Below are 142,373 nucleotides of genomic sequence, written 5' to 3'. Positions count from 1 at the left end.
CTCCAACAAAAATGTCGTTTCCTGACTCAGGCCGTCTCGGTTTCGATAACTTCGGTATATCTTGTATTCTTTTCATCTCAGTGCCCTTTTGCTTCATCCTTGCAGTCTAGCAGTTTTTTTGTCTGACTGATTGTTTTCCCTCCTCTTAAATATATGCTGTGATTGGAAATGGGTGTAATCTGCACGAGGAGGTGGCGCATGAGGCATGACTCAGCCTGTTAATATGCTCATTAACATGCTATTCAGTTAGACTAACAGCACTCACCACACCACTCACCCTTTTTATGACACTGCACAATCCGTTATTCAATAGTCGCCCCCCCCCATCCAACTCATTAATGCCTGACAATGAGATGAAGTAGGGATATACTGAAGAGGAACAAATGATTCCAAGCACGGGCTACCTGCTGATCACCTTATATTGGATGAAAAATGTGTTTTATGATTTATGTGCCCTAGTTGTCTGATGTTGCGTGGCTATCCAGCCTCCTGAGAGGCATTAAAAGTTCACTTGTATAGCAATGACCCACAAAAGATATGAAGGGAAAATTAGTTTTAAAAGGCGCTCCAATAAGTGTAGAATTTGGAAACCACATCAGTTTCAAAATCATTATTGACATATCCAATAATAACTTAAACTTTTGTCTAGTGTCAAAAATAGCTGGCCTGTTGATTCCATATTGAAATATAATATGGATGAAGTACCTGGTTATGTTATTGTGCTTTAACATTTTTCTTCAAACTACTTTCTCCAGCAGTACAATCTTTTTTGCTTTTTTTCAAATTTTCACCTGTCAAAAAAAGATTTTGATTAATATCTCTTTCAAGAAGGATCACAAAAAAAAGTTTTAGCCGGAGTTATGTCCATTTATAAATGCACGGGTCACAACAACCTAACCTCCTTATCAGACAGTCAGATTACATTGTCTTAATGTAAAACTAATATAGGCAAACACAGAGGACAGTTCTATATCGAGCAATGCTCGCATGGAATTCATTACCTTATTCTTTTTACTTTTAAAAAATGAATACAAATGTTTTAAATTAAAATTGAATTTGAAATTGTATTGTTTAAACTTGTGGAATTGGATGAAATCAGAAATGAGATTAAGTGAAAACATTACCAGGTATTTCATATTCCTATCATTAAAAAGCTATACATGTAGAGCTATTGTGTGTTTTACATTGTGTTCTGCCATACGTACTGTTGGATATTATCTAGATCCTTATCCACAAGGTAGCTACCACCACACACACACCAGCTAATGGGGATCTTGATAAATTGATCAACTGGAAAATACGATATGGCCCAGTCGCATCCAGAAGTGTGGAGATGAATGGTGCAGGTGAATGGTGATGCACTTAGGTTATATATTGCCACTATGTGTGGGAATGATATATTACTAGAAGCAGGGCAAATCCATCCATATCAATACTAAGACAACTCGCCAAACTGTCACAGTGGTGAAAAATTAGAATGAGATGAGAATAGAAATGTAAACAATGACAAATGGAATCAACAGAGCAAACTGCACATTTTCAGTCATTCCTCACATGGCATGAAGGGGAAATCCTCAAAATACCACATTTATACTTGTATTGACAATGGTTTTATTGAATACACAATAGTCTTGTTTTGAGTTTTTCTATTACATATTGATGATCATAATTTCATAACTTCACTTTTCCTCTTGATGAAAATGTGCACAGGTTTGATGAATAAGTTTACTAAATAAAACCTTGTGGGGTTTTTTCTTAACTTCCAGAAGAGAAAGGTATTTTCCCTCGTCAAGTGACAGCAGGTCAAACTTAATTAATGAACTTTATGACTTTACCTTATGAAATGGTTAAGAGTGATGGCTTCAGTCTTCGTCATACTGTGAATATCTAAGGTTGACACATAGGGCTGCACAAACAAATCACGATCTCGATTCACAACTACACGTGATCTCATTTCTAAATAGCAACAATTCTTCTGCATTTTATTTCATGAGCTGCATCGCAAATGAACAATACAGCAATTTCCTTCGGGATCAATAAAGTATCTATCTATCAATCTATCTATCTGTCTATCTATCTATTGACACATGACTGAAGGATCAAAATTATTAGTGTTAGGTCTCGAGCTGAAGTCTGCTGATTATTGACAAGGAAGTCTCGGGTGGTTTGCGTTAGTGGTTCAAAAATCACTGCCTACTGTTCTTCCTCTGTTCACTGAGGAACGGAGCAGCTTTTATTGTTGTAAAAGCTGTTCTTTTTTGATGAACGGTGTCTCTTGCTGGTTTGTCTTTGGTGAGTTGTTGGCTGTCCTTCCAAAGGTGTAGACACAGGGGCTCTGTTGAAAACGAATGCACACGGCCAGGAGAGGAGAAGGGAGGGAGGGAGGCGGGGTATCAGCAGTGATTTTTATTTTTTTTTGACAGTGAGGATAAAGCGGTAGACACAAGGGGGAGCTCTGTAGAGGAAAAGGCAAAAAAAAACGCCAGACTTGCAAAGTTCCACTTTAATCAAGTTCTAAGTCCTGATGAGACACTGAACCAACCAGCATTGAATGACCTGCTGAGTTTGAGCTGCTCAGCCATGATTGCACATTTGCAGCTCAGGGGAGGGGCTTGGCCAACAGTCAGTCTGTGAATTTAGTTGCAGATGTTTAAAGTAGAGCTACACAGTTGGTGTAGTGGTTAGCGCTCTTGCCTTTTGCAGCAAGAAGACCCAGGTCGGAACAAGGGTCTTTCTGCATGGAGTTTGCATGTCTTCCCCCTGTGTGCGTGGGTTTTCTGCCGGTTCTCCAGTTTCCTCCCACAGTCCAAAAACATGCAATAAGGGGATTAGGTAAATTGGACACTCTAAATTGACCGTGAGTGTGAGATGTGCTGCTGTAATGGACTGGCGACCTGCCCAGGGTATACCCTTCCTTTGACCATCTGTCAGCTGAGACTGGCACAGCGCCCCCTGTGACCCTGATGTGGAGGATAAAGCTGTAGAAGATGGATGGATGTTTAAAGTATAAAGTGGAAAGCCAGTATTAACTTGTCGCCCAAGCAAAATGGAAGTGAAAGCGAGGACTGCATTTACATGCGACACCTTTCTCTTGTGTGGTATCATATCTGATGAAACCATCAGATGAGAGGATTTATAGGATGGAAATCGGTCTCAGCTCAGAACCAATAATGCCGCTTTGGAGGTCACCTGCAGAGAAACACACACGCACACACACACACAAGCCTTTAACACCAATTCCATTACTGTTTCACCCTTTGCTGCTCCTCAGCTGCCTTTAACTATTAAAGGGCTGTTCCCATGAGGTGTCTTGTTCAAGGATATCACTGTCTGTAATCTCCCAGGACAGAGATGATATGATTCCAGTTAACTGCCAAAGCCCAACAATGGCACCTCAATGCCCTTAAATCATGTGTGACTGGTGCAATGCTGGTCTGCGTCCTTTCAAAGATTCTCACTGTGGTCTGACACTGGCACTGTCAGGAATTGTGACTCACTAATAGGGTGAGGTGGATACGGATGGAGGTCAAACAGTAAAGACTAGTCTGTAAAATGGTTTAGTACAGTCAGAACCCATGGAGGAAAACATGTGCTAGAAAGATATGAGGCCGGAACGTCTCTGAATCAAGCTGGTGCGTATCATCATCATCATCAGTCCAATATGAGTGGGTACAGTGTTGGGGTACATTTACTTTTAAGGCTCAGATTCATTTCACGCGGTACTCACTCTGACTACTCAAGGTTTGTTCAGCCTGGCTGCAGATAGAGCCTGTAAAGGAGGAAATATAACTGGCAAATCAAATTATATCTGTATAGCACCAAATACAACGTATATTCTTTACATAGTCATAGGCAGAGACCTTAAAATATATATATAGAGAGAGAAGAGAAGAGGAGCCCAGCATTTCACACAATGAGCAAGCAGGCTGTATAGTCGCCTGACTCCTCACTGACTTGTCTGCTAAAGCTCAGTGGCCTTCTTTGAGCATACAAAGGTGTACTCGCTGGATGACACTGATTTATAAGGCTCTTCTTGGCTTGGTTCCGTCTAACTTATGTCCTTGGTTACAAAGAAACCTATAGCCTTTATGAATTATGTTTTTGTCTTGATTGTTCCCAGAGTCCAGTTCTGCTGCCCCCCTCTGAACTGAAAATATCTGATCTCATCACACTCAAAGCTTTTCATTCCATCTTCACCCTTTTGGCTGCTTTTATTCATTACTATGTTTACAGTATATACAGAGGCTATAGGAATGTGCAATATAGAGTCTTATATCCCTTTTTTCAGCAGCTCCTAGGCAATCTGATGAAAAATGCCTTTCACTTTCACCAACTATATGAACACACCTGCGCAAAAAGCATTATGAATGTTTAAAAAAAGGACGAATTTGTGAAATTTGGAAGTACGTCACAGTTCAAAGTCAACAGGGCTCATTTTAGGAACAAAAAGAAAAGAAAAGCAGTCTATTTTGTGACTTCTCCACAATTATTACTACGTTATATCACTACTAAAATGCGACATAAAATGAATCATAACTTTGACTGAACAACACATAAGAACATGGAAAAAAAAACTCCTGAATATGTGACCTATAAACACAGATCTGTGCATCCGCATGAGCACTAAGGGTTACATGCTGTATTTATTATGACACGTGTCACTGACCTCTGGGACAGGTCGCCCTTGTTAAAGAGATCTTGACCTCATTGGGACTTTACCTGGTTAAATAAAGGTTAAATAAAATTAGAATTAGGCGCCAGTGGAGAGAAAAAAAAAAAAACTTACATTATGCCTGTATTAATAAACAAAACAGATCATGGAAAAAAATAAATCTCAATCATTATCAATTTAAAAAAACAACATGGTCCAAAACGCCACAGGTTTCTAATGTATTACCCTTTCAGATCTGCTGCACACATGGAGGATTTAGTTCAAAGACAGATTCAGTATATTCTGTTTATTAGTAAAGGGCAAAGATCCAACAAGCAAGTTATGGTCAAAATGTTCCAGACAGAGACAAAAGCCGTTTTAGGTAACATCTGTCAATGTCATTGTCCATAGACTGACTTACACTGAGATTATTACAGCAAAATGCAGTTATTTTCTACCACTGTGTTAGTTATTGAATAATAACAACTTGGCGAAACATTTGAATGCCGGAGAAATTGCAGGAGAAAGAGCAGATCAAGAAAAGAAAAAAAAAATTATTTTGTCCAGACTCTGCACTGCCATGGAAATAGAAGCCATAATCTTACTACAGGTGAGCTACAGCAGGGATGCAAATGTGCATATAACAACCCCGTAAACGCTATACGTGCTTCCACATGTAGACATGCACATGCTCACGATAACTGTGTGTACAGGCAGTCAATCATTTATTATCATGATAAAACGCTTGTACTTGATCTCAGTGGTAAACTACACACGCGATAGCAAAAGCACGATAATGATGCCACTAATAATATATGATTAACGTGTGCATCAACAAGCTAATTGAAGGGTTTGTGTTATTGCTGTTATTCAACCCCTACTTATTTTGTGCATACATGTGGATTGTTCACTTTTACGGAGAGAATGATCTTTTATCATACCAGTTTGAAAAGAGGGAGGCTGGGGTGGCTTATGAGGTTAGGGTAGTGGAACGTTGTTTCCTTTCATCTGTCAGCAGCCATTAAGCACAGCCAGAACACTGACTAGCTAAATAAGGTTGGCTCTCAGTACTCTCTTCTCGCTCTATGCAAATCGGCTCCTTTGATGTTGAACCAACAGCTCGGGGAAGGACGGAGCAAGGGAGAAAAGGCGAGAACAGGAGGGTGTCGAGATGAGCTTGTTTTTAATCAGTGACTGATTATAATGAGGATCTGTGTCAGCAAAATACTACTACTGACCACAGTAGAATTGTGAATATTATTCATAACCCAGGTATGTTGTATAATGTTGTTTTGTTGTATAATTGTTTATTTTGTTTTGGCTGAAAAATCAGACAAATCAGATTTCTTAAATATTTCCATAAACCTTAAACTATGCTGGCTGGAAACGGTTCTTTCCAAATAATCTGTTAATTTGTGAGGCTATTTGCAACTGATCATCATCGCAAATATAGTTTCCATAGATTTCCATAGATTTTTTCAAAATGTATTCCTGGTGGTGGAGGTTCCACTCCTCTGGGAGTTATGCATGCTATTAAAAAGGCACGAGATGGAATGTATAAGGTTACCTGTGTATATTATTAAACGGGGTTTCCATTAGGCAGCCATAATTGTAATGGCAAGGGGGCGAACGACTACGTCCTGTACAGATATCGGGTAATCATGGCAGGCAGTTTATTTAATTAAAAGTCATAATGAATTCAGAGAAAGCTGCTCCTGCCGATGCAAAGGATATTCTGTAAGTTATTGCAATTTAATTGAAGAACTACTGAATAGGGGAAGTGAATTTCCTCCTGGTTAACCAATGTGCACCTGCAGGACAGTGTGTTTGCAAACCATACATATGTCATTATAGAACGAGACGGGGGCAAAAAAGATGACGGCTCTGGAGATGCTGCATGCAGCAGCAAGAAAGGAGGAGGAGAATATCCATGACATGTTCCATACATTAGATGTCATTTTCACCCTTGAATTAAATAGCATTATTACAAGAGGATGTGATAAACTGTGCAACAGTGATTACGCATGCTGTGTACGTCATGTAACATATATCATGTCAGTGCGACGACACGCTGCCATCAAAATCTGTTTCATTCTGAACTGAGCAGAATTCACATGGAATCAATCTGCGGCGCTGTCACTGAGCAACGCCTCCACACGAGCCAGTTGTCCTCTGCAGAATGTGTGCATTCTAACTGGTGCACAACTGCAGAGAAACACTCCTGGTTATGTGAATTCAGAAAACGTATTTTTTGATCTACGGTTAACTCATGGCGATTTTCCATGATTTGTAGCATGGCTTGGTTCAACATGGCATGCATGGCTCGATTCGACTCGTTCTTTTTTGCCTGTGCATTAGGGATAGTACCTGGTACCTGGTACTTCTTTTAGTACCTGCTCTGGTGAGGTTCCAAGCGAGCTGAGCCGATACTAAATGTGACCTCAACAGACTGCTGCACAACACAAAAATCTAACCAAACAATGACTTGAAAATCCAAAAAAATGTGTGAATCTCCAACATTAAGCAAGCAAATGTCTAAAATCCCAATATTTAGACAGAGAAGTCTGGTGTATTTAGTGACAGCACTGCTGAAAGCCAGCGATCATGAGCCGATTCACAACCAGTTCAGCCGTATTTTAGTTTACTGACTCAGGAAGTACTAAGCGAATCTTTTTTTAAAGAGCTGATTCTAATGATTTACTTAAACCGAAAAGAAATGGCTTTAATGCTGTTTTGAGTAAAGACCAAAATCTACAGCTAAGGGCTGGCGTATAGGCCGGGTCTGAAATGAATGATTATTATGAGCAATCACTGAAAACAAGGCAAGATGGCAGATTTCACCCCATTCACGGCCTATATGTGTAACAGTCTCTGTGGTGCAACGGTGGAGCGTCTGACTCCAGAGGGTCAACATTCTAAAAAGGTTATTCTAAATTCTAACAAGCCTCTGTCAGACAGACCGAGCCACCGAAAACATTACTTCATTCCCACTCCGTGGGGTGAAGTAATGATGTGCATTTGTACAAAGACCTGTGTCTTTGTACTGTGGGAAATAACTGGTTTTCTTCTTGTTTCCTGTAATGTTCTAAGACAACAATTAACAGTCAAGCTGTGAATGGAGGCTGGGGAAAGTGTATGATAAGGAAGGGTCAACTTAGGGTTTCCACAAATGGTATCTGTTAGTCGTCGTAAACATTAGGTGACATCTAAGGGGGTCATAAACGTTGTTTCTTGTGTCTGTTCTTGTTTTACTTTGATGTTTCTGTATAAATGGTAGAGCTTTCTTGAGAAACGGGAGAGACCATTTTAGACCGTCCTTGGTGACAGTGTCTCTCCTCCATGTAAAAATCCATGCATGCAGTAAAGATATGATTTACTCAACACTGATGACTCAGGATTTCTTTCACATTACAAATGTACACGCTGTCATGCACAGCTGAAGGAGGATAAAGTTGTTGATACAGCTGCCTGTTGCAGACACAAACAACTTTCTGGATCTTTAAATAGTCAACACTATTCATTCTGACAACAATAAGCAGATGTGTGTCAGAGAGGAAGATCAGCCCAGTTCATATTGTATGTATATATCATATTATAATCTTCCTTGCTGTTGCCATGAGGAACATGCAGTAAAGTAGTTTGACTGCTAATTGTTATTTCAATAGAGTGGATTCAGTTCTAAAAGAAATGTGTGTGATTGCACTTGGAGGGAGTATTGTAACTTATTACTTATGACATCATAGCTGTGTCGGGAAACATTTATTTCATACTGTCATTTTATTTACCAGATGTGTTAAGTGTTATTAGCTACTCCTCATTTTTGGTCAAAAGACAATAAAGACAATCTGCATTAACAAGACATATTTGTGGACACATTGTGGTATTGGTGGTTCAAACCCGGCTTTTTGCTCACTGTGTCGGTCAGCAGTCATGATTTCTGTTGGCCAAATTTGTCATTTAGTCATTTCAAAGCAGTTGCCGAATTGTCTTCAGCGTCATCACTGGCCAATGAACCGACATTAAACATCAATGAGAGTCAATTTGCTTTTGCAAAGAGGTTTTGCGGAAGCAGAAGAGCTTCTATAAGCTGCACATCACAGACTCCATATAAGAGTTTATTAAATGGCACAGATTTTTAATTCAAAGGAATTATGAACGTACATTCCAACCCTCACATGTAAACACGAGCTCTGATCAGAATTTAATTTCTAAGAGGGAGTTGGAGGAGTAGAATTGCAGCACTTTTAAAAATGAAAAAGTACATTTAGGCAAATCAGGTTTCTGATTAAGATGGCCCCCCTGATATCTGCCTGTTAAGGTATTCAACGCACATCTAACCATGAAAGAAAATCCACAACAGAGCCAGAATACACTGAGGGGATTTTATATCCCATTTGACCTGAGAATGTCACAGATTCCCCCAGGAAGAGCCACAGAAAGTATCTAGGAAAAGGGCATCTTGCCTACTGGGATGGAAGGATGGATGGACAGAAGAAATACAAAAAATGTACAGCACATTGATTCAATACTAAACAGATTGTGTACAAGGACCTCAAAGTGATGTCTAAAGGCCCATCCAAACTAAACCTGAATCCATAAAGAAGAGTAAAGTATAAGAGAATCATACTAAAGCACAATGACATGATTTGAATAGGTTATACTTTTTCCTTCCACTAGTTTTAAACAACAGCCTCATGCTCACAAACATACCGGAGTTCCTGCTGAAACTGATTACAAACTATCTGTGGTGAAATCCTCCCTTGTGGTGTCGTGCTGCCAAAGACTGTGCAGGCAGTGGGCTCTGATGTGTTGTGATGAAAATCTTGCAAGCTGATTAGCTTGTAATGGACAATGTTTTTCGGAGATTAAAATGTCTCAAGTGGCACCATATCTTTGATGCACCGAGGAGAACAAGTTAACACTGTAATTCCACCCATTTCTCAACGTTAATATTCTTGTTGGTTGCAATTACACCCAGAAAAAAAAAGCCTAGAAGTCCAAAAGGACATTCACTGGACCATGGCACCAAAACCTTAAACAATCAATCACACTCATCAAAGTCTTGCTGTATATTCTGTTTTTCCCTAAGGAAAGACTCCTGACTCTGAAGGGCACCAGAGTTATGCCAACTCTTTAACCTTTAGGTGACCTGGGGAAATATTCCTTCACATGGTGCAGACTGGAAGGCATTTCTATGTTCTCCCTGTGTGCATGTGGGTTTTATCCCAGGTTCTCCACTTTCCTCTGACAGTTTAAATACATGCAGAGGTTAATTGAACACTCTTAATTGAATGTAGATGTGAATGTGAGAGTGATTGCCCTGTGATGGACCGGCGGGGGTAAAAAAAATACAGCACAATGAAAGTAAAGTTGAGGAGATAATCAAAGTGCTCAGTCATTAAGCAAATGTATTATCCGCACAAAGGCTGATGATTACCGTGTCTCCATGTGGAGAAAAATATACATCTTTAATTAGAACTCTTCAACACTATTTTCACGACCCGTCGACTTAAGTAAAGTGCCCTCTCAGCTGTGTGTGTGTGTGTGTACACTAAGACCACCATTTGAACAAAAAGACATTATTTCACTTTCTTTCCCCTCGCTCAGTTCATTCTAATGTTAACAATGTCGTCTTCTCTGTATTTGGCGTAACGTGCAACTACTGTGTACTGAATCGTTTCGGGGGTTCCGCGTGGATGGACATATTTCCTGAAACAATGCCGTGTTTACGAGGAACTTTTTGAAAACGTTTCCGTCTGGGCGTGGCCTAAATGTCTCTCTGAAATGTTTGCATGAGGACTTCGAACGATCAAACCTTTGCTGATGCTCGCAGCAGCAGCAGAAAGCCACCATGTGCTGTAGTTTCAGCTATACGGATCACAGTGATATATATCTGCTAAGAACGTGTTCTTCTCTTTTTTGATTCTCATGGACTTTGACTGACAATGTGTGGCCGGGAGGTTCATTAAGGACCTTGCTTTTCTCCGTGTAAGCTCTGTGTGTTATTTCCTTAAAAAAGCTACAGGAACGGGCCTTGATGAGTGTCTACTAGTGTAGTCTCTCTGCATCTTTGCTAGCTAAAATTTGCTGGGGCTATACCTGACTTGAAACACCTGAAAATATCTTTTTGCTGCCAGGCTATATTTATTTTATTTGTATTGGTTATGTATTCATTGTTTTATTGCCATTACCTGGCTCTTACATCTGTTTTCATACAGAAATTTAGTTGGCAGGTTCTGCCGAAAAGTGACTGCACACTTTAACTCTTTATTGCAAGGAGCGATACTGACCAAATTCACAGTACATGCACCTGGTTTCCTCTACTGCTAATGCTAAAAAGACAGAGAATGTAAGCCCTAACAATCCAGAGTTATAGGGTGCAGCCATTTTTCGGCAGGGCCTGCCAAAAAGTGACTGCACCCTATAACTCTTTATTGCAAGGAGCGATATTGACCAAATTAACAGTACATGCACCTGGTTTCCTCTACTGCTAATGCTTAAAAGACAGAGAATGTAAGCCCGGTACAATCCAGAGTTATAGGGTGCAGTCACTTTTCGGCAGGCCCTGCCGAAATGTGACTGCACCCCTGTGTTGTAGTACTCGAGATCGGTCTTTTTGAAGTCTCGGTCTCTTCATGGAATCGACTGCATTTTTACTCTGTCTTGTCTCGGTCTCGGACAAAGCGGACTCAGTATTTTATTTCAAGACCGGTCAAGACCACAACTGTGAGGATATCAATAAATTGCCTGTGCATTTTTGGATTAACTTGTTAATATCATTACTGTGATTTTGCGTAAATCATATTGCTTCAGGTACAACCAATAACTTGACTCATTTATCATTTGAAATTTTTGTCACCGTTAACGGCTGTCACTCCTCCCGCCCCCTTTCACACGCCCCCCACAAAAGTGCATGTGAGTGACAGGAGAAGAGGCCGTGAGAAGATGTCAGCCAACTCATCTATAATAAAATTGGGTTGCCTGAACCACAAAGACTTTTTGTGCATAAATACCTCCAACAGAAAACACAGCGCAACGTGTAAATTCTGCAAAGCGACGCAAACGGAGACAGCTGGGACCATGTCCAACTTTTACTGCCTCGGTCTTGTCTCGATCTCGACCCATCAAAGTCTTGGTCTTGTCTTGGTCGCGATACACTGTGGTCTTGTGGTCTTGGTCTTGACTTGGTCTCGGTCTTGACTACAACACTACATTACATGACTGAAATACAAGTTGGTTGTATTTCTATGTTAGAATTTGATATTAAAGAAAATATAGAAAATAAATCTCTCTGTGTGCTGTAAAGTGGTTTGAAAAAATTAAATCAGAATCGGCTAAATCGCTATCAGCGATCGCAGGTACTGCCAGACAGCAGTGAACAAGGCTGACTTCATCACTGCCTATGCCAAACACCTATCACTGGACATCCTGGCTCTTACTGAGACTTGGATAAACGTATTCAAAGTCAGGGTAACGTGACACAAAAAGGTGATGAAAATTGATTACCTTTGCCAACTTTGAATGATTAAAAAAAGTGTTCAAAAGTTAGGATTCAGGTCATGGAAAATTTAACAACATTCTCTGGCTGCACCATTGTCATCAGTGAAGCCACTACTTTAATTGAACATGTTTCCTTTATCTCTGATGACATTTTATAACTTAATATTGTGCATTCCTTACATACAGCCGCTTTAACTAAGATTTTGGTCACAGTATATAAGGCAGAAACAATAGACCTGGCTTCATCCTTTATATAATGACGCCTACAGTCTCTGACATGTCATACCTGTAGTAGTCAAGGGCAACTCATGATCACATTGCAGCTGCTCAACCATCCTTTTAATCCCAGTCAGCAATGTGTATGGTTCATATGTAATGCAGCTCCTGAACTCTCTCCTCATCCCCTATGGTCTGTGTTGCACTTCATGCTACGACAGTTGTAAAAGCCACTTATCCTTTCCAAAGTCAAAGATGCGATGAGTCAGCAGACCAATGTCACTGTGGGGGACACGTTGAATTCAACCAGAGCACGCTAGCTGCTTTTAAACGCATGGCAATCTATACAAGGGCAACCTGCAGGGGGAAGGAACTGTAAAGTAAGCATGTCAATAATTGTCACGTGTTGCGAGAACATGCTTGGCAAATGCTGACAATGTGCAATCCTTAGTTTTAGAGAGAATGTCAGAGCAGAGAGAGACATCGCTCACCTCATCCGTTTGAAATGAAGTGCAAGGTTTTGGTTGATGTCGGGTTTGGAATCTTAAAAATCCCCATGTGACAAGAAAATTACAAACTCATAGTTCCGAGACGCTCAATTTGTTCCACAATTGAATCATTTGCAAACATTTTGGAGTTGTTTCAGATTCAGCTGAGCCAAATAAACTCGCTAATATATTCAAACCAACTCTGGGCACAAGATATCTCGTTGCTTCTGGGCTCTGGCACAGGACTTGTGATGGATCTACTTCTGAGAGGATGGCTGTGCGTGCGTGTGTGTGTGTGTGTGTGGGCATATAAGTACATCCAAAGGGTCAAAGTGAAACCCAGAACAGATAGAAACTTTGCTGCAGTCATGTGACCTGATGCCCTGGACTGCGAGGTCTTTGGAAGAGATTTTGTTTGCTGGATCAAAGTGAGATTGAGCAATAGTTTTCGGTGCTGCCACTGACACTTGTGAAGAAATACCACAAGGTTTTTGACATGTGTTGTGTAACTCGTTGGGCTGTTTGGAATTATCAAGTTCATTTATGTAAAAAGACTTAATGTCGGGTCAAGATTTATTTATTTATTTATTTATTTTTCTCCTGGCTTAAAAGGACACATACATTTCATGAATGATTTGACACGAGACACAGTTAAGAAAGAAAGAAATCTCCTTTGAAGAAAATCAAATCAAATATTGCCAAGTACATTTACACATACAAGGAATTTGACTTGGTGTTTTGGTGCATTTAAATAGAACATAACAATAAAAACCTAAGAAAAATGTATACACAAACAAAATATTTACATAAGGTGCAGTGGGTTAAAGGGAATTATTATTAGTTTGCACCAATATGCATTTGTTAAAGGCTGTTTCACCCAATTTTTCCACTTGGTCAAATGGAGAGTAAGCTTAAAACAATTACAACACTGCTGTGTTTGTTTACCTCACATTCTACTAAGATTACATTACATACATGTCATCTTATTTTTTTCAGATTTTTTACTCATAGAATTTGGTATAATTGACGGAAACACAGTGAAGAACAGTGTCGGGCTTTTATTTTCTTTGAAGGCAGTGATCTGGATGTCAACTTTTTGTCAGTTTTATTTTTGTCAATCCCAACTTCGTCCGTTGTTGTGGAAATGAGAGTCCAGTCTCTCAGATCCACAGTCTGATGAATGTTATAACTATGTGAGCCATATTCTAAGGATATTAAGAACAAATGATGCGCTTTTGCAAAAATACTAGTTTTATATTAAATTATTGGCAATACCCTCCCAAATTTTACACACTGATGTTAGACTATTGTCCTAAGTAAGATAGTTAGAGGACAGTAAGCTGAAACTATAAACATCTGAAAAAAAAAAGTTTTGCATTAGTTTTAATATCATAGATTACGTCCGAGACTTTTCACACAGAGTGTGAAACAATTTGGTTGAGCGCTGCTGACGGGGCGATTTAACAGAGCTGCAGCAGCTCTTTCAGGCTACGCGGGTGCATGACTGTGAAGTCAATTCTGTAAAAGCTGCATGTGTGATGTGTGAGTCAAGTCCTCTTAAAGACCACCATTACTATGACTGGGACGACATCACTCATGCGTTATGAAAGGAAAGGTTATGAGACCTCACACTTAAGGTCATTAATCATTTATTCAGGTTGAGGTGGAGAACTCCCAGTGTGAATTGGTCAGATATCTGTGTCTAATGATGACGCTGACAAGCCATCACATCGATTTAATGTTGTGATGCTGAAATGGTCTCATTTTTCATTCTTTAACATGTTTGTACTATGTGTTCTTCTATCTTCTTGGGACACTGCACATTCTTCCATTCATTTAGACAGCCTGAACAAAAGATTATCCCTAACCTCGACCTAAGCACAAAACAAATCTTAGCCCAAAACTTAACCAGTTCCTTGGAAATTAAGTTTTGTTTCTTTAGAACCAGGTTTTGGTCTCCCTGAGGACTTCTGGTGTTTATGCCAGAAATTGTCCTGAACCTTTTACCACCGCGTGCATCGCTGACAACACGAGTTGCACTTTTTGTGCAACGTTTTGTGCTATCGGAAAAATTCCAACGGTTTCCAAAAGTTGCACATGAGGCACATAGCAACATGTGGTTATTATGGTAATTTCACACGTGCTGTTTCAGGAAGTCAGAGAATCAGCGTCTTTGTTGCAGGAGAAGAGAGTGGGAAGAACACCTGGACATACTAGTTTCCATTTTTTGGCCTGTATTTTGCACATTGACAGACACAGAAACATTAAGAGACTCAAAAAATGTTATTGTAAATAAGTTTTATACTGCTGAAATTTCTAGTTTAAAACGCAAAATCTGTTTCGGTGGTTAAACTCATGTCACACAAGCCACTAACCGCTGGTGACATGCATCACATCGTTCATTGACATTGTTGATAAATACACACATTTTATGTCTGTATTCTGGATTATATATTAGATTACCGTCAGTGTTGCACTTCCTTGACTCCTCAGCATCACTGTCATGATGATGTTATGGAAAGGATGTGGTGATGTTCACAGTTTGAATTGAATTTGATGAAACCGCTCCATGTTACTTCAGCCCGTGAAAAGATAATACAACCAACCAATATCTGTAAAATAGTCTAAAAATGAATCCCTTTGTTAGAGAGTGTATACATTTCTTTTTGTCACTCAGATGTTCAATATGACTTAGATATGAGTAATGCATGTGGTGCAGGTTGATACCTGTATGGTTTATTTAATTATTAATACATTTAAAAATAGTCCCTTATTGAGTCCTGCAATGAGGACATTTACAGTGTCACAGCAGCAAAGACAATAAAGATAAAGGTTATAAATAACAAACGTGCATTATTACATCTGCGAATGTACAATATAGAAAAATATTGACAATAAGACTATAACAAGGTAAACATTATCATTAGGGGCGGGAATCCCAGGGTACCTCACGATACGCGATACATGATACCAATAATATCACGATACAGCAATTCTGTGATAATATGAGAAGAGAAATATTTTGCAAGACAATCAGTGATCCATCATGATATCTGTGTAACTGAAGAAATTTAAAAGGAGACATCAATTAGTGACGCCAGGCGAGTGAAACTGGCAGACTATTTACTTTAGAGTATCTTCATTAATTAATTGAAATATCGATATTGAAACCTATTGAAATGTCGATCTCCCCCTGTAGTGATTAAGTTACCTGAATACATACGGTATGAGTTTATTTACCGTATAAACACGACTGAACATGTGATATTGAATATTAAATATTCTAAAAGCTGTATTCCTTCCCTTTCATTTAACCTTTTTGTTTTATTGTTCACTCAAGAGTCATTTTTCATCAGATTTGCTCGTCATGTAAAGATGATGATTTGTTATGTTTTTTTCACCACGTTGAAAAGTCAAACAAATTATTTCTTCATGAATGTTTTGCAGTAGTGCTAATTACTGCTGTGTATAAACCTCAACATTACTGCTAATGACTGGAGCACATTTTCTTTTTTATTATTATTCATCATGTTCTAAAATTAGTTCTGGTTATGTGTGTGTGTGTGTGTGCGGATAACTGTTTCCTCGCTTCAACAGAATTATCTGTTTGTAGGTTGGAAACTAATAATTGCAGATTTATCAGCGTGTGACTGTGAGAATGAGCTCTGCTTGTAAGCTCTGCTAAGTCATTTGACTAATGAGCAACACTCTGTAATCGGCTGCTCTCTGATCCAGTCGTGCACACACACTCACACACTGTACATGTCTGTGCGTTGTCCACAGAGTGTCCTGACATTGTTTGTATAAACGCTCTAAATCAGAGAATTTGACAGTATCTTCCTCCATTACGTGTTTACGGTAGCTGTGAAAAGTATGATGATGCACTTTAGTTACATCTCAAATGCATTTAAAGACGACAGAAATGAACCACGTCTCATTAGGACCAAGTTTTCGTCTCTATGAGGACTGCTCATAGAGACGACACACACACGGTACACACACACACACACACACACAGACTGACATGTAAACATAAAGTAAAAGGGTCTCTGACTATATTCATTCGTTCAAAGGTTATGTGCGTATTGCATTCATGCATTGATACAAATGCATGCAGACACATTCTCAAAGGCTTCAGATTAATTAAAGTCCCAGGGTCGTGGGGGAGGGGTCGCTGGAGCCATTCACAGCTGACATACAAAGAGTAAAATAAAACAATCAACACAGCCCATTCACCCAGAAGAATACATGATAAAGGCTTTAACTCTGGATCAGCACGCAGCCAAACGAGGACTAGATTTCAGCTGTGAAAATGTCCATATCTGTCCACAAAAACAGTTTTATTAAGTGTTCCGGGAAAGTTAACTTAACTTAGGTACAGTCCAAAAAGAGGGATTTAACCTTGTTTTTCCCAACTCACACATAGTTTCCCTTAATTCTCTTCCATCCATAAAGCTCCATCATGTTTTATCAGCACCTTTTCCACAGGACATACTTCGTGTAAGCTCAAGAGTCTGAAAATCATCCCTGTCTGTGAACTGAAATAGACGAGGCAGACTATTTGTATTGTTCTCATTTGTCGTGTACGTCAGGAGAACTCACACACCCAATGAGCAAATAACAAACAAAAGAGAAACAAACACAGGACACACGAGAAGGTCATTAGTTTATGGACTTAGGAACAAAATGACATGTTGACTGAACTGTTGAAGAGCATTTTGAAAATGATTTAGATTTAGATCTATTTTAATTCACAAAATAACAACAAAGACAGTCATTTCATTACATTACAGCCTGGTCTTTGATGAGGCACAGCCTTATTTCTGGGGAACTGGTTCAGTTTAGGGCAAAGATTTGAATTGTGGATAGGTTAAGGTTTGGTTTCGGCATCAACCGGCTATGGTTATGGTTAAGTCAATGCAGTGTGTGTTTGTGTGTGTACATGTCTTCAATGAGCTGTGGGGACCAATTGTCAAACAAACGTGTCTTTGTGAGGACATTTTGGTTGGCGCACACAACTTTAACAGGCTTCTTACAGGGGTAAGACCTGGTTTTAGGGTTAGGTTTTTTTGAACAATGTTTTTATTGATTTTCAATAAGAACATATAAACACATTGCCCCATACCAAACCAGTTACACAATAATACACAAGCAAACCTTGCTGTATACACAGACACCAAAATAAAATAAAATAAAAATATAATAATAAAATAAAATAAATAATAAATAAAATTAAAATATTAAATCAAATTGTCACACTCTATAGTCTTACAAACAAGTATGATCTATTTTTGCTTGAGAAAGTTAATTAAGGGTGTCCACACCTCTTCAAATTTTTCTTGTGCTTTACCCCTAATTACATAGGTTAACTTTTCTAATGTAACACACCTTGCCATCTCCCTAATCCAAGATTGTGTAGAGGATACTTCAGTTTCCCTCCAACCATCCTCCTGGCCTGCAGGAGGCCAAAGTTGATCAAAGTCTTACACTTAGAGTTTACCGAAACGCAATCTGGGTATATCCCCAAAATACAGAGTTTAGCTACGCAGGGTACCCGAGTGCCTGTAAGCAAACTTAAAGTACAGGCAACCATTTTCCAAAAAGCTACCAATTTCGGGCATTCCCATACACAATGAATTAAAGTACCTTTCTCAGTCAAACATTTCACACATGTATCTGGAATGTCAGGGGACCACTTGTTGAGTTTCTCAGGGGTTATGTATGTCCTCATTAACCATTTGTGTTGTAACAGTTTCATTCGAGTATTAATGGTTTGAGATTGAGCTTTTAAACAAGCTTTTTCGCCCACTCAGCTTCTTCAATATCTTCCTTAATATCCAAACTCCATGCCCTCCTTCTATCATGACTAGATTCCTCATCATGCGAGACAAGTGCAGTATAGAGTGTAGAAATTTGCCGTCTGCCATTCATGTGTTTTAACACAATACCCTCAAGACAGGACAGCGGCGGCTCATGCGTAGCCTGGTGACACCTTGATAAAATGAAGTGCCTCAACTGTAAATACTTAAAAAAATGTTTTTTTGGAATTAAATATTTCACACAAAGGTCATTAAATGTTAATAAATTGCCCTGAACATATAAGTCTCCAATTTTTCGTATCCCTCTGTCGGCCCAAGCCCGAAAACCACCATCTGCCCTGCCAGGAGTGAACTGCGCATTATCCCATATAGGTGAAAATTGAGAGATGGGGGGTGTATCACCAATATGTCTATGAGCCCTAAACCAAATATCAATAGAGTTTTTAAGAAAGGGATTTGTTGTTTTTTTCTTTAAAGTTTTAAAATCTGCTGAATATAAGTATAGGCTTAATGGCAACTTAGATACTGATGCTTGTTCAATAGAAACCCATGCTGGAGGAGAGTGTGTATCAAAGTAAAACATAGAACTACGCAGCTGAGCAGCCCAATAATACCACTGTAGATTGGGCAACTGTAATCCACCCCTATCATATGGCAAATATAGTAATCTTAGTCTTAATCTAGGTTTTTTACCGTTCCAGATAAATCTACAAAACGCACTATTAATGTCATTAAAAAAGTTTTTGGGCAATGGTAATGGGAGTGACTGAAACAAATATAAGAATTTTGGCAAGATAGTCATCTTAATTAAATTAATCCGGCCAATCATTGATATTGGCATTGTCGTCCATTTTTCAAGTGAATCTTGTACCTCTCTCATCAGCGGGTCATAGTTTGCTTCAACAACTGTACTAATTTGGGGGGTAATCTTGATCCCAAGATAAGTAAACCCCTCCCTCGCACTAAAAAAAGGTGTATCTATAACCAGATTATTTCTCTCTTCTTCATTCAAGAAAAGTATTGAAGATTTTTCATTATTAATACTGTATCCAGAAAACTGACCAAATGTATTAATTAAATGCAATAACGTCTGGACACTGTTTGATAAGTTTGACAAAAAAAGAATTACGTCATCTGCATATAGCGATATCCTATGGTCATAACCTCCAATTGTTATACCTGATAGATTAGCTTCAGCTCTAATGGACATGGCTAAAGGCTCATTGGCTAAAATAAACAATAATGGGGAGAGGGGACAGCCCTGACGGGTTGACCTCTCTAACCTTAATGGGCCTGATAAAATGTTATTCGTTCTTACACAAGCTGTAGGACTAGTATACAATAACTTTATCCATTTCATAAATTTTCCCCCAAGTCCATATCTTGGCAACAAATCAAACAAATAAGGCCACTCGATTCTATCAAACGCTTGTCTAGCATCTAGAGAAAGAAGTGCCGTATCCCTGGTATTAGTTTTAGAGTGAATTATATTGAGGACCCTTCTAATGTTATGAAATCCCTGACGATTCTGTACGAACCCATTCTGATCACAATGTACTAAAGAAGGGATATATGGATCTAGCCTTTTAGCAAGGACTTTACACAATAATTTTGTGTCTACTCCCATAAGACTAATAGGCCTGTATGAGGAGCAATTGGTTGGTATTTTCCCAGGTTTCAAGATAAGAATTATTGTAGCGAGTCTTAAAGTTGGTGGTAATATGCCATTATTAAATGACTCATTAAACATATTTAAAAGTGGGGTCAACAGCTGCTTCTGAAAAGTTTTATAGAACTCTATTGGTAGGCCATCAGGCCCTGGAGCTTTGCCTGAGTTGATACATTTAATGGACTGCAATAGTTCTTCCATTGTGATGTCCTTGTCCAGATCTTCCTTCATCTCCTCTGCAAGTGTTTTAAACTGAAGTTGATTAAGAAAAGTATCTCTGCAAGGAGGAGAGGAAGAGCATTCTGACCTATACAGTGATTGATAGAATTCTTTAAATGTATCTTTAATATCTCGAGGATCGTTTGATATCTCCCCTGACTGAGTAGTTATGCCATTAATGGCTCTTTCAGATTGTAATTTTTTAATTCTCCAAGCTAATAATTTGCCCGCTTTTTCTCCCTGATCATAAAATGCCTGGTTCAACCACAGTAAACTTTTTGCTGCTGCATCAGTTAACTTATTGTATTCAGTTCTCAAAATCAATAACCGTTTTTGTTTATCAGTGTCATCTTCATCATTAATATCTATTTCCAAAGATTTTATTTGTTTCTCTAATTTATTAATTTCTGCTTTTTGTTTTTTGTTTTTAGTGCTCGTGAAACTCATAATTTGCCCTCTAATATAAGCCTTGAAGGCTTCCCATCTAATGCATGCGTTAGTTTGGTTAGTGTTGACCTGAAAGTAGAAGTCAATCTCATCTTCTACATATTTAACAAATTCTGGATTTTTAAGCCACCTCACTTGCAGTCGCCAAGAAGGAGGAGACTGTTGAAGTTTCTCCATTTGTACAGAAATGGAAATGGTGGAGTGATCACTAATGACTATACAATCATACCAACAGTTCTTAACTCTAGATACCAGTTCCTGTGATACCAAGAAATAATCAATACGAGACCTGGACTTATATATTCCTGAGTAGCATGAGTATTCCAATTTATCTGGATGAAGTTTTCTCCAAATTTCAGATAAGTTTAAGTCTGTGATGTATTGTAAAATTGTTTTTCTAGATAATTTTTTATGAGGATCACATTTTGTAGAGCGATCTACCGAAGGGTTCAAAGTGCAATTGAAATCCCCACCGATAATATTTAGGCCATACAGGGAAAACAAAGTTAAGAAGAAATCTTCAAAAAATTTTGGGTTGTCATCATTAGGACCATATATGCTGACCAAATTCAATGCGAGAGACAGGATCCTACCCTGAGCGATTACAAACCTTCCTTGAGGATCCCGAATAATATTAGTAAGTTGAAAAGGGATCGTTTTGTGAATAAGTATTAATACCCCCCGAGCATAATTATTATATGTGGCATGTATGACTTGGCCAGGCCACCTACGTCGCACTTGTTTAATTTCAGTGACTGTGATATGAATTTCCTGAAGAAAAATGATTTTTGATCGTAGGTTCTTAAGTCTATTCATTACCTGTTTCAGTTTAGTTGGCTTACTGAGTCCCCTGACATTCCAGCTTGTAAAATTTAAATCAGACAATTCTGAACTTTCCATGTTACTACAAATGCAGTAAGAGAGATGACCATGTTGAGTGTGACCAAAAACAAGAGGAAGAAATAAATGAAAACAGTAAAGTAAAAGATAAAAAAACAGACATATAAAAACACATAACCTTTGAACTCCCCCTCCCCCCTCCCCTTACTTAAACTAAACAATGTAAGGGCAAATACCAATCCACACTAATGAGGAGTGGTTTAACTGTGAGCACTTTTCTCAGGCAGCCCATGCGGCGCCCCGCAACTCGACCTTAACATTCAAACATTTATAGTCCTAAAACGATAGACATGAAGCATAGTGTTATTAACACTCCCTAATGTAACTACCTCAGCAGCCTGTGTCAAATAAACAAGTGTATAAAAGGTACATAAAATAAAGTGTCCACCAAAATGGTAATAGCAATTTTGTATGTAATCAAAATAAATGAGAAAATACAAAATATATGTAAATCTGACTTAATAAAACCTATATTAAGCTAAAATGCACCTGTATTGTCCATAAATGTCCTTCAGTAGTTACCTATACACCTCGGCACTTAGAAGATTTTAGGAGTTTGGGAGAAAGTTCTCAGTTTCTTCTGGTGTGGAGAAAAAGATAAACTTTCCGTTATGTAGAGCTCTCATTTTGCAGGGACGTAAGGTGAATCCCCGAAACGTTCCAGCTTCAATGAACTTTTTCTTCACTGCATTGAATGAGCTCCGTGCCTTCATGGTTTCCGCTGATAAATCTTGTGCGAAGAATATTTTGTGACCATCGTGGGTGAGGGAGCGATGTTTGGATGTGTTGAAGACCAACTCACGATCTTGAAATCGCAGGAAACGAATGATTACAGCTCTGCTTTGGTCCGGTCTTGGTCTCGCCAGAGTGCGATGTGCTCTTTCCAATGTGAACGAATTGTTGGCGTCGAGTCCCAGCCAGGCCGGCAGCATACGCTGGATGTAATCGGTCATGGGCTGGGTCTTTTCAGCGCTTTCGGGGAAGGTTCTTCCACCGAGCACGATTTTCCAGGTCTTCCGTCTTCGACTCCAAACAAGCGATGCGTTTAGCAGCGTCAGTCAACTTCAAATTCACACTCTGCAGGTCGTCTTCGGCGTCACCTATGCGCCCTTCTGCCTCCGTGAGCCGCTTAGCGTTAGCGGTGATATCTTGTTGAAGATCCGTAAAACTCTTTTGCACTGCATCGACAGAGCCATTCATCTCCGCTATGCGTCTCTCCACATTGTCAAGTTTTCCCCCAAAGTCATCGAGAGTACTTATTTTGGTGTTAATCTCAATAACAGTCTTACGAAGAGACTGCAGCTCATTTAGCACCGCAGCTAAGTCGTCCCGTGGGCCGCCCGTCTCGTTAGCATCATCAACAACCGTAGTAGTTGTAGTTTTGGGTCTCTGAGAACCACGGGATCTGGTGCTGCTCTCACAGTCTTTAAGTGTCGTCTGTTTAGACATCTTTTAGAACTAATTAGAAGCGTTAATGACTAGGACTTTATAAACTTTTAGCAGAGTTGCGGGGAGCACTCACTCTAAGCCGCCATCTTGATCGGCCGCCCTTAGCGCTCTTTCTTAGGGTTAGGTTTAGTAAGATTTTACTGTGGTTAGGCTAAGCGCAAGGGTGTCAAACGTACGGCCCGCGAGCCAGAACCGGGCCGCCATAGTCCAATCTGGCCCACAGGAGGAATTTGTGAAATACTCTATTTTTCACTTCCAGATAACCCTGACTAAATGTTTGTGCCTGTATAGATCCAGTGTGATGTGTAAATGGTAAAAGTTAGGCATTATATTAAGGACATTGCACTTATTTTTCACAAGAAAGTTCATGTTTTGTAAAAAAGATACTTCATTAAATGTAAAACAAAGGAAAAAAAATTATATTATTATGCTATTAATACATAAATTGTAAATAACTGCCACATATTGAAAGTTATTTTGGACAAATGGGCAAAAGCATTTAGTCACAGGACATTTTCTGGTCCTTTTATGGTTAAAATAAGCACCAAAAAAAGTCCAGACGGACATTTTGAGGCTTAGATGTTGAAGGGTTAGGTTTAAATAATCAAGAGTCTTGTATTTTTCTCACTGGGATCTGTTCTCAAAAGTATGAGCATATCTGTGTTTATTTTCATTTACACATAAATGAGATAATTAAAGCAGCACATGAAGTCATAGCAAAACAATGTAGGAGCAAGCAGGACACTGTGTTGGATTGACAGGACGCTGCATCAGAGTAAGAGATTATGACACTGGTTTAGTTATGATTTAATTTCACCCTAATTAAGACCTATTCACTCGTGGTGTGAGGTTGAATAGTGCACATTTGACTTGAAACAAGTTGTCATAACTTCTGAGCGTGTGTGTCTCACTCCATGCCCGTGAGAAAGATCAAAGTCAGACAGCCACATGAAGTAAATGGTGTCAACCTTAATCCCCATGTTTGAAATCCAGCTGTCTTAACATGATGTCATGTGCCTGCGCTTTGGTGTTAATGTTCCCACACTGAGTCCTACACACGAACCTAAGTCACACCGGCTGTGTGTGGGTGGCGATGTCAATCATTTTCAAAATGATGAGAAGATTAGTTAATAGTTTAAATTTCAATCTTGACTTTGACAACAATGTTCCTGAGAGGCTGCACAGATGAATCACTGCCATAAAATGTGCTCAGAGAAGATAGAGAGACCGATTCTGCTTGTGTGGTACTGCTTTAATATCTTGTATATAACATTACTCCCACTGTTAATTGAAAGTTCCGCGAAAGTCAGCATATATAAATGTGTATTGCACTTTTTGTTTTGTTCTCAATGTTTCTGTAAGTCTGTGCTCTTCACATATTTTCATACTCTGTTTGGTTAACCCTGAGTGCTCACGAGGCACGAATCTTACTCCCTTTTTATTTTGTCTTCTTATGTGTTGTTGAGTCAAACTTATGATTCATTTTACATCAACTTTTTAGTAGCAGTAATTGGGCAGAAGTCACAAAATAGACGGTTTCTCTTTTCTTTTTGTTCATAAAAACGAGCCAAGCGAACTTTGATCTGTGACGTCTCTCCAAATCTCACAAATTCAATCCGATTTTAAACATTTTTTAATACTTTATTGCTCAGGTGTGTTGATATAGTCGGGGAAAATGTGTTTTTTTTTCATCAGATTGCCTAAGACTATATTGCACATTCTTATAGCCTCTGTCTATACTGTATGTTTAAACATAGTAATGGGAAAAAGCGTTTTAAACATACGGCCCGCGGGCCTGAACCAGCCCACCACAGAGTCCAATCTGGCCCGCAGGATTTTGTGAAAATTTCCCATGATTAGAATTTAATCATCATGTGAAATCCTATATTTTTCACTTCTAGATACTTGTGACTAAATATTTTGTGCCTTTGTAGATCCTCTGTGATCTGTAAGTTGTAATGCACATGTGTAAATGGTAAACTTAGGTATAATATTGTTGAAATTGCACTTATTTCTTATTACTTATTTCTCGAGAAATTTTAGGTTGTTCATTCGTTCGTTTTTTTTAAAAGATCTGTCATTAAATGCAAGAGAAGAAAATGTTGAGTTCTCATTTATAGGTTCTCATGCTATTATTTTACTGGTCTGACCCATTAATGAACTACCATGAGTTGGACACACCTGGGTTAATGGTTTTCTTTTACCATTGATTTCTTACTGCTCTTAAAAATCTCCTGTCCTGTGACCTCAGTGCTTTGCTCACTGCTCGTCTCCGCCACAATGATTCTTGTTATATCTGCCAATTCAGACTTGTGCCATTATTTAGCACGACATCTGTGTTTTGCTCACTGCAACTTCACTAATGCTCAGAGCCACAATATGTCATGTTTATGAGGTCATCCCTGTCACTTTTCTCCGTGCGCAAAAAACAAAAATACTGATTTACAGTCCAAGGTTCTGTGTGCTCTCTTCGCTCCCTGACACACTGAGCAGTAGGACTTAATTACAGCTTCCCTCAGGGTAATTTTTTTTGCATCCATGTTTATCAAAGCAAACGTGAAAGGGTACTGATTGGACACTGATAATCAGATGCGTCATCAGCCCCCATTCATACAATAAAGTCCTTATTGAAAATGTATTGAAATATGATGGATGCGTGTGACTGGACAGAATGGATCAGTGTGACTATGTCTGTGCTATGAATGGCTCCCTGTTCTGCCGGGGTTTATTTCTCAGGAGAAGATGTTGGTCAGTTCCACATTAAATTAGCTTTCTCTTCTGAAGATTTGTGTACGTACAGTATATAGTCTTACAATTGTTAGAGGTTAGAGTTTTATATTTGTCCCTCTGGGTTCCATATTTAAGTCATCTTTTTATTTCTATACAGAGCAGCAGGAACAAGCTAATGAAAAGTGGCTTTGTAAAGTTCTTGCTTTAACCCTTTAACACCGAGCACATCGCAGATGACACATGTGCACAAGTGCACTTTGCATTACCGTTGCATGTCAAAGCCAACGTGTGATTATTATGATAATATAAAAATGCCTCTAGTTTCCATTTTTTGGCAAAAAAACCCCATTTAAATAAACAAATGTTACTTTAAATTATTATTATTATTTTTTTAAATAAAAGTTTATTTTTCTTTTCTTTGTTTTGTTAATACGTTATATTAACATGCACTAAATTGTATATAACTGCCATATGGGCAGATATAGAAAGTTATTCTGGAAAAATGGGCAAAAAAAAAACACAGGACACTTTTTATGGTTAAAATCAGCAAAAGACTGAAGTTTTGAGGCTTAGGTGTTAAAGGGTTAAGTTCAGTTCTTGCTAAAGAATAATCAGCAACTCCTTTTTGTGTGCTCCATTAGATTCTGTCTCTTAATATATTCATCTACTGAACAATCATCGCAGCAGGAAGATGTCTATACTGTATAAACACATTTTCCTTTGGAACCTGTCGTGTTTGAGCCTGAATTGAAACACAAGTGAAACACAAATTCTCAATAACATTTTTAATGGCCAGAAGATTCACACGATTATTTATGTTTCCGTGTGATATTTTAGTAGAATTTACTTCAACTATTTGGAATTGTTAAAGCAACATGACGTGTGTGTACTGTATACTTGCAGATGGAACTCATTTTCATTGATTTTACGTTGGAAGTCTGAAATTAAGTCTGACTAAAATAGACAAAGAGCCATCAGTGCTTAAGCCTCCTATCACTCGTGTGCGGGAATATAATCTAGGTTAGAGTTGTGTTGGTCATCCTCTTCCTACATGCACAAACACACACACACACATGCACTCCCACTATACCCAGCTCTGTGTGATGAGGATTAGTGACTAAAAGCCTAGAGCGTGGGAACCACCTCGTTTCCCAGTGTTTTTGTCGGTCTCTTGGAAATGACATCATTTCTTCACCATTAACTGCATGGACAAAACCTGCTTGAAGAGTTTCTTGTGGTTGTGTGTTTGTGCTTTAAAGACTTATCATATTAACGTTGTGAATGCATGGATTTTAACTGTTCTATGCTGTACTTCATAACCTTGTTCTAAAAAAAGTGCTATTCAACCCTTATTACACAGAGCATTTAGGCTGCTTTTGCCATTACTATATTAAGCACAACCTATAAGCAATCTGATGAAATTATATTTTTTTTCCATTTTCACCAACTATATAAGCACAACTGAGCAGAAAGTACTTGAATTTGTGAAATTTTGGAAATGTGTCACATTTAAAAGTTTGCTTGGCTCATTTTTATGAAAATAATTCAAATATGTGATATAGAATTAATCCTAACTCGACAACAAAAACACATTTTGTAAAGCCTGAAGATTTGACCTATAAACACACACCCGCAGGATGTCCATGTAAGGAGTTGTATATTGTTCCCACAGCAATTTGCCAAGGGTGCACCTGTGGCACAGATCCGCACTTAAAGGGATAAATAAAGGCATCATGATTGTTAAGAGGCACACTTTATGTTGGTGGGCATAACATGAAAGAATATATAATATAAGAAATATTTATTATATGAACTATTTACAATATTTTACTAAATGAACAAAATCAGCTTCAGGGTGGACCGTGTCCAAAACAACAAACACAACGTTTCCTAACTATAAAAAAAAAAAAACTACTCCTATGCAAAACACAATTCTAATCTTCTTAAGCTACCATAAACTGGGGAAAACAGGATCAACAGAAACTGCAGCCCACCCCTTCTACGCACAAGATATCTCATAACAATCGAATTCAAACAAAGTGGCTGGTTGAGGCGAAGGGGGGAAGGACACTGTCTGTCCCTGGTTCAAATAGTGTGGATTCTCCGGAACAGCCAAGCCTCTCTGTGGGCGGGGTCAGCAGCCACCAATCCGAGACCATCAAGTCTCCTTAGGGTTCAGCTCCTGCACTGACAAATTAGCACACAGAATTGACAGGTAGATATGTGCCCTTATATCGGCACAGCCGTAACAAAATGTGTTGTTTTAAATCAATTTGTCTGTATTATTCCGACCATGTGAAGTTAAAAAAATGACTTGATATAGGGTAGCCATTTGCTCTGTCCTTCATGTGACACGTTGCTTAAACACCTATCTGTACAGAAAGGACACTGACATTGATCTCCTCAAGTGAGTGATTTATTTATTTTTCAGAACAAACAAGTTTCCCAAACTGCCTGACTTTTCCTTTAAATGTCTTCGATCCGATCGCACGGTGTCCTCTGAAGCAGAGAGGAACCCGTCACAGATGACACTTGTCCGTGACCCTCTGGTGTCCTTCATCTTCTCATTCATCAGGCGCTAAATCAGCCTGCCAATCCTTAATCCACTCTTCTGCTCTGAAACGCAAGGAAACATGTTGTGTTTGTGTTTCTCTTCAGCTCCCTCCACCTGCTTCTCTGTTCTTCCTCCAGAGGATTTACTGACCTACTTTGAGAAGAAGGTTGTTAAGGCCACCTACTCTCTGGTGATGCCCACATCTTCCTCCCTTAATCATACAGACTTTGTCATTCACTTGCCGTAATACAGAAAAAAAACGTTTTCTAATTTCCCCCATTACCTCAGCTCCTCTCAAAGGTGCCCCGCTGCTCTCACTGCTTCCCGCTTGCTGCTGTGGTTACCAGTTCCACCATGTCGCACAGGCTGTAAAACATCCTCCCACTCAGTTTCAGCAAAGTAGGAAAAATGAAACCGAATTCTTCAAACACCTTTCTGGGTGCATCTTGTTAATTACACAAATGAACAAATTAGCACTTGTTTCCACGTCACTTGAATAGAAAATTTGTTTTAATATAGATTAAAAACATAGGGGGTAAAAATCAGTACTTTAATGGTATATTTTCCTTTATGTACTTCAACACTGAAATATATTATCCTCATTTCTGTTCATTTTCTATGAAAATGGTGAAATGTCCAGTTAAAACTAAACTATAAAAATCATTCAAATCTGATTAGAGCTGAAACAGTTGCTCAAATGAATGAATGAATGAATCGCGAACTATTTTTGATAATCAGTTTTCAGATGTGTCAGCTTCTTACTGTAAAAGTGAATATTCTCTGGTTGCTTTGCTCCATATGACGAAGAAATCATTATAACGGAATCATTTTTGGTTTGTGGACAAAACGAGACATTTGAGAACATCATCATTTCCAGGTTTGAGGAACTCCAATTAACATTTTACGGACCTAAACGATTACTTGAAAAAAACAATCAATGGATGAATACATTATGTCAATAATCGTTGGCTGCAGACATGAATCTGATTGATGTCCATGGGCAGTCCCAGTGTGGACGAGGCTGAGTGCATGAGTGGGAGTTGGCTGAGATACAAACGGCATGGCTTTAAGGAAGAGGTGGATCACATTGATTTTTGCACCGCTGTCTATCAATTACTCACAGCAGCTCTTGTTTACCTTTGAAATGTTGCTTCAGCAAAGAAAGCCCGAACAAAGAACCGCTTCAGGATAACGCTTGTAAGCTCCATCCAGTATAGGCTTGTCACTTAGAAACGAGCTGAGGAAGGACATTTGAGACGGGTACACAGGAAGGAACAGATCAAGACATATATGCCACTAGAAGGAAAAATCTCTCAGAGCCAGCGATATCAAAACGACAGCAGGGGAACAGGGAGAGCCTGCCTCAAGTGTGACCTATTGATCGTGCTTCACAGTGCATCCCTGGGTGGAGCTTAGATGAGGAGTTTAGGTAGAGCAAGAGGACGGGAGCACAGAGAGAGCAGACAGTTGCTGGGGACAATGTGACAGGTATGACTTGCAATTACTGTGGTACAGTTACAGTGAGAGGGGTCTGTGGGACCCCTGCGACTGAAGACGAAGAGGGAGTGTGTTTCCTCTGAACACACCTAACACCTGACACATCACCCATCCATCTTCTACGGCTTTATCCTGCTTTATCCCACTGTGCCAGTCTCAGCTGACATAGGGCAATAGGCGGTGTACTCCATGCAGAGAGGCTGGCACTTCATGTTCACATGATTTACATCTTTTCATGGTGACAGAATGATGCGAAGGCATTTCCCTTTGTGCTTCTGCACGTCTGCTGACATGTGTATGTACAAATATTTGTGCTCCTTAATGTCACCCAAACACGCCTGTACACAAGCTAATTATACCGAAAGAGCCTGAGCACTCACACAGTGGTGCGAGGACCTACTGGTATCTGTTTTTCTTCCAAAATAATCACATTTTTCAGGCGCTAAACATTAGGAAAAACGGGAGAAAATTGGCACGCACATCAGAACTGACGAAAATGTTTTAGAAAATAAGGGGAATATGTACAAGCGGTGCAAAAGTTGCACAAAACTTGGTGAAAACATGTTACAGCCCAAGACCAAAAAGGGACCATGGCCTCAACTCAGCAGATTTAAAAGGGCGTGGCCACGGCAACCATCGGGATTTCACCACAAAACAGGAAGTGGCCTGTAACTTCACCATACATTGACTGATTGGCTCAAAACTTTATACATGACACAAGAGACCCAGTCAGAAATCATCAGCAAATTAAAACTAAGTCAAGGGCATAGCGCCACTTGCTGGCAGCACGGCGGTTGCAAGCTTCAATTACTAATGTACTTTAAAGGTTGAAATGTCCTCCAATCTGTATTGAGAGTTTGGATGACACATCATACCTCGGGGAGTATACTGAGTGCTGTATGATTCTTGTGATTCTCACAACCCAACATAGATGCATCAACTCCATCACCTGCGTTTCTTCAGTCTCTCACACCTCCGCAGCTCCTGCGTTGCATATTGGTTCAAATGTCTCACTCCAGAAATATCCTCCTCCTCATCATCTTCATCCTCTTCCTCAGACCCATCAGCGATGTCGACTTGCTGTGTCACAGTGACTCCGAATGCCAATCCATGTGGTGATAACACCCTCCGTCACAGCACGTGGGAAGTCCTTGGGCTCCAAAAGCCCTGTCATGAGGACTTAAACAATTCATCTTTGATCGCCCAAATCCAAGTAGGTAATCTAGGAAGCAAACTTAATATTTGAGCCTCATTTTTCGAGGCATTTTCCTGACAATCACAAGCCAAGAACGAGGTCACAGCGAGCTTGAATGGTGACCACCAAAATCAAATCTCGCAATTCTCGTGTCAGAGTGAATGTTTGTGGCAAACTTAAAATAATTCCATAAAGAATTGCTGAGATATTGGGTTCAAAGTAATACGGTGGAACAAACGTACGGACCACCTGAAAACATCATCATTTCAAGTCAGTTTATTTCAATACTGATATTAATAAAAAGGTAGGAAAATGATGGAAGTGACTGGACATGTTTTCAGTGGTTTATTGACATCAGTTTCACAGAACTGTGCAAATAAATCTAATAAGCCTTGCACCATGTACGTGCCTTTTGTGTTGTCACCTCCTGTGAAGCCTATCGCATCTCTGTGTCAACTGCACTGGTGCTGAACAGATGAAGAAATGAGCAGACGGTTCTTTATACTGAGGGTCAGTTCATTCCCCTGTTAATTATCTGTGTCAGACCTCATATCAGAAAGTCTTCACCCTCTCCTCTTGGCTCATAAAGGAGCTCAGTGAATGTATCCTTACACGTCCCACTCTGTTACACATGTTACCTTGTATAAGGTTTTTTTTTTTAAGTCTCCAGACGCTATAATTTGCCTCTCATTGAACGTAGTTTCTTCCTGAGACGATGGTGGTGACTGGGGGTTGTAAAGAAACATAATTTACAACACACGAGGCTTTAAGTTGCTCTTTGAGCAGCATTACATCTTCAGGGCAGCGTGGACGCTAAAATCACACTGTACTAGAAAGTGATGCGATGTGGTCAGCAGGGTTATAAAATAAGAACACAACTAGAAGTATCACCAGTGTTGTCTTTTGATATTTTGATTCATACTAGTTATTATGATGATGATTATATTTTTTCATACTAATTATGTATATAGCAATTGCAAAAATGTATCTAATATACAATATTATTATAATAAGAGCCACAAAACCGCCACATTATGACTTATTTTACCGCCTTAAAGGTTCAGTGTGAAACTGCACGGTGCAACAAATGAAGGACTCCTCCATTCTACCCCCTCCCATGACCACGTCAGGCAACTACGGTGGCCTTCACATACCAGAAAGGATGTGAACACTCACTTTCACAACAGTCTCTACACTTCCAATCTCCTTCTCTCTCTCTGCCATGTTTTCTTTATTTTTCATTTGTTTATGTTCAAAAAACACATCCATTCAAGCTGCTGTACGAACATGGTATACAAAACCATCAATGATTTATTAAAGGCTTATTTGTCGACAAAAAACAAATTATTATTATTATAGTCCCTGGTATATGTCCATGCACAGTGAATTGCATCATCAATGCACATCGCACATGCAGGTCAAAATTTTGGAACCGTGCACAAAGAGCGCGTTGGGTGCGTGTGGACAGCACATACACAAACTGAATTCCCTCCCCACCAGTAGGTGCAGTATAAGCCTCGCTCACCACGATAGTCGCCGAGCCTCGATCTGGCAAGTCTCGAACCAGCTGACACCCGACTCTCCTGCCCGACGGGCCTTTTAGCTGTGAGCCGCTCGAACCAGACCGAACATGTCCAAGGGAGCTGTAGCATTGTTCTATTCTATATTCCCAGCGTTCAGACTTATATCACCACCCGGTATAAGTCGGCGCGTGTGGCACGTGTGCGGAAATCTCCCAGGGCCTTTAGGAGTAGAATTTTCTGAAATTTCTGCCACTAAAACCTTCCTAAATCTTTTTTTTTTTTTGGTACTAACCCATGCATTATACTGTTGTCCACCTTGCTCTCGCTCTCTCTCCCTCTCGCTCTCTTTCTCTCTTCTTTTTTCTCCCTCTCTCTCTCTCTCTCTCACCCCCCCTCCCTTCCTCCTCCCCGTTCACTCCCCCTCCCCTTGTCAGTCCACTCCCTGTCCCCCTGTCCAGTCCGGCTGCCCGCAACACATAATCATAAAACAAATAAATAAAAATACTGCAGTTTCGAGTATCACAGACTCGTCCTGCACATAACAAATCTGTCCGACACCACAAGGCATGCAGTCAACCATATTACATGTCCTGGGTACTGGACAGGACAGGTTAAAAATTAAAAATTAAAAAATTAAAAATAAAAAAAAAAATAAATAAAAAAATTAAAAAACCTTCATAAATCTTACACAACAGACCTTTAAAGTGAACCAGAATAATTGATCTAATGAAAACCTCAGAATTTTTGTTGGTTCACCCAAAGGTTGACTTCATCAAAGCACACCGATCAAAGCTCCCAGCTTTCCATAAACAAACATTCTCAAATCTAATGCCCCGTTATAGAGTTATTGCTATTGACTGGGAACATCTGCTGTTCGTGAACCCATGAATTTTACTCGAATACAAATACAGAATATGAATGTTGTGTTTCGTCCTTAGTATGGATGAATGACCTTGAGGCGCAAACACTACTGTGAGCAGACCTGACTGACTGGAGATGTGTATCACATATGGATTTCTGTGAGGCCCTGCAGTCTTATTGGAATGGGGAGATCATCCTCACTAACAAGTGCCTGCTTCATCATAACTTAAGGCTTGAGTTCTCATGCGATAAATCCGATATGGCTCATGCGTTCAACCCTGAAATGATCAAGGAATGTCACGTGACAACGCCTGGTGTCTCACCTCCGCCGAAAAAATGTGTGTATGACATACATACATACACATACAGTCCCAGGCGTTATTTACACATGAGTACATTTTAATTTCAGGAGAATATGTGAAATCATATTGATCAATCAATATGATATATCAATTTGAAATCCCGTCACTCTCAGTGTAGTTTTTCTATCACAATCTTTCCTCCTCTAATGTCATTCAGAGGCTGAAGCCAAACCAGCACCAATACATAAACAATATTTTACGGTCTATCACTTTCTCAGAAGAAGTCTCCTAACATTCTGTTGATCCCTTAAAGCTCCAGTAGGCAAGATTACTAAAAACATACAGTAGGTGATTGTTGAGTGAAGCAGACGCCTCAAATGCATCAAATGACCCAAAGCGTTTTCTCCATCTCTGAAATGCTTCGCCAATATTGTTACGTGCTTTTGTGTGTCTATGTTTCGATTTTCTTTTTGGTTTCTTTGCCAGATTACCTGCCCGATTACTCCATTCTTCCTGCCAGATCCTTTCAAGCGCCATCAGATTACTTGAAATCATCGGTTAATCTTCTGGTCTCTCTGCTCTCTGATGTTCCGTGAGGTTTAAATCCTCGGTCTTTGTGGCAAAAACTATACCGTCGTCCCACTCTCGTGTCAGGTGTAAACAGGTTTCCTTCCAGGAAATCTCTGTATTTGGCTGCATTCATGTTTTCATCATCAAGCATACGGATGGGATATGCCAGATGATTAGATGTGCCTGCTGTTTGCCAGACATAGTGTTAATATAAGCTTTACTCAAAGAGTTAATTTTTAGTCTAATTTTCCTCATCCTCTCTGAATCCTGAAAGGGTCTGATAAATTTCAAGCAGGCTGTCATGCGTCATTTCCTCAGTGTGGCCTTTGTTTTACCATTCGACTATGAAGACCTGATGGAAGTCATGGTGAGATGATTGTCCTTCCACCTCAGAGGACTTCTCTCATAGGTCATCTCCCTGAACTAGGAAAAACTTCCACATTCAGGATTCATTTTTATTAATATCAAGCATACAACATGAGCTATGCTCTGCTCTATAATCCTTGACAAAGTAGTGGAATAGTCCAAAAATCCATCCATCCATCCATCCATCTTCTGCCACTTGATCCTCCACATGAGGGTCGGCGGGCTCTGTTGCTAGTCCCAGCTGACATAGGGCGAAAAGCAGGGTAAACCATGGACAGGTCAACAGTCCATCACAGGGCCACATAAAGACAAACAACCACCTATAAGATTCCTGCGCCCTGGACACAACGTGTGTCAGCGTTCGACAGCATAGAGATACAGATTATCACTAAATGTACTACATTATGTGTGTGCACACATTATTTACATTATTCCAAATGGCTCTTGCTTGGTGAGTGCAGCAGCATCACAAGTTGCTCTGCAGGCAAGGTCAGAATAAGCAAAGAAGTCTCCTTCAATCAAACTAGCTGAGCACATTTGCTCAACATTTTATATTTGCTTTCTCAGTATTTAATATGTATTCATGGCTGCCAGAGTAAATATTCCCAGGCAGGTTGAGTTGTTTGGTCAGGCAGTTTTGACTCGTCACATGTCATGCTGAATTTGTCGCGTGTTTGCTGTGAGATTTTGTATACCAGAATAGCAATGTAGAATAACAGAATGCCTACAGTGACTTAACACTGGGGAGGCGGGGGGGGGTCATATCATCTGTGTTCGCACAAATAGCACAGAGTTTGTCTATAAGTGTGTTAGAGATGAAGGACAAGCATTTTGCAAGTAAACTGTTCCATTATAAGCTCTGTGATTGATGAAAAGCAGATTGCTTGGCAGGAAAAGAAAGTCACTGGATCAATACACTGACGGAGGCATTTCTTAAGTGAATTTGTTTACCTGTTGGACACTTGGAGGAGTTCAGTTTATTTGAATATGGCCGCATCCGTATTTCAACAGAGGGTTTGCCTTTATTGACATAATATATTAATAACTGACGTTGATGAGTGCGTCACCACCCACCACAGTTTGTTTCCGTGTACCACCCTGGGAGTGTGACAATGGCTCTCTGTGATAACACGGCTTCCAGCAGGGACAGAAGATTTTAACCACTTGACTCACTTAATAAAACCAACACCTGCTGAAGTGTATGATAACTTAGGAATAAATTATTTGTGTCTGCTCTGTCACTTATTGGATGTATGGTTCTGGGTACTGTTGTAATTGATCTGCCCTTTGGTAGAACTGAAGTTGTCTGAAACAGCCTTTTCCGGCTTAAAATAGAAGTTTCTAAACTGTTCTCTCCTCGCACCAAATTCCATGAAGAGATACAGCATTTTTACATGCAGGCACTCAGGGGATGTTTACCCACTGGGCCTCTGTCACTAAGTCCAAATGTGTTATCTTGTGACAAAATTCCTTGGTCAGGTTTTCCAATGTGACAGAAATTTACCAGAGTAAGCAGCAGTAGCCCTGTGTCCCTGCTTATTGCTGAATACTGAGTTTCTAAATGGGCTTTGGTGCAGGAGAGAAAGGGGGTTTACTAAATCCCAGTGAGAAACAGTCTAATGGTGACAAAGAGCAGTAAAGTAAGATATCATGGCCTGAAGCGGCAATAGATTTTATTCACTGAGCCTTTTGTTAAGTGGCTAAAATCAGTTTTTCCGTCTGTCCCTGTTGGCAGCCATGTTATTAGTGACAGCGAGTGTCCGGTTGCCAGGCTGGTGCGTGGAAATGGCAGCGCGCTGGACAAAGTCAGTGGACAATATCTCATACAACCACACTTTAAAGTGTTCATGGACCATAATGTGGGAGCTGCTACGGATTCAGTCCTGCTTTCGACCAATGGAGACGCTTTAACCTTGGCCATTTTTTCACACATCAGACCCCACTATTGATTCTGCCACTTTTCTTCTCTTTACATACTCCTCTGCCCTGGAAATGGTAATGACACGCTGCTCTCTAGTTCATGCCAATTTGAATGTAGCAATTTCTATTCAGCATGAAGTGCATCTCTTTGCCTCTTCTGGTGTGTCCACTGGGAGCCCCGTTGAAAAGCCAGTGAGGGAGGTTCAGACTTTAAGAAGCTTGCAAAACCCTTCTCTTCCTATATGTCTGTCGTCTCTACTTTTCTCCAGGTCAAACTCTAGCGGAGGTGGAAAGAGTACTGAAATATTCTACTCAAGTAAACGTACCACTATTTTGATAAGATTTGACTTAAGTACAAGTACTGGTCTGGAAATGTACTCAAATTAAAGTAAAAATGTAGCTGTGTAAATGTACTAAACGTTACTTAGTTAGCTTTGTAAGGTTGGGGTTCTTGTGTCGTGCAAGAAGGACAAGTGAAAACAAATCTCACATGAATTGTTTTTTTATTAAAGGCAAACTTTACATATTAAAGTGCTGATAAAATATGTAAACACACACACACAAAACAATTTATCAATCAAAATGGGTCAAAGGTCACAAATGCTTTGACTTTCTCACTCAGGGACCTTATTTAACGCCAATTCACTTGTCCTCATCATTTACCTGTCATCATCATTTACCTGTCCTCATAATACACCTGTCATCATCATTCACCTGTCCACATCATTCACCTGTCATCATCATCATTTACCTGTCATCCTCATCATTCACCTGTCCTCATCATTTACCTGTCATCATCATTCAACTGTCCTCAGCATTCACCTGTCCTCATCATTTACCTGTCAACATCATTCACCTGTCATCATCATCATTTACCTGTCCTCATCATTCACCTGTCCTCATCATTTACCTGTCCTCATCATTCACCTGTCCTCATCATTTACCTGTCCTCATCATTCACCTGTCCTCATCATTTACCTGTCCTCATCATTCACCTGTACTCATCATTTAACTGTCCTCATCGTTCACTTGTGCTCATCATTTACCTGCCCACATCATTCACCTGTCGTGTGAATGTTTCATTCATTTATTTATTTTTTACTTAAAACGTAGTACAGTACAGTACTTTCAAAAAATTACAAATTTTAAAATTTACTTAAAGTACACAAAAAACCTTCTCAATTACAGTAACGCAAGTAAGTGTAATTCATTACTTTCCACTTCTAAACTCTAGTCCTGATTTTCAAGACCTGTGACTCATCTTTGAGTTGTACAATGCTGTCTCTTTATTTGGCCTTTCACTTGGAGCACTGATTGCATTTGGACTTGAAATGTAAAGATGACTTTTGGTTTATTTGACAAGGCTTTAGTGTGCAAAACTCCCCACTTGATAAGGCTGCTGATGATTAATTAATTTCATAGTTAACATCATGAGGTCAAGTCAAATTCCATACTGCTATATTGCATGTGATTTCTGTATATAACTTGTTTATTAAGATATTGCTAGATTATTTACTACTTATTTACAAGGTTTATTTCTGGGTATTGAGAACTTAATTCTCAGGTGTTTCACTGAGTGTGTTTATCTTGGTTTCATTTATTAAAATGGTATTTTGTTTGTGTTTAAATGTTTTTCAGCTGGCTGTAAACATTGCATCAATCTTCTAAATAAAAGAAAGAAGAAAAAGAGAGCAAAAGTGTGACGAGTGGAATCCTGTAAAGTCTTCCTGAAAATTAGCAGCCTTATCAAGTGGGGAGTTTTGCACACTAAAGCCTTGCCATAGTGAGGGACTTGACAGTCTGCTTTCACATCTTTTAGCCGGACTTGCAGCTTTAAATAGTTTAAATTCTTAGAAAGTATACAGTCAGCTACTGTTTATCTGTTTATGAATCAGCTTTCTTGCACAAGGATATTTACACATAGCCTCCAAGGAATATCAATTCAATCATCTGTTCTCTTTTCTATCAACTTTGTCATTTACTTCTCCATCCAATGCCTTTGTTTTTACCCACAGCTACTTAAAATGTAAACGGGAAGTTTGTCCAGGAACTTCTCTGATTTATAATTAAATGAAATTTTGAGCTCGAGCACTGATATCTCGACCCATGCCTACTTTTTAATGCTTACCTCGATGTAGTAAAATTGGAGCCATGACCTACATTTCAAAGAATTTTGCTGTGAGATTTGGTATTTGTGTACTTCAAAGGAAGTGAAGAATGTGTGGCCTCGGTGCCTCCGGCAGTGCACGCATGTCCACCTCAAAGTTGGTGGCTAACTGGCTCACATGTTTCTATGGGAACAGTAAAGATGGCAGGCAGATGGATTTATTGTAACCCAGAGATATCCCTCCTTTGCCGTGGCTACAATATCCTCAGCTAACAGTTGTGGAAGGCAGATAATCTGGTCTGTGATATCATTGCCTCTCACTGATCCTCACCTTCTTGTGCTTTGTCTTTCTTTAAGACTTCTGCTCTCATACTTTCACTCTGCCTGACATCTCACTTGCTTTTACCTTTTCTCATCCCACTCTCGTTTAGTTCCTCTCTTTCTCCATCTCCCTGTCTCCTTCTATACTGCGAGGCACAATCCTGATCTGGGTTTTGTTATAATGGGGGCATTCATTAGTTGTGAAAATAGGCTGATGGGGAAGGGAGAGTAAAAGGGAGTTGGGCTGTAAATGAGTGGGTGACTTAACCATGAGCGCTTCTGTGTGGGAGAGGGACTGAAGGAACCAATAGAGATAGCAGTGTCATGAAGATCCAGCATGATGCTCAGTCAGATCCAGGGATACTGTCACATCCTATCCTCCTCAACACGGGTCTCTGTACTCTGTGGCCCAGTGATGTCCGTAAGGGATGTAGATAGAAATTTTACACCTTCTTCACTACACTTTCCACTAGTGTCCTGAGGCAGCTTCACTCTATGGTATATCAGTAGGTCACTTTTCCAAGAAAATGTCATCAATAATCCATCCATCCATCCATTTTCTACCGCTTTATCGTCCACATGACGGTCACAGGGGGCGCTGGTGCCAATCCCAGCTGACATAGTACGAAAGGCGGGGTTTGCCCTGGACATGTCGCCAGTCCATCACAGGGACACATGGAGACAAATAACCATCCACTCTCACAGCTACGGTCAATTTAGAGTGTCCAATTTACCTAATCCCCATAGAGTCTTAAGTCTATATCTTCACTTTTCCATGCAAGCACTTCAGTTAATGTTTACTTCATGTATAAAAATGGACATCGTTCTCCATTTGGAAAACAAACTCCAGTTGCTCCAACCCAAACTTCACAGACGTCCAAGTTCCTTACACTTTACCTTCTAGTTTCCTTTAAACGGGGACATAGTTTGCAAAACTGACATCCTGTGCTTTTGAAGAAGAGTTGTAACTCGTGACTGAGACCTTCAACTCATCAGGAAAACGTTATTTTTTTGCAACCGGTGGAGTTCCCACTGTCCATTTCATTTTCTATGGTTCACCTCAAACATCTGAAACAGGAGAAATAAATCATTAAATAAACAAGTAAACAGCATACCATACAGGGAAACACCTTGACATCAACTTACTTCAAGCTACTTCAAAGGGCAGTTACCCAAATCTTGTGCACAAGCACCCCGAGGAAACAGTGAGGGTATTTGTGTTCATTGTGTCTATTTTTCTATTTTGAAAACGCTCATTCATTTCCCTAGTTTTTACACAAAATGCATTCCAACAGGACTAATCCTACAGAATAAACACAGTGTATATGAGACGCAGAGAAACTTGAAACGCTGGGCTAATGGTCATCATAATGAAAAAAAACATCTTACAATGGCTCATTTATGTAGTTCATATTATTCAAAGATGTTTGAGAAGGTATTTGCCAAAGACAAATACCCTTAATCAGCTTTATTGTTTAGTTAAATGTATTTTAGAGTGAGTCATATGTTGTGAGAAAATTATACATTATTATACATAATTATTTGACGTAACTACAGTCTAAACTTTCTGATACTTCATTTAGTAAACTGTATGCCCACTTGCAAATGTATAAAAGTTTTATGTCTCAACATAATCTTAGACGTTTTAGGAGTGTTTGAGTAGATTTGCAGCTCTTTAGTTGTTTGCTCATCTATAATGTACATAAACAAGTCTTTTCTCATGTGAATTACAGAATCATTTCTGTGTCAGTGGCAAATGGCCTGGATCCGAGCCATCGTGGTCTTAACACAGCAGCCGTGTGCTCATTTTCTTTAAAGGAACATTGCACTCTTATCATGCGTCGTTCAATCATTCAAGCATCGCAACACTTATTCAAAAAAAATCCAAAAAACCATTGCATTTATTTCCTGAAGACTGGCCTAATCTTAACCTTATCCTTTTCAATGCATCATTTAAAATACAATAATTCACATTATGGGAACTTGCAATTTTTCCCCCTATGGAAGACAAGTCCCCGTAATGTGACTGTGTAAACAGTCCCCACAACATGAGTAATACCTGGAACACTTTATTCAGAAACACATACACTACTGCCTCTCTCTGGACATTGGTTTGAACTACACTCTATTCAAAAGCAGGGCAACTGAACAATTGTCATATTATACTGACACTCAGTGTTGCAGCACTGACGGCGGCATCATTAAACCACCACAGGGTATTTTAATTCATGATATTCAACCAATTTGAATTTGGAAAATCTATTAGGTTGTTTTTTATGTTTCTTCTTGTCAGGGGTTTCACTTAATTTCATCACGCCCCAAGGACAGTGTGTCTCAGTTCATTCTTTAAAGTGTGATTGAAGCCTTTCATGTTGTTCTTAGTGTTGTCTTCTGGTGTTTCACGTGTGTGCTGGGGATAGCCTTAAAGCACTACAATGACAACACTGTATTTCATACATATGTACTGTATGTATATGTATGTGTGTATGTATATATATATATATATATATATATACCTTGTGCGCTCTGACCGTAATGAATTCCAAATGCATCATTTGAAGATTTGGTTCCTCACTTCTATCCAGTCATTGATCAGAGAGATGTGCTCAATAATTCGGATGATAGCACTGGGAAACGAGCAGGCAATACATCACCAGTTATGTCACTTTAGGCAATGACCCTTGCAGGAATTCCAGCTAAATCATCCTGTGACATTATGGATGGGGTCATTTGTAACTGTTTCATGCTGTGATTACGGATCCCTCTGACCTTGATGTGAATTACTGATTCAGTAGTGTTTGTTTGCCACGATCATGAGCCTGAATTTTTTTCTTATAACAGTTACAGGTTTGTTGAGTGCTCGTGTTGCTTATGTACTAATGTTCAGTATGTTAAAAGTAATCTTGCTGAGGCCTGTGTTACAAACTGCCGTTCACTACACATGGAACATGTAGTACAGGGGCCTCAAACTCAAATGACCTGGGGGCCACTCAGCGTCCTGTCTGGTTTAGGAGGGGCCAGTGAAGTGAAAAAAAAAGTCCAGCTGTAAGCTGAAACTTACATCACAACAATCCACCAATACTTCGCAAAAATGGTTTTTGTTTCGATAGTTGATAGAATTTCAAAATAAAAGTGTCTGTGTTGATCTGGAACAAACATATTCACTTGTGATGCAACATGATTCTGTAAATTAAAGAAAACAGACATAAATAACAAATTATTACTTGATATTAAGTGGAGGGCCATCTGAAATTGGTTGGGGGTCTGCAAGTGGCCCACAGGCCATGAGTTTGAGTCCTCTACTCTGATATAAGATTGCATTCCTCTTGTATTATGGTAAGTAAAGGATGGAATGTTTTAGGGTCTTTATTGAAACTACAGTCCATCAAATGTTTGTTTTTCCTTTTGTCTTGTTGACATTTTTTGAATTACTAGCACCTCAAAGCGCTCAAGGGTAATAAACTGTGACTTGAAAGGAAATCTTGTGCTGCCAAGTGAGGTAACTGCTACTCTTGAGCAATAAACAAACCAAGTATATATTAACTTCCTGCCTAGGACAAAATGGTACTGATCTGTCATTGAGTGAGAGTTGCGGTACACCATGGATACATCACCAGCCTGTCACTGGGAAGATGTTCACACCTATGGCTTATTTAGTCTATCTAACCCCAATCCGCCCCAGGGAGGCCAGAGTATGCAGAGAAATCCAACGCACACGAGTGGACACGATGAGCTCAGTCAAGCAAGGCTTGTTATGAAGTACACTGTGTCCTTAGAAGACACAAAGACTCATGTAGGAAAAGTGCAGGTGTCACTGATAACAGATGGTCTTCCTCTGAGGTGACGTGAACCAGCACGGATAATAACATCAGACTTACAGCCATCAGTAAAATGTTAGCCGTCAGTCATTTTTTGAAACTATAGATAATATAGTATATAGTATATGAGATAAAGACACGTGAACACAAATTGGACAATGTGTCTGACATTGTAAACTGATTACAGTAAGACGACTCATAAAAAACTATTTAAATATGTATGGAATCCAAGAAAAGAACCTAATGTAAATGAAAATTGACACTCAGCTTAAACACTATACAAATATGTACAAAGGCTTATCTTTGTTCAGGTGTTTGCAGGTGCTTTTCAAGCATGTGTTCCTAATCTATTAAAACATTTCTAATCATTCTTGTGTCAATGTTGTTCCTCTAGGTTTGCAGCTCTGAAAGAGTAAAAGTCTTTATAAATGGGCAGAATTGTTAAATGTCATATTACAAAAGCTGTGACCTAGAAAATGGAAAGCAATGAAAAGTTTCTAATGCACGAGCATCATTGATCTCATTTCTATCGAGTTAATAATCAGTAATGTGATTTAAAATGACCCAATTTATATCCCAAAACGGATTAAATATCACTCTTTTAGGTTAGTAATTCCATTTTTATTGTTGGCACTTAATATGATGAAATTATAACAAGTCATTATGATCTTGTTTGTATTAAAATATTTTTAGGCCATAGGAAAGTCTTTTTTAATACAAAGATACAGAATAAGAATGTAGAAAGATCAGTACATATTTTATAATTGTAAAAAAAAAAACAAGACATGAAGATTATAGTGAATTAATAAAGGCCATTAAGGATCCTATACTGAGAGATAAGGCATTTGTGAACTGGTCCAGGTGTTTTTATGACGTCGCTTTCCTTTCCAGTTTGATCCAGATGCCTTTCTCTGGTCGGAGGATGAGTTCTCCAATCGGCTGCAGCTCCTCTCGTTTCTGACAAGCTTCAACGTTGAACCTGCGCAGAATGGATGACAGAACCACCTTCTCTTCCATCAGCGCGAAACGCTGGCCTGAGGAGCAGAGCACACGGTCATAAGGTAATAAATGTAATTATGGATCAAAACCCATCCCCGAAAATAAGACTCTTCTCTTCTCTTCTTACCGATACAGTTGCGGAGTCCGGCAGAGAAGGGGATGTAAGCATAAGGAGGCCTTCCCACACAGTTGTCGGGTAGAAAGCGGTCAGGCCTGAACTCCTCGGGTTCGGGGTAGTATCTCGGGTCGCGGTGAAGAGCGTACGTGACGATGATTGCGTTGGCACCTTTGGGAATCTTGAAACCCTCTACAGATAAAAACACACAACCGATTTAAAAAGAAATGTTTTTATGAAGTTCCATAGCTGAAACACAAGGTATACAATTGTTTACCATTATAGCTAAACAGTGATTTTTAAAATAACATTGTGGTTTCCAAATGAATGGGTCTTTTGGACGGCATTTTGACCCGTTTTAGCGGGATAAGCACAGGTCAGGAAGTCAGGACAGTGTAGCAGGGAGGCAGCATTAATTTGACTATTTACACCTGTGATTTTCCAACTGTCCACATTGCACCTCTCTTTTTAACATTAAGATTACTAGCTGAATATTTTTAAAATCTGTTCCTTTGTATATAGAGTAAAATATGACTTAAACAGTATATTTAGTATCATAATTACTCTATCAGACAAGCCATGAATCTTTATCTGCCGTTAAAACACGTCTCAGAGTCATTATTCTATTAAATATCGTGGGGCGATCTTGTAGAATAAAAACTTGAATTAAATCAATTATTTGGTGTAATTTCCTGTGTATAAACGGAAACAAAGACATGCTCTGGTGTCTAAACGTTTTGTTTCTGTATAAACCTGATCAAAACCTGAGTAAACACCATCAAAGCTTGTATTCTTGCTTTTTGTGTCATTTAATTCCCTGGTTATTCCATTGTTGTGTTTTTTTTTGTCTTTATGAGTACCTATTATTTATCTAATACATGGTATATTCATTCAATGTACCATTTTATTTGTTTTATGATAGATCTTAAAGTAGATCTTTTTTTTTATGATAGAACCATAATCTGAAGAGTTGGCTGTGATAAGGGCATAAAATAAATGTTTTGTGACAATAACAAAGGAGGTCAGGCTTTCCACTCAACACTCAAGTGCTCTTACTGATACTCATACTCACTGATATGGCAGTCCTCACAGATGCTGCGGGCAAAGAAAGGCACAGAGGGGAACAATCGCAGCGCCTCCTTGATCACACAGTCCATGTATTTGAGCTTCTTTAGATCTTCTGTGTTTGCGTGCCGGTCAGATGAACCTTTGCACATGAGAGAGGAAAACACCGTCAAGCCCTTTCGGCACAGATAAACAGACGAGATTGTGTCCTGTTGATACTTTTGCGCTCCACTTTCCTGCTATTGAACGTTCACCCACTTACTTCCCACCCTCCCGCTGTAGATAAGAGTTAAATAGCCCATCCCATATATTTGTTTTTTTATGCAACTGATGTGATGGAAGTTCAAGGACTTTGTTTTAATGATCTACAAGGATGGCACAAGTGCACAGACAGCATGCCCAAATCGACTATTGGAACTTTAACCGCAGTGCCAGAGGCAAGGTTCAAAAGCATTGCTCTTTGTTTATTAGTCACATATATGTGTGAGTTTGGGCCATAGAAACAAATAATCCACAGTGCCATCCCCACAGTATATGTGCACACGCACAGTATATCACCATCTTGACAGGTAGAAAGAAAACATAGAAAGGTTTATGTTGGTCAATCGTGCAAGAAACGCCCCTGAAGTGCTTAGTACCACTTTGTACCAGCGTTAGAATAAGGTTCTCAGAAAGGTTCTCTAGTCATTCAGGGAATAAAAAACATTATATACAGAGGTACTTTGATAAATAGTGGATCAAAATATGAATGTTTTCATGCTTCAGGACAAATTTAGATCCTCCAGCACAGATATAATATATGTTATTGCTACAGGACCATGTAACTTACATACATCACGGGGAAAAATGCATTGTAAATCCACACAGGAGTGGTCGTAATTCAATTACTCTCAAGGTTTGCACAGCTATTATCCCTGTTTAAGCTCCCCTTCTACATGTAAAGGACAAATGAGCCGGAACAAAGATGAGATAAAGGGCCTCCAGGCAGGAAAACAAATGATGTCATGAAAGTAGGAAGGGGTGAGGTTACGGGGAGACGTTACGATGTTACTGTTACCGAACACTTCCTGAAGCTCTTCGTTGACTTTGCTGTGCACCTCAGGGTGAGAGCCGATCAGATGAAGGGCCCAGTTCATAGCTGCGGCTGTTGTATCATGACCCTGGGAAAAATTAAAGTTAAAATACAAAAAATATCAGCTGCATTGAAAACAATAATACAAACAATGAATGCATCCAGGTGATCATATTCGATCTATGAATGTAGGTTCATGTTAACTGTGTTTTTGCCTCTGCTTTGGGTTCCATTAACTGTTGAGGGATATACTGTGTTTTTAAGCTTCTAAGTGAACCACCGTTAAATCAGTTAATTAATCAGTCAAAGCTCTTGACTACTGAAAAATAAAACCAGAGGTTTCATGAGGTAAGAAGCAATTCTGAGGTAGGCTAATAAGCATTAATAATTTAATAAACAAAATTAAAAAATATATTTTTAAGACAGGTCGTTAAGCGAAATAATCCTTTAAGTGTAGTAGAGATTAAAGTTTTTCTTACGAGAATTATCAGATTTGATTAAAAAAAAGATAGTGTCTGTGTTTACTGAAACAATCAGACTTCAGTTCTTCAGATTATTAAGTGCAGTACTATTTTTATTTCTGATGTGAGGTTCAAAAACTGAGATATGAGTAGCTTTAATTGATTAACCACTCACTCGCTCACTCATTTACTTATTGAGTTTAATTTGTGACTACTAACCTCAAACATAAAGGTGTCAACTTCCTCTTGAATGTCCTGGTGGCTCATCTTATTGCCATTCTCATCTGTCGTCTTCAAGAGCATGTCCAGAAACGCCTGTCTTTTCTTCTTGCCCTGGTCGGTTTCTGATTCTTGAGAGGAGGAAAGCTCCGCTGCTCTTTCACGGATGACCTGAGAAGAAGTGACATTCCAAAGTCGTCTTGGATCATTTCTGTGTAATAAACACATTGAATATGCGCTGATTTTCAAGTTGCACTCACGCTGTATGTGAACTCATGTAGAACCTTCAGATTCTTGTCATGAGCCCGACCATCACCAAAGATTTTGTACAGGGCGTCAGGCCAAAACCAAGGTTTCCTCTGTCGGCGGGAGACAATGTCACTCATTCTGAGGACAAAGAAATATCCAATTTTAAGAGAAAAATTTATAATTTTATAACTCATTTTTGTGTGTATTTAAAATTGAGAAAACAAATTGGAAAACTCACTTGTACACAGATTCAACATAGTTCGATTCAGTGTCATTCTGAGCATTAATTTTCTTTCCCATGGCAGTTTCTGAAAAACAACAAAGGGTGTGAATCTGAGTGCTTTATTTTGAAATACTTTCATAATACAGGAACACAATCTAATCCACCCGTATGCTTACCACAGATGATGTCCAGAGCACAGAGAGTGACGTCGCTGAAGCAGTTGAATTTTCCTTTCCCGGCCTTTTTCTCCAGCTTCTCCAACAGCACATCCGCCTGCTCGTTCATCACCTCCATGAAGTCTGTGAGGATGGAGAAGTGGAAGGTGGGCGTCAACATCTTCCGCCGCTGACGCCACTTAGTCCCAGTGCTGGTTAAAAGAGGAAAAGAGTTAGAGAATATACGTAACCTTCCTCTCCATGGTAGAAATGATGTGATGGTTTTAATGCTCCTACACTTCTACCATTCTGAATACTCATGTATTCTAGTGTGCATTTGATACATAACTATGAACCTGATATTGTTATTAACCTGCAGAGAACTATGGATATATACCTAGTGAGAAGTCCAGTTCCAAGCCAAGGGTGGAGGAAGTTGTATGCATAGGCTTTGTCCATGTGAATGGAGTTGTTCAGAAGTGTCTAAAAGACAGTTTGTAAAGGTAAATGTCATAAACAGGACGATTACAGAGATCATTAAAACCCTTGTTATTATACTGTTGTAGTAGTTGAATCACCGCAGATATGTTTTTATGACTGATAAATAATATTTAAAAAAAAGAAAATCAATATAGAAGATATTTATTTGTTATTAATCAATTAATTCATTGCTGTGCTATGAAGGGAAGACCATGATTGTGACACTGCACTGCATGAGAGGTAGGTTATTTAATATCATAGTCAATAAAAACAAATCAATACACCATTTTCCACAGAAAGAGCTGTAGTATAATCACAGTAAACTGTTAATGTGTGAAACAAACATGGTGAAATATGTTGCACATTGAATTTTTTAATTTTCTCTATTGCACTTAAACTATGTATGAATGTTATGATTAATTTGATTAAGAGAAGAAACCCAGTGAACTGGCTCAAATTCGGGTGTAAAAGATGAATTCTGTTTGTTTTTGAAAGATTTCTACAATATTTGTTTATAAATACTCGTTTTTATGACAGGTGTCATAAATACATTTGTTCAGCACTGTGTATAATTTGTTAAGCAATATATATATATATATATTATTATTATTATTATTATTATGTAGTTCGTTGTGCACCTTACTAAGATTACAGCGAGGTTCTGTTTGTGTTTTGACTACTTGTTACTACTTAATGAAAGTAATTACGTCATCCGGTTCCATCCAGCACGAACTTGTAAAACACACGAAGACAGTTACTCAGCAGTTAAATATAACGTTAGATATAATGATGACGTCTGGAAAAAGTTCTTTTTTTACTAGTTTGTTTTTTTATTTTTTTATTTTTTTATTATTATTTTTTTGGCAGTTGTTTTCGCCCCTTTCTGCGAATCGCCATCTTGTCGTGTTCCGGTGAACAGGACCGAACCTATAGACTTTTTTTTTCCTTATTAGACACAAAAATACGACATGCAGGCACACGGGGACGTGTGCAAGTGCGTGGTGTATGTAAACAAGACTCCTGTTTCCATACCTCAACAGTTTCAGCATGAAACAGAATCAGAAATGGCACCGGTCCAATCCAAAGCTTAAAGAGCGGCGCGTCATAGTACGTACGGGTTATCTCTTCAATTTGACGGAAGAAATCTAAAAAAACAAAGACACAAATATGCAGTATTTACTTAAATGATGTCACGTCCCATCCGTTATATTGGTCTGTGGGAGGGAAAATAAAATAAATGCATGATACAGCCCCCTGTGCTGATCTATACCATGATTGCTATACGTTTGCCTTCTTACCCCCAGAACTGGTTTTCAACTGTAGCGCGTTTCCAATGAGGGGATAAGTTCCCTCCAACTCAGGCACAGATTTCAGCATAAACCACTTGTGCAGGAAACCGCCGATCAACTTGTAAGTGATGTAAGTCAGCGCAGCGATGAAGACGCTGACTCCGACCAGAGTGACCATGGAAGTACCGAGTACAGTCGCCATCTTCTCCTCCAGCAGTGGTGGACACACCGTTTACAGTACGTGTGTAAAGCAGCAGTCTTTCCCTTCAGCATATATAACAGCAGGTGTGACGTATGTCCAGCCTGCTGCTGCTGCTGCTCCTCCTCCTCCTCCTCATCCTCATTTACCCTCTGCTCCACATTCACTTGAACATATCATATTTATGGCCATTTATTGCTCTGTTCCAATTTAGACAAACATAACAGAATGTTTTAGACCAGTGGAGGCAGATTTATTCCCAATAAGATAATGTGCTCTCTCACATTGTGGTAATGTAACTGTACTTAAGTACACAATTCACGTATCTGTACTTTACTTTGTTATTTATATTTCTAGCAACTTTTACTCCACTACATTGCCTAAATAAAGTGTGTACTTACACTACATTTCCCCTAACTCTCTTTGTTACGCGTTACTACTAAATAGAAGAAAAGAGATGCAACACAGGGTGTAATAAAATAGGAAAAGGCTAGAGTCACATTTTATATCTATTTAATATGTTCATACTTAAGTACAGTAAATGCCATATGCTTTAAGATTTTTACTTTTTACTTTACTAATATTATGAAAAAAGTGACTTCAGCTTCTACCAAAGTCATTTTCTGGTACTTTTACTCAAGTATCCCTTAGTACACCTTTATACAAGACTGCGCTCTCATCATCGCCTTCTTCCTCACATTCAGACACTGGTATTGTGAAATTAGATTAAGATTGAGCGAGAGATATGGTGACACTAATTATTGTTATTTAATTTATTGTCATTAGTTTCATTTTCTACACACACTGGTCAAAATTCCTTCACATACCCTGGTATACACAGCAGAGCAGTATTTCTGATTTCCCTCGAAGTACCACCAGAGGACCCTTGTGTACCACTTGTAGTGCACGTACCACAGTTTGAGAACCCTAGTTTTCGACTGGAATGATTACATTGTGTTAGAGACACATTCGGGGCTAGATAAACATGGAAAAGCAACTAGTATGGAACGTATGGCGACTGAAATGTTAATTATTTACCATGTGATACTGTAGTTGGCAGACCTCCAAGCCCTTTATCCAACTTGCTGTTTTTTCTTCATTTTTGTTTTTCATTCGTCTCACGTCCAACCTCATTCATCAATGAATAGTCGAGTTATCTTGGCACCAAATATGTTTTTTGATTAGAGCCACTTTTATTCTTATCACTGCGTGTTATGGGATATTTAGGACAAAGGACATGGGCATCATTTATGCTGCTGGAAAATGTACAAACATACATCTGGGACATAGTTCATGTAAGGCGCCTGGGACATATTTATTAAAGGTATTCATTTACTGAGTTTACTGACTCAGATAAACTCAAATACTACATTTATGGCCATTTATTGCACTTTTCCAATTTAGACAACATAATAGAATGTTTTAGACCAGTACAGGCAGATTAATTCCCAATAAGATAATTTGCTCCCTCACAGTGTTTTAATGTAACAAAGTACAAATACGTCATTACTTTAAGTATAAATATCTGTACTTTACATTGAAACAAACAAACATCAGGGACATAGTCCATATAAGGCTGTGGTCGGGTCATATATTTATTGAAGTTATTTATTTACTGAGAGACAGAGAGAGATAATCTAATCTACCAAAATGATTTGTAAACAATCAAAATGTTAACATGTGTAAATGTAAAATGTACCAAAACAAAAAATATAATTACTGTAACAAAATAGTGATTTAATTCATGTCTTCTCATTTTTTATTTAAAAAAACCAAACAAACAAAAGAACATGTAAATTGCCATTGTGTGATATTTCTAAAATAAAAAAAAAATCCCCAAAGATATGAGGTTTAAGTGGCTTTTGTTCCTTTTTCTGGAATGACACAGATATTTCTAAAATATTATACTGTACAATACCTTTGTTTGAAAATACATACAAGCACCATTGTGTACATCATAAATCACAATTTTACAAAATGACAATACATCTAGCTTTAATCTCTAAGCAACACTTTCAAGTAAAACTTAAACCTCATATATTATAAGACAAATTCCTCACAATTCCCCAAAAAATATCACAACTAGGATATGTTACTGAAAACGAAATGGCTTTAAACGTAAAAAAAAACCCACACTTTTTGATGTGGCTTCAATTCACACACTTTGCTTTTGTAAAACTTGGTCAAATAAAGATACTAATTGAATTGTGATGACATTCTACTTTATAATGTATATTTTATATAGCCATACACTGAAGTTTCGTAGCAGTTCAAAGTATTAAGCATCCTGTATGTGGTACAAAAACATTTGTAGTTTCTCACTACAACCACTAGATGTCAGCCTGACACAATATTTACTGTGACTGTTTTGTTTGAAAAGGCACACGGTGGTATAGAGAGTAATAGTATGTACAAAGGCTATATAATACCAATGGTAATAAGACAAACTTTATTATTAATTAATTATTATTATTATTATTATTATTATTATTGTTATTATTATTATTATTATTATTATTATTATTATTATTATTATTAATAATAAATTTTCATTATTACCATTGAAAAACAATCACTCCCTTAATCGATTAGTCATGCCTAGTGCTATGAGGAGCCTCTGGTGAAAGGCGGCTATCCTCTCCTTATGGCAATGCCACTCCAGGATACAACACGAGCGCAACATGCCTCTGCGGATAAAGAGTGAGCGAGATAACTTGTAGTCGTGCACATCCTGCAGAAAGACCAGGACCACAGAGTCCCTGCTGGCTTCAATGACCTGGTGGAGTGCATGGTGGGCTGTAAATCTGGATGAGGGGGGAAAAGGAGCATTGAGACATATTTAAAAGCCCACTCAACATCATAGGTACGGCATAAATGGAGTATAAGTACAGAAAACACATTACAAATTGAGATAATATATTAAATGTAACGTGTGTTTGATTTACCTTTGACACCAGGGATCATTGAGAAGACTTTCAGAGATGACAAACACGATTTTCCTGGACCTTCTAATATTTTCCACGATGGAATTCAGCTGTGGCATTCCAGGGATGGCATCTCGATTCTCCAAGTAAAAGCTGCAATTTTCATTCTCTAAGGGAACTATCATCCTGTCCACCCAGCGCTTGTCTTCCTCTGTGTGTATGATGTAGGCATCGAACTCAAACTCCCTGCTCTCTTCAGCATTGGCATCACTAAATCCCAACGTGCGGCTGACCAGTATGTTCCAATAAAACTGAATTCTCCAGCCCTGGAATCGCACCAGAAACGCTGTTGCCATCAACACCATGACAGCTGTGCTGCTCAATATGTAAAGAGTCTGAAATGGGGTCATATCTTTGCAAGACAGTGTGTCAAACATCGTGATTGAATGATTATAGTAAGCAAGTGGAGTGTTGCACATATACTGGTCCGTGAGATCAGGCACAAATGTCCTGTTTGTGCTATTCAGCCATGTCACAAACCACAGGATGCTCTCACATGTGCAGTCAAAGGGGTTTTTGTCCATGACAAGTATGCTGAGGTTGCTCATTGGAGTTTTGAACACTTCAGGCTTCACAGCTGTAATCAGGTTCTTTTGTAGACGTAACACCCGCAATGATATCAGATCCTCAAAAATGGAGTCCTTCAGGTTGTTTAAGAGATTATTTGAGAGGCTTAGTTCACTGAGGTTAATCAAACCCCTCAAAGCCCCCTCTGGGATTTCATCCAGCCCATTACTGTCCATCTGTAAGGTCATCAAGTTCTGTGCCCCTTTGAGAAACATCACTGGCCCGCCTGGGTTGGCACTCTTCCACAGGCGAGCCAAGTTATTGTGTTGGAGCTTCAGCACCTTCAGGTTCACAAGTCCATCCAACATGCTCTCTCTGATATTAGCGATATTGTTGTTACTAAGATCCAAAAATGTGAGGTGGGACAAGGGCTTGAATGGTGAGGGATCCACGTCCACGTTCACAGCTGTGTTATTAAGACTTTTCCCCAAAGTCAGGACTCTAAGATTGGGCACATTAACAAATGAAGTGGAGCACAGTCTGACTTTCCAGTGGTTGTAGGTCATGTGAATCTCTTGGACCTGATTTAGGCCTTCAAACTCTTTTCCAGAGAGCGTTTGCTGTATGAAATTAAAATCTAGAAGAAGAATGGTGAGGTTTTTGAAAAATGAGAAGCTTCCAGGATTAATCTTTGCTATAGCTGTTCCAGTCAGATTCAACATTCTGAGAGGAGATCCCGCAAGTGAAACCAAGGTCTTGTCGGTGATGATTCTGAGTGATGAGTAACTGGCCCAACTCATGTCGATCTCTTTAAGACTTGTCAGGCCTGTAAATGTGTGCTCTGTGATTTCCTTCACTGCAGTTCTCTGTAATATTAAACTCTCTAGGGAGCTTAACGGTTGGAAAGTGAAATCATCAATGATCGGGGGGGCATGACCTTTCACCAGAGCTTTTGTCATTTTGAGTTGTTTCAGACTTTGGAGGCCTTGAAATGTGTACTTCGTAAGGTGCTTGATGGTGTTGTCGGCCAAAATTAGAGTCTGAAGTTTGGACAGCCACTGAAATGAGCCATCCTCAATTGTAACCATGCCATTCTGGGACAAATCCAGAAAGGTCAGATTTGTTTTCTGCAGTCCTGCAAAGGTTGTGTTTTTGAGCGTTACTAGCGTCGTCCTCCGAAGAGAGAAGACATCAATGGATGTCCCTGCCAGCTCCGAGCAGAGTTTGGAAATAAACAAACTGTCAGTTTTGCTCCCATCCAAGATTAAAGTGCGCAGGCCTGAAATGGGCTCAAGGCAACCAGGCTCCAACTGCAAAGAACAAAAAAGAGAAACAAAACAAACAACTGAAACTGCAGCCACAACTCCACTTCTGGTTCTAGTTTCAACAGCACAAATTCATTTCCTTTTTCCAGATGAGTTCCTTACAGTTTTTAGTGGCACGGACGAGAGATTGAGGGTTTGCAGAAAAGGGGAATGGTTCAGGAATGAGAAGTCGTCTTTCCTCAGTGTGGTGAATCCATTGAATGCCAGACTGAGGTTCACCAGGCTGGGTAGCTGAGGCTGAGTGCCCAGTTTGGCTGATGGCAGCTGGTTTGTGGAAACATCGAGGAACTCCAGGTTCTTTAAGGTGAATGAAAGAGAAAAGTTTTTTAACGTAATGTGCAAGAAGTGCATCAAATGGACAAATGTGTTTTTAAAACCTTACCTTTAGAGCAGAGAAGGGTTCTCCCTTCATCTTTAGCCTATTACTCGCCAAATTCAACTGTATCAGACTGCTGCAGAGATTCAGATCTTCCATCTTCAGCAGATGCACTTCATTATGTCTCACGTTAAGTGTCTGCAGAAGGGGCAGTGTGTGGCACAAATGCTCATCTAGCTTGGTGACACTGTTATAGCTGACGTCAAGGTGGAGAAGACCCGTGTACGGGTTTAGCGACGCAGGGGGAAGCCCCACCAGTCTGTTGTGAGACATATCCAGGCTTGTGATGTTCCTGGGAAGGTTTTGTGGGATTGTTCTGAGGCTGAGGTGGCTGCAGTCGGCTCTGCCGTCTGTCACCTGGCACGATATCTTCTTCTGGGAGGCCACGTCATGGTGCAGTCCCATCAAACAATAACAAATGACGATGAGCCACGGCGAGAGACGGGGATGAGGGGTAAACATACCTTCAAAAAGCTTCACAAAAAGAAAGATCGAAGAGTGAAATCTCTGTTAGACAACGACAAAGACATTGTTGTATCTTATAAAGTTAATATGTGTGCTGTTTAAACAGATAACAGACAACTTTGGTGTCCCTCCGTGGGTCTATATGTGCTATAATAACACGTTTAATCCCAGATGTTGTCTGTGTTTCACTTTTAAACATCACTAGTAAATAGTTACACTTCTTAGAGCAGCAGATTATTCATAACAGTCCAATATTCATTCTTTTTTTCCCACTTAGTTTTACTCTGGAGACAAACATCTTATTATTTAGCAGCCTAATGTCCTGATATGCTTTTGACTGCACAGTGAGTTCAACAGATTATTTATTTTTTATTGAAAAAAAAAAAAACTGCCTGCAACTGCTGAGCACAGGGTTGAAGAGAGTAGTGACAGTGAATCTAAAGCCTTAAAGCAAAAAGTTACTACAAAGCTGTTTTATTAACTGTTGATGCAAAATAACTGTTCAAGAATCCAACAATAACTTATCATCATTTTAAAAGCAGTCTATAGAAGTGTGTGTCTTCCATAGGCTTAAATAGTAACCATTTTATAATAATAATAACATTAATTAATACTACTCTATAATATGGTTACCTATACTTAATATACCCCAACCACTATCACTAACATTTTGAATGCACTTGCTGTCGAATGCTTACCAAATGTTGCCTTTGCATAATATCTGTTGTCTGAAGACCTGATAGAATTCAAGCAGAAACTAATTCCAGCATCACAACCTCTTCTCTTTGGGGTATGAAGAGTCTCGGCAGCACATGAAACTCGCGTTGCAGCAACAAAACAAGAACGTCAGGAAACGAGGAAATGACTGCTTTCACTTCCACATCAGTGTCTCTAGATCAAATGGAAAATATGAACCGCCTCGTGCAAGAGACAGAAATCTGACAAAACACAAACCAGGAACCGGAATTACTACGTATTCAAGGTTATTAAACAATCTTAAAGCCTGGGTGTTTCCCAGTTTTATATCAAAATGGCTTCAGACGTCGATGAGGACTTGGTAACACGTCATGCCAACCGTGTGATGTGTGTGTGTGCCAGTGTCATAGACTGGGCGTACAGGTATTTGATACAGGCGAGATCTTTACCGTAATCAATGTGATAAAAGCGCAGGTGGATACCAATTCAAAACGCTTGTTGCATAATCTCTCACATCTGTTCAAATGAACATGACTAAGTAGTATTTTTTTTCTAATGTTTTCTATTAAACATCCTATTGTATGCGATTTCAAATTGTGGAATAATTAGTGTAAGTTTAAGAGTAGACGTGCAAGACGTTTACTGTGCAAGGTCAAAGCTGCATTATTCGATTTTCAGAGATTTCGTGACTCAACCTGTTTGTTTGTGATGAGTCACTTATTCTGCAAAGGAGGTAAAACCAGGTTTGCTTTACAATGACCTGGAATATTCTGAGCAGTCACAATTTAAAGGGACACACATAAAAAGTGTACATATGTATGCAAGTTATGGATCTGCATCTGCAGTCAATCTCTTTTATAGAATCCAAACAGGATGTATTGTGCACACGCGCATGACAGTTACATATAGAGCAACCAAGTTTGTGTTCACATTGTAGCAGTCAGTCGCCCAAGATCTTATGCTTCAGCCCTTTTTCTTAGCAGATGCAAAAGCGATTCACTCACTCACTCACTCACCTGTCTGACAGACTCTGCAGCGGTCACTCGATGCAGAAGTAGCTCACACAATGATAAGTTTACCTTATTACACTACGTAATAATAATTTAAAAGCATATTAAACAAAAAAAATGCCTTTTGTGTCAATTATATTTTGAAATAACTTGATTATAACAACTGCTTGTGTCCTCGTTAACAATTCCAGACAAATGAAACTTAAGTCATCTGGGTTAGTTGGAAATAAACACTAGAGGGCAGTAAAGTACTATGTCTGCAGTAATCACTTTACTCTAAGTAGTCTTCTTTTAGGTGCAATATAACATAATATAATATAATATAATATAATATAATATAATATAACATAATATAACATAATATAATATAATATAATATAATATAATATAATTCTGTTTCTATGTTACTCTTTTGGTGGCAGCTCCATGTGGTGGTGTTGTCATGGGCCATGCAAAAGAGTCATTTCTAAAACTTAAATTGATTGCTTTATTTTTGATTGTTTGCCCTTTTTTTATCACCAGTTAAAAAAGGCACTTTAGAAAATAAATAAAAAACACCATATATATATACATAAATATAAAATAAATAATTAGTAAATAATTGAACTGTATATATATATATATATATATATATACAGTTCAATTATTTAATAATTATTTATTCATTTAAATATATTTTTCTAAAATGCCTTTTTTAACTGGGGATAAAAAAACGTATATATACGTATATATAAACGTATATATATATATATATATATATATATATACACTATATATATATACACTGTATATATGTATATACATACTGTATATATGTATGTATATATATTACAGTTCCAGGGTGGAAGACAGTGCATTACTGGCAGAGTCGAAACTAGTGCATGAAAGATTGGCAGCAATAAAAAAGCAGTAATTTTTATCATTAACAAGGATCTTCATGGATCGACATTATCTTTTAAGTGCACAGACGTGTGTGTCCTCTTTTAAAATAATTGCTTTAATGACCCATTGACACTTCACCCACAGAGATTATCGGTGATTGAAATATTCTCTGTCATTTTAAACCTTTAACCATATCATCGTGTCTTTGCCCTTGAACTGCAGAGTGATAATAGGTTGGTTGTATGATACACCCTACAGGATGATTTTAGCGTTGCATTAGTGAAAAATCTTTTTACTCAGTCAGTATAGTCCAACTCTTGGTTAAATATCAGTATAAAATTGTGTTCCTGGTCCACAGAGGATAAAAGGATAATAATTCTAACGTCACATATTCAGTCAAATATTCTTTATTATCTTTATCTAGCACCACCCTCTGTCCAACATTTGATTTGGTTAAAAACATTCCCAACAGCACTTTGTGTTTATAACATTTATTAACATATCAATGCTTTTGTTCCCCTCCCTTGCTCACTTCTTTCGCTAATGGATTTTTTTATGGAGGAGGAGGAGACTTGAGTGTCTGTGACATTTAATCGCAGCATTTTCTTTCTCTCTCTGTAGTAACTGGATTTATGCTGTGACTGAGAGCGACTGTGCTGCATCTTTGTTGGTGATTCAATGGTGCACAAAGCAGAAAAAAAAGTTTTTTCTCCATATCTATAGAGACACGCGGAGTATTATCTAGATATCTCTGCATCCCCTCCGTTGTCGATTTAATCTGTCCATCAGATTAATAAAACAGGTCCATCCTGAGACAGACCTCAGGCCATTCGATTGGTTTAGTTCAGTGTTAAGCCGAGGCTTACGGGGCTTTGTGCTGATGGCTGGGCCACTGAAGACCTGTGAAAAGTGAAGAGAGCTGTTGCACTGTGGTGGCTGAGTTAGTCAAACAAGGGGCAGATAAGGCTCCGACAGACAGAGGAGGAGGAAACACAGTCGTAAAATGAACAAAATGGACATGGAGCAGAATGAGCTGTAATGAGAACCAGTACAAATGATGCAGCAGGGAATTGTTGCCTTTCTGTTGCGCTGTAACACTTCAGATCGTGAGGTGCACTGTTAAAGGACCAGGGAGAGGGAAGGAGGCAAACAGAGACATGAAAGCTGTCAGGATTCAGGGGGAAATTAGGTTTTCAATGAGAGAAACTCGACTTTGTTGTCACTTGAGTGAGGGATTAAGAAGACAGAGAAGCATTCTTACTCTTGTGTGGATTGCATCGCTGTACATGTTTGATTTAAGCCTGACACTGGCTAGTGCATGTCACGCATAGGAGTGATTGCACTCAGGGAAAAGGGATAATGGGGGCGGGTGGGGGGGATTCATTCGGTGGCAATGTGTGTGTTTGTGCGTGAGTGTGTGCTTCACACTTCATCTTACTGGCTCGGGTAAATCTACTCGGTCTCATTTGCAGACTGAGTCGCTGGAGTGCTGGAATACCCTGAAACAAAAAGGTGAGTTTGCCCTGACACAGTTCTTCACTGCTACTCACACTTTGATATTAGCTCATGTTATGTAACCGTGTACGTTAACTCCCAGTGTAAATTGATTATCAGCGTAGCCACACACCAGAAAGCCTTGACACCTTGCCCTATAAAGATTATTTTAAGGTGGTGTACAGTATGTTGATATATTTATTATTTAAAATGCAACACTCAATTTAAACGCTGCATGATTCAAGAGGGCCAGATTTCATGCATTTATTATTATAATTATCAATAATAATAATAATACATTTCATTTTTAGCATTTTAAAGCACTCAAAGTCACCTTCCAGGCAGATTTTGTATACAACAGTATAACAGCACATTGAAATCATTATATACTGAGGGGTTTGAAACAGATGGATGGATAAAACAAATCAAAGTGAAGATGATAGTTTGAACAGATGTGTTTTCAGAGGGGATTTGAAAGTGGAAAGAGCGACTGAAGGCTTTGGACTCCATGGTAAACACTCTACTTATGCCAGACAGTGTACTGTGTTTATGCACCTGCACATCAAAAGACACAACTTCTATAAACATCTCACCTCTTTGGTTAATCGTGTGACAGCAAAAGGTGGATATTGAAAATGAAAGTGTGTCTGTCCGAGAGCAGCAGTGTGAAAAATGAATATAAGAGAAGGGAGAGAGAGAATGTTTGCTAAACGTCAAGTAAAGTAAAGTGTCATCACCGGCATGTCTGTCGGGTTCCGCTCCATTTTCAGTCGTCTATATTTTAACTGATCCACTGCAGAGACTCACTTTTCTTCTCCTCTGGTCGTCTTGTTTTTGAGAGGGGTCCTGAGGCTTTTTAGGTTTGGTACTGTTCAGTATCGCAGTAGTAAATTGATCTCTGTAACCTTTGATGGTCATCTTACTATAATACACGTCAGACATAACAGAACCTTTAAGGGAATTTAGTCTTGGTCATCTTACTGTCATCTTAAGTCTTTGTCAGCTAGATTTTGCTTTGATATTTAAAGAGGAGCAGGTGCAAATTCCGTTTCATCCCCACATGAGGCTGAAAAAGTAGCAGGAAACACAGGATAACAGTGGAGAGAGAGAGAGAGAAGGTGATGAACATACAAGGAGAGGTGCAGGCAGCAGCAGTAATGTTGTAGCATGTTCTCTCTGTCCTCTGCAGAAGAAGAAAAAAAAACCCACTGCAGTATATCTCCCCCTCCCCAGTTTGCTGAACAATGATGTTTGGAGGTCAGACTCCCAGCCCCTGACACACAGCTCGTCCATGGACACAAGGGTTATTACACCTCGCAGGGAGGGAGGGACAAGCGATCAGAAGTGATGTATAGACATTTAGATTTCAATCACATGCAGACAGAGCAGGACAGAGCATGCATGTATTATGCCGACCAGAGTTTGTCCTTCACTGACTGAATTGAACACACCCACTGCGTAGATGACTCCACCATGTGTCACACTGCATGTGAGACAACACACAATTCAATGTTGCACCCGCATAGAAGCTTTTATCCCCGTGTAAGCTCAGTTGAACCCTAGTGATAGAGCACATTTCTATACATTCAATGTTAAAGTCACTTACGCCTGCTGTATCCATGTTATATTTATGTTTACTCCAACATTAGCTGATTGTATACTGTAGTATATGTGCTTCTCATCACAGCTAGTGCTCACCAAGTGCTGACTTGCGTGTCTTCTCACTATAAGTGATCCTCGGGGGGCTGACACAACATCAATACTTGACTGGAATCAGCAGCATGGATCTACTACTGTGCTGTTAACTCTCTGCAGTGCAGGGTGGGAGCTGCGACTGCAACTCTATTTTCATCATGGTAAATAGTTGCATTATTGCTGTGATGTCTAATTAGAAAGGGGGTATTTGGCTGCTCGTCTTTTTCGTATTTAAAAGAGATAGATTGAAAATGACTCTTCAGATCACCGAGCATGAACCAAAACAGTGAGGCAGTGGGACATAAAGCCAAACTCAATTATCTGATCAATACAAAAAAAAAGAGCCCGCTGAGGGTAAGTGATAATTCTCAGTGAGCTCATCATTAGAAGTTGCCTGTTTTACATACACACTTGATTTCTAACATTTAAATAGCAATTAGAACAACCAGATGTCACTGTAATAATTATCAGCTTTGCAAATGTTTGTTAGGGAGCATTTGAGTGTGTTTTTCTCCCTGAAACCACTTTGACTAAGCTGAATTTCAGTCTCATTCAACGACGACTCTTCTGTGAGAAGCTGAGACCACTGTTTTTTTTTGTGTCGTGAAAAAAGCTGTGAGACAAGTGGCCTTTTCAGAGGCAGACTGCAGCTTTCTAACACCAGGCAGTGAATGTGTGGAAGGAAGACAGAGCTACTGTTTGTGCCAGAACCTTAAGCTTTGGCTGCAAGAGTCTGGCAGTGAATCCAGCTTATCAGTGATAGTTAACAGATGGGACTTAATGTCTTCTTCATTTTAATAGCGATGCAGGTCCAGTAAGTGTTGGAGGTGATTTTTTTTTTGTATACAAATAAGGATATCAGTGTTTAACAGAGTTTAGTCAAGTTCATCCACCACAGCTGAATGCACAAATATTTCTCTGGGTCATGTGGTCAACACCGATTTAGCGATTTAGGTCTCTCTTGATGGCGCAGTGCTGTTTGTTACCAAAGAAGGAAGAAATTCAAGGGTCACATTCCTCATCCCAGAAACCCCTGAGCTGCGGCTGATCACTTTGCCCCAAAGGGAGCAGAACAATTTAGTGCTGTCCATAATGTTATTACAGTTTCCTGTGTTGTTCCATGTGTTTGTGCTAAAAATGTTCTCAAACATGACAGGATACTAAAGGTTAGAACGGAAAGTATTTTGATAGCATGATGACTTAGACAGCCACCGGAGGAAGCAAATGAAAAGTCTTTCATTTTTACACCATCTCTCATCAGAACATTGGACATTGTTGCCTCTAAAATTGTGTACCAGCACTACTTTGTGTTTGGTTCGTATTAATCTCCTCCTGTTGGGAATGGACGTGCTGTCGCTTCTGATCGGATTAATTGAGCCATTACTTAATTACAGCCCCAATTTGAAGAGGATTTGCAGCATTACCAATAAATCAAGGACATAATGTAGAGGCTGATTCATATATATATTTATATATATATATATATACTGTATATATATATTTATATATATATATATATATATATATATATATATATATATATACACCTTCTAACTCATCAGCATGTAGATGATGGGCAGAGCTGGTACAAATGCTGCTGATTCTGTGTTTTGTCATGTTTTTTTCTGCAGAAATATGAACGGTTGTAAAATGTAGGGTTATTTTTCAATTATTGGCATCTTATTTGACAGATATGGGGTGGACTGGAGGTCGAATCTCAGGGCCCTCCTCCTCCTTCCAACAGTCCAAAGACTGTCCGCTCTGCACGACTCTCTCTGTATTTCTCAGTATAGTACAGCAGAGTTTACATCTTGGTGTTGCCTGGTGACATTACTGTCTCAAAGAAATGTATTGTATGTAAACATATTGTATTGGAGGGGAATTAAGGAAAGATTTGCTTTACAAGCGTAACTAAAACTGCGCTAAAGTTGCTTAAACCTGAGCATGTCAAGTGCAGTATTAAGGAGAGTAGGACAAGACCAGTCAGGACCCTGTGTACTGTTTGTGTTTCCCAAATACAGTCAACACTGTGTGTGTAAGTAAAGTGAGAGTGACTGATCCTATTTGCTGGGTTAAAATCCAAACTGGATGCTAAAGCAAAGACCAAAGTGTTTTAGGCATTTTAGATAGCTGAATTGAATTTTATACACAGCTGGTGCTTGATGATGCCTCGCAACACTCTGCTCGGCCTGCTCATAAATTCAGGTTCATTAGTTGATAGCAGCATGTCTGGCAGACGTTGCATCAGCATCGGCATGCAGCTATGCAACATTTCACCAGCCACAACACCATTTATCAATCCACTTAGCTGCCACACAGGAGGGGCTCTGCTTACCCACAGTAAAGCGTACTGAGGTGGATGAAGTGGGGAGTAGTATTAGAGATGTGTTCCAGAGGGTCTGCCTATCAGTAATTGTGTTTGAAAGACTCACATGGGACACATGAAGAGGTGTGTTGCCTAACAGTCCTAAGATAATATTTCCGTCATGGTCTGATAAGGAAAAGGTTTCGAGATCAGGAGTTCCGCTATCAGGGCGGGGTAACGCTATCACACTAACATTCATTTAATGGTTATAAATGCTCAGTCAATAAATCTAGCATCTAATCCCCTGCTGCCACTTGCAGCAAGAAGGTTGCAGGCTCACATCCCAGTTCTGTGTGGAGATTGCATGTTCTCCCCATGTGAGTGTGGGTTCTCTCCGGGTTCTCCAGTTTCCTCCCACAATCCAAAAAAAGCAAAGGTTAATTTGACACTGTAAATGTGTGTGAGTGAATGGTTGTTGGTCTCTTTGTGTTGGCCCTGCGATGGGCGGGTGACCTCTTCAGGGTGGACCCAGCCTTTCACCCCATGTCAGTTGTGATAGTGGGTCAAAATTTTATGAAAACTATACCTTTAAAGGTATATTTCAGGTATATATCACTCGTGTGTGGCCCTTTCGCTTGGTCAGCTCTGTCATGATGAACGTCTAAAATAATGCTATTGCTGCTGGTACCTGGCTCGGGTGTGTGTAGGTTCCGTAAAGCGATACGAGATTTTGCGAGACCTCCTGATCCTGAGGACCCTGATCTTGCAATGCTGGTTTTCCACTAACAGATGTTAGTGGAGTGGAGACAGCCCCCAATCTCCCTACAACAACCATTGTGATGGTTAATTGGCTCCATCGCTGTTAAATTAGGGTAAAAATACCGCATAGTTCCGCATTAATGTGTTTATACTGTATATATATATGCATGCACTGTATGTACACGTCTCCCTCACTGTGCAATTGTGTTATTCTTCACTTCCTCTCACCACCCAATTATTCCTGTCGTGTTGTGACATCCTGTTCCAGTGCCAGCAGTGACATAGGTATATGTTCCCTTGTCAATGCTCACCTCGCGTCAGTTGGAGTGTGATTTGTGTTTTGTCGGTTGGCTGCTTCTTCCCCACTCTATCAGTTAAAGTTTAATACAATACAATACAATACAGCAATAAAACAGAAGGTGGAAAAACATCAACGTGCACTTTTCTGTGTGTCACTCCTCTAAATGGAGAGATGATTCGGGACTCGGCAGCGTTGTCCTCTCACAGATTTGCTGAGGCATTTCACCTGGTCAGCTCTTAGACATCAAAGCAAGTCTGGAATAGAAGTAGAAGTGTCATGATGTCATTGCCCGGACAATGTCCTTGTGCACTTAGTATATGCCGTCCTCTCATTCAGCACCAACGTATTACTTTAACATTAGCCAGATGAGTGAACCTTGGTATCAGCTGTTCCAAATGTGGATCTCTTTGGAAAGCAGCAGTGGAAAGATGTGAGACAGTGCCACCCCTCAGATAAAGGAGTTATTTTCTCACAGCATCCATGTGCCAGCCCGCTCCTCTTTATTGAGGTCTTTACTAAGCCAGGTTGTGAGTATGTGTTCGGGCTTAGACAGTGGACATTTACAGATATTATGACGATATTATGCACTGTAGGATCACATTGCCATCCTGAATAGGAAATCATGTGATGTGGGAATTTGCATATCACTAATGACCAGTTTATATTGTTTTATCTTATATCTGAGGGCCAACTTTAATACAACTCTCACATCAAAATCCATTCATGGCCGTGCAGGTTAATATTACTGAGAGTTGCTCAATCAAGGAGACATTGCTAGCCTGGCTTAAACCCTTTAACACCTAAGTCTCAAAATGTGCGTTTGGACTTTTTTTTTGCTTATTTTAACTATAATTGGACAATTTTTCCAGAATAACTTTCAATATCTGGCATTATCTTTTTATTTTAAATAAAAAAACACTGTAATTGTAATTGTGCGTGCTAAATTTGAAAATGTGAAAATTTGAAATTTGTCAAAAACATTTAAAATAACATTTGTTTGAGTTTCAACATTTGCTTTGCTGGCTTCCTGCAACAGCGTGAGTGAATTTACCATAATAACCACAGGTTGGCTTTGATGTGCAACTTCTCAGCTTTCAGAAACCGTCGCATAATTACGGCAATGCAAAGTACACTTGTGTGAACGTGTCGTCTGCGATAGGTGTGAAAGGAAAGTGTTGGAAAGTGAAGCCAATGTTGAAGTGCCTAAAAACTGCACTCTTTTAACAGAGGGTGACAGTTACAGGTGTCCATTTTGTAAATTATAGTCACATGTAGAGTAAAATAATGTTGACACTCGCAATCCGAGTCCCTCATTTCTTCCCCAGCCCCACCCTCTCATCCAAATTTGGTCTCCCCTGGTTTCAAAAGATTAAGATGGCACTGTCCAAACTGCATAACTCCAGGGTTCAAAACAGCAGTTCACAAACCTGTGGGTGACACACGGTGGGCTGTCACTTGGTCTGTACCCAGTGGACCACTGCATACCAGACATAACGAATCGTCATCATCTTCCCCGGCCCCACCAGAATGGATTGCTAACAGCATGTCAGTGGATAGCATACCAGCTATTAAAAGACACCTACTTGACAACAAGTAAGATTCAATAAGGGCGGCCCACAGTGCGCACAAGAGGTGGAGATAAAAGACCAAACACATGCACGCACGCAAGTACACACTTCCAAAAGCACATACACATAAATAGTCAACGCACACTCGCAGATGTAGTCTTGTTAACACCTCACAAAGGTCAGCTATCAATAACGGTCTAAATCTGTTTCCCTTTTATTACAGAGGAGAGTGTTGTTTGTGGGCAGGTTTGCAACAAATTCAGACAGTGGCCATACAACTACACCTAGATATTTGTATTAATTGGTAATAACAGGTAATATATCAAACATTTTTATAGTGAGGTGTTGCCTTGTATACATATATATATACATGGTAGGAAAGGCTACTGCAAATGGAATTCCAGGATTTCTGTATGTTTATATAAAGCACGGCATTTTGTATTTATTAAATATTTGCAAACTGATGCAAAGGTGTAATTTTCACCACACAAAGGATTCTTTTTGGCTTTGTTTCTGTTTCCATATTAAGTCTCTAGATCAACTCTAACAGCCCTCTAAAGATTTTAAGTATTCATGAGTAGCATTGCACCTGCTCTCACTTTTCCACTCCACGTCTGCAGATCTATTTTTCGGCTGCTGCTCTGATTCTTCCTCATGTGAAATGAACGCGGTCTGAGCGTGTTGGTTTAGCTTCAAATAGACACAAAATGCCCCTTCTGTTTGAACAAAAGCAAGAGAAATGTGCTAAATGTTTTCTGTCATGTCACTAAATGTCAAGGGTTGACTATAACGGACCATCCAGCCTGAATAATTTAACAGTTTGGTGTGGGTGAGGGAGACAGACAAAGAGAACTCCTCAGTAAAGCCATCAAACAAAATCCAACACACTGTTCATTTGCTTTACTTAATAATCACTGACGTTTTCTGTTTTTTTCATGGTAACACCACTTCATTTTAGCAAAGCAGACCCTACAGCAAAACTGTCGGTTTTAATTAAAATTCTCGTGCGTTAACTGCAACAACAAGTCAGAGCTGATAAAAATCAACAATTCTCATTACGGGATTCATGTCACACACACACACGCACACACAAACACACACACACATGCCAAAGTCTACACTGAGCATTTGCTGCAGCTCTAATGATTAAAGACTGGCATAAACTAGCTACAGAAAATATAATATAATATAATATAATATATATACTGTATATGTATATATATATATATATATACACATATATATATATATATTAGGGATTCACCAATACTATTATCGTATCAATTCTGATGCATGTACTCGTATTTATATTTCGTAAAACTACTCCGATACTGCTGCACCTCATACCACTTTACGTATCTTCAAGTGAGCTTAGCAGGTGTGCGGCAGTATGCGGATGAATTGGAGAAGTCAGCAGTTTGGAAATATTTTTAAGATAAGCAATGATGACAAAAGTAGAGCAGACTGCAACCTGTGCTCTGCTAGACTGCCATGAGGAGGAGGAGCCAAAATGTGCTCATTCAACACAAGTCATTTGATAAAACATGATTTTGTTTGACATGGCAGACCTGGCACATGTATAAACAGCCTATATATTACAGTAGATGAGAGGAAAATACTGAAAAAAGCATAATATGTTTAATTTACATCTGATTCAGGTCTAACTGTTCATGTACTTTTGCTCACCTAAAAAAGTGGTATTCCATTACAAACGAGACTAATCTTCTAAGTTGTTGAACATATCTCAATGTGTTGGAAATAAAAGTTGAAATACTGATCTCTTGACTTATATTCATGTAAAACCCAAATGTTTTAAGTGTGCAACAAATACAGCAGTGAATTGGACTCTCTCTTTTAATATGTATATTGTTCACGGTAAAATAAATGCAAATGATTTTTCAAAATATTTTTTTTTTTCTGTTTTAATGTATTGGCATTAGGCCCACAAAACCAGCCCAACCTGACCCTAGCACATGCACAATCTGTAATTATAAGCCTGAGCCTGATTCAAACCCAACGTTTCTTTAATAAGCGGGCCGTTATAACCAAGGGCGTAGGTTTGCATATGGAGGTTGGGACATGTCCCCACCAATAATTTGAGAAAGCCAGATTGTCCCTACCAATATTAGAGACAGGACAAATATGTGTGTGCAACGCTGTGAGAGGAGATAAGAGCGAGAGTGAGCGAGCAGAGTTTTTTACAAGCATCAGTGAATGCATCACAGCCGAGCAGAGTTTAGTGCTTAGCGCTCGTCGTAATAATGGCCTTTCTGCTTGGGTTTTCTCCGGGCTCTCCGGTTTCCTCCTATGGTCCCATAAGTCAATTATGGTCAAGTAAATTGCAATGCACATGTGTAAATGGTAAACTTCGGCATAATGCTGTTGAAATTGCACTTGTTTCAGGTGGTCATCATAATATGTTTTGTAAAAACACATTACTTCTTGTTGCTTATAGGTTATAATGCTATTATTTGAGATCAAACCGCTTGAGATTAGATTGTGCTGTATGTGGCCCCTAAACTAAACTGGCAAGAACTGGAACTACCTGTTGGCCATTTAAGAGAATACAGGTTTCAGACCCTCCACATTTGCTTTACATGTGTCAAGAGCTTAAGCCTTATACCAGAGCTATTCAATTACAAACTCAATTGGGCCACAAACTGAGAAATTAAGCTGGGACAGACATGGTGATGACAAATTTAAAACCAGTACAAATGGATGTAGGGCACAGTGAAAAGTGCAGAAAAAAAATAAAAGAAAGAACAGAATCTGAAGTACTAGCAATAACTTTTTCCAATTTGAAATAAAAAAAACCTGTTCAAACCTGTCCTTCACACACTTCAGAATGCATAAAAACAAAATACATTATTAGCTGTCACAAATATTTGTCTTTAACATTTAAAATAAATTAGTCCCCAGTGTAACTCAAAATGCATGAGCAGCATTTGTTTCTCTTAGAAATAAGATAAATATTTGTCACATATGATCCTCAAACTTCTCAATGTGCATTTAACAGAATATGAAAGGAATATCAATGCTATCAAGGCTACACAGAGTGCTGCAGTCATTGCCAGTTCTACTGTAGGAATTTATGTTGGAATATTTGAGGGACAGTGAAAAGTGTTTGTCTTTATGGTCTACTACTGGAAGAGTTTGGTTTTGGTCCGCATGTGGCCCACGGGCCACCATTTGAATAGGTTGGCCTTATATGGTAGGGGCTGTACATACATATATATATATATATATATATATATATATATGTATATATATATATATATATATATATATATATATATATATATATATATACATATACACAGTAAATGTATATATGTATATATATGTATGTATGTATACATATATGTGTATATATGTATATATATATATACATATACACACACACATACATATATATATATATATGTATACGTATATAGTACTGTATATGAGTTGTGCTTGACTGTTAGCAGTGAGCTGCTGCTGTAGGACTTACACCACAGTAGCTGGGTGTCCTCTGCGGGCAATGATTGAACGGCGGGCGTTGCCATGGCTACACGAGGACCCAATGAGAAGCCCGCGGTCGACTGCTGCTGAATGAAAATTAACAGAGGCCATTTTGCGCTCGAAGCCACGGTATCATTCAGTAATAATAAAAACGGAAACGAGGGGCAGGTGCTGTCCTTTTCTGGAAAGACGCGAGTGTTTGTCCGCGCTGCGACTGTCAAGTAGCGATAGCTTTAATTGTGCCGCCGCGCGCCGCCGCTTCTATATCCCTTGGGTGGGTTTGTGGTGGTAGTGAGGAGGACAGAGGGACAGGACAGGACAGGACAGGACAACATTTCTACCCGAGCCCCGGCGGTGACCCCCGTGAGAGGAAGCGCTGGGCAACATCCATGCGCGCTGGGAAACAGGTGTACGGTTTCATCATCACACGGACACCGCGCTAGCTTCCGAGCTGCTGCTGCTGCTGCTGCGGCTCGTGCGTTTGTGTGTGTACTTTTGTTCGAGTGACTTTCTGGAGTCCTTTCACATGGAAGAGGCTCGTTACCTGGCGGAATGTGGCAGAATGGTTCGGGCGAAGCCGTTATAAGGTGAGTAAACACGGTGTTAGCTGTGTTGTTGTTAAAGGGCTAAAACGGCTCTATATCTCCCTCCGCCCCGCACTGTCTGTGACACTGACCCGCGGCTTACTTTTGTGTAGTTGAACAGCTAAAAACAGCTTATTTTCTACGAATGAGTGCTTTTTTTAAAAAGTGCGTTCCAAGCAGCAACCACCCTGTAGTTGGAGTCTCGGAGACCCAAATCAGCTCATCCGGGATGCGGTTCTTCTGTCTGCTGTGAAGTGCACTCCAGCGGGTTAACTGCTGTTTGAGGAAGATGCAGTCAGAGCTGGGAGGATGTTAAATGCTTAACCACACGCTTTTGAGCCGTGGTGGGAAACAATAGAAGAGTTGTTGCCTAAGATAAGAGACTGTGAGCTGTGGAGAAGTGTGTCCATTAACAAACAGCCTGCACGAGAGTGATACGTTTAATCTACATTGCTTGGGATAATCTTATGTTAACGCTCAGTTGCACAGTATTGCACAGTACAGTACTGCAAAAAAAAAAAAAAACATATACAGCTGTTTCGTTTGGTGAGTATTACCACAGGCTATTGAGCTTCTGGAGTTGTGGTTATTGTCCTTTTGGGGCTGCTTCATTTTATGATACCAACACTCATAACCTCACAATACGTCTGTACTGTGTATTCGAAGGCCATTTAACAACAGGGGAACTGTAAAATCATTACTGAGACACAGTTTTTCCTTAGTCCTGCTGATGCTTGTTGCCATCAGAGGTTTAAATTACCCAGTCTGTCATCTGTGAAGGTGCTAAATCAGGGCCACAGGGGCCACACTGACATAAAAGAAGTCAGTGAAGGGCCACATATATAAAGTTTTAAAGAAATAATAAATATTAGACCCATCTTTGTGCACAACATTGCATTGTAAAAGTAAAAATGCTGTAAAAAATATGTTGTGACATAACCTTACTGATCACATTTCCTTTCTTAAGACAATTTCAAAACATTGTGTTTCAATGGTTTAACAATGCTATTAAAGTGAAAGTGTGAAACTGAAATGTTGGGTCTGTGTTTGCAGTGGTTAAAACGTGACAACTTCTCTGCGTCTGAGGCTGTTTCTCATTTTAGCTCTGATTCTGTCATCACAACTGCTAATATCACTACTTTAGCTAAACAAGACTCAAGTGGAGATCAGGTGTGAGGACGTTATGTGCCGGATAATACTGGTTTATTGGCCAGATCCGGCCCCAGGACCTTATGTTTCCCATGTGTGGGCTAGAATGTAAATCCAAAGTGTTCCAGAAAGAGAAGTACTTCTAAAGCAGAGCAGTTTAGGTCACTTTTAAAGACTTGTTTCTTGTTCTATTTTCTCATGCTGTTAAAGAACAGCGCAGAATAGTCTGATTTGTCGTGCTACTGGTTTGAAAGAATGATGTATTGAAGAAATGATGAATAAATAATAGGGCAGATACTATCCATCATGGATGGCTAGTATCTGTGAGACTTATTTGAATGCAGTATGAACAGGGAGAGTAAAGGGAGGTGTCCAGGATGCAAAAAGTGTAACACAATCACTCCGGGAACCTCAAACCACTCCCATTGTGGCCTACCTGCCTTGTGACTTTGTGGTATTGTGTTGTGTGCGTGTGTGTGTGTGTGTGTGTGTGTGTGTGTGTGTGTGCGTGCTGCAGACCTCACTGTTCTGTGATCCTTTTTTTTTTTTTTTGATGCAGCATTTTTCTGCGACTACATGCTCATGTCTGGGGAGAGGAAGCGACACAGCTGGATACAGTATGGCAAGCAACAGTTGGCTGCTATCTGTCTCATGAGGGACCCTTGCAGCAATAAACAACTGCTCATAGAGGCTTTAAATATGCCCACTTACTGGGCGATCATAGCATTGGGACTTGACTGATGTGGCCACTGAGCCAGAAAGTATGTCTCTGTTAGTGGTAACTCAGTTTCACCTGCCAGTTTAGAGTTACTGAGAGGCAGTGTACGTGTGTGTATACATTGGTGGGTGTTAGGGGCAGGTCATTGGGGGAACGGGAGAATATGATACATTTTCGCTTAAGAATCAAGAATCAAGAAGTTTTATTGTCATTATGAGGACATAATGAAATTTTTGCTTAGATCTCATAGTTCTCATAGTTCACATTCCCCTTTTTCCTTTGTACATTATTGCCTTATTTTGGTGCCACCTCTTTTCTCAGTGTCCCTCTGCTGCCTCTTTGCCCCTTCACTCCCTCTGTGCTGTTCTCCAGAGGGTGAAGTCAGGGCTCCATAACTGATACTGAGGACCTCCTGCAGGCCATGCCTGTTTCCTGAGGTTTGTCAATCACCAAATCCTTTACAGCTTAGAAGACCGTTTGGCGATTGTTACCTAAGCTACTCAATTTAGAAACTGCAAAGCCAGGTCCCTTCTCTGAAGGTATATTTGTTTTAAAACATCTAATTGACTAGATTTGAGCCTAGGGTGTCACAAACATTAATTCATTAATTGAAATAAGTAGTTACCAAGATGCAAATATGGCAGTGTCATAATAGTGCATACCGGCAGTGTATATTCAATGATAGCTGTGTAGAAATATGTTATAAATTTAAAAAGTGAAATAAAGTTTGTGCATTGTGCTTTTGCTACAAAATAAATGCCTATAACATAATAACTTTTAGATAATCCAGACCAACTCTAAGATGTGCTGATCGACCTACATGTTTTTCAATGTGTTGATGCACAAATAAGGCAGAGTTTTATGCCATAAAACTTGCAAATGTATAATCAATAACAGCTTAATGCTGATAAAGCCTGGAATTCTGTATTTGTCAGATTTATCCGGGAATCTATGTGCTATTTTGGTTCAGGCAGTATAAAAGCTTCCATTATCCATTGTTCAGAGCAAACACCAGATTATCAGATTATTTATTATTTAATTTTTTTTAAAGAAAAAAGCATTTAAGTAGTTGAGGATTGGGATTGTACTTAAAACTGATTAGTAACACAACACAGTGTAATTAAGTCATCTATCCTGTTAAGCCACGAAGAAGACTACATGTACAGATGGAGGTCAGACAATCTTTGCTCGTCTGTGTGATCAGCATAACTGCAGGCAGAATCATGTCATATTTTTAAATGCAAGAAATAAGAAATTTTTAGTTGGTCGTAGTTGTCTATGCAACTAGCAATATTACACCACATTATCATATAATCTGTCTTCCTGATAAAGTAACGGCGTGTTTGGTCCATAACATCTCAGTATTGTTGTTTTCCAAACCTGAACTTGTGGACATCCTCGTGTCTTGGAGAACCTGTTTTTATTAAAAGAACACACACTCAAACTGACTAAACCATTAATGTTGCATCACAGTTGATATATATGCAGTTAATCTTCTAGTCATTTACTAATGGATTAATTGCATTGATGATTGCATAAAGCATACATTCTTCACTCCTATTTCTCTGAACTGTGGCACGATGTGTGATTTTTTTTGTGGATATTTGTGGATTTATCTATTTTCTTTCCCCTCTTTTTTGATCTATTCCCAGGTCTAAGTGTTTTCCAGTAAGTGACACGTACTGATGTGTACATGCACAGCTCCTCTGCTTTTTATATCACGCCACTTACTTAGCTGAAAATGGCAGGGCCTTGCAGAAGCTGATAATGAATTAGGTGTTGAAACTGTACGGGTGAGACCATGTCGACGCGGCCACTGTAGTCCACAGTGGCTCATAGGTCAAAGTGTCAGTGTGTTTGAGTTTGAGTGTGTGTGTCACTTGCTATAAAAATAGTTTGCACTGGTACTTTAATGAGATCATTCCTAAGCTGCTGCAATGTCATGATGGTTTTAATTGTTTATTATAAATCAGTTGTTCAAAAGCAAAGTGATGATAGGAGATTAAATGATATGAGATGCTTTTCTCCTATCAGAGGTTACATCTCAGTTTAGATATGTTAGGAATGTTGTCTAGCTCTGTAAAATGACATTCCTCAAATATTGGAAACTTTGTGTAGAGGTGATTTAGATGTTCTTTTCAAAGGCTTTAGTGAAAGGATAGCGTCTGGGATAAACTCAGGTCCTTCACCCCCAGTGTATTTTATTGGTCCCTCGATACTCGCCTGATTCTGTCCCCAAGGTTGCATCATTAGCACCTGTCACTTGTCAGCTTTTCACCATACCTCGCTGATCCTTGGCACGTGACCAGAAAAATCTGGGGGCCCAGCTGCTATTTGATCGTGTCTGCTGACACACCAATCACTAGTAGTTGCCTGTGTAGATGGGACTTTTACATTACCACTTCATCATTGGCATGATGATAGCTGCAACAGCTAGTGTTGACCTATAGGACAACTCAGCTAAGTCCATCAAAGCTTGATTTAAAGGTTACCGTCAGGGTGACACTTGGCTGCACGTTCAGAAGTGTAGTTCCTTTTGTGACTTCTGTTAAGTTCTAGACTCTTACAATGGACTGTTTACAATTGATTTGTGTACTGTCCCAAGAGGGGCAGTAACCACATTTACCAATGTAGATTTGTTAATTAGCTGTTCAAGCTTGGTTTGGTATGTCTGGAAAAGCTTGGAATGGCAGCCTGTACTTTGAAAGAGTGCAACCGTAAATCCTGTCCCTTCCTGTTGGCCCTGTTGTCTCTGCCCCCAAAGTAATAAAAGTTGTGTGTAGTGGAACTGGGAGTTTTGGCTCCTCTTTCTCTGTCATTTTACGGCGACTTGCTTGCTAACGTCTGGCTATTGTCCCTGCTACTGCTGCGGAGTGTAACAGACATGTACGTCAGTGAATCATTCCATGTGGTCTGAATGAAATGTCTGTTATTATATCGTGAGGACCACAGACAATGTATGGCTATCGGGGAATAAAGAGGATTTCACATTAGACATTAGAAATAAAGTGTTTAAGAAACAAATTGAAAACCATGGCTTTAGTTTGATAAAGCTGATATTAGACTGGGACAAACGCAAAAGCAGACCGCACCAGTAACTGTAAAAGACATACTTTGAAGGGGTTGTTTTGTCTGTCTCTTTCGCTGGGGGAAATTAGCCACCACACAGTAATCTTATCAGCGTTCACTTGCCACCCAAAGGAGCTGCATTACAACTGCAGAGGTTAATGAATTTCCTTTTGTGGTGACTGCTTTCCTGCATGTTACTGTGTGGCAATTTGTGAGTTGTTGACTTTTGTGGCAGTTTGTTTATTATTGAGTACAGGTGTGAAATCAGGAGGTGGAAGTAACCCACTGCACAGTAGCTGCCTGGCAGGTTTTAGGTATCCAATCTCGAAATAGGAGATGCTAATAGCAGCCGTTACATCATCATTCTGGGAATAGCAGGGGGTCTGGGGTCTAGAGGTGCTTCTGGGTGACCTCTCTCCTGTGTATATTCAGCTCTGTGTGTGTATGTGTGTGGTCATTTCCAAATATACATCCCCATATAGATTACGCAACGGTAAGATTATTAATGACACAGGTGAGTAAAAATATTAAGTCTGAATGTATTTACAAATGCCAATGGCTTTTTTCTGTGTGATTTTCCTTTTATAAAAGTAAAGAAAGTGAAGGAACATCTCATGTGAGAAGAATTTGACACCCCTGTCAGTTTCTGTGTGGAGCAGTCTACTTTACATAGCAACACACTGACGACATGGGCTACTGTGTGACATAAAAGCCTGGGAGGAAAGATGTAGTGCGGAGGAGAGCAGAGGCTCTCTCACACCCCGCTCTCTCTGCTCTCATCCACTGCCATCCTAATCATTAGTCCGTTTCACCACACAAACATCATCAAAGGTGCACGTACATAGTGGGGTCTTTACCAGAGAATTACAGTGTATGTGACTGTGATGTTTGCTCGGTGAAGGAATGCATGTATAGAAATAGCCTGACGTTGTGTGCATGAGTGTGCATACGGTGTGGTATGCATGCATGCTAACGTGTGGTAAAACAGAGATAGGTCTGTCACTTAGCCCCCACCCATCTACACGGGAGGGGGGGTACATTTCCAGTCTCATAGACGAGCATGCCTTAGTCTGAAAATAGCCGTATCTGATCACAGCTTCACCCAAACAGGGAACTCTATTTCCCTGTCACTCCCCTCTCTCCCGGGCTCTCTAACTTTCTCCTCATTCTGTTGTCTCTTCCCAGGCATTAAACAGGGAAAGATCTGGGATTACAGTTTGACCAGGAGGATAGACTTATCCTGAGCAGAGGGAAGAGGAACAGGAAGGACAGGCGCGTGCACTCAGTGCTCACCTATACCTGACTCCTCCTAGGAAGTTTCCTGTCTGTTGATTTATGACGGTAAGCGTTTAATTTTTACAGTTTAATGGACCGTTGCATCTGTACTTTGCCAGCAGAGAGGTCTGGTGAGGTTAGGACTGTATGTCATGGGTGGATGGATAGATAGATTTAATTGATCCCAAACTAGGAAAATAGAATATTTAAAATTTAAATAGAATCCTGCCAAACCTGAGCATAGTCTTATTACATAACATTTTAAAAAATTTGGATAATAGACTCACCAGCTCATGTTTACATGACATAGTAACAGAATGCAAGTTACAAGAAACCTATATAAATAGTTTTTACAATCCAAACACCAGAGTAAATTGTATTTAACTGTTCTGCCAAAACCCACAATTATAGACCAAGAGAAGCATTTCTGTCTTTTGCAACAGTGGACCAGGAAAGGGTGTCAAATAAAAACCAGTGGTTTCTTAAACCCCATCCAGAAATAGGATCAACAAATAACTTTACCATACCATATTATTTAAAGAATCATATCTGTGAATCCCGGCACATTTTCTGAGGCTTCTAGGACATAAAAAGGTTGTTCATTAAAAGGAGTGTAATTTAAACATGTTCCACCATTTTTTTCTTTGCATGTTAATGCACTAATGGTAAAGAAACCTTTCAGTTTAATCTACCAAAACACTCCCTGCCCACTTTACCTTTCCTGCTTTTGTGTCATAATTTTGCCACATAATCTCTCTCTTTTTTTTTTTTCCACAAACTTCCATCTCTTGTTACATGCCTTTTCATATTCTCCTCTTTCGCACTCAACAAAAGCCATTTACCAATCCCTCCATTAGGCCAGTCTCAGAGGTGTTGTGGAATGTCACCTTGACCCCCTGGGTACACAATAAGGGGTGGTTCCCAACCTTGGTTCATGGTACCGGTTTGTGACGCATAGAGAGATGCCTTCTGTTCCCAATCAACATCATAGTTTACACCATGTTTTCTTTGAATCTGCATAGAATTGATTAAATCTAGGAACTTAGTTGCTCCTATGAAAAGGTTTGGGAGAAAGATGATTTGAACACTTGACTGAATCAATCTCATTTGTCATGTGTCTGCTGGAGAGAGATAAACACAAGTCATGTTTGAATATACTTTTTTTATTTACCTGCAGTGTTCTGAAGTACTGTATGTGAGTCTGCTGTAGTTAAATTATTGTTTTCCTGCTTCTCTGCAGCTTGAAATCTTTCATTCTCATCTTCTTTTCACTTATTTGTGACCACGCGTCTTTCCAGATGATACACAAAAGGAAAAAACACATTCAGATGTTGCCATTAGGCATAAAAAATAAAACAAATATACAGTACTATACAGTACACCATACGATTTGTTGTGGTAGAAATGTTATAATGATCATACAGTATAATTCTTTTTGTTCATTTATGTGTGCTGTTTTAAAATAACACACAAAAACAACTTATACAGGACCTATTTTTTACACTTGAACAGTAGCATGACTCTCTTAAACCTGGAGTAGAACCCTAATTATTGTCACTGGTTAAACTCTTTGACAGCTTGATAATATGAGACCAACTTTCCGTCACATCATTCCAATCCAAATACCAATGATCACAGAATTAGACACACGCTAAAACAACAAAGCTGGTGGTGCCAGCACTGTATATTGTTTTTTTTTTCTTATTTAAAAAGATATTGGTAAAGGTCACATGGAAGCTTTTCATAGTGGTTCTCGTGGAAATAGATGAAATATGTGACTGGACGTTTACAGATCGAAACACTCATTTATTTTATGAATTTAAAATGTTTATGTGATTCCATTTCTTCAAGACTGACCCCCACAGATTTCTCACATAGATTTTCCTGATGTCGTGGACCACCTTACAGGGTAAAGGGTTCTGCCTAATGGCAGTAAATATAGCAATGCTGCTAATCAAGTTTCTCTTATCTTCATCCTAGACACTTAACACTGGTACCTTGGGAATCTAGACTATGTTTGGGGAATTTAATCTCAGTCACAGCTGATAGTCTTGCTGAAATACTTCCTTCAAATCAACAAACACTTTTATTTCTTTTAATTTTAGACTTTTTTATTTTTTTTTGACACACAACACATTGTGCAAGGGTTCTCTTAAGTAAACTATAGATATATTGTGAACTACCAAGCTCTTCCAATTAAGATGTGAAATATTCTTTGATAATCAGAGATTTGAACTATACATGCAGAGTCTGTCTCTGCTTCACTATCCTCATTCTGTGGACAGGAGGAGAATAACTATCCCAGGGATAAAAAAAAAAAAAAAAATGCAATATCTGCATTATTTTGCTTTTGCATGAAAGACACCTTCATTAGGCCTCTAACACCTTTTTTTTTTTTTACTGCAGGTGATGGCATTGCAGTATAACATCATACCCTATAGTGGAAATGTTGTGGACTATCGGGTTTTCTCCCTTGACTGAAACATTTGAAAAAGATGTAGTCTTAACTGAATCTCAACAGTAAAAATGACTAGTCGGTTAAAAACGCAGCATATTATAATTTACCTATAATTGACCTTCATTTTTTTTGTTCTATCAATTCATTGCAACACTGCATGTATTCCCTGTTTGCTTTCGTCTCCGTGTTTTACATGAGGTTATAGAGCGTTGTAATCACTAGAGGTATTGAGCTTTACATGCACTTACACTAATCTCAAGAAGAGGAGATAAAGCAGCTCTTCAGGTCTTGTTTACTGGTGATGCTGTGTCCCCATATGGCTTCAGCCAGACAGATTACATAATACTGGCCTCTGTCTATATTCAATAATGTGTCCTTCAAATCTATCATTCTCTCTGTAATCTATTTCTATTTAATTCGTTACTCGTACATGCTTCTTTCTCTGCATTTCATTCTTCTCTTTCTCTTCATCTGCACAAACATCACAACAGTATACAGTGAATGCAGCGTCAGGACTGTGTAGAAATGGTAAGATAACAAACCCACAAGTTGTCACATCCAATCCATTCTTCTTCTCCTATTCTCCTACCCTCACAGACAGTACCGGGGCTTGTGTTGCATAATTGCATTAGTGCTCTCAGGCCAATGCCTCTGCTCGTTAGTGGAGTTGTGATGCAATCTGCAGAACACACGGGCCTCTGTTGTTTGCAGTATGGACAGTGAGTGGGCACGCAGGGCAAGTGTATTGACCACCCCCCTATCCATTCATACAGCCGGGAGGGAGGGGGGGTCTGCTAATGAGAGGCAAGGTTGAACAAACAAGGCTGATAACAGAGACTTTGTTGGAAGTTGTTGTTGTTCAGCTAGTGGCAGTAATGTGATGGTGGAACACTTACATGGTTCTGAAAAAAAAATCTAATTTGCATCCGACAAGACGAGTCTTTGTTCTTGTGTGAAATAGTGATTTGCATAAAGAGTCATTTGATCGAAACTATTAGTTTTGACCATATTAGGAAAGACATGTTTTGCTCTTTTAGTAAAGCAGTGAAACACCTAATGTACAGGGTTTTTATGCTTTTTCAGGTTAGGTTGTTCTGCTGACAGAGTAATCCTGGTATGTTAAATGAGTAAGTTAAAGAGCATGTTAAATCACCTAAATCGGATAGCATGTACAATCTATGGAGAGTAAGAGCATTCATACACACAATGTGGTGCAATAGTCTCAGGACACCACCAGCTTTGCTGTTTTTATTTCTATCAAATTCTATGATCACTGGAATGATGGGACTGAGAGTTGGCCTTATGTTAATTCAGTTTATCTCATAGAATATGTGTATGTATTGCTCAAGCATGTCTTGAATAAACCTGGTGTAATTGCAGTTTTCCCAGCAGAAATAGTGGGACAAACAGATTCTAAAGGTTTACCCGTAACATTAATTCGAATTCTACCTTTGGTTTAAGAGTCTGTAGCTCTTCAATGTGTTGTCAGCATCCGGATTAGCGAGAGGCATTGAGTATGGTGTCGAGTTTGCAGATGATGCCATGAATGAAGCTTTTTTTTTTATATATATATATATATATTTGTGTACTTATCTCTGTGATGTGCTCTGTGCTGTGCATCTACCTGCATTAGTATATGTAATTACACAGGATGAAGGCTGCCAGCGCCACTGTTGCAGGTGCTCTACGAGTGGTTATTATTTGAAGGTACGGTAGATTGCCCTTAGTCTTCAATCTGCCAAAAATAACAGACAACCTTCAGATTTTTCCATCATGGTAGAACAAAATCCTACTTTTTTTTTTAATGGCTGGTGCTTCTTGGTATTTGCTATTAGAAATTCAAATAGACGCGGGGAAACCTGTCTGAAACATTCATCAAAAAATGTGAATGTTCTTTTTTTCACTTATGGCAAATGTCCAGGGATTAAGTAGGATTATCATTTCCATGGAGGTATTAAATCATTTTAACACACCTCTTATTATGGTGCAATTAAATCTTTAAACACACCTTGCTAAGGATTAGTAAGTAATTCAATAGGTCAACCGTACCGTATAACTACGCTACAGTACACTGGCTTTACTGACTGTCAATTGACTGCCAATTGTTAACTAATCCGAAAAGGAAGTTTGGAAATGGCAGACAAGTGACCGGTTAGTAGTAACCGCTCCACTGCTTTAGAACTCTTAAACATATTGTATCCAATGGTGTTAGGTTCCTTTTGCCAATAATGGGTTTAAATATTAAGCAAAATTACAGCCTTCGGATCGAAACATAATTCACTTCAATTTCCATGTCGAAATCTGAATTGCTAAACCAAAGACGATGCAGTTGTCCTTCTCCTGTATTGTCAAATCACAGCACTGAATGATTTACTGTTGACATGTTTACTTGCTTGGCTGATGTCTCGCATAAATACTTCATGCACGAGAAATACTTGAAGTCGGTAATGGGTTATGATATATACTGTAGATAGACTCTTATTTTGATTCCCAAGCCATTCTTTTTATTCTCATCACAATCCCCACTTTTTTTTCCACAAAAATGCACCACTAAAATAACTTGGCTCAGATTCAATAATTAAGGAATGAAACAATCTAAGTTCTTCCCTTCTGGGGGTTCAGCTGGTTTTTATGGCTATCCATGTCTCAACTGACATTTCACTTGGATCTCTGGGGACGTTCTGTTGCCTTGTTTCAATGGGATTTGTTGTTTCTGATTCCTAGCTTTCACAGATTGCTCTACTCTGTGTTTGTGTTGCAGTTATATCCTTCGAATTTCTGAATCCAGGCTTGAAACAAATGACGACTGCACAGCGTGACAGGAAATTGCATCAATGTCCTTTGTTACTTTGTCAGAATGTAAATCTTATTAAGTGTGCGTCATCAGACAGACGTTTTTATACGGGAATGGCTGAATAGCCTCTATCGGGTGACTTTTTGGTTAGGTCTTTAAATAGATTTTCTAAGGAGCTTAATCCGTTGACATCCTGTGGATACGTCCAAGTCTGAGTGACCACTTCAAAGGGCGAGACCCTTGTCCCTTGGACCATAGTCGGCTTATCTGTCATGATGGGTCACTGTCTTCTGTCGCCTGTACACATGCACGCACATATACACACACAGAGAGAGTATGCATGCACTTGATGAAATTAAAACTTTAAACTGGAAAATGTTGTGGCTAAATTTTGATTGTGTCAATGTTGTCAGGTACAGGACTTAAGCTGGTAATGGATTTTTTTACACTACTGTATCAAAAGTGATCAGTCAGTGTGACGTGCCTAAGAGTGAGAGTATTTGGAGTAATATTTGGGTGGAATCAAAACTTTGAGTCCTCAAAGTAGTATTGTTGTGGAATCAACCTTTTAAAAATTAACGCATCTCAAAACCATGTCTCTACATTAAAATACGACAACACTGACGCTCCAAAGTGTGCTGGTTTGTGATGGTTTTCATGCCCTTCATCATTCATCCCTATGAGAAAATTCTAATTCCATTACACAACTGGTGACATAGAGAATGTAGACTAACGTGCACATTTAAAATATCAGCGCAAAGTAAATAAAGCTATAAAGTTTTTTTCTGATATTTTCCTGGTTTAGGAGTGGTCTCAGCCACTGACATTCTTCTGATTTAACTAGATAAGGGAGTTTTATTGCTTTGTTGTGATTTCTCATGATCCCATTACTATATTTTGTCTGGTGGAAGCATGGTGACAAATTTGTTTTTAGACTCTTGTTTTGTCTGTGCCGAAGCAGACAGCCTGTGAGTAATGGTATCCCGTCGACAGTTCTTTGAGGACATGTTTGTGTTTTTTTCTTTTCTTTTCTTCCTTTCATTTGTTTCCTTTCTTTTGATAATCACCCTGTCTGGGATCTGTTTTTGGGACAAGTGTTTTAGTGGAAGAACCCAGCTGCATTAATCTTTCTGGTTAATAATGGCAATGATGATGGTTCATTCCATCCACTGATATACTTTAACCTCAGTCTTGAGTGGCGTTGATTAAGGCCGGCGTCATTATCGAAGTATACTGTCAGCACTCTAATTTTACGAGATTTAAATAGCAACACTGACACGTATGACAAATGAAAATTCCAATGAACTTGCTGTGATTTATTTTTTGTCATCAGAGTTCATATCAGATCCTCCATGACTTGATGGGATGAACACTTCTGTACCTTATCTCATCACTGTTTCTGATGATCAATAACAAAATGAACTCTCCCACTACAGTGTCTTATTATTTCAAGCAGTTTGTGCTCAGACCCCATTAGTTCATTGATACCAATGTGGGGTCACTCAACAGACTAATGAGACTTGATGAGCTTGCGGTGATGGACATCACGGCTTTCTGTGGTTTATGGTTCTGACTTATGTGTTTGCAGTCCCACAGCTATTACACTCAGTAATTATACACACACACTAGTCTCCAGAGTGGTTGACCGATGCCTAAATTACAGCCCACGGATAAACCACAGGGAAGTAAGAAAATAAAATAACTCAAAAGAAAATGCAGAGAAACTAGGGCAGGAATTGACAACATCTTTTTAAAAATAATGTCCCTTGTTTTTAGTTCATTACAACTTAGTTCATTTTGAAGTCAAGAAAGAGCATTTAAGTTAATACATAATTGTTAATGAACAAGTAGTGACATTGGCATCATGTTCTCCTACCGCCACCCTTGTACGTCTTACAATAACCCATATATTTAGCACCATATGCGAGCCGTCACTTAATATTTAAGGAAACGTGGTGCTTCACTAATTTATATGGTGAGATTCTGAGTTAAAAAGCATACACTGCTCATGAGTTACCACCAGCGGCCTAAGGGAGGGCATGTCCTGTATTTAAAGGCTTAAAAAGGTCCTATCTGGAAAGATAGTACCAGTTCTTCAGAGGTGTAAAGCCTGCTGGGTTTTCTTCTAGTGTGCAGCCATAACATTACACCATTGCCACAGCTGCTGTGTCGCCGCTGATCTGTCCCCAAGAAACATGATCCTGTTTATAATCTGACCATCATCTGGACGCCGACAGCCTGCGACGCCAGACCCATGATTTACCCCCTTGCATGTGTGTGTTTCTCATAGATAGATTTACGAGGGCATACTGCCGTATGAGGCAAAGGATCAGGTCCTGATGGACTGGAAGAATCCCGTGATGCATGACTTGTTGCAATGCTACAAGTGCTAGTTCTTCCTTTTTCTCAAACCATAAACACAGGATGTCAAACTAAATTGTGGCAATGAGGTAGTTTAGGGATACTACTACTTACAATTTTAGATTTATTATTGCACCCAGTTATTTAGCCCATTATATGTCAAACTATTCTGAAAAATGCCAAACCGTGTTTTCCAAACGTCAATGTCTTGCTTTGTCCACAAACCAAGGAGAGTCAGATTTCTGTTGCACAACATGAAAACATGAAAACTTTTTAAACTTTTTAAATACAGTACTTTGATGTAGTGCGTCCTCATAAAGCAGTCATCTATTTACCAAATGAATGTTAACATATAGTCTTTATTGTGGGGATGAAAAAAATATATAATTATTAGGTATTCAAATAATTCTAATAAAATATGATGTCTCACGTTGTATTTCATGTTTAAATTGTTTCTAATATTTAAGTTACACTCTATGTCAACAAAACATAGGGCTTCTTTGATCAGGCCAAATGGTATCACAATTATTCATTCATTCAGCCAAATTCATGTCAAGGTTCAAAGATGAAAGTGGGCCTCAGTTTTGCTAAATTTTGGGCCTTAAACCTCTGATATCTGGGAAGGTCTGTTTTCATTCATTAATCAGTTCTCTAAAAAGTTGGCTATTAATTTAATAGTCAATTACTAATACATTAATTGATGAATTGTTGCAGACCTAGAGTATTTACATAGTGTATCCGGGAAAATGAAGACTTACAGAATTAAATGAATACCTATCTCTTTTGTGAAATCAAATGCATTAGTTACAAGATGTGCTTCATACTTAATAGCAGGTTGAATGCGTTATGCTGTATTTTACTTAAGAGACAATCTTATAGTGCGTTTTGGCTTCAAGAGCTGCAGCTTCAACGCTGTTATCGGTATGTATTGTGTGGAAATGCAAAGCTGCCACAGAGGGAATAAATCATTTTTACATTATTTCCTCCAAAATATATTTTTTGTTACAAATTAACATTACATTAATGTTAATAATAACATTAATATACATTGTTGTTCTTAAATCAGCTGTTGAAAATGGATATTAGACATAACTGATTTCAATTTTTATCTTTTTCAATTGAGCCATTAAAATAGTGAGCATGGTCACTCACACCAATCTTACTCTATGCGCCCCTTGCTTCCCATCACGATAGCCAGCTGCAAAAGCAGTTTACACATTCTTGTTAGAATATCATGGTTTCATGCCATTTCCAAAATAAGCAACAGTAAATGATGGTAACACTTATCAGGACTTAGAGTCAGGCCCAAAGAGGTTGTAGTGTTGAAATGCGTGTTTATACATACAGTATATAAACAAATAAGTACAGACTGTAATACAAAAGTCAGTACAATGCAATGTAATACAATAACAATACAGCGTTATTTTAAGCCTGAAATCTATTTGGTTCAAGTACAAAGGCATCAACAGGGTTTTTTGTATTGAATTACAATTGTTCTTTAAAAGATATTAAGAATATTGAAAGTTATAATTATATAAAAATGTGTCCGTAATAATAAAAAAATATGTGCAATGCATGCAGAAATATGCTTGCATTATAGCACAGCATCTACATCTATCAGATTCTCACTCAGAAATTGCTATTACATTTGCTGCTTTTCCACCACATTGTCCAGGCACAACTCGACTCACCTGGAAATATGCGTTGATATCCCTGTGATCGCGAGCGGACAGCCGCATCACAACCATTGCCACTGTATTTCAGTTCAGTGCCTGTGTCAGATGGAGTCTGTGCTCCTGTCGCGCAGGAATTACTGAACTAATCTTTTTAATTAACTGAGTCTAGTGATTCAGCACATCGAAAACAACTGCTTTACAAGTCATGAGTCACTAATCTGTGGGTGTTGCATATAAAACAAAGTTTTGCAGTTTCATGCAGCTGTTCTTTGAGCCGCGCTGAGCCGCGCTGAGCCGAGGTGAGGCGTGGTGGGACCATGTAGTGGAAAAGCGGCAATAGACTTTATATTTCGCTTTTTAGTATAGTATAGGAAATAAGTATAGCAATATAGAAAGTGAGACAGTGTGACTTAAAATAGAATTATACTTGATGTTGTCCTCACCTTGTCTTTTTCTGTTTTTTTTTTTTTAATAAAGATACTGAAATCAACCCAGTAATTTTTTATTTATTTTATCGTCTATTACATGAAAGTGTGGTGTCCAGCTACTGGTCCTCACATTCCCAAAACCTGCAGTATCTACATGTGCATAAAGCAAGGTCAGACATGTGCATGTCATTGCTATTTACTACCAGACACGTATGAGCCCCACCGCAGCCACTGTAGGCTGTCACTTGTAGTAGCTGTCACACACACTAAGTCTCACGATGACATACATGTACCCGCATTCACACAGTGATGCAACACTCTGTGTTGAGCCTTCCACTTCTGACGGTTGCCCCTCGTCATATAAATCACTGTCTCTGCTTCAGCAGTTCCAAGAAAAGGTCTCCATATAGCCAATGATGAGCATCACTTATGGGCACAGTTAAGTAAACATGGTTGTCAGTAGAATCATTTATCAGTGCTATTTATGTTAGTTCTGTTTCATCTACTGTATGTGCTCTAAAGAATTTCATTAAGTAAGTTTTTCTACATTTTCGTACATGGTTTTCATTAGTTTAGGGTTTGGAGTAAACATCCCATTGAATGTGGCAATCTGCATTTGTATGTGTTTTTTTATATATAAAAGAATTATTGTGCTGCATAATACTTTTATTATAAGAAAACTTAACAGGCCCCTTGATCTTGCTATTTAGCACTTGACTATTTTTCGGAAATGTATATGCGTTTCACCTGCATTAGTCGTCTTTGCCTCAAGCAATCATTACTGTTTGAATCCACTTCCATTTCAGCCAGAGTAAACGGTTTTGAACATATCACCCCAGTTTTAGCCTTTACACTGGCATCCCGTTGTGACAGAGCTGATTTCAAGGTTCTTTCCACTACATATGAAGCATTTAATGGTCTGGCTCTTTAATCCTCATACTTTGAGATCCTCTGACAGTGGCCTTTTAAGTGTTTCAGATTCTCGACTGAAAACAAAAGGATTCTAAGCTTTTGAAGTCCTGAGAAATTGTTGGATCTCCCTTCCAGAGAAAATAAGACTTAATAGATACTTTAACAGTTCTGCATTTCTGCATTTTATCTGAACTAGATGTCATGGTTGGTGCTCATGTTTAATGTTTTTATTCTTTTATTGCAGTGTTTTGATTTATTCATGAAGCCCTTTCGATAGAAGTAGACTATAATATTATCATGGGGTGTTTGCTAAGTAACACAGTATTGCTTTAAGTGAGGGGGTAACACATCTACAAGGAGTCATAATACCCTCAATCGCTTTTTAAAGGTCTACGCCACTTTAGTCTAGCAATGAAACTGAATCACCCCATTTCACTTCACATGGATTTCTAAACAGATCAGAGATGTGTGCGTGTGCGTGTGTGTGTGTGTGTGCACTGGTTCACAAGCAAGCCTGCGACTGTGCTCAGGTCACTGTGCTCTGCCTGCGTACTCAGAAGTGCAGTTAATGATTCAGTTCATAATAAATCAGATGAAATCCTGGGCATCTCTACTCCTGCCTGCAGTTTTATTCAAGACAGGAAAAAATGGCATGCACATCAGGTTGAGCTGACTTGCAGTCACTTGCAGTATGTCAGCACATAACACCCCCACTCCCTAACATCATTAATCTCCAGAAGGGAAGTTTGAATCAAACTAATGATGAAGTTGGCAGCAGGTAACTGACGGATAATTGAGATTGAATGCTATTGATTTAGGATTTTATTTTAATTACTTAAACTGTATTGCTGTAGCTTCAAAATAATACATTTGTCAAAGCCTATTACAGGAAAAGGCTACAGGTTTTATTTTAAGCTGGAGATACTATAGGATTTGTTTTTTGCCGTATTTCTACCCACGAGTCACAGATGGGGCAAAGTCTGCACCAGTCAGCACTAGTCGTGGACAGTCAGCGTGACTAGTTGGCACAGAAATCTATTAGTGTGTGAGGGGAACAGACCCGACCCGACCTCAGTTGCAGTCAATCAAACATGTTAAAAAATTTTTGTACTGATCACTGACCCAACTGCAAACATATTCTGCCAACAGCCAATGAAAAAGAGTAGGTGGGAGACAGGACAGAGGGTCAGAAGACGAATATTACACAAAGTAGTATTAATATCAAAACAACGATGGTTTGTTTACCCTTTACACTGTCACTCTCTTGTAGACATGGTTGCTCTTGCAATAGTTTGATGCTTCAGTTGGTTTGACAAATCATGTAGTCTGTGATCCTCATCAGGCGCAGTCGTTAAATGTGTGATCCCCAGTCTTTCAATCGTCCTGAAACAAATCTGTTGAGTCGTTTAGTGTGTACTCCGACATTTTCTAACTCGGTAACGACTGTGAAAGTTGTGTAGTGTGTCCCCGGCTTTAGAGGATTCATCAAGTGTGAACATTTTTTTTTATGTGTGTGTGATTTACATTATGTTTCTGTTTTGCAGGAAAGTGTGTCTCCTCGTAGTAGATCAGTAAGAAGTGCTCTTCAAAATGAATACAGGTATGAACACAAAAATACACAATCAAAATATATATGAGCTATTCAGAGAGTACTCCATTAAGTTCATGTACAATATTTTTGTTATATAATAATTTTGCTATATAATTTAGTCATTCTCATTTGTTTAATCGCAAAGCAAAAGTATTTTTTGTTGTTGTTTTACAAATGCTATTTTGAAATTGAGATAGACCAGTTGGGCCAATCAATTTGCCCTTTTTAATTGGCATTGGCAGATTAGTATAAAATTTAATTTGATTGTTTATTAATATTTATTAGTAGGCCAAGTATTACAAATTACATATTTTCTTTTGTTTGTTTATTACTATGTATAAAAAAATACAAAGTTTTTATTAAAAAATACCGCTGCAGTGCAGACATGAAATGTAGATTGGAGAGATCATTCGTACTGTTCTATAACTCGTTACTGAATTTATAGTTAAACTGTTATAAATCTATCTCTCTAAATGGAGGAAGTGACAATCAGCTAAATATAAGGGCCCCGATTTTTAAAAATCAGCATTAGCCATTAAAAAAAACGCATATCAGTCGACCTCTTCTTTGAAATATAAAAGTAAATGTGTTTCCACATTTCAGACCACCTTTGCTATTTTAAAAGCTGCTATGTTTGCTGCTTCTCCTCTGCCACAGACATGGGTCTGTAACTCTAACCCTGACCCTCTTTCACCACTATGGTGTTGGTCCATTTTGGGCCTTGGTTATAGTGACTAAAAGCATCATTAAGTATAGTATGGTTGTTGCTTTTAACCGGGGTGACGTATTCAACCTCAAATACATTCCCAAAGCTGTGCCCTTAAGTTGGCACAGCTGATGTGTGTATTTCAGCCTATGAATCAATGATGAGTAATCCGTCTCTGCCTTTTCCCCTCGCCACACACGATCACGATGAGTGCCAGTACTCATGGTTGTTGTTTGTCTATATTCACATTACAGAATGCAACCCAAAAATAGCCTTAACATGCATGGAAAGACAAATAATAGCTATAATAACTATAATAATAATATAATAATAACTATACACTCAATATTAAATTGATAAAAGAAAAAAAGTCTATCAAATTAAAGTTAGAAAGTAATATAAAGACAATATCTTATAACTCACTGACTTCAGATTAAATTAACTTAACTTATTACCTTTTTTTTTTTTTAGTGCAGTAAATCTGCCTGTTTTAATGCATGTGCTTTGCCTTCACATATTTGGATTATGTTTCTGGCTGTGACTGATTTGTGTTTGTGGTGCATGTGCATGTGTGCTGCTGCTTCTGCCTTTATGATCCAATCTGCCCGGCTGTGATCCCTCAGATAGCGGAGGATACGCTACCAAAATTGTGGCCTTGTCACTCACACTCTCTCCCATGAAGAGGGTCCAGAGCTCACCAAATCTAGCCACAGGTACTAACACTCACAATCACCCAATAAATTAACTGATGTTCAGGCAAGACGAGTGAACTAAGTACCTGAACCATTTAAGGAAATTATTCAATTGCCATGATAAAAAGCACAAGGTAAGTCTTAAATATGTTGCTTGTTTGGGCTCCATTGACCTGATAAGGCTTGAGCATATTTGAAATACTTTCAAATAGTCTGTGGCTGCCAATGCTTAAACAATATTTTGACCTTTGGATGCCCTTTATTTTTTCCTCCTCCTCCATCCTGAGCTTGTTTTCTTGTCATGAGTCAACAAACTTTTAGTTTTTGCTCCTTTTGACAGCTCTCAAACTGTGTGCTTTGCTTCTTCATGTGTGGTTTGTTCTACTTTTCTCGTTCTGTTGTTTGTTTTGTTTTGATTAGACATGTGGAAAAGTTCTCGGATGAGCTCATGTGTTGACTAAAAAAGCCCCATTCTGCTTAAGTCTTCCTGATGCGTGGTGTAGTTTTATCTGTGCAAGCGCTCTCTAGATCTGCAAGATGAATCTTAGAACTTTTTTATTCTTTAAGCAAATACTTTCACAAATAACTTTTTTATCACAGGGCGCAATGAATCTACAGTATAGTATAATAAGTGTTGACTTCCCCATGTACTTTTTCCTTTAGTCTGCTGTAAAAACCGTAACAGCCCCCAGGTTAAGCATTCCGACAGTCCGCTTCCTTTTTAAACAATAGCGTGACATTGTTTAAAAGCTGATAAGCTTAAAAGGCCTTGAAATTCTAGACCACACTGGATGATGTGGGGCATATTCAGTGTTATTGTGCTGTGCAGTAAACCCTCTCCACTGGGAAAACCAGCTGTCTATTCTGCTTAAGGATCACCAGCATAACCAGTCATGTGGATTCAATGACAGTTCTTGTTACAAAGACAAATCTACAGTCATATAAATACATTATTTTATAATAAATCATGTAAAAGTTAATGAGAAAGCACAGTGACTTTTCTGCTGCGCATATGAACCTTTGTGTTCAGTAATGGGGCTAAGATTGGTCTCATTTGTTGGATAATGCCTCTTCTTTGACTTGAAAGTGAAGTGGTTAATGAACATGGAAAGCTGCCAGCACTCAACTCGCTTTTTTCTAAAGGAGAGCCAAAACTGTAATCTCTTAAGAAATGTATAGTATACGCTGCAAAGAATTCTCATCTCATATAGACATGCTATAGTTATATATTTCTTTTATACTTAAAAGCTTTTATATAAACCCTGTCAGTGGCAATTATCATGAAATTTAAATCTTGACTAATTTTTAACATATCAGGTGTTGGTGTATTTTTTTTCAACCCTTTAAATATTAGTTTAATTCATAGCAACACTGACGCAACAGTGATTTTAAGTGCTGATGCTAGATGACTAATAGAGGATGTGGTTGTGGACTACTGAAACACTCACAAGTATTTGAGGATGCTGAAATGTTGCAACAGCATAGCAGGTGACATTTTGTATTGCTCCAGCTTTTTCCCCTTCAGTCTATGCCATTTAAGATGTGTCTCCATCTTAAAGTCTGTTTTTCACGCCAACAGTCTATGACAGTATTTTATATACAGTAACTTCTGAAGGTGTAATCCTATACGTATTAGTATCGACATCTGCAGGGATAAATGTGGCCACACATTCATCTCTGCTTGTCTTCTCTGTTCCACAGGGAGTGATTCTCACTCATCAGATTTGGGTAAGCCTCTGTATTTGTTTGAGTAGAACCTTGACATTGCCTGTGACAAATGAGGCTATGAAATAACTCACAGGAGACCAGGAATCCTAATCAAACACACTGCATTGGCTCATGTTTTTATTATGAAATTTATCTTCAGATTCTTGGCGGTCACGCAGTGTCACAGATGGCCTTAAGAATGGAGATGCCAGCAGCTCGTCTCTTGCTGCCAAAGGCTTCAGGAGTGTCAGGCCCAACCTGCAGGACAAAAAGTCACCGACACAGGTACGCACGTCTCACAGACTATACTAACACATGGACAGTTTTCTGGTAGTATATATTGCCCATGTTTAAGTCTGACGACTCAGTGACATGGGTCACAGTTAATCTAAGAGAAACTTTCCTAGTATAGCCCGTAATACTTTCTTCAGTCAGCAACCAGAATTCCACAAGGTTTGTTTGTAAATAATTCCCCCGTCTCACCAAACATGTTCATGAAGTGGTGCAGGGAGGAGGAAAAAAGAATGCTAACAGCTTATAATGGCTGGAATAGGTGGCTGCTAAAAGAGGACATTGGCTGACAGCAGCTACAGGGGAAAAAAAATTGCATTGTAATATTACTGACTCTGATGGAAAGGTCATTTTGAATATGAGTAATGTACACAGGACTAGTCTGTCTTTCAATAATGCAACATGATGATGTTTTGTATTGAGATTTTCACTGATGATTCTTTTGTTGTCGTTTAAACTCCTTTTGGCTGTTGCTTCTAATTGGCAAACAAGGATTTCGTTCACATACCATTGCCACCCCCCAGGAGAGAGAGTTTCCACTTCTCGCCCACTGGCTCTAATCCACCAGACTATAGCTCCCTCGTTGCTCTGGCTAATGATTCTGGCTCTGGAATGCTAACATTCACTCAGAATGAGAAAGCACTTTTGAAAGAGACATACACCATTAATAGCACCTCCTCTTACTCTTACTCAGAGACCAGTGCAAACCCAGTCCAGCAGACACAGCAGCACACTGTCCCGAATGATAATAGCAACTGTAACATGTCTTCCACCTCAGATCAACAAGTCCAGGAGCGTAAAGTGTCTTCACTCAAACTAACTCCGGTCACCATCCCTAACCCTCCTGCTCACGTCTACTCTAACCCAGATCCCCAAACTAAGACCCAAACTGCTAGTTCACCTCCACCACCACCCAAAAGGACTACCACTCCCTCTCAGCCTCTGAAACAGACGGCCTCAGTTTCTGTCCATTTGGACCCCAAGAATCTGAAAAGTCCAGAGCCTCAACCTCTAAATCGCGCAGTGGAACCCAAGCTCCCAGATCAAGGCCCATATCAAACTCCAGGTGCTGCTACATCCCAGGTGGAGATGACAAAGCCTCCTCCTGCTGTTCCACCAAGACCATCTCCTTCGGAACTGTTGGTACATAACTGATTCCATGTTGTACAAATGGTACCAAGTGCATTGATTGTACATTTTAAGGCCACAGTAAGACAACTTCACTGGGATTTTCTCATGAGTGCATCGCATTATTTGACATCTATAGACTACAGACTGGTTGCATCATACAGTCAGTCAGTGTGCCATAGTCAGGATGTTCCAAACATCCGAACATGGGTTTTTCTGGTGGGTTGATGAATCCAAACACTGGGAAATCTGATCCAGGCATTTTGATGCACATACATATACTACTTATTTGTGTTCATTTTGGTGTTGCCATCAAGTCCACCAAACTAACTGTGACCACATATGTTTTGTGTTAACGTGTATGTGTGATAACCCAGTGTTTCATTCATTGTGTACTACTGTTTCTGTCTATACTTTGCGACCATATACAGAGTTTTAACTAACCCGTCTTCAATTCACAGTGATTGTCATGTTTGAATAGGTGATGCTGCAGCCTCATGATGCTTTACTGTGGTTTAACATCAGCCACATCTTCTATTCTATTAGGCTCACATGTTGCTTCCACACATCCTGTGTGACACTGTGGCTAATGAGTGATATCACTAAGCACTCTTCTCCTCTCCTCTGTTTCCAACCAACTCCCACCCCGTCCAACACCAGGGGCCTCCATCCCCCAACCCTACAGCACAGCACTCCCCTTACCACTGCCACAGCTCAGAATCACTCGACTACCCGTCAGGCCTAATTCCCAAGGCCCTGTCACCCACCCCTTATGTTCCTAGTGGAGTTGGTAGCACAGCCGGCGCGGTCAGTGTGAGCGTCGGTGGCTACGTGTCACCCCGCCTGACAGTGTCGGCTCTCAGCCACTACTCGTCCTCCACGGTGGGTCTGCTGGACGAGCTGCAGATCTGTAGTCTGGACTCACCTGACGCCTCACCCACGCCGTCGCCCACCCTCAGCCATGTTTCTACGTGCACGTCCACCACTGGCCCCGATGATGTGCTAACGACCTCTGTGGCCTCCACTGCTGCAGCAGCCACTGTCACTAACGTAATTATCCCAGCGAGTCAGTGTTGTAACACACATCATCACCAAAACCTAAAGGTTCCCTCCCTCCTTCACAACTCATTTGGATGGCTGAACCAAACCTACACAGAAAGATGATTGTGATTTCTTTCCACTAACCATTAATGGCAACCTGCCTGTCAGACACCAGAATTCAATTCTGCCTTCTATCTTCCCTGATGTTAATGTGTCTGTATTACAACCCCTTGTCTATGTATGTGTGTCTTTGTTTCTCCATGTTGAGCATTTATTTTACCATCGTTTCACATCAAAACTTCATGTCAGGGCGCCACCATCGTTCAGGGAAAGTCGCAACTGGATGAGGTACCTTGTTGGAGGCTATTATCTGAGAGTTCGCTGTGGATTCGCTGTGGCCAAAAAGAAACTGAAAAATTGATCTAATTCTGTTTTGTTCAAATATGAATAGATGTGGAAAAATGTATTGTTATAACCTTAAAAAAAGGACTTTGTTGGACTTTATTTCGTCTGACATTGGTTTCTTATTAGCAAAGCCGTCACGAGCCATCAAGCCAAACCTCTGTCAAAATGAATCATTCATCGAACCATATTAAATCCATGAGATCAGTGCTTGGTGTTGGTCCATGACCACTAGCCTTGTTGCCACCTATAAATGTGTTGCTTGGCCTGGTTGCTTTTTCAACAAAGGGAATATCCATTCACATGAGCCACCATACTTTTGAAATATTCAGCAAAATTTGAGATGCTGTCCTGCAGTGATTCTGAGGTCTAATCCAGGATATGTGGTAAAAGCCAGCTGCAAGTCCTTGGCTTGAGATTTTGTCAGCAATCGCATTGTGTTCAGAATAACAGCTGAAGAAATCCACTCATTTTCAATAAGCTTTTTACCCATAGTTTGTTGCTACGAGTTTATTGGTTATACAGTGTTTGCGTCATGTTTTTGAGCCTCCTAAATTTTTGATCTGATTACGGAGGCCTTTAAAATGGAAATACTATGTTTGTATCTATTGTCGGGTGAAATCACGTCTCTGTGTCATGTTAAATGGAAGATTATTCCTCGGAGATTCCTCATAGTATCACTGTTGTCTTGTTAGCGTGACACCTAATTTATATCGCTTTCAATTAGATTGTGAAAGACGCGTCCGTGTTTGCTGTCACTGTTTTAATCTCTGTTGTTCTGTGGTAGAGTCAAGTGATTCAAAAGAAGTGTCCCTTTCCCAAACTAACTGCTCTTGCACTTTACAATCACTTCAGACTCAGTACTTCCTATGAATCACATCAGATCCAACATCTTTCAATAATATTGTTCAATAATATGTTCTTCAAAGCTATAAATGTTTGTAGCAATCAGATGACACCTTTTTTAAAATATGTATCTGAACACATGATTTTGTTGCTATTTGTGAATGGTAGACTAACTGTCTCTTCTTTTGGCTTGTGGGTTACTCATAGGGTCAGGTCCTCTGTCACGCTATGAATGGAAATGCTAGCCATCCACAGAGACCCCTCTCTCCCCCGTCGTATCCTCCTCCCCCTGCCTCACTCCACACTGGGCTGCAAAGACGCAGCAGGAGTTCAGGTGAGTCACTTTTCACGAGTCTCACACTCTGCTCACCAATAAAACGTGACTGCAAATACAGTAGAAATAGAATTAAATCCAAAATGACATGGTTTTACGTACAACACACTTTATTTTCCCAGTGGGATTGAAATTATTGTGTTGAATCTCATTTTATCAGAATTGTTTCCATAGTATTAGATTATTTTAGGCAGTAGATTCATTTTTGTTATGCTAGATTTATGGTATGCACTGTATATCTATTAACAGAACAAGATACCATTTAAATCAAGCATATATTTCTGATTACGTTTAATTAGAATGTCTTTTTTTTTCCCCTGCTGTATCCAGAGGGCAGCGAGTCTGTCACCAGAGAGTCTGTGGTGTCGGGCCAAACCAGTATCAGCAGCACTGTGCCCATTGCCTGCTTCTCAGAAGAAGAAAAAAAGGTTTCCATAATCAAAGCCCCTCATTATGAAGGCATTGGCCCAGTGGACGAGTCTGGCATCCCTATTGCCATCCGCACGGTGAGGTTAAACATGTAACAAAGTGTAACTCATTGGTTTGCAGCAGCACAATGACTCCGTTTGGCACTTTAATGTACCACAGTTGTGTCTTTAGATGCATTTCTGATGTCTTGATGTGTGATCAGGCTCACGAGAGTGGATTACTTTCAGCTGTCAGCAGCATTTGAGGCCCATCTTAAAAGCCGTTTCTCCTCGCTCACGCACTCTATCAGCATCTCTTCTGCTCGCCCTTTGTGTGCAAGTTTTAAGGATGAGTTCAGACAAGGTCTTTGCACTGCAGGGTCCTTTGTGCCTGGTTGCCAAATCGTGTGTCTTATCTCTGTTAAGGTGTTAACACTCGAGGCAGTCATGCTTTTCTTGGCAAGTGGTGTCTAAAGACGTCCTAAACTCTGCAGAGTGAGAGGAAGTAAAGTGCAGGAATGAGAGGTGGCCAGTAAAAAAAAAGTACAAGAGAAGAGGTGAAAAGAAGAAAAATGAAAAACCGATGCTCTTTATTGTGAGCAGACAAACATTTTTGTGGCCACTCTGTTTGGTAACCGTGGAGAGTGAAGCGGTAATTGGACTGGTTCCTGGTTGTGCCATTGCTACGTGCACAGTAACACTGTGGAGGAAAAATGCCTCTGCTCTGACCAGAGTTCAGTCACTGTTGTTGTGCTACTGAATAAAGAGAGGATTAAATCTCTCTGCCATTTGATAGCTCTTTATTGGAGTGGCCATTAGATGTATACTGTATATACAAAAGCACATCCCAGGGTTTTTCCTGGACTTTCTAGTCTTGTTTGATTTCTTTTGATGTTTTGTGAGGGCCGTGTCAGCTTTGTGGTGTGATTTTCTGAAAATGTATATGTTAAATATTCTTAAAAGGTTTTCAATAACAATATAGAAAAAGTTCAATATACAGTGTGTGTATGTATATATATATATATACACACATTCAGATCTTGTAAATGAAGATGATGATTATACGTCCTGTGTTGACCAAAGAACACAAAACAAAAAACAACAAAAATATATATGAATTAAAAACGAGTGCATTAGTTGAACACAGCTGTTTCTCTCCTAAAATTGAAGCAGAACTGAAATTGGAGCACCATCAGCTTCTGTTTCTTAGTGAAATGAAATATAAAGGCAAAACCCTGAGAGGGATTTAAAGACTTTTGTCCTCTACCGCACCGAGCTCACCCAGTCATCACTACAAAGAGGAAAAGAGAGACAAAAATTCAATCATCATCAATTCATGTGAAGTTTTGCCAAAGGATATCCTAAAACCTCCTCTCCTTGTTAACCCTTGAATTCCCTGACTCACTTTGGATTGAGTAAATGCATCTCTGTTAAATTGTAGAAATGATGCACTGAAATTACATGTTAAAAAGAAGAAAAATGTTTCTTTAAAGTAACAAATCTTGACTATATTCAATAATTTATTCATGCTTGGCCGTGTGTCTGTTAGTGAAATACAGATGTCTTAAATGTCAGTGTGCCTGCCTTTGCTCAGTAATGTCCTTTAAAACAGTCATTTTGCCAAGTTTAAATTGTGTATTTCACGGCACATAAATCTTAACGATTATTTCTCTCCCAACAGACGGTGGACAGACCCAAGGATTGGTATAAAACTATGTTCAAACAGATCCACAAGGTTCACAAAGCAGGCAAGTCTGTACCCAATCAGTGAAATGTAGAAATGTACATTATTTGATGGGATTTGATTGTCATGTCCTGTGGGGAATTTGTCATGCATGCATGCTGCTTGTATGCATATGCGTGTGTTTTAGCAGTGTTTTTGTACAAATTGAGAGGCCCATAGAACCGCAGAGCCAGAATTAAATGTGGATGTGAACAAGGACGTTTGGAGTGGAGGAGGTTATTGAGAGAAAACCCCTGATAGGAACAAAGCTGTCCTGGGAAATCTACTCTAAGTTTGTGGCCCTGGTAGAATCACACAGTCAGTACAAGGTGTGTTCGTTCTTAACAGCTCAAGCTTCTTGCTGTTACTATTTCATGATGGTGTGTACCAGAAGTAAAAAAACTATTGGCTTGTGATGGTCTCTTTGATGGCTCTTTCCCATGAAATTCCCAGAGATCCCTGATTATTAACATGATTCAGTGGATTAATAAAATAGTTCTGCAGTCCAACACAAACTCTTTTTAGTATCTCTTCCTGTAGTATTTAAAAGGTGTTCAGCTTCTTTCTTAGCAGAAAACTGCATTTTTGTTCAGATGTACTTAATGTGCATAGATGTGCTCAACTTTTATACGTAACAAAGTAGTGATGTGGAGATAAGGTAGCTGTTTGTTTTTTAATACTTAGCCCTGTGAAAAATGGTCACTATCAATGATGTGAATCACAGAGTAACGCAAGAGAAGTTGTGAGATAAATAGCCCACGATATTGATGATATCACAATATGTTATGCTATTATTTATACAACAAGACAATGAAATGATTGGTTATGATATCTTTGTAACTGAGGCATACAAATGAAATGCCTCTTAATACATTATCATCTTATATGAATTGATTACTACACTAATGGCCAACTGTTTTAATAATGAATTCATCATTCTTTTTTATTAACAGTAATTTCCTCCATGACTATAAATGGTTTACTTTGAGGACAAAACATTTTGGGGTTTTAAAATGAATCAGAATCAATACAATTTTCAGTCGTTATGTTGTCTCAAGGTGAATTGATTTGTCAAGTAATTACTTGACAAATGAATCAATAATAATAATTTTAAAACAAATTAGTGGAAGAATACTCCTGTGATAAATGACACCACGAGGGATTGCTGAAGTTGCGACTATGCTGCTGTGACAATGATATGTTGAGTTGATCTTAGTGTTTTCTTATGTTGTTTTATATCTAACTGTACAGCACTTTGGTGGTTTGTTTTTAAATAGGCTTTATAATTAAATTTGGATTTCGATTTTTTGCTGTGTCAACCCTTATCATAATCAGTAGAAATAATTCTATAAATAATTGTATCCTAGCTGAATAAAGGTGCATTTCTTTTGTAGGGGGAATCTACAAACTCATACGTTAGTATATGCCATAAAGAACGTTTGTCTATGTATCACATTCCGGTTTTGTTCCTTTCCTTAACAGATGATGACTATTCAGACACATACAATGCCACATATGCCGTCATAAACAATGGTGAGACCTGCTTTATATATGACAGCATTTGTAGATCATCCAGTACATCATTACAACACAACATGTATGTGTCTTCCATGATGTCTTCTCTATCTTGTCCTGAACAGAAGACCACATCCTGTCATCAAACACAACTATGGCCCACCCTGCTCCTCGCACACATACGTACAGGCCGCTATCCAAGAGCCCCTCAGACAACGGAGGGCATCTGGGGCCTCGAGAGCCTTCCCCGTCCCCTGTACCCCCTCCACCTCTACCCATGCCATCTTTACTGCAGCTGAGGGCCAGGGATAGTGAACGCGGGAAAGACCCACCAGACATGTAAGAGGAACCTGGAATCTAGAGCTTAAACAATGAATTGATTAATCGATTACTAAATGAATCGACAACTATTTTGATAATCGGTTTATAGCTTTTATCATGATTAAAACAAGATTTCTAATTGTTTAAGCTTCTTAAATGTGGTATTTTCTTCATTTCTTTGCTCTGGATAACAAAGAAATCATTACAAGTTGTTAATTTTGATTTGACAAAAGACATTTGAGAACATCATCATTTCCAGGTTTGACAAACACCAATCAACATTTTTTAAGGTTTTCTGATATTTTATGGACCAAATGATTAATCGAGAAAATAATCAACAGATTAATCGATTATGAAAATAATCATTAGTTGCAGCTCTCATGGAATCTGTGTCTTAATTTGCACTTGCACTAATACAAGTGCATTTTTTAGATATTATAAATATACTTTTATTTTATCACTTTGTGGATTATTTTCAATAAACACTGGGTGCTGTGCAGGACTGACAAAATAGAACAAATGTCCACACACCAGTTGTTGCTCTGAGAAAAAACTCTTTATTACCAACCAAGGACAGTTGGAGCCCAAGCTTATTATTTTGTAGAATAAGAAACATTTCTAAATGTTTTAATTTATTGTGTTTGTTTTTTTGTTTATCGTTTAATAGGAATGAATGGGGTCCTCCCGACAGAAAAGTGGACACACGAAAGTATCGCGCAGAGCCCAAGAGTATTTTTGAATATGAGCCTGGAAAGTCTTCTATTTTGGAACATGAAAGACCAGTGAGTAGTTTTAAAAACCTTCTTTTACTTAATAAGAAGGAATGCTGAAAAGTTGCTGCCATTGTCACGACTGTCTTTCTTTGTTTTATTCACATGTGATGCCTTTAGGGACTTAGTCGCCAAATATTTAAATATCTATGATATTGAGTGAAGGGATTGTTGGGGTTTTCTTTATTTTTTTATTTTTAAATGTATTAATTAAAGATAGCCTCTCTTATTCCATGCCTTCTCAGAAAGGTCACTTAATTGGTAAGGTTAGTTAGTTAGGACTTTTTATATTTTTTACTTATTGCTGGCTATCAGACATGAAGAGGATTTCATCAACTAACCAAATAAACACGTTTCAGACACACATCATCGACCCTAACTGTAAAGATTCTTGCTTCCTTCAGAAACAGTGTGGGCGTTAAAAGCGAAGGTTTTCACCCACAAGTGACTGTTCTCTACCTGCAGTTCACTCTGTGTGGGATGAATGACAAAACAGAATATAAACATAATTGCTATGTAAATTTCAAAATAGGAACACAGTCCTGATGAGGAGGTTGTTGTGTAGGGGAAAAGATTTAAAAGGGAAGCTTTTGTGAAGGTTTCACAGATGTTTAATGTAATGACTGCAGAAACTGCAGGACAATAATGCATGAGTCAGCCTCTGATAGACAGAAGCAATAAAAGGAGAAAGCCATAGGCAGTAGAAGTGAGCCCACGCTGGCTAATCTGCTGTCTCTTAATCTATGTCGTCTGTTCACTACTTTTTTCTCTCCATTTTCTAAGGTAGAAAATGGCACCAAAAAACATCTTTTCCATGATGTCCATATGGTTCAGTTATGAGCTACAAGAAACAGAACATTAATCTGAAACCCTTTTTATTAGGTTTCTTCTTTTTCTTTTTTATTGTGCTTATGTCTCTTAGAGTCTGTGCTCCAGGCCTTACTTATTTTAGCAGGCTGACACATTTTGTCGGAAAACCTGGATTTTCCTTTTTAAGCAAGAGACATGTAAATCCACAACACCTACATACAGTACATCTCCTGGCAGTTTTTCACTGTCCTGTCTTGTCTTCATGTTTTACTTCTTCTTTACGTTAGTGGTATTAATGTAATGAGGTCTCCGGCCACTCTGACATATATTATGTTGTGCATCATCCACTGAGCCTGCAAATTCTGCCCTGGAAGTCGCAGTCTGTTTTTTAATGCATGAGAAATTAACTATATCAGATCAGAAGAGCCAAGCTATTTAAATTATCTGTCTCTTCAAGTTTTGGACTGTGAGTATTAGTATTAATCATTGTTAGTATTTATCATTTGTTAAATGGCTTTTGGCCTTATCAGCCGTTCTAGATCTTCATCCTGTGTCCATCTCCCTGTTCCACCTTTGCTCATTCATAACCATGAGGTCCATGTCTCTCTTTGTGTGTGCCTTCTTTCCACACTTGCTTTCTTCTTCTGTTTTTTTTTTTCTGCTCCCTTCTCCTCTCTGTCACTTTCATACTTTCCCAGACCTATGATGACATAGATTTAGAGAACGAGCCTTGGTATAAGTTCTTTTCCGAGCTGGAGTTTGGGCGGCCGGTAAGTCAGGGCCAGAGCTACTCCCACAACCACAATCGTGTTGTAGGCATACACCCACTTCATTCACCCCACCCATGATTTTTTATTTTTTTTCGTCTCCATCAATAGCCTGGGTGGGGCTAGTTGTTTGGGCATGTGGTACTTGTCGGGTGCTGTGACTCCCCCTCCACCCCACCCCACCTTTACGACAGGCTGTGCTATGTCTTTGCGTTGCTGGGTTCTTTGGTCTGGGGGCTAAAGCAGGCACTGAAGCAATGTTTTTATTTTAGTTGGTTCATTTAATTTGAAGTCACAATTTTGCCTGAAATATATCAGAAAAAACATTCTCTTACTCAGAAGATGAATAAATATGCAGTAGATATGTTTACTGTTGCTGCATATCCCCGGGCGCTACTCAGTGTGGCAGCCCACTGCTCCTAATTCTAGGATGGGTCAAATGCAGAGAAACAATTTCTCTAAGGGGATTAATAAAGTATAAATCTTTAAATCATATCAGGGTTTTTTTACAACATGTCTTGCACATGCAAATGTGCATCAAGTAATCAGCCTTTTTTTGTTCTGTCTGTTATCATATATTAATGTTAGTATTTTTTTTTGCAAGTCTTCACCTTTGTGAGCATTTGGTTATTTACAAGCCAAAGGACTTGAGCGCCCTCAGCTGGATGCAAAAAGTAATAACATTCTTAAGGCATATGGCATCAGATTACTCCAACTTGACCGACTGTCATGAGGAGTTACCTGTGTCTCTGCATGACATCAGGTGGTGAATTTGCTGCCTTATTCACAATATTCAGGTGAAAATTTGACATGTCGAGCATTTGTGTCCACCAAAGTCACTTTGGACTGAGTGTTGAGAACGTTTCCGTCCCATGAATAAGCCTGTAGAGTGTTGTAGTTTTCCAGTGACTGGTCCAGAATGGACACACTTTACCAGTTTGTTCACTGGTAGAGGTTTTATTTTTTTATATTTGAATGACTCAGTAAAAGTTACTTTATCGACACAAGTAAATCAGCACTAAACTACAGCATTTAATCAAATAAACACTGCAGCTTGTGCTTCACTCAGCGTTCTGCTTTACAGCTTGCTGTCTCACTATGCATGCATGTGTGTGTGGGGTACATGGGCACATTTATGTGTGTGTGTTTGTGTGTAGGCCTAATTAATTTTGGTATTTATAAGATAGTATTATACCCGTGTACTCGTTGATAGGAAGCGATATAATGTGCATTTGAACAAGCTTGTGTGATGTACAAATGTGTTGTGAGCATGTTTTGAGTGTGTGTAAAGTGACATGTGCGACCCGTGTGAACTAGTCCATCTCTGTTTAAATTGTCTAACTGGTGTCACTCTCTCACCAAATTTCTTGTTTTGTCTTTGTTTGTTTTTTGTTCCTCCCCATGATGTCACCTCTGCTTCTCCTCCTTCACCTCATCTACACCTTCCTCCTATTCCTCCTCCTCTTCCTGCTCACTGCTGCTGCTTGGGGCTCAAGCCTCCTAAAAAACGCCTGGATTATAATCCAGACATCTCCGCCCGCCAGCTCATTGAGGTAATCTCATATTCATGAGTGTTACAGTAGAGTTTTTAATCCCACAGTGTCAAACCAATCGTGGGAATCAGAATTTATATCAAGAAAAATGAATGATACAGTTGCTCAAAGTAAGCTTTGTAATCTTCCACATGTGGGTTGTACTGAATACAGAAAGCTATCTTTTCTGTCTGTTATCATCTCTCCTTATATAAAGGTCTAGATTTTTTTTTTAGCTGATAACATATTTTATCTCTTCAGTGTTTTCAACATGATTGCATTTAATGTAAAGCATTTCGTTGCTGTTTCAATGTATTTAACATCTCTTACTACTAAAACCCATTCCAGGTGATCCATGCCAGGCTTTGCAGGCCAGCATTTGCCCCCTGAGCTCAGCTCATAACATCCTCTGCTATCTCACCTTAACCATCCTCCACCAGAGCAGCCTGACAGAGAGCAGACAATTATTTCCTGCGTTTACACATCATGGTCAGGTGTGCCATGTGGAACCAGCATCAATCACACCTTATGCTGGGGGGAGCGTTTTGAGTGTGGCACAGCAACAGCCGCATGCAGGCTGTGCATTGTGAGCTACTCTGCCTTGAGTCTTTGTTCCTGCAGGGCTCACTTTTCTCTTTTGCTCTTTGTCGTTCTTTCAGTCCTCCCTGCGCATCGTTCCTGCTGAGAAGGCTCTGGAGAGACCTGCGAGGTAACCTCTGCTTCCTTTATTTTCCCCTGCATCATCCTCATCCCCCTCCCCCATCCCCTTGACAGCAGGAACCGTTGTTGTGATTCAGCCCAGAATCACAACTCTGCACTATTGCTGGTGCAAATAGCCTCTGTAGCCGCTATCACTGTTGATTTGCATGGATTAGTGTGAGTCTTTACTTGCCTTTGTCATTAAAGGCTGTGAGTTTTGCAACGCTTTGTATCTGACTGAGCCAGAATAAATTAACCCTGCAAATCTATTGATTCTGCCCTTCACCTCCTACCCGTCCCTTAACCCCCCTTCCTCTAGTCCTGCTCCCTTTCACGAGTGGCCTGCTTATTCACATTTTCCTTGGTGAATGGGCAAAAGGAGGACATGCTGAAGAGGCCACTTAATAGGAAGCCCACTTAAACAAATTAGCAAAGATACGTACACAATCTTGTCTCATCATTTTGGGCAAGAATAATACATTTTAGTTGGATCAACTTTGGTTTTATGTAAAAACACAAAACCAAGAATGATTGATTATTGTATCAGTTTTACCCACCAACAACAATAGAACCTTAGCTCTGTTATTAACTTAAGTGGGTTATTAAAGCTTAATAATAATTTATGTTCGTTTACTGGGTTTGCAATTATTGATGACAATAAATACAATGTACCCACTTGGGATCGTTAAGTTTTAACTACTACTTTTTTCAATACTGCTTTAGTGGTACTCTTATTGATTCATTTCAGTTATGTTGAAGTTTAATTTTAATAAAATAAAACATTTGTTTACAGAACTTTCAGTGAACTTTCACTATCAGTGAAATTGGTAACAGGGATAAATGGTCGTATATTCGTTTTATTTGTAATTAATTCAATATATGTATATACTTGAAGGAGATCAATCAATACATTAATTACATATTTTTCTGAATAGCAGTTTTAAAGTCTTACATTCAGACAGCTTATCTTTTAACTGACTAATAGTTACTATTAACTTATGGTTGCATATGTAAGTGACTCATCGTGGGTTCCTGCTAGCATAACATACCTGAGGTTGAGGGGGGGGACGCAGGAGGCTTCGAGCTAAGCTGCATCGCTTGTATTACCACCTTTATAAGCAATGCCCTTATTGCACGACTATTATTTGCATAAATTCTGTTAAAATTGCGACACAGTCAGAGCAGGCCGGTGTCTGTGGGGCTCTCACTGCCCCTGTTTGTGTGCGTATGTGACAGCGGGAGCTAGCCCCACCCCTCTGCATAGACAGGCAGCTGCCTGGGACAAAGACACACACGGATCTCTCTTCATGATTGGGAACGGCAACAATCCATGTTAACGTCAGCACTTGATTGATATTACGCTACTTCAAAATTTTGCGCATCCCTAGTACCCACACTCCATTTATAGTGCTTCTATTCAATTCACCCATTGAAAAGTGCTTTTGCCCAGTGCATATTCTTGTGAAAGCAGCTGTGTTGATGATTGACTGTTACAGTGCTGCCAGTGACTACAGGAAGAGAAGGAAGTCGGAGCCTTCAAGTTCTCAAGTGAACGCTCAGTCTCAGAGCAGAGCTGTAACCTCCCCAAAACCAGTGGATGCCTACAGACCCAGCAGCAGCCTAAAGAAGCCTGTCATTCGTTCCTCACCATCATCACCTTCCAAAGCCAAAGGTATGCACACAAATAGTGCAGGTTTTTTTTTTTTTTTTTTTTCTTATTTTTCCCAAACGGACCAGAAAATTAAAGATGTGTTTGTATTTGTTGTGTCTTTTATTCTATATTTTATGTGGTCATGAATGTCATTTAATGGTGTTGGTGGGGGTGTCAGGAAACAACAAATCATCTTTTTTTCCAACCCTATTTTCTCCTCGTCTGCGCCTCTCCCCAGCTCGTCTACCTTTTTAGAAGTTGTTATTGCTAAATCTGCTTTCCTCCTTCTTCTCTTTCACCACGCTGCTTTCTGTTGGACATCTTAAAGGTGGGGACGCATGCAACATGTATTCAAACAGTTTGACCTCCCCAGGTTCTTATCAAGGCTCCTGTACAACTCCTGCTTCCTCTGACTCTGTTCATCTCCATGAGGATGGCAGCTCGTCCTCCAAGCAGTCTGTCTGTTGTAAGAACAGTTGGCAAACAAAACAACAGGATCCTGAGACATGGACCAGTGTTGAGGAGGTGCCGCCCTCTGCTGGCAAACTCAAGTCACGCAGCTGTGATGATTTACTCAGCGACGGGAATTCGGGTTCAGTTGGTCGCAATGCCACCCGTTCAGAAAGTGCTGGGTCACTGGTGTGTGATGGGAATCCCTCAGGTTCAACTGCATCCAATTCCACTTGCTCACTGCCACGACTCCACCGGCGACTGACACATGAATCACCAGGCTTTCTTAAGCTCTATCGCAAAATGCACCAGATTGACCGAGCACAGCTCATCCCATCTGATGTCATCCGCTCAGTCCGTGCTCGCATCCTGGAACTAGAGAGTCAGCCTCATCTGCACCTTCACCGCCTTTCTCCTTGGACACCTTCTTGGGGCGTGGAGGTGCCACAAGATACGGTGCCAAACCGCATTTCTACATATGAGAACCTTATTCAGAAATCAAAATCCATGCCCAACTTGGGTGATGGTGAGATGCCTTCAGGCGCTACTACACCGGGTGGCTCGTCATCACGAGCCAGCAGTGGTGGTGGTGGCAACCCAAGTTTTCCGAAACGTCGTTTTTCCATAGAATCTTTACTAGAGGAAGACAATAACGGCAACAGTAGAACAGTACCTCACTCCATGGATCACTTACATCGACCCCGTAGCCCACCTGAGGGCCGACCTCGTGGGCCAGAACCTAACCATGGCCGGGCCTTTCCTGCTCCCCCTGTCCCGCAAAGCCTTCAAGCCAACCAAGACTACTCTGACAGTGAACAAGACGCCGTTGCGTCAGACCTGAGCGACTTTATCCAGGTGGAGGGCTCCTCATTTTGTAGTGAGAGTGACTTTGACCATTGCTCGCTAACCTCCTCTGAGAGCTTGTACGGCTCGTCCACCCTACACCACCACCTCCGTCATCACCACCACCACCATCACCACCACCACACTGGCCACCAAAATGTAGGCCAGAGCCAGGGCTACCAACACCGGCACCTCATCAGTAGCTGTAAAGGCCGCTGCCCGGCTTCTTACACTCGTTTCACAACCATGCTCCGCCATGAGAGAGAACAGGCCCGGCAGGAGCTCCAGAGACCCTCAAAACAGAGCAACCAGTCAAAAATCCAAAGCTCACACTCCCAGGAAGCAATGTCCAAGCTGGCCTTCCTGGTCAGCCCAGTGCCTTTCCGCAGGAAAAAGGGCTCACCACCTACCTCCAGAAGAGTCAGTGTTGGTGGAGGTCGAGGTAGCAGGCCTAAGTCCAAACAGGCCATTTATGAAGCACTAGATGCAGCCTTGAGAGACATTTATGAGCACATTCAAGCAGAAAGAGGCCACAGAGGTACTAGGGCACCTGACGATAGCATCCTGAGGCGAATACTGGCAGAACTACTGCCAAATGTGCCTGAACGAAGCTCCTCACTGCGGGGGAGGAGGGGCTGTTGGTACGGGGGTCACTCCTCTGCATCATTGTACCCAGATGGTAGCCCCACTGGGTGTGCCTCTTACAGAGAGGATCCATCCACACCACGGATACAGTCACCAATCAGTGCCTGTTATGGACGCCATTTGGACACCACAAACAATCACGAATATGGAGAGGAGCAGGGCAATGGAAATGGTCTCTGTTTTTCAGGTGCAGACAATACATATGTCACACATCAATTATATATGTGTACCTTTTCGTCATGTAGTCAGTCATACCTACACATCATTTTTTATACAAAACATGCATCCGCATACATTTATCTTTGTGTCTCTTTTTATTATTTTTGGTATTTCCAATGCCTGTTGCCCTATTCCCCTTGTTTGGTCAATACACCCATTACTGTGCTTCTATGTATTTTATATGACATTCGGTGAGAACTTTTGACCATAAATTCTCAAGTTAAACCAGATTATTTTATTTAGCTTAAAGCTAATAACAGTTGAAATGTAATGTGTCCTGCTGATTTCTTCACATTACAGTCTCCTGTGAAACTGGGAGGATTAAAAGTTGCTGGAAGGGTTTTAATTTGTACCATGTTCAGGTAAAGGATGGAGACAAATAAAAAAACAGATTCACAGTTCAGAAATGGTTATGGTAGTAAAATATAATTGTACAACGAGGATGTTGCAATGAAAATCCGGTATTTCTGACATTGCGGAAATAAAATATTTGAGAATTTGTGGCACACTAGTTTTTAGTTTTTCATTTGAATGTTGTTTAAGGACTTTTATTTGCCTGATTCATAAATGGAGTTATCGAATCATTTCATTGTCCCACAATAGTTTTTATTTCATTCAAGCCCTTTGCTTGTAAATTGTTTTTATTCTTTTTTTGTTGGACTTTGTTCACCTTATTTTATTTAATATTCCATCTATTTTAAAGAATTGCATGTTGCTCCTATATCATTATGTCATGTTTTGTGGGAAAAGTGGAATGACTGTGTTTTTCCAATTGACTGGAAATAAAAAACACACCAATTCTTTTTGACCAGAACTTTCATTCCCTCATTGATCTGTCGGAATGGCATCATCACTGTTCCATCAGCACGTTTGTATTGTGAGCACACATGTGGCCTGAGTGTAGTTTCTACATCCTTGTGACCTTTGGCATTTGTCTCTACCAATCATAGACCAGGATGTCTCCAGGAGTTATTCCACCATGGAATCCACCATCCACACACCTACACCTAGAAGACCTACTCCTGACAGAGAGGTACAGCATTAAAACTGGATTATCATAATCTCAGCATTAAGATATAGGTTTACAACATTAATAGAAGATGGGTATACAGATATGCAGAATGTGGTTGTGCAGCACTTTCACAAAATCATCGGTCTCTTCTAGTACAGAGAAAAATTAATGAGACTGTATATTTTTTGATTGAGGTTCATTTTCACAGTACAATTAAACCTACTTGCAAACAGTTTAGAAGTGACGTTGATGTTATACTTGATAAATTGCTTGCTGGCTTTCTCCCTCTCTCACTCTGATCTCCCAGGTCTCCCATAAACAGATGACACAACTTATTCTGTTCTCTCTCCTTCACCAGAAACAGCCTGCAAGAGCCATTTATGATTTTAAGGCACAAACGGCAAAGTGAGTAAACCCATAGCACACACACAATAAAATAAACCTATAATGCAGGGATCTCTACCTGCACATCAACACATCTCGGCTTGCTTATTGTTGATTTCTTATATTAGGTTTATTGTCTTCCAACCCAATTTGAATGGTTTTAACTGATTTATTTTTAAATATGTGCATGAGCACAGGTGTGGCCGAATGTTTTGGAGTGCTTTAGGGGCTGATATTGTGTAGTTCATGTTGTGTATATGATGTGAGCTCTGCTGGTCAAAATGCAGAAATGCTTGAATGATATTGTGTTACAGGGAGCTGACATTTAAAAAAGGTGACGCAGTAAACATCATCAGACAGATAGATAACAACTGGTATGAAGGAGAGCACCGTGGACGGGTGGGGATATTCCCCATATCATATGTAGAGGTAAATGCGCAACTGACCTATGAATCTGTATGTTGTTTTGCCAAAAATGTACTATCCTCCTTAATATACCAGCCTGTTTACACAATGCTTGCATTCCTGTGCAGAAAATGCCATCTGCAGAGAAGCAGCAGCCAATCCGCCCTCCTCCGCCAGCACACGTCAGAGAGATCGGAGAGGCGGTGGCTCGGTACAACTTCAATGCTGACACTAATGTGGAGCTGTCGCTCAGAAAGGTAGACCACCTAATGTGCAAATCAGCACATATTTGAATACTTACTTACATACATACTTGTTATAACAGTTGTGGTTTTTTTTTTATTTTATCCTTGGTTTATGTTAAAAGCTTATGCTTCTTTTGTGTGTTTACGTGTGTGTCTGTGTGTAGGGTGAGAAAGTAATTGTGATAAGGCAGGTGGATCAGAACTGGTACGAGGGCAAGATCCCGGACACAACCAAACAGGGCATCTTTCCCGTGTCCTACGTTGACATCATGAAGCGCTCCCCGTCCAAGAGCTCCACCCACCACACAGACTCACGTGGTCACCCTGGCATCAGGACTCCAAGCAGTACACCCGTCAAGGTAGGAGAATCATTACAATAAGGTAATGACAGAGCTCAAGACAACAATCAGAGTTACAAATTACTAATAAGTCATCTGTTTATAAGATAAAAAAAAAAGCTGCTTTATACAGTAACTTGGGATTTATTCAATTACTATAATTTGGGGTTACAGTATTGTTAATTGTAATTGTTTGTTTTAACCAACATCAACACATGTTTATTTTGTGTCAATATATTAAATACAAGGGAGTACAACTTTAAGTTCAGACTTCCACAGTCAAACACACTAAATTAACACTGTATTAGTTTTTTATAAATCACACTCTGTTCCTTTCCCTTCACTTTATCTTCATGGAGCCTTTCTACCATCTACCTCCATCAACCACCACATGTGACTTCCCTTCCCCTCTCCCCTCGTTGAGAAAGCCTGACCTGCAAACTATCACCAGTGAGTGGCTGTCTCTCACAATGGACCCATCCGCATCCCCTCCAGCTCATTCTTGCCCCCCCACCCCTGCACCGCCCACCCCTCCCCCTCTTCCAGCTGAACTTGTCCCTTTTCCGATGGCTAAGAGACCCTCACCTACACTGACACAAAGAGGCTTTGCCCTCCCACCCCAGACATTTTCCAGAACTCCACCATTTAGGGAAGAAAGACCTAGTTTAGGTCACACTCCAGCTGTTCTGCCTTCCTCGCAACCTCCTCCCTCTACTCATTCCTCACTCACTTCCCCACCACCTGACTCTTTTCATGGATACAACAGCAGCAGCCGGGGGTTGACTGAAACCGCCCAGATTTCACACCCTGTTAAGCCAGAGGTTTTGTGCATCACAGCCCCAGAGCCAGTAAAGTCACAAATTCCACAGTGGTGCAATTCAAATGCACCAGTACAAAAAAGCATCAAAGCCCCCGACATTAAGCTACAAGTGAAAGACCCTTATGATGAGCTATTGTCTCTGATCCTGGATGATTCTGCTGAAACAGATGATGCTAATTTATCAAGATTATCTCCAATAGATTCCCCACCACCTCCGCTAACCACCGAATCCCAGAGCAGGTTTAAGTTAAAAGAAGATTCTCATCAGCCGACAGGGAAACCTCCAGTATTCACTCCTGCCAGTAAACCAGCTGGTAGCGTTCGTGTTGAGGTGCAGTTTCACAAGCCTGTGGCGATGCAGCCACTGCCCGTCACCTGGGGAGCACAGCCAAAAACTCTGAAAGACGACGAACCGTTCCAGTCTCAAAGGCCACCGTCAGCCAAGGGGAAGACATTCACTGAGTTGTTCATTGAGGAAGAGGATGAAGCTTTAGAAGAAAAAGAGGACAGTAGAGTTTTAGAAAGTCTCGGTCCACAGGTAGAGCATGGTGTGAACTCCCTCAGTTGAGGGACATTGAGGAAAACATTTATAAATCTGAGAAAGCTGCTCAGTAGAACAGCCGATAGGAGTGCCATCTCTCTGAAATGCTCTTTGTTTGGACAAAGACTCCGTTTACACCTGACATTAGAATACGTTTTGTGTGATCGGATAGTGCTTCACCACATGTATTTACACCTGGTATTATTGTGTCTAGGGCCGCGCGGTTGGTGTAGTGGTTAGCACTTGCCTTTGCAGCAAGAAGACCCAGATTCAAGCCCCTGTTGGAACAAGCCTTTCTGCATATCGCCCCATGTCAGCTGAGATTGGCACAGCACCCCCCACGATCGTCCTGTGGAGGATAAAGCTATTATTTTTATGATTATTGCGTCTATATTAAGATTCGATTGCTATCCGCTCACAATCGTCACCCACGTACTTCACCTCCCGCTCTGTGCTCTGCCATATCAACAGCAACAACAAAAATGTCTGCCAGGTTGCACTATTGTATTGACTCCTCGTTGCTTTACAAAGCAGGGGAAGAAGTCGTCTTCGACAAACGGAAAACCTACCAAAGCAGAGGAGACTGAGCTGAGCTGTCACGTTAGCTGTGCTCAGAGCCACCAAGTACTTCGGCTCTGCTCAGTTGTTGTGGGTGCAGCAGAGACGTATCCCATTTACACTTCTGTTCCATCTGTTTAATCCTGAAGTGGTTTTTGCAGATCGGACATGATCCATCCTCAGGTGCTTGCATGTACTTGTATGTGGTCAAGTGTTATCCGATTGCAGAACATGCATTTTAATGTCAGGTGTAAAGGGGGTGAAAGTCTCCCATCAGAGGCCACATTTCCCCAACAGTGGAGACATATTTTAGAGGTGCAGAATTTTAAGTTTAAGTTACTTGATCTGCATTATGAATTAATGTAATTTGATTATTGATCAGTAAGAACAGTAATACGTTGCCTACACCACCAAAAATCATCACTGATTTCTTATTGGTTTCAGAAGATTAAGAAAAATGCTAGTTACATTGCACAAATCATACATATATTGGTGCTATATTTTATTTTTATGTATTTTTTTTCTATTCTCGAGGCAGATATTTTCCCTGATAAAGATAAACGTGTGTTTTCAATATTCTATTAAAAGTCTTTTCCTCCATGTCCCTTCTAAACGTCAACAGCCAACAGAATGAAAGGATTTCTACAGCTAGCATCTCATGTTCCAGCCTCAGTGTTGATGTATGTGTGTCATTGCCTCTGTAGGCTGAGGTCTCTTCAACCATCCTGACACGACTTTCTCACCCCGGCATCTCTTCACCTTCCATTCGTCCTCCTCCCACCTCCGTATCTCCCCCTTCTTCTACCTCTTCTTTTGCTCCTCCTCCTTTGTCTCCTTCCTCACGCTCACAACAGCACGATGACCGCACCGTCCTTACATCTCCCTCGCGCTCCCCTCGGCCTCCAGCCCTCCCTCGCCTCTCTACGTCCCCCCTACCGCCAGTCTCTCCCTCACCACCCGTCTCGCCACCTCCCCTCCGCTCCTCACTGCATTCAAACCCTCAACCCTTCAGCTCTCCCTGCCCCTCTCTTCCGGCCACATCCCTCCTCGACTCGGAGTCGCCTACACCACTTCACACCCGGTCTCCACCTAAAGCTGCCTCTCCTCCCCTCACTTCTCCATCCTCTCCCCCTGCTCCCCCCGCTGTACCCTATCCAGGACATAGGTCTCCCAAGGTGAAGGTAAAGCTGGAATATGGTTTCGAAGGCTTTGCTTTTGGTGGTGTATGGTTTGTAGTGATATTACTAGTGAAATTGTTTTGTATTACGATGAGTTAATCAAAAATATACTGACAAAACTGAGACTACTACATGTTTTTCTACGCAAACATCTAATGGACACTAACATGAGTTCTTTGTAGATGAATAGTGGCCAGTGAAGGAAATTTTTTGTGTTAATTAGTGTGTTTTGCTCGCATTATTTGTGCTGCGATGTGTCTTGGAGGATTTGTTTTGGCTGTGTTGAAGGTGATGGTGACAGCATCAGTTTGACAGCATGTCGTTGGCCTTCAGCTCGTGTGTTCAGCATCATTTCTGATGGTTGCAGACTGTTGAAGATAATAGGTGTTGCCTCTGGTCTTTCTGCCTGTTAAGCAGGATCCCGTTGTTGGTGGTAAACCTCCCCGTAGCCCCATCTTGTCCCGGAGGTCCTATCTGTCTTCTGTTAGAGGTCGAAGGGTAGGGGGACATGTCTTCATTTAGCCATGCCATTACTGTACTCATTTGCATGGAGGAAATCATTATTATTCATGACAGATCACCACATACTCTGTAACATGCATTTCTTTTAACTACAGTAGCATTTTCCAAACTGAAAAAGAGACATTTTATCAGATCTTTCAATGAAAACAGTTCAAACCCTAAAGTGACGCACCAGCAAATGCCTCAGTTTGATTTATTATCCATCTGTCTCCTTCTTTTAGCGACTCGTACAGGATGCACTACAAGGCGGAGGAGACCCGTAAGTGATTTTTGTTTTCATGAAAGTCGCTGCAGTATAAACATGTCCCTTCAATGAATGTGTTGTGTTTGCATGACATGTAAATATGTTGTTCTGCATTACTGGTGCAGCATATCATGGATGCCCGTTCACAATCAGTGTCTCCACCACAGATACCAGGTCTTGTACAACTACATGCCTCGCAACGAGGACGAGCTGGAGCTGAGGGAGAGCGACATCGTCGATGTGATGGAGAAATGTGACGATGGCTGGTTTGTCGGTAAGAGGAGGGGGAGTAGACTAACTTGATAACTTTGGGTGGTTGTTGTTGTTTTTTAAAATTTACTGCATATATTAAGATGTTCATGCATCCTAATATGCTGTCGTACACATGATGGATGTACCGAGAGGAGATACGTGAATTAGCGTCTGCAGGACACCAGAGATGCTTGTCATTACACTGCGTGACAGTGAGTTATTCATACATCGATCAACATTATTGACAAAGTAAATATGCAATTTTCACAATTGCTTTGTTTATTTTCAAAGTACTTCAGTCCATATTTTTGCTGTTCCACCAAAGATCAACATACCCTTTAAACTTCATAGATGGTTTTGTGTAAAGTGGATTAAAGTATCAGAATGTCAGAATATAGATGTAGCCTAACTTTGCTTTCTTACCTACAACCTTAATGATTCCACAAACCCTCAAATGAACCATGTGCCATCTGCGGTTCCATCACTATTGATAATAATCCAGCAATATTTTATACAATATCACATGAGCAGTTTAAATATATTTGCTTGACAACACTGAAATACTTTTACTGACGGTATTAAACTGCATAATCATTGTAATATGTAGTATATTTATAATCTCTTTTCAAGTGAAACCTAAACCTGTCGTTGCATGTTGTAATGCTCATGTATACAGTTCAGTTTACAGGTCAATTGAATCCAGTTGTCTGCCGGCTGTGATTTGCTGTGAAGTACTTTGCAAACATCAGCAGAGTGAGACCATTAGGTGGCACTGTGGTCTCACCACATATTTTTTTCTTATCATGTCTGTGTTTGAAGAAGTCCTCGTGATCTCTGACCCTTAAAACTGGTCGACGGTACAGTCTTAAAAACGAATATAAACTCCAGAATCAGCTCATTTGTAGACTGCATTGCGGTAGAATTGTGCCTCTGGCAGTCGCTGCCACTGCCAAGTTAAAGTAATCTCATTTTATTGCTCTTTGTTTCTGAAGGGACCTCTCGAAGGAGCAAGTTGTTTGGAACCTTCCCAGGAAACTACGTGAAGCAGCTATAATGATGATTCCAGATGAACACCCTGGCCACGTCCCTTCTGTGACACCACACACCCCCCCCCACCCTTCAGTGACACGTTCATGGCTGTGAGCACAGCACCTGCAGAATCCCACCTCCAACAAGCGGTCAACAGAGACCTGTGGCACATTGTGTACGTGTGGCTCATCAGCTTCACACAAACGGAACATTTAGCTCTAACTAGCCATCCTTAATGGAAGACTTCTATGAGATAATGTTGTTGCTGTTTTTTTAACTTTATTTTTTTAGAACCTAAACTCTGTGCGTCAGTCAGCAGCTGTTCACGCTCGACAGCGACGGTACAGTGAACAGTGTAAGGCAGCGACCGTAAGATCACAACTTTCACAGTATCCTCTAACTTTAAAACACTCGTCACATTTTATTTCAGTGTTTGATTACAAATATCCACAAAGACACTTGGTGCAGAGAGTGATGCACAAACAGTATTCTGTCTGTTGTCTGGATTGTGATTGGGGGGGGAGGGGCTTGCAGCCAGCATCAGTGTCGGATAAAAGGAGTTACACGTGGAACAGACTGTGCATGTATCAATGTTATGTGTTACCCAGTGTATTGATTAGCTGATATTTGGGGATATCATGAATCATAATTGATCATTTTTAAATTTTGCAAATGAGAAAGTAGGAAAATATCATTGAACCTCTTCTGCTTTCTGTCTAAACCTAATACATTAGATTTATAAAAAAAAAATAAAAATAGATATATATGATTATCTCCATCTTCACACTAGGATTGATGCACTTTATTGGGATTTTAACAGAATATTTGTTTCATTTCAAATTTCACTTCAGATTTTATACCACTACAGGTTGTTATGATCTTGTTTTTGTTTTTTGGAGGAGGGGGAATTGGCCATGTTTGAAAAGTGTATGTAAAAACAGTTACTGAGTTACTTTTAGGTATTATTATATTTATTAGAGGACGAATGCTGGGTTTTAGAAAGGAAGGGAAAAGTGTTGCTCTTTTTAACACATTTTAACGGCGGCAGTGACACATTGTTATTTATCATTGTCCCGGAATAACGTTGAGGAATAACATGAGATTTGATGGACTGTGGTCAATTGTTTCCAGGTGTCATGTTATGTTGAATTTATTTAAGTCAGATACAGAGTGAGATTGCGTTTAAGAAAAACACCAACGTGAGTCGTGGAAGTGCAATTTTTTCCATTCGACTTTCAAACCATGTTATCAGCGTGAATAGGTTGTGAGGTCACTGTTTATGTGTTCGTGTACTACTTTGAGTTACTGGCTTTTCTTTCGCCGTAGCTCATCATGCACAGCGAATGATCATGTTTGTTCGTTTTTTTCCTTCATTTCACAGAAGCTGGATACTGACGAAGCAAATGTTAAAGCACCTTAAGATATTATTTTTTATTATCATTATTATTATTATTATTATTATTATTATTCACTGTCTTTCATGTCACACCCACTCCTTCACCTCATCATACACTATTTTAGATAGTGTGAGAACACTTTATATATGTGTGTGCGCGTGTGTGTGTGTGGTGTTTTTGTAAGCCTTTTGTATGAGAGCTGTAAAATGGCCAACATCCACTTGCTTTATAAAGTCTGCTTTTTCTCACCCACCATCATGATTGGTTTCCTTTCCTTTGTTCACGTTTCTGTCATCACTGGTGCTAATTTACACTTTATTGACTGCTTTGTAGCCAGGCATTAGGCCTTTCTGTTCCCTCTCTGTTTCTTTCTTCTTCTTTCTTCTTCTTTCTTTTTGAAGACTTGTTGACGTATTAAGGCTGAAGTAAACGTAGGTAGATGGAGTAGAGTTGGTGGTTGTTGCCTTACTCACCAGCTCACTTAATTTAATAGCCATGTATATTGTAAACTTACTCTGTGATGCAAAAAAAAAAAAAAGTAATCATTTATTCATACAGTAGGTAGTGGAGAAAACGTCATGACAATGTGCACAAGAAACTTTCACTAAGCCTCTTATCTCCCTTTGATACACGAGGAACATATTTGGACAGAAGACATTTGATTCCTGACTATGTTTATACATGTAATGGCAATGTAAATCTATGTTACTCCTGTTCATGTCAAAGTCACTGCACACTCTTGGACCTATAAGTATTTCTACAGTATCTTAGCAGTTATTGGATGGCTTTATGGCGCTGTGTTGCTAATAAAGTCCAGCTGGTAGATGAAGTATTTTCTTTCTTTACTTTTTTTCCCCAGCTGAACTGATGAGGCAGCTTTGTTTGTTTGCTGATGACAGAAAAGGAAATCTCATGATGTTTGAAGGTACCCTGCAGTGTTTTTGACCCTTTCCACTCTGATCACACTGAGGTTTGGTGATTGATATTCATGGCAATCTTTCTCACACAGTTCCACCTACGCACACTTGGGGGTGGTGATGTGTCAATTCTTACGAGGAAATCTGCGAGTGCTGTTTTTGATGCGCTGAGGAACGAGCTTTGCAAATGTTAGATGAACATGGGATGGACGGATGTTAAATCTCCACAGGTTCATTAAAAAAGGTTAATTACTGTATTTCACTTATTTTCATTCGTCCATCTCTCTCTACATTAATAATCGGCTCCAAGTCCATTCTCTGTGTCTCCATCAATCTCGAGTCTTTCTACCAGAGGCTTGGATGTTTCAGAGGTCTCTAAGGATTATTTTAGCTGTTCTAGGACTGGGTGTGGACCTCAGATGTTGCACCTGGAATCTACTGGAGCCACTCTCCCAGTGCTCCGATTACCCCTGGCACCATTTCTCCCACATCTTTTCTAGCTCCTCTCACAGTCCATGGTGTTTTTTGGGCATCTAGTGTTCCGTCTTCTTGATGTTGCAGTTCTATCCATCACTACTGCCCTTCTCTCTGGTTTATTGACCAGCATGTCTGGTTGCTTAGCCATCATCAGTTTGTATCTGGTTGTAGAATATACTGCATAAATATCTGAGAACATTCACAGCAGTTTTAAATAGACTATTCATTGTCATGATGATGTCACATTGTGAGTTGAAGAGAAATTAGATATAATCCATTGTGAATTTTTCTCCTAATCTTGGATTAAATGGGCTCACATGAGTGGAAAAAAAGGTTTAGTATGTGAATGTTTATAGGCACAGAAATAAATAGTTTGCAAATGAGTATGTTATCTTGAACTTCCTTTATTTGACAAGGTCTTAGATCGCCATGGTTACTGCATAAACAAACTGGCCCACTTTGATGTAGTTCCTCACTTAGTTTGCTTTGTTTAATTTGTACTGTTTGAACTGGCACTTTGCTTCCTTAGTTTGATGGAACCTTGCCTCATGCAGAGTGAAAGCCTGTCAGTGCTGACAAAGATTAACACGCGTTACTTCATCATGTGTTTGTTGTCCACTTGTTCTTTTAATATATGATGCAAAACAGTCAGCAGAGTAAGTTTAAGTGAGTACGGAGGACGTCTTTGCGAGACGTGAGGATCTAGTTTGTGACATAAGACATAATATGTGAAAGTCCAACTCAAAGTGGACTGTTAAGAAGCTCAAGAGTGAGAGTCCTGGGTCCCATCCAGATCAATAGAGGCTGGAATGTGCATATGGGACCTCCAAGGCTTTAAAGTGGAGCTGCGCCTCCAGACCAAATAAGGACAGGAGCAACTAGACCCGTCAACCTGAGTGAGAGGAGGCCAGCCTGACTCCGAAGCTCCCAGGGATGAGAAGCCAAGAGGGAGGGCTGGTCTCAGACAGAGGTTGGTTTACATCCTCACTCTGAGTGTCCAAACACAGCTCCGACTTCTATCGCGAGACAGAAATAGTAACAGTGGTTGAAAAAAGAAATCCACCAGTCCTCAACACAACAGGAAAAAATTTGGATCAAGTGCTGTCAGAGTACAAACAGAGAGTCGGTTCCCAAAAACTGACAAATTACTTCACTGCTGGGGAGGGGTCTCTCCAATTTCCTCCTCCTCCTCCTCCTCCTCCCTCCCCCCCCCAACATGGTACAAAACGTTCATCACTTCATAGTCCTTTGCTCTTTAACTGTGCTCCCCACAGTGTGCACTTCACTGTCTGGGCTGTTGTTATCTGACAGCAGCGGACAATAAAGGGTCATGCCACTCTCTGTCGTGCTGGACGGTCCAGCCCCCTGGGGCTTTCGCCTGACAGGAGGAAAGGACTTCAACCAGCCCCTCTCCATCTCCAGGGTGAGTGAATTAAAGAATAAAAAAATATAAAATGTAATGTTAAATTTAAATATTTGAACTTATTTGCCTTATTTCATTTCCTAGCACATTTTATGTTTTTTTTACTGTTTATAATCATCAGAAAAAGTGTGTCCTGGTACAGTCCAGAGTGGATGGTTTGCCAACAACATAGCATTTCCAGGGAGGGTTCATTAGAGACAGGGTCTGTATGGAGTGTGGTATGGCGTTTGCACCTGTGCCGCAGTCAATACAAGAGGCTTAGTTACAAATAGCAGCTTACATTACTACACTGACATGTGCACTCACCCGAACACATTTCATCAAGTAGATTTCAGACTGAAGAGATTTAGGAGGATGGAAAATGTAGCTGAGAAAGTTCTCCAGCCCTGTGGAGCATGTGAATCATTTCATCTGGATTCATCTCTGGACTTAGGCCAAACATAGAAAAATAAATATGGAATTTTCCACCTTTAATATGTTTGGACAAATTAGTTTCCTTCCACATTCAGGCAGTTCATGCTGACAGCTGTATGGACAGAGAAGAATGGATTTCCCAGTGATTAGTAATGATGAATGCTTATGTTATAACCTCTATTCTGATATTTATGACGGTCGTGCAGCTGTTCAGAGGAAAGTGAGCCTTAGCTTTAGAGTCGAGCGGTTTGTCGTCACAGTGAACTGACGTCGCCACAGGTGGAATGGAGACATAGAGGGATGAAGTTCAAAACATCAAGAGTTCTCGTTATACTTTTCATGAAAACAATGAGGTCATGGCTGCAGCTAAGAGATAAGTGACTCAGAGTTTGTTATCATCTGCAACTGAAAATGATCATTTCCTGGAAATAATATGGCATTTCCTGTTGATAGAGAGTGCAGCCAGAAAACAAAGTCACGTGATTGTATTCAAAGGAAATAACCAGAAGGTTGAGGTCAGGAAATGGAGATGAGTTTAGGTGTAAATATTGATATTGTGCTTCTTCTGTTGTACAGTAAATATGTAAATATCAGGCTGACGTGCATCAGCAATGAAGCAAACTCTCCAAACCCGCGACCCACTTACTTTACACTTTCAAAAAACATTTATATATATATGTGTATATATATATATATATACACACACACATTCTATATCATATAGCTGTGCAATATTAATATGTGCACTTTTAAAACCATATTGTCATATATTCTTACATTAGTTTTGTTTATAACTTATTTATTTTTTATTTTATCTTTCCTTTTAATACACCTGCTGCCATATCTTTTTAGCCTGAAGTCACACTGAAACTGATCTGTACCGACTCTACAGGAAGCTTTTTATTCACACTGCATGGGCACAGCTTTGTCTCTATAGAGTAATTGTAAATAGGTTATTTATTATACAAGTGGGAAACAAATTAAGTTAGAGGGGGATAAACAAAGAAACAAAACAATCAAAAACATCCCTAAATACAGATTGAGGCATCATATGGGGTTTGATCCCCCGTGAAGAAGCCACACACGGGGGATCAAACCCTGCTCCTCAACATTCTGAATTTAAACAGTGATGTCATCGGCAGAATTTAGATTTGTGGATTTGATCCGGCAGCACCACACCGCAGCAGATGTGAGGTGATCCAATAATCCCTCTCTGTTATGGTTCTGTGCATCTATATTTAGGGAAAGACCTCAGAAACCAGTACAGAAACATAGTTAACAGTCTAACAAACTGGTGTCTCAGTCCAGTCTGTCCTCACACATGGTGCTGGACACTTAGTGGATACTTGGTGGCTCATATGAGAGGCATGATGAGAGAGGGAGAGTCGGGGGGGAGAAAAGGAGAGGAAAGCATATGAAGTCAAAGTATCACAAGCAGCAGCTGTGTTAGAATATACTTGTAAAATGTGGGTGAGAAAATAATCCCAAAGGGCATCAATGTGTCTGCATAACACCATGTTACAAGTCAAACTGTTGCTACAGTACAAAACACACACACACACACTCTATTTAAGCACAAGTGAATCCAGTGTCTCCCTGCACTGCCATTTTTGGTCAGGAACATCCTCGTGACCTGCGACTGTTCCCAGCCTGTCGAGGAAAGTAAACACAAGTGATTATCATCTTTTTTTTTTCCACTCTCGCTCACAGCAGCCTTAAAGGGGCACTCCGTCTATCACGCGTGCACATCAGCCATCAGCATACTTGATCTTCGTGTCACGTGGGCCGTGGCTGGTTCGTTTGTGATGTGGCTCTGAAGCAGCTGTGCCGAATCACCGTCATTTCCAATGCAATCCAAATTTGATGTATTTCCATAACACGGTTAAAAACAACAGAGTTGGCCGTATCTGTACATTGCAAAAATACATGAAACAGACAGATGGAAACTAATAATATGAATAAAATAAAACACACAGAAAAAGATCTGTACAAATATAAAACGTATATAAAACACTGGAACTGCAAACGTTTATAAATCGTCAGGGAACGGCAAGGAAGAAAAGTGGGGGGTTTTCAGTCTGGGTTTAAAAACTGGCAAAGTTTATTGAGGTATTTTACTCAATAAATTCCCATTTAACTTTATTATCATTTCATTATTCATTATCAATTGCAAATTTGGGGCTGAAAATTGGCAGTTGACCACAGCAAGGACTCTGTCACCCCGGTGTTTTAATCTCAATCTGAGCATCACAAGAAGAGATTTCTCTGCAGACCTCAGTAAAAGTAAACGGGGCAAGACCATGTAAGGCTTTATAAGTAAAAAGTGGGATTTTAAAATTGATTCTAATATAAAACTGGGATTAAAGACATGTGTTATTTAACAGATGAAGACATTTACCAGGCAAGAAGGATATAATGAAATGAAATGACGGAAGCTGGGTTGTGCAGTTTGTAATCATTTTTTTCTGCAAAGTGCATTTTTACAGCGTGTTATCACTGGATTGTGTTTAGACAATTTCAGGGATGTAATGTTTACGCTTCTCATGTTTTTGAAAGAGAGAGGCTGTTGCTTTGGTTAGTGTTAGGGGAGAGTTAGGGGTTAGTCAATAGAAGCGATGCGAAGCGGTATCGGTCAGTATCGGCCTGATACAGGTCAAAGTCACTGGATCCTATATATTACATGCTTCACTCTGCACCGACTGTAAAAATGTAAATAAAAATCAACAAAAGGATTTTAGCTGAGTCATATTTGGGCCGTTTATTTTATTCTTTTGGAGAACAATATTTGTTAACAGCTTCATACGTTCATAAATGGTCAACAATGACTGTATCAGACTAATATCGGTATCAGTAGATAGTTGTTTTCAAAATGTCCCATTTTTGGCATAGTCTGTCAGGTTTTTTCACACTCAATTTGAAACTGTGCAGGCGATTTACAAAATAATTAACTCATAGAGTTGCATTATGGGAAGTTTGGGCCTCCACATCTGGACTGTCTCAAGAAATCACAGTTTGGGGGCAGCACAACAAGTTATGAACATGCGACTGATATATTATTAACTGATATAATAGGAATGGTGCACATGTGTTAGTGGATGTAAACACATCCAACAAGTGTATGGAATGAAATGCTTTCCCTACGTCAGCGCTGTGGATTGTTATGATTATAAGTTAGTGAAGAAGAAAGGAAGGGAACAAAGTTTGGGAACGAGGTGGTAGCAAGAAGAAGAAGAAGTAGAAGAAATAAAATGGAAAAAGTAAACAACTTACTTGTAATAAGTGGTAAACTGTTTTTGTGGCTGACATTTGTACTGATTTTATTTTATTTTTTGCCTAATCTGGTAAAATATTAGCATTTAACACACAAACTTGCTTAACTTGTCTTTATGAGATAGTGAGAAAATGGAAAGATAACTTATAACTAATGCACTTCCCAGATGGAGATTTTCTAACAACAACACCATGCTCCAAGTCATATCCACGCAATAACTTGGAGATGAGAATTTCTATATGCTCTCAAGAGATTAGTACCTTCATGTATGTGAAAATGTATAATTACCATATTATAAATTCAAAATGTATCCACCCTTATGTCCCAAACATTTTACATTGTTATTTCCAAGTTATGGATTGGTGGTTATTTTAGGAATAAGACAGTAATTGAGAAAATTAAGAAATTAATTGTTTAATATGTATCGTTCCATGTCAAAACAAACCCCTTTTTCACTCATTTTGAATTCCTCCGGAAATCATTTCTGCAATACCGTAATAAGTATCTTCATATGAGTATTGTGATATTATTTTAATCGACAGGAAGACAGTAGCTGAGCTGAGAATAAAGTCGTAATATTACGAGAATAAAGTATAAAGTAATAAAGCAAATCATGGAAAAAAATGTCTTTTATTATTATTATTATTATTATTATCATTATTTTTATTTAAGCAAAGGCAAATGTCTGACAAGACAACTGAGCTGCAGTTGAACAAAAGAATCCAATAAAAAGATTGAGATTCAGGTAACAGACGCCAGAGCAGTAAAACATCCCAGACAGCAGCACTGCAACAAATGCTTCTCTGTAAATGACTGCTCCCTCTTTGGCTGCATGAGGCATCCCCTCAGCACTTTCATCCACCGTTATTTATAGGCAGATGATCTAATTCAAGTTTCAGTGCAACATCCCCTTGAAGCTAAGTTTCCTATGTCATGTAATGCAATAAGGCCGGGCATATAGGTCACGACCTGTACAGTGTCAGTAGGAATGTTCGGTTCGGTTTGAAGATGCCTTTTCTGTGACCTTGTTAGCTTTCTAGGGGTTTCTTATTTCTCCTGATCACTTCCTGGCCGGCAGAACACATACTCCATCTGGATGTGATCACTTGCTGAGAGGCAGCGCGTGTTTATTTTATCTCCATGACAAGGGGACAGACAGTGAATGCATGCATACCAACCGGGGCGACGCACCCCGGTGAGCAGCCGGTGATTTACGGGGAGGACAAGTGTGTGGATTTAGACCACTTGTGACCTGAATCTTTGTGGGCTTTTTTGTGTGTGTGTGTTTGTGTGTGTTGATGCCAGGTGAGACTGAGAGAAGGAGAACGTCATATAGAACACACATAAAGCCGAGGGGCCGAGCTGTGGAGCGCTGTATAAGGAAATGAAGTGTCTGTGATGTGAAGCAGACTTCAGATTTTTCGTCAGGCTGCACCATCTGGGCTGTTTGAACACAGGTTATTGAGCCATAGATAGTTTTATTGACTGACCAAGTTAGGATACATCGAACATTAGGCTGTCTTTGCTTCATAAAGAGGAAAAGTTTTTCACTGGTAGGGTCTATTAGTCTTTTCATTTTATTCTGCAGTCTAGATTTATATCGACGTACAAGAATATACTGTTAATAATATGATTATATAATATTCAGTGGAACCTATTTTTAAGTTCGCCGCCCCCTGACCTTTTATTTGGCTGTAATTTGGGAAAGTGAGTAGATATTAAGTGTTTGTGTGTCAACAAAAACAAGAAGGAATCAAAAGTAAACACTGAGAAAGGTCTTCTTCTCTCGGTTTATAAAACAGGATTGAAATGACGCTTCATTTTCACCGATGCCTCTTCGCTCTTTAATTGCGCTTTTACGCCGTAATTGTCGTCAGCGAAAGTGTTGACATTGCGTCACAGTCTTTATTGACACTCTTTCCTGCTTTCTTCCAGATCACCCCCGGCAGCAAGGCCTCCATGGCCAACCTGTGCGCTGGTGACCTCATCGTGGCCATCGAGGGAGTCCCCGCCACAGACATGCTGCACTGTGAGGCCCAGAACAAGATTAAAGAGGCCACCAGCAGGCTCTGCCTCACTGTGGAAAGGTTGTATGCAGACAGACAGGTGGTGCACACAGTAAAGGCAACACCTGCACGATATCATGAAATTTAATACAACAGCTGAGCAGCAACTACAGTGTGTATCGTTGTATTTTTGCATCAGGCAGCTGTCGATTCAGTTCTGTGGTATGTTTGAAGGCCATTAAATATGGTCTTGTATTTAGACTGCTGTTGTACACAAATGCAGCATATACAGTCTAGATATATATATATATATATATATATATATATATATATATATATATATATATATATATATATATACATATATATATATATACTGTATGTATCCTTTGTATCCGTATATTAACCCAAAAAACTAATTTATAAGCACTATACAAATATTTAAGGCTCTGTAATACATGCACATCCACAACATTTTCCTCCAGGATCCCTTTCAGAGTGTCATTCATGTCCCTTTAAATAAGAACCACATTATCTTAATAGTTTCTTCTGTCATCTATTAACATGGGAAATGTGAGCACTATTGTTTTGTATGCTGCTCAGAAACGATCCAAGACTTGTGGCGAACATGTCCGTCAAAGTCGGGTTTCGGAGAGAGGGAAATGTTTGAGGTTTTTAACGGAGCTTCCCTCGCACATCTGCACCGAGTTTGATCCTCTCTCAGCTGTGAGCGCACTCTTACATGTCTGAGTTGTGAACAACTCAAAAACAGTGTGGTGCGGCCTTTTGAATTTGAGGAAAATCTTCCTTTCCTCGTGGCATCTTGTGCCTCCGATCATTCCTAAAATGGCAAATTCCCTTGGCAGTCTTGAAAGAATGTTTGTGCCAAAGCTGGAAGAATTCCCTCGTGGCATTCCTGAGATGTCACAGAAAAAAGAGCGCGGCTGACAGATGGACAACCTGAAAACATAACACCACGAGACATCACTGCGGTCAAGTCAAGTTGACTTTCTGATCAAAATCTTGTGTTTAATTCCCAGGAATGAGTCCAGACTGTGGTCGCCTCATGTTGTGGATAAAGGCAGAGCTCACCCATATAAGATCAATCTGGAGGCAGAACAACAGGTTTGTACAGGTTTATTTCAAGATGCCATTTTGCGTCACATCTCCACCTCACATTGTCTCACAGTGCTGCTCTTCTCGTTGTTCAAGGAGCTTAAACCGATCGGCACCGGTCACAACCGCAAAGCTCAGCCGTTTGTGGCAGCAGCAAACCTCGACGACAAGCGCCAGGTGGTCAGTGCGTCCTACAACACCCCAATCGGCCTTTACTCCTCAGACAACATTCAGGACGCCATGGAGGGTCAGATGCGAGGCTTTGCTCCCCACAAGCCTGAGAGGTGACTGATCACTGCACAGATAGTTCTGCTCATTGAGCTGTCGATGAGCGGATCACATGATGCTCTGAAACCCACACGACTTGACACATGATATTGACATTGGCGTTTTCCATTAGATAAAATGATGACATTTTTTTTTTTTTATCTCACAGTCATTTAAAATCCCATCAGCCTCAGCAATACTTTGAGCTCACACAGTAGGTGTTAGACAAGATGAAGGTGATGCACTGTTTTTGTTATATCTCTTGAAATCTGCTTTTCATCTGTGGAAACTGAAGAACTGTAAAAACCTACTGTAAATTTCACCCGTTTATCCGTCGTCTTTACCTTTTCATCCTTTAAAGGTTGTTCATTCGTCAGGTATTTTTACCTACGCCAGCATGCATGTTGCTCCTGTGCTCATTACAGATGCAGGTTGATGCTGTCTAACCAAAGAATGAGTTATTTAGTAAACATGTCTTCTAATATATTCTGGATATGTGGCTTAAGAAAAACTCACATATTCCGATGTGACAGAAAAGCAAAAAAATCTGCATTCTAAGTTTTTAAAGTCTTTAAATTCTTTAAAGTCAAACTCTCTTTGGCCCAATCCCAATCCCCAAACATTCAATCCCTGAACCTTTTACAGAGTTTGATGATGTCACCTGCTGAGTCCCAGAGGAATATAATACAATCAGGATTGGGACAACACTTTCTGTCAAAACGGAACAAAATTGGTCAAATTAGTGACTTTTAATTTCATGCTGTTGACTTTTATTTGACTGAAAGAGTGGATGGTGGGCCATCATTGTGTAAAAATTAAAAATAAACTTAAAAGCTTATTCTGTCAGTTAAATGATTCTGTGACGTTTATCGTCTTATCGAGTTTGCCGACTGTCTTCGTTATCCACACTATGAACTGTGGGTAAATGTGTCCAATTTCACAAAAGGACGTAAAATAAATAACATTCTTCCTTGGATAGTATTTATGAATATATTGAAATGAAATTTCTTTAACCTTGTTTGTGATTAAATATTGATTAGGTAGTAGCATCATCCACATACCCACCCATGGTGTAGAAGTCTTTCTGGAAATGAGTGCTTGTAATTTTGTTATTCTTGACACTGGAGCTGGAATCATATATCAGTGTGTGTTGGAGGAAACTCTTTCCCATAATCCCCCGGTGTTTCAAGTCACAGAAGAGACTGCGTAGCGTCTAAACCGCTCGGGTCACGGGTTCATGAGTGTGTTTTCTGCTGCTGCAGTCGGCTTCTCAACCAGTGTGCAGACTTACAGAAAGTGGCCATGAAGTGCTCAAAGTGGCCACACGAGGGCGCTCACACACCTAACAATTTTACATCGGGAAAGGCCTAAACCCTCTCTGACTTATCATGAACGCACCATTCTCTCTGACATTTCTTTATTGGTTAAAGGTTTATAAAGGTTGTGTTGTAGGTTTTTCACTTCAAAACACATAACACATGTCTGTTCTGGTTGATCTAGAGACATGGGGCCCTCCATCCAGCAAGGCCCTTGCCTAAAGTTCGTACAAAACCCCCAAAAAATCAGTTATACACTTAGACAAACATATGGATAGTATACTCAAGTTCTGCTAATAAACCCGAAATGCTAAATGTTACACATTGGACCTACAATATACTAATTTTTATGACTTAATAATCATTTATTACTATAATTATGAACATAAGCCACATATCCAGAGCTGTAAAAACTGTTTTCCTCCTGTGGTTATAACCCTCAGTTTTCTGTTGTTGTAACATTTCCTGTAATCCGTGTGCTGAATCAGCCAGAAGGTGTGAGCCGTGTAGCAGGTCAGCATGTGGATTTCATTAGGCTGCCTGATGGATGACAGCGCGTCACACTGAGAAAATATGACCACAGCACACCAGAGAGAATCTTTGCATCCCTAAATCACAACTTATTAATGAGACATGAATCACATTAAATCCATGTCATGCTCGCTGCGACGTCAGGTTCCCTCTGCTCATTTAAGGCCAATTTACAGGAACCCTGTAATGTGAACAAATGCTGTTATGAAAGGACATGGTGGCATTACCTTATATTATGACCAGGCCTGTGAGTTTGACATGATGGGATGTAAATCTGTTCTTTTATCAACATCCTGTCTTGCTCTGCTTTACGTGATCTGGTCCATGCATTTCTTGTTTTACTATCCCATCGTTTTGTCCTTTTAAGGTTGTTGACTCCCACTGCTGTCGCTCCATTTACTCCACCAGTTTCTTTCTCTGCTCAATAAGCATTCACACAAAAAAGGGCAGGAAGAAAATGCACAATGGCAACTTTTCTGACACCATTTTACTGATATTAGTTGTGTGTGTGTGTGTCTGTCTGTCTGTGTGTGTCTATGTCTGTGTGTCTGTCTGTGTGTCAGGTATCAGATATTATTAATGTTGTTTACACAGTCACATTATGGGGACTTGTCTTAGGTTTGGTTGAGGTTAGGGTTAGGGTTAGGGTTAGGATTAGGATTAGGCCAGTAGTAATTATGGTTAAGGTTAGATTAAGTTTCGTGGAAATGATTGTAAGTCAATGCAATGTTCCCTGAAGTCATCTTAACCTGTGTGTGTGTGTGTGTGTGTGTGTGTTCAGCCCCAGGACTCTGACCAAAATCGAGGATTCTGACGTGTACCGGATGCTGCAGAAAGACGAGGAGGAGCCTCACGAGCCACGGCAGTCTGGCTCCTTTAAAGCCCTGCAGGACTTTATTGACAGTGATGGTGAGCTCTTCCTCTTCCTCTTCCTCTTCCACCGCAGAAAATATCTAACACATGCGTGATAGAGACGTGGATGTAAGACAGACGCCGCTTTACCTCGGAATGAGCGGAATGTTTCCTGACAAAGTTAAAAGAAGCAGAGTCAGCTCATATAACAGAATACATTGTTACTGTACTTAATGCACGTAATCCACTACATTTCCTCTAGCTTTGTTACTCGTTACTACCAAATAAAATCAGAAGAAGAAGAGCTGGTAATGGTCTGTATTTATATAGAGCTTTTCTAGTCTTGAGTTGCTTTACATTATAGTTTTCACCCATTCACCCGCTGCAACATGGGGTTAAGTGTCTTGCTCGAGAACAATGACTATAGACTAGCAGAGCCAGGAATTGAACCCACAACCTTCCAGTTGAAAGATAACTCGCCCTACCACTGAGCTACCATGGCTCCATCCCAATTCCTCACTTTTACTTTGAAAACTTAAGTAAATTTTACATCAGAAAATTACTTTAGATACTTAAGTACAATCACATACTTTATCATTTTCTGGTAAGATACTTGTACTTTTACTCAGGTATCCCTTTGAAGTACTTTATACAAGAGTGGAAAACTGTGATGTGCATGGAGTTTGTGCAATGGTTGTTTGTGCAATGGTTGTTTGTCTCTATATGTGTCCCTGTGATGGACTGTCGACCTGTCCAGGGTGTACCCCTATCCCTATCACCCTATGTCAACTAAGATTGGCCCCAGTGACTCTCATGTGGAGGTTAAAGTGGTAGATGAATGAGCATAATTCAGATGCTTGCAATATGCAATTTCCCCACTAGATGCCACTAAATCCTACAGATTGTTCTACAAATTAGTGATGCACAGTTTGTGATGTTCCGATGTGGGATTATCTGCACAGGGAGCATTTTAGGTTCAGAGACTTTGCGATGATAAAACTGAATATCTGTTTGCAACAAATGGATGTTTAATGCCACGGAACAGTTTTCAGTTTTATTTCATCTTACTTTACATTTCATCCTCAGGTCATTAGGGCTTGTGCACACACTTTTACACACATTATTTTTCTCCATCACTGACATCATTCATTCATTCATTGTTAACTACTGCTTCATTCCCCACATGAGGGTTGCAGGGCCCACTGCAGCCAATCCCAGCTGATACACAGGGTGAAAGGCAGGGTACACCCTGTCTAATTGACATGATCTGTAATCTAACAGTGTTTTGTTTATTATTAGTATTATAACCATTTACTATTATTTATTACTATGCAGAATATTTTTTCTCTGTCTTTTTTTTTTAATTTAGCTTACAGTCTCCTTACTTCTATTCTAAACCTCACTGTTTTATACACTGCCTTGCCTTTATTTTTAGACTAGCCATTTATAGTTGGAAGTCGGTCAGGTCTAGGTTCAGCAACATGACTATACTGAATGACCAGATTATTCCATCAATGGATTTCTTGACAATACCAGGATTCATCGGGCTCAAATTGTGAAAGTTATATGTTACAAATAATACTTTTGGCCAGTCAGTGTATATATAGTGTTTTATTAATGTGTTAGTCTCACTGTTATCAGCATCAACAGGACTGTCTGACATTCTTATCCATGTTTTTCAGCTTTGTTTGCCTGAGGAGTTACTTGGGGGTGGATTAGGATTTGGGTGACACCAAATCCTAATTTCTGTTTATTATGATATAGATTATAACAGATTATATAGCTGCTTGAATAATTCATTGGATATTGGTAATTAGATTCTGAATCCTTATTTGATAACACATGCAATTAAATATGCACTAAATGTCATTCTGCTATCTCCCATGTAATCGCTCATTATTAGATATCCTCACGTTGCATAACCATAACCGTTCTCCACCATGTTGTTATCTGAGAGGTAAAAGGTTAGTTGTGCAGTGGAAGCTGAAGCAGGCCCATAAAGCTAACGGAAATGTAATTTGGGAAGTAAAAGGTCAAGAGTGTCCCCGCCTTCTCTCTCCTGAAGAGTTTTGTGTTTATTGTCGCGCTCTCATCGTAGGCAGAGTTTGTTTTGTCAAAGTGGTTTTTATGTCTGGTTTGTGCAGGCACACGTCCCATTGTGACGAAGACGGTCAAAGCCCCCACGACCAAAGCGACTCCACCCACAGGAAACCTGCAGAAACTGCCCGTCTGCGACAAGTGTGGGAATGGAATTGTGTGAGTAAAAATAGAGCAAATCATCTGTGGTTCACATTCCGACCTTCCATGAATCAACACAAACAAAGGCAGCGAGGAAAATTACAGGCACAATAAAGTCCTTTATGAATATGTAAGTATACCAGACCCCACGCCTGTATAGAGATGAATTAAAACCCCTTTGTGTAAACATACTTTACATAATGTAAGCGTTATATTATAGGGTATTTAATGCGGTACACTCAGGATTGCACCATAGGGTGCCAGTTTTTTTTTTATTTATCTAGCTAGTTTGTTTTTTATTTGTTGTGTATTTATTATATTTTAAGAACATGGGCAGAAAACACAAGGCCATTTTTTCAAAATAAAAGAAAAAAGAGTGAATGTAGAATATACACAACAAACTATCAAAAAACAGAAGCATGGAAACACTGTGTGTATATTTAGCTTAAGTAGTCGTCATATAAAGTAGTGTCTGTTTGCCTATATGAACTTTTAATTTAAAATTACAGCAACTTTTCTTTGTCGAAGAAGACTATCTCAGTTCCATTTGATCTCTTTCTCCTCATGTCTGTATTCTGCAGTGGTTTAATGTCTCATTTTGTCACAAATTTTTTTATGGATTTTTCATGACAAATTCCCAAAACCAGGCTCTTCATCACAAAGTAACATGCTTTACTGGATTTTCTAACGTTGCAGTGGGACAGTGGTGAAAGCACGTGACAAGTACCGTCACCCCGGTTGCTTTGTGTGCTCCGACTGTGACGTCAACCTCAAACAGAAGGGCTACTTCTTTGTGGAGGGACAGCTGTACTGCGAGGCTCACGCTCGTGCCAGAATGAGACCACCAGAGGGACACGACCTGATCACGACTTATCCGTCAGCGTAGATTCCTCCTCACATGCAGCACAGGGACACGTGCAGTAAACAGAGACACACTTCTGTGATCAAGTTGCACTTTTGAAATGATTCTATACGTGCAGTCAAGCGTCAGCATGTTCCTGTGAACGTTAACAGTTTGCAGTGTTGTCCTGTTAATACAGAACACAGCTGATCAGTGAACAGTCATGTTGTTTAAAGAGCTCAGCAGCAGACTGGACAACAAGACCTCCCCTATTCTGTATTTCTTACCAATTGTTCTCACAATCTGATGTCTGTTCAATAAAGACTTTCTTTTCAAACTGTCAGATGACACGTGTATGTAGAGTATTTAGGAAAGAAACACACAACCTGCACAGGAAACAGTAGTCTGCATTTATGTCTTTAACCCTTGAACACCTAACCCTCAAACTTTTTTTTTGGTGCTTATTTTAACCATAAAAGGACCTGAAAATGTCCTGTAACGAAGTGCTTTTGCCCGTTTTCCAGAATAACTTCCAATATCTGGCAGTTATTTACAGTTTACTGCATGTTAAAATGCCGTTCTAACAGTTCATAATGAAGAAAAACAAAAAGGTTTATTTGGAAAAACACTGCAGTTGTACATGAACAACAGATGTTGCATGTTAAATTTGAAATTTGAACAGTAACGTATTGAGTCTCTCAATGTTTCTTTGTCTGTCAATGTGTAAAAAGCAGGCCAAAAAATAGAAACTATGTCCAGGTGTTCTTCCCACACTCCTCTCTGGCGGCAAAGACACTGATTAAAGTGAAATGACTGTAATAACCACATGTTGACTTTGATGTGCAACTTCTCAGCTTTCAGAAACCGTTTTTCCAATAGCACAAAACGTTGCGTAACTACAGTAATGTAAAGAGCGCTTCAAACACGTCGCCAGCTGTTCTTTGTGTTTTTAGCAAAATATTGGCGTCCTTAATTATAATACAGAAATTGTTCCCCACAGATGTAGTAAAACAAGGACATTTCCATATACTGTTTGCTTTATCTTTCCCTACTGTATCATTTTGAATTAGTAAGAGTAAATGACGGTGGATACAAATATCTCTGAACTGTCCATCATTTGTGTTTGTCCTTTTCAACACAGCTTTGTTATTGTCTATATGTATGTTAAATGAGAAAAACACATTATTTTAAAATCAAGCCATGATACAATTCCAGTTTGGAAGTTTCCATTTTGATGTCATTTAAAAGCATGTATACAAGCTCAGCTGAGGCGCAGCAGTCATAAATTCAGTCCACTGAAGACTGATGAGACGGTCCTGAGACACTGGGGGGAGCTACAGTATCATCCTCCTCCTCACTTGACAACAGAAATGACTGGGTTGTATGACACTGTACAGTATGTATAAGTCTTCACTGCTCAATATGAAGATCATTATTATATCACTATCATTAATATATATTATATATTATTTATTTGTGATGCTCTTAACCAATTCATTGTCTTTAAAAACTGGAAAAAGGAAGCAAAGACACGGAGGACAACGTTTTTTTACAGAGATAATGTCTTGAACCCACGTTCATTACTACTTCTACTACTACTAGTAGTAATAATACTAATAATAATGATAATATAAATAAGCAATCTGCTAAAGATGACAAAGCCACAGAGGAGAACACCTGCAAATGCTTGATTTCAGCCTCAGACAGTCCAAACAGTTGACCTTTAATTCTGCCAGCTTTTACCGTCTGAACAGATAAACGTACAAAGAAAAGAAAAGAAAGTAGAGGAAGCACTCCGAGAGCACGAACCTCTGCCAAGGAATGATTCAATCACAACTAAATCTAATCAATACATCAAATCCAATCATTTCTTCCTTGGTTTATGAGCTATCCCCAGAACTTTTCATCCGTATTCTTCCTCGATCATTTTCAGTCACACTAACCACAAATGACAAAAAACAAGCTCCTTGGTGAAGGTAATAAACACAATAAAGTGACAGAGCAGAGCGGCTTAGAAAAGAAAAGTAACTAAGATTAGTTCGTCCTTATGATGTTTATCTCACTAAAATGGACCATCGTGTCCATTTAAGAAGATAAGGAATATGCTGTCACACTGTTTCACTCCACCAGCACTTCATTATTGCACAATAGAAACATCATTAATTGAGACGATCAATATCTACTGGATGGATGAAATGTCGTTGGTCAAATATTACTTCTCACTGAAGCGATCGATCGGGCAGCGACGTAAGTGCTTCCTCGCTTGAGAGCCAAAAGAAAAGGCCATCAGTGAACAAAGAGAAATTTAATTCCTTTCAAAACTATTGTTCATTTTTCTTTATTAGCGAGTATCCTCCTGAGGATACACTTTAGGACGGCAGCTTCCCCGTAACATCAGTTAAAGAAACAATTATTGATTTCGTGCTGTATACACCATGAATAGCTTACTAAAAATGGAGACGTGGAGTTAATGCCCCAGTCCCCAAGCTCCTCACGTACACTCAGAGTAAATCAGTGAGGACCTGGTCAACAGGAAGGGCTCTTCAGAACCTCGGCACCGGTGTAATCACTGTTAAAGCAAATAGTGGTAATTAGGATGCTTGCTGCAAACAAAGACAAGTGGTGGGGTGGGGACGCTGCTTTTGTCTGTCTATTTAATAAAGAAAGCCTCCTTCTGTTGCATCCATGAAGCAAAACATCTGCGTCCTTCTGTGTCGGCCGTTTAAGACACAGAGGACGCGGTTTGTCTCAGACTCTGCTTTTATCGGTGTGGTCTCAAACTACACACACACACACACACACACAAAGTCAAATGTAGATATAATTAGTAGTTTTTCATGTCACCTGTCAGCCTCTATATATATTTAACTTGATGTATAATTATTAAGCTTTAGTAGGCTGACAGCATATGAGCCTTTATGGTATGTCCATCATCGGCTGAATTTAAATATCCCACTCCTGCGCCTCACGTGCGACATCCACACTCCAGGCCCCGCGATTTAAACCCACCTGCAGCTGTTTCCAGCTTCCAGGAGCTGCAGTCAACAAGATGTTGAAGAGAGAAAATGTGAAATCCAATTTTTGTTTTGATTCAGGGGCGATGAAAGAAAAAGGCCAATGATCCTGAAAGCTAGTTCACTTTTTATCTAATTTTTTGAAATCATCCTCACGTCCTACGAGCCGTTATTAAATATAGTTGTGTGAAAGGAAAAAAGAAAAAGAAAAGACAGCGTCTGCCGTCCTTGCAATACTGTAACTTAACTTACAGACCGTAGCTTTAAGTAAGACAATTGTCCTGAACACGATTTGCCGGCAATAAAAGACACGACAGGTGGGTTTTGGCACAAATATTTACAGAAGCACTCCATAGAAAAATAGGAGGTAACTTTTCAGTTTTCAGAGCGGCTGTACCTTCACAGTTTTGCTTTGTTTGCCATCGTCTCCTCTGCCCAAAACTCTGATTATTTCACACATCGAGACCAACATGTAGGCAAACACAGATACACACACACGCACAGATACCTGCTGTGTGGCACTGGAGCTGGGGTGAATGTTTTCCTTCTAACCCAGGGGCCTCAAACTCAAACTGACCTGGGGTCCAGTGAACTTCAGTGTGGTGAGGAGGGGGCCAGGGGCCAGGGGCCGGGGGCCGGTCAAGTGGAAAAAAAGTCCAACAGTTTGGGAAAAAAAAAAAAAACTGTTTAGTGATTAGAAAATAAAATCAGATCTTGATAATCCATAATGAAAAATATTTAGGATGATAACGCACAACGTTCACAACAAAGAAACAGACATAAATACAATTGAATCAAAACATTGATTCAAAATAAGTAGATAATTTAGGTAAATTGGACACTCTAAACGGACCGATTGTGTGAGTGGATGGTTGTTTGTCTCTATGTGATGGACTGGCGACCACCCTACCACCCTATGTCTGCTGAGATTGGCACAGCTCCCCATGTGGAGGATAAAGTGGTAGAAGATGAATGGATGTTCACACTGGGTCAGTTTTGGGCCAGTTTTCATGATAATTTTACGGACCCCTCCTCTAACTCTAGTCGTCAAAATGCCTCCACAAAACCAGACACAAACTTCACGTCACATGTCCACAAATGATGATCCACAAAGTGTCTTCATGTCCGCAAGTTACACGTGTGTTGACTTGCATTCTGTACAAACCCGCTCCTCCTCCTTGTGTGTGTCTCTGCTCTGGGAGCTTCTCAACATCCAACTAAAGGGCCACTTACACTTGCACACGGACAAAAAGGCCGACCTGTAATTGTTGTTCATCCAGCCGTATAGGATGGGGTTGACAAATGTGGAGCACATGGCCACAATGTGGAAGAGTGTGAAAAGCAGCTTAAAATCCTTCATATACAACAAGGTGCTGTCGATGTCGACGGCCAGCTGGAACGCGTGGAGCGGCAGCCAGCTGATTGCGAACACCACGACCACGGTCAGCAGCATTTTCGTGGTCTTTTTCCTCTGCTGGTGGCGCTCATTTTGACCTCCATACGTCCTGTGACTCCTCAGTTTATTCCAGATGCTGATGTAAGCAAAGGAGTTAATAGCCAGAGGTAAACCATACTGAACTAGAAGCATTAAGATACTGTAGACGCTTCCGTTCATGCTGTTTTCTGGCCACTTCTCTGTGCACACCTGAATAGAAATGTCCGGCGGAAGGTCAAATGTCCCGTACTCCCTGAAAATGGCGAGCGGGCTAGCTAGCAGGGCGCTAACGGTCCATGTCACGATGATGACCACGGCGCACATGTCTTTGGACATTTTGGTCTCCATGTGGTAGACGATGCTGCGGTGGCGGTCCAGGGCGATGATGTTCAGCGTGATGGTGGACACGTGCACGGCCATGCCCTGAGCACAGGGCAGCATGAAGCACAACACCTGACCAAACTTCCACTCGCCGTAGAGCGTGTAGACGAGGGTGAACGGCAGACACAGCATGTTGACCAGCAAGTCGGCCACCGCCAAGTTGACGATGAAGAAGTTGGTGACGGTCTGCAGCTTTTTGAACTTGTAGACGACGTAAATCACCAGGGAGTTCCCGGTCACTCCGAACGCGATGATCGTGCTGTAAGCGAGGATGAGAGTCACCTGAACTCCGATTAGCTCGGTGCTGTCGTCCAGCTTTAAGGAGTTCTCGTCACTTATTGTGCCTGCGGGTGAGCAGCAGTTGGAAAATGGAACTTCGGCTGGAGAATCTTCATCTTGAGTCATGTTCAGTTGATCGGCTGCATCCATGGCTGACAGATCCCATAAGTGTATCTGTGAAGACATGAGCAATGGAAACATGTCAGTCAAAACACTGTCTCATTCACCGCGGTCATATAGTTCTCCAAAGCATGTGAATCAGTAGACATTTCATTCACAGGGCTTCTTCAGTTCTGAGCTGAGGTTTGCTTTTGTGACTATTAGGCAACAAAGTGATAAAGTCTTTCAGTATGTCTCCTACAAAGATATAGCAGCATAAGCAATGTTTATTTTCTGCTTTAACACATTTATTGTGCAGCAACTGACGCTTTTGAAGTGTCATTTTCAATAGTAATCATTTTAATTATGACTGAGGATGATTTGTGCTAAGATACAATCTACAGCATTGTGCATATTTGTTCCAACCACATTTAATCATAAATGTGTGTTCGGGACACAGGCCGTGCAGCTGTTGAACAGAACAGTGAAGTACAGAAGTACACATTTTTTGTCCCATATCATCAAATTAAATTCAGTCAACACCACTCTGAGCTTACAGCGAACCACCACCAGCAGCAGCTCCTGCCTCCACAGAATCATGATGCTGTGCTTCTTCTTCATCTTACACAATAACTGCTGTGCAGGTAGATACATAAGACACAACAGGGCAGTTTCCCTCTTAATATCTCAATAATGCATGCATGGCAGCAGCATAAAAGTTGATATTTGTGAAAATGAAGAAATAAATAACACCCATCAATTAATCAATTAGTGGAGCAACGTGATCGGAGACCATGAAGAGTGAAGAACTTTCAAATATGAGAGGCTCGACTTTGAAAATCTAAGCAAATCTCTTCCCAGGAGCCACTGTGTGACTGATCCAGCCTTGTTTTTACCAGTTAAAATGCTGCTACTGTTCATTCTTATTCATAACAAAAGCAACTACAACAAGTGGAAAATGCAGAGATCAGTATAGATATAATATGTAAGCGTACAGTTAAAAAGGCCCCAGTATAACTATCCTTATTAAAGGATAAATAATCTTATTTTTGTACACATTTAAATCATCCACTTACCTCACTCTGCAGAAACAGCTTCTTATATTCGCATACATATATTCCCCATGCGCGTTTCTTCTCCGTCCTCCTTTATCCAGATAAAGCAAACAACAGAAAACACCAATTAATCGCCTCCGGTGGGGATCAAAGTGAGCGCAACAGTAAAGCGCGCAACCGTTGCCAGTGTGCGCAGCAGCGAGTTTGGCACCGAGTGCGCATCACCTGCGCTGTGGAACACCGACGCATGAGGCGGCTCGAGCAACTGGGAGGAAACGCGCCCTTCCCTCATTGACATCCTGAGTGTGAGAGACGATTCTGTTGCCTTTTCATAGGAGTGGTTCGGTTACTTCATCCTGAGCGCGTACATGCGTCCTCCGCCGCTGCTGGGAAGGCAAATGTCATATTTCTGCCTATTTGTGACTCAGATAAACGTCATAGTCAAATTATTCTCTCAGAATATGGTCAATATTGTCAGTGTTTATGTATGCAAACACAAATACGAAGACAGAGAAGAGAATATCCAGGTTTGATCAAATTCAGAACAGTTGTTATTTTTTAAATCCACTCTCCCCCTTCAGGTCCAGTCGTTCCAAGGCCTGTATGTTTGGTCATACACTGAAACACACATGAAGGAGCTACAAATAATACACCAACAGTGAGATTCAAATTAAGATGTGTGGATGTTAAAATATGTTTTCTCTAACAAAGATAAGACAATATAAACAGTTTTCAGGTCTGAACTCTCTCTGTGAACATCAGAAATCCCCACGTCCCTTTAAAACTCTCGCAGGCTTAACCTTTGGATTATACATTATCATTTAATTTGCTATGCGTGCAAATCAAAACCCGTTTTAATTACAACCAGAAAATTGAAGCAAGTTATTACAATCTGCTGAGATTGATCTTAATTGCGTTGCCAGTGTTAACAGCACAGCGCTGCAGGTCAAAAGGGAGCCGAGCTTACAATGTATGACGTCAATGCAGTTGTTTGGTCAATACATGAAACAAACACAGAGGACATTTCCCAATTAAAAATTTGACAATGTTGTTATTGAATTAAAGGCTTCATTGCGAGATTTGATGCAATAGTTAATTAGATGCAACATTTCAAGCTGTCAGTAGTCCACAGTAGTCCACACAGGAATTGATTTGGTTGCACTCAAATCCATCCATCCATCCAGAGTCACATGGGACTGAAGTCTATTCCAGTACTGGACAAAAATGTCTTTCTGCTACAGACGCATACATGAACGGAACATTATTGACAGTCAGATCCACAGATTCTCCTCTAACTATAATATGATATAATATAATATAATCCAAAACAATCAAAACACTGCTCTACAGAGAAACACAGAGATTAGGGTTGTGTGAAGTTGTTTGACAATGGTTTGAATGCAGCAACACAACGGACAACAACTGTTTGTCTCAACAAGACGTCAAACTTTGTGTGAGAACAGACTGCGGGTGTTGAAGAAACGATGGTCATAAGGAAGTGACGCATTTCTATCGCCCAATCAGCTGACTGTTGTGGGTCTAGCTCCACCTGTATCCCAAGTGAAGGGTATCAAACAATGGAATGGTTGGGACCGGTTATTTTGGTACTATTCTTCATGGAAACGCAAAAACAATATGTACCGTACTGACCCAGAAGGTTCCACTCAGTGGAAAGACGTCTTTTATGAACGTAGCAGCATCACTCTGCCCTGTGTGATGTTTTCACTGAGGCTTTTATGAAATCACTCCAAAGTGACCCCATTTTCAATCTGTTAATCCTGTGGAAGGTAAATAAGGCCTGGTAATTTGGTTACCACTGTTATAAAAACAAGACTCCATGTGTCCATTAGAAATCGAGTTAATGTCAAGCAGCCTCCTCGGGAAAAACAAATACTTTGCCGATAGTGAAACAGCACAGATGGTGAAGTCCTGAGGGGGGAAAAAAAGGAAAATCTGAATGGATCGTCATAATAGAGATTCCCTGTGAGTTTAGAATGTTGTTTTAATCGGCACCAGCACCAGAAAAGTTTCTCCTCTTGTCAAACATTGCAATTATAAACCACAAATTCTATCTAGTTGATAATATTCAGGTTATTTTCCAAACAAGTTTATAGGATTTCTACTTCCTTTGTACTACAATCTGATGGATTATCCCAAGAAAGCCTATGAGTAAAATAGCTCTTATTTGGCAGAAGTTGAAGATAAAATATTTATACTCTTACTTTTGTATGTGCACACTCACCTGATCATATGAAGTCTTGTCTTTGATGACCCCAGAAAAAGCCTTTTTACATTTATATCATCATAGGTTTTACAGCAGTTCACAATCCACATCATTTCTCCAGCTCACCCGGAAAGGTGAATCGAGGTGAGCGTTTTTCAGCTGCAACATGCAAGTTCACCTTTAAATAACCTTTAAAGGTTCTAAAACTCAATGACATGTGTTGCATATGCACTGTTAGTGTGTTGGTGCTGCGTGTACACTGTAGCACAAACGGGATTTTTAAAAGAGTAAAAATGCAGCAGAAAAACAAAACACTTAGCCGAAAGATCCTCCCACGTTTATCATATACTTTCAAGTTATTTGTTTGTCCATTTCTCTTTCAGTGACAAAGCCATGCAAACGTAAATGATTTCCTTCTCTTTGACGCTTCACTGATCCCATTTGGAGTCGAGTCGAGATTGTTGTCGCCCTTTTACTTCCCATGCATTGAGTTGGTCACTGAACACTATGGCAGTGACTGATTACTGACATCCTCCACCTAAATAGAATCATTCTCCAGATAATATCTGCAGTGAGCGAAGCATACCTTAATGCAGCAGGAGCTTTCGTGGCCTGCACACGCAATCTGGAGGGAGGACGGCAGCACATCTGTCATTTTCAAAAGCAGAGCTATCAGGATGCAATGCTACACAGGATCCATGTGTCAGGGACACTTAATCATAGCTTATTAAATAAGATTATTGAACACACGTCACCTGTTCCTTACAAAACAGTCATGATGTGAGTGCACTATATGCCTGCATGAAAGTGAAAAACAAGAAACACTTTGCACATTTATGCTTCTAAGTGCTTCTTTACCTTTAGTTATTTTAGATAGGGTTGATATATTTTCTTTCTTTCTTTCTGTCTCTCTTTTTAATTTGTACTAGACACATCAAAGTCGAAAAGTTTTCAAAAGGTTTTACTGATTCAAAAGGGTGTGGCCACGGCAGCTATCAGTGTTTTGGCGAATTTCGACCATTCGCCACAAAGTGGCCCTATAACTTCGCCATACATTGACGGATCGCCTCCAAACTCTATACGTGACACAAGAAACAGAGCCCGAACACATCTACGGACACACACTTGACCCAACAGGAAGTCGTCATTTTAAAGTCTGCCATTTCGCCACAAAACAGGAAGTGCCCTGCCATACATTGACGGAAAGATGATATGTGACACAACAGACCGACCCTGAACACGTATATCACTACTATTCT

At 39.7% G+C, this 142,373-nt stretch overlaps 5 protein-coding genes across 21 annotated transcripts; 2 read left to right on the top strand and 3 right to left on the bottom strand.

Moving 5' to 3' along the window:
- Positions 1–42,654: 42,654 nt before the first annotated feature.
- Positions 42,655–49,708, bottom strand: LOC131467500 (cytochrome P450 4V2). The gene is made up of 11 exons (XM_058641459.1): positions 49,459–49,708; positions 49,193–49,305; positions 48,078–48,163; positions 47,702–47,892; positions 47,541–47,610; positions 47,314–47,440; positions 47,054–47,224; positions 46,359–46,461; positions 45,309–45,443; positions 44,249–44,428; positions 42,655–44,156 (listed from the first exon to the last, which is right to left on the bottom strand). The coding sequence occupies exons 1-11, from the start codon at positions 49,649–49,651 to the stop codon at positions 43,990–43,992; spliced, it is 1,536 nt and encodes a 511-aa protein (XP_058497442.1). The 5' UTR covers positions 49,652–49,708; the 3' UTR covers positions 42,655–43,989.
- A 2,443-nt stretch (positions 49,709–52,151) lies between these two features.
- tlr3 (toll-like receptor 3) lies at positions 52,152–56,371 on the bottom strand. The gene is made up of 5 exons (XM_058641743.1): positions 56,004–56,371; positions 54,847–55,314; positions 54,567–54,761; positions 52,594–54,449; positions 52,152–52,452 (listed from the first exon to the last, which is right to left on the bottom strand). Exons 1-5 carry the CDS (start codon positions 56,019–56,021, stop codon positions 52,221–52,223), a joined length of 2,769 nt encoding a protein of 922 aa, XP_058497726.1. The 5' UTR covers positions 56,022–56,371; the 3' UTR covers positions 52,152–52,220.
- Positions 56,372–59,323: 2,952 nt separating this feature from the next.
- Positions 59,324–117,787, top strand: sorbs2a (sorbin and SH3 domain containing 2a). 17 transcript variants are annotated; one of them, XM_058641726.1, is made up of 30 exons: positions 59,324–59,405; positions 76,225–76,380; positions 88,488–88,543; positions 89,864–89,953; positions 91,634–91,660; positions 91,800–91,924; positions 92,423–93,073; positions 93,719–94,108; positions 95,555–95,681; positions 96,012–96,187; positions 97,770–97,836; positions 99,294–99,344; positions 99,452–99,665; positions 100,315–100,429; positions 101,926–101,997; positions 103,491–103,547; positions 104,186–104,235; positions 105,722–105,897; positions 106,205–108,001; positions 108,984–109,066; positions 109,353–109,450; positions 109,744–109,858; positions 109,963–110,091; positions 110,244–110,438; positions 110,777–111,775; positions 113,041–113,517; positions 113,929–114,012; positions 114,258–114,295; positions 114,448–114,554; positions 115,525–117,787. In XM_058641726.1, exons 3-30 carry the CDS (start codon positions 88,534–88,536, stop codon positions 115,584–115,586), a joined length of 6,582 nt encoding a protein of 2,193 aa, XP_058497709.1. In that variant the 5' UTR covers positions 59,324–59,405; positions 76,225–76,380; positions 88,488–88,533; the 3' UTR covers positions 115,587–117,787. The 17 variants fall into 17 exon arrangements, with proteins under 17 accessions (XP_058497709.1, XP_058497723.1, XP_058497713.1 ...); XM_058641730.1 differs by lacking the exon at positions 59,324–59,405 and adding an exon at positions 69,590–70,106 and having other exon boundaries at positions 113,041–113,511; positions 113,932–114,012; XM_058641729.1 differs by lacking the exon at positions 59,324–59,405 and adding an exon at positions 69,590–70,106 and having other exon boundaries at positions 113,041–113,511.
- A 1,808-nt stretch (positions 117,788–119,595) lies between these two features.
- Positions 119,596–132,970, top strand: LOC131467555 (PDZ and LIM domain protein 3-like). The gene is made up of 7 exons (XM_058641528.1): positions 119,596–119,775; positions 125,396–125,547; positions 126,507–126,591; positions 126,679–126,866; positions 129,478–129,605; positions 131,693–131,804; positions 132,483–132,970. Exons 1-7 carry the CDS (start codon positions 119,683–119,685, stop codon positions 132,670–132,672), a joined length of 948 nt encoding a protein of 315 aa, XP_058497511.1. The 5' UTR covers positions 119,596–119,682; the 3' UTR covers positions 132,673–132,970.
- Positions 132,971–136,679: 3,709 nt separating this feature from the next.
- npy2r (neuropeptide Y receptor Y2) lies at positions 136,680–139,097 on the bottom strand. Its single transcript, XM_058641527.1, has 2 exons — positions 138,912–139,097; positions 136,680–137,910 (listed from the first exon to the last, which is right to left on the bottom strand). Exon 2 carries the CDS (start codon positions 137,884–137,886, stop codon positions 136,774–136,776), a length of 1,113 nt encoding a protein of 370 aa, XP_058497510.1. The 5' UTR covers positions 137,887–137,910; positions 138,912–139,097; the 3' UTR covers positions 136,680–136,773.
- Positions 139,098–142,373: the final 3,276 nt, after the last annotated feature.

Source organism: Solea solea, chromosome 10 (genome assembly GCF_958295425.1).
Source record: "Solea solea chromosome 10, fSolSol10.1, whole genome shotgun sequence".
NCBI lineage: Eukaryota > Metazoa > Chordata > Actinopteri > Pleuronectiformes > Soleidae > Solea > Solea solea.
This window is presented reverse-complemented; position numbering and strand designations above follow the sequence as displayed.

Excerpts from the sequence above, each read along its gene's own strand:
- LOC131467500 (XM_058641459.1), bottom strand. The coding sequence starts at position 49,651 with ATGGCGACTGTACTCGGTACTTCCATGGTCACTCTGGTCGGAGTCAGC. Across the intron at positions 47,893-48,077 it reads GGAACTGGACTTCTCACTAG|CACTGGGACTAAGTGGCGTC; the intron begins GTATATATCCAT and ends TCTTTTAACCAG. Across the intron at positions 47,611-47,701 it reads TGCTCTGGACATCATCTGTG|AAACTGCCATGGGAAAGAAA; the intron begins GTAAGCATACGG and ends GTTGTTTTTCAG.
- tlr3 (XM_058641743.1), bottom strand. Across the intron at positions 54,762-54,846 it reads AACCCTTCTCTGCTCTAAAG|AACCTGGAGTTCCTCGATGT; the intron begins GTAAGGTTTTAA and ends TTCACCTTAAAG. Across the intron at positions 54,450-54,566 it reads CGTCCGTGCCACTAAAAACT|TTGGAGCCTGGTTGCCTTGA; the intron begins GTAAGGAACTCA and ends TGTTCTTTGCAG.
- sorbs2a (XM_058641726.1), top strand. Across the intron at positions 103,548-104,185 it reads CCGCCCGCCAGCTCATTGAG|TCCTCCCTGCGCATCGTTCC; the intron begins GTAATCTCATAT and ends TCGTTCTTTCAG. Across the intron at positions 114,296-114,447 it reads CTACAAGGCGGAGGAGACCC|ATACCAGGTCTTGTACAACT; the intron begins GTAAGTGATTTT and ends TCTCCACCACAG.
- LOC131467555 (XM_058641528.1), top strand. The coding sequence starts at position 119,683 with ATGCCACTCTCTGTCGTGCTGGACGGTCCAGCCCCCTGGGGCTTTCGC. Across the intron at positions 126,867-129,477 it reads GCTCCCCACAAGCCTGAGAG|CCCCAGGACTCTGACCAAAA; the intron begins GTGACTGATCAC and ends GTGTGTGTTCAG. Across the intron at positions 129,606-131,692 it reads GGACTTTATTGACAGTGATG|GCACACGTCCCATTGTGACG; the intron begins GTGAGCTCTTCC and ends TGGTTTGTGCAG.
- npy2r (XM_058641527.1), bottom strand. The coding sequence starts at position 137,886 with ATGGATGCAGCCGATCAACTGAACATGACTCAAGATGAAGATTCTCCA.